Source organism: Microtus oregoni, unplaced genomic scaffold, assembly GCF_018167655.1.
Source record: "Microtus oregoni isolate MIOR12 unplaced genomic scaffold, Mior012 000064F_ref0000363, whole genome shotgun sequence".
Classification (NCBI taxonomy): Eukaryota; Metazoa; Chordata; class Mammalia; order Rodentia; family Cricetidae; genus Microtus; species Microtus oregoni.
The window spans coordinates 3030202-3135562 of NW_024543874.1; the positions used below are offsets into that span (position 1 = coordinate 3030202).

Consider the following 105361-nt stretch of genomic DNA (forward strand, 5'->3'; position numbering starts at 1 on the left):
TAAAGCAAAGGACATGGTCACTAAGACACAAAGGCAACCTACTGACTGGGAGAAGATCTTCACCAACCCCGCAACAGACAAAGGTCTGATCTCCAAAATATATAGAGAACTCAAGAAACTAGACTTTAAAATGCTAATTAACCCAATTAAAAAATGGGGCACTGAACTGAACAGAGAATTCTCAACAGAAGAAGTTCAAATGGCCAAAAGACACTTAAGGTCGTGCTCAACTTCCTTAGCAATCAGGGAAATGCAAATCAAAACAACTTTGAGATATCATCTTACACCTGTCAGAATGGCTAAAGTCAAAAACACCAAGGATAACCTTTGCTGGAGAGGCTGTGGAGGAACGGATACCCTCATCCATTGCTGGTGGGAATGCAATCTTGTGCAACCACTGTGGAAGTCAGTGTTTCGGTTTCTCAGGAAATTCGGGATCAACTTACCCCTGGACCCAGCAATACCACTCTTGGGAATATACCCAAGAGATGCTCTATCAAATGACAAAAGCATTTGTTCAACTATGTTCATAGCAGTATTATTTGTAATAGCCAGAACCTGGAAACAACCTAGATGCCCTTCAATGGAAGAATGGATGAAGAAAGTATGGAATATATACACGCTAGAGTACTACGCTGCGGTAAAAAACAATGACTTCTCGAATTTTGCATGCAAATGGATGGAAATAGAAAGCACTATCCTGAGTGAGGTGTCCCAGACCCAAAAAGATGAATATGGGATGTACTCACTCATAATTGGTTTCTAGCCATAAATAAGGACCACGGAGTCTACAATAGGTGAACCTAAAGAAGCTAAGTAAGAAGGTGAACCCAAGGAAAAACATATAGTTGTCCTCTTGGCTAAGGGAAGTAGACCAAATTTCCGGGGAGAAAATGGGATCTTGGGGGTGGGGTGGGATGGGGGTAAGGGGAGATGGGGAGAGAAAAGGTAGAAGGGAAGGAGGGGGGACCTGAGAAACAGGAGAATTGGGATAAAGGAAAGGTGGATAGGGGAGCACGGAACCACAATTCTTAGTTAAGGGAGCCACTTTAGGGTGGGCAAGAGACTTGACCCTAGAGGGGCTCCCTAGTGCCCAAGATGAGGTTCCCAGTTAGTTCCTTGGGCAGCTGAGGATTGGGAACCTGAAATGACCCTATCCTAGAGCAATACTGACGAATATCTTGCATATCATCATAGAATCTTCATCTGGTGATGGATAGAGATAGAGACAGAGACCCACACAGGAGCACTGGACTGAGCTCCCAAGGTCCCAAGGAGGAGCAGAAGGAGGGAGAACATGAGCAAAGAAGTCGGGACCACGAGGCGTGCATCCACCCACTGAGACAGTGGAGCTGATCTACGGGGAGCTCACCAAGGCCAGCTGGACTGTGACCGAAAAAGCATGGGATAAAACCGGACTTTCTGAACATGGCGAACAATGAGGGCTGATGAGACACCAAGGACAATGGCAGGGGGTTTTGATCCTACTTAATGTGCTGGCTTTGTGGGAGCCTAGCCAGTTTGGATGTTCACCTTCCTAGATATGGACGGAGGGGGGAGGACCTAGGACTTAACACAGGGCAGGGAACCCGGACTGCTCTGTGGACTGGAGAGGGAGGGGGAGAGGAGTGGGGGGAGGGGGAGAAGGGTGGGAGGAGGGGGAGAAGGGTGTGAGGAGGGGGAGAAGGGTGGGAGGAGGGGAAGGGAAATGGGAGGCTGGGAGGAGGTGGAAACTTGTTTTTTGTTTATGTTTTTTTTCTTCTTTTCGCAATAAAAAATAGGTAAAAAAAATGCAATGCATAAAAAAGAAATGAAGTTAGTAGTTGACCTTTAATAATTAAACTTGTAGTCACATTAAATATGTTTTCAAGATTAAATAGGTATATTTCAAATAGATAATTTAAAAACACTTCAAAGATTTATAGAATATGGCGTTTAAATGTTTTATTAACTTAGGGTTTTGCATGACTATGAGACACATCTGCTCTTGGCAGTACCAATTTACGTCAGACATGATGGACATTGCAGTAACTCCTTATGGAGTTTGCAGTCATTGTGGCAAGCTTGGCCACTGGGCAAAGAAACTGCTCCTGCCTTTGGCTGCTGACAATGTGCTGTGCAGACTGAACATGCAGGAAAAAACTGGGCAGGATGGTCGTTCAAAATTCCAGCTTCACAGAAGAGTCTGCCGGACACAGAAGAAAGTGACTGACGAATTTTGCCAATACAAGGCTGACAGTCCTTCAAATTTCCTGCTTCACCGAATGGTCTGCCAGATCCTCTAGGCCTGTAGGCTCAAGATGGATGTCCCAACATTGCAAGGAACTTTGAGTGACTGTGCAGGCAGTCAGGTGTCTCAGTCATTTCTAGAGTTTTGGAAGTTGCTTGCAAAGTACTTCTTGTGTAGTCAGGTAATATTTTATCCTTCTAGGGTCTTTGGAGTTGAAGGCTAGATATACTTGTAGTTTTCTTAGTTATGATAGAAAGTAAATTAGATGTAAAATGTAAAACTTTGAATAAGATAGGATAAATAATACATTATTTTTCTGAATATGCTAAGTACAAATGGACAAAATATTGTAAATTTAATTCTTACTTGATAATTATTTTTGTTATCTATTATTTTACTATGCTAAAGTTAAAACCTTTCTTTTTGTTTAAACAACAAAGGGGGAAATGTTGTGGAATATTATTTTAGGGTATGTTACATTTGTTTATGCTGTGGAACATTTGTTTTAATGATGTAAAAATATACTGCATTCTTTTATGTTGCAGTTGTCTAACTATGGAGCTGTGTTACTTTGCCTGTCTAAAACACATGATAGGTCTAATAAAGAGCTGAACTGTCAATAGCAAGGCAGGAGAAAGAATAGGCAGTGCTTTCAGGCAGAGAGAATAAATAGGATGAGAAATCTGGGAAGAGAGAAGGGGCAAGATAGAGCAAGGAGTAGAGGACGTCAAGGCCCAGCCACCCAGCCACTCAGCCATTCACAGAGTAAGTGTGAAAGTAAGATCTATGAAACCATGAAAAGGAAAAGACCCACAGGGAAAATGTAGTCAGGATAACTTAAATTAAGAAAAGCTGACAAGAAACAAGTTAAGCTAATGCTGGGCATTTATAAGAGAAAATGAGACTCTGTGTGTGTTTTATTTGGTCCCTGGGACGAGTCCCCCAACAGGCTTAAAGAGTAAAAGAGTAAGAATCAACAAAAACAGAGGCCTCCTGAAACTATATTAGTTCTTTATAGAATTGGAAAGAGTGAATTTATTTTTCAAAAACACCATAATACTGGGAACATTTTTTGTAATTCAATAATAAGAGAAAAAATCTTAAAGAGCCATAGAAAACAAATCACATGTTTATAGGATTTATTTATTTATTTATTTATTTATGTATTGTTTTTCGAGACAGGGTTTCTCTGTGGCTTTGGAGCCTGTCCTAGAACTAGCTCTTGTAGACCAGGCTGGACTCAAACTCACAGAGATCCACCTGCCTCTGCCTCCCAAGTGCTAGGATTAAAGGCGTGCAACACCACCGCCCGGCTGTAGGTTTTAAAGGGAGTGAAATGACTCTGTGTTTTTTTCCCTTCTGGGATTCCTTTATTTCTATCTTTTTGGCTTGGCTCACTGGTTTGTGTAGAGAAGATCTAAGATGGTCTTCTATTCTAATCAAAATAAGGTTTTGTAGTGGGACCAGAGATTACTAAACCCATAACCCACTCAGCAACCCAAATCTGCTGCTGGAAATTTCTCTACCTACTCTCAAGTTAGAACCTGTAGTGTCCCCTAAAGATGTTGCCAGCCCAAGACCCTACCAGCATCAGGCATCAGATGTGTTTGGCACTAGGGCCAGAAAGGCTTTACAGCCAGAGACCAGGATGCTACTAAGTTTTTACTATGATAGCAGGAGTGGATGGCTTCTTTCTCCTCCATGAGGAGGACTAATTCTCCCCCATTTACCTTCAGACTAGGGGCTGGGGCTCAGGAGCAGGTATGAGAACCTACCCTTATCCCCAACACCTCTGCCCATCCCCAGCTTCATGATGGTGCCACCTAAAACAGTCTTCCTTGGGTGCCTTGCTAGAGAAGTCACTGATCAGACTTCAAGGAGCACCAACAGGAAGATGGAACTGTGAAATAAACTGCCTTGGTTGTGTCTGTTTGTGGCTTAGCTTTGTGTTTAAATAGCAAACAAAAAAGGAAATTAAGTTGAAACTTACTTGTCATCATAGAAATTAAAATGATCAAAGAAATTAAAATAATTATTGCCAGACTTCCCTCCCCAAGAAGAATGAAATGAAACAAAATGAAATGAAGGCAAGAGAAAGATACTCTCAGGCCAGCAAAAGCTGAAAGAATAGATTTCTACAACATATATTCTACAAGAACTGTGAAAGGGCACCTACCTCACCAGCCACACTGGCCAGAGACGCTGGTAGGCTAACTGCAGATCCTCACCTCTCTCTCCTTTCCTCCAAATCCAAGGACCCAGGCTCACACTCAGCTCTGTAACCTGAAGCCTCTACTTCCTCTCTGCCCTCTTCTCCAGGAGATCATGCAAATCTTCCCCTCCAATCTTACTCTCCAATCATGACATTGACCCAGGCCATAACGCCAGCAGACATTCCCTGGGACCTGCCAGTTCAGCCTGCCAGAGAAGCAAGTAGGCCAGTGAAGCAGGCGGGCAAGCTTGAGACCTTCACTGTCCCTCCTCTCCTCCAAATCCAGGGCTTCAGTCTCATGTCCAGCTCTGTAACAGTTACCTGTTGTGGCCTCTCCTTACCCTCTGTCCTCATTCCCAGAAAACTAAGAATAACCTAGTGAACATCCTTCTTTCCTAACTTCCATAGATATGCTGAAAACCTCTGCCTTCAAGCCCATCCCCAATTCTAAGTGTCAGCTCCCAAGTCCTTGAAGCGCATTGTAGTCAGAAGACCCATGACCACTTCTTGCAGGATCCCAAAACAATAATATACTTGGAAACATATAGACACCACATTCGCCTAAGAACCATAACAAGAAATACAAACCAAGGTACACACAAAACACACACCCTACGAAGGCAAAAGTAATAGCATCTTGAGTTGGATCAACTCAGACCCAGATGCTAGTGAAAAACCACTTTCAAGAACAGCCAAAACACAATGTGTCCACAAGAGGACAGAAACTACTAAAGTAGGCTCTAGGAAATGCAACATAACTGAATCACAAGACAAGGATATTTCAATAGACTATATATGTGCTCTCTCTATATATTTGCTCTAGAGATCCTTAAGAAAAATGAATTAATACTTTAAAGAAATTTGTGAAAACACATGCAGTCAGTGGAAGGAAATGAATCAAACAATTCAAGACCTGAAAGTGGAAATAAAATTAATAAAGAAAACCCATGCTCATGGAAAACTGGAAACTCCAAGACGCATATCTTGATGATGACATGATGATTAACCCAAGTATAAGACCATAAACAAACCTCAAAGGAAACCCAGCAGCTCCTTGAATCCCAAGTAGTCTGGGCCCACATCATCTTCAAGGGTATATCTGTCACACCCTCTTTTTTATCCAACCCAGGACAAAATCCCACCACAAAGGAGCCAGGCCTTAAAGGGATCATCTTAGTGATCAAAGGAAATGGACACCCCAATAACCATGACCTGGTCTCAAGAAAGGCATTATTTTCACATCAATTTACCTTGTTGGACACACCATAGACTTACATGTGATCCAGACCATGACATTGATCACCAAGAAATTTGGTATCATCACCATTGAGTGATGACAATTCAGATTATAGATCATGAATTCCAATCAATAAGAGGTTGATCTGGAAATTCCTTTTAGTTCCACTGTGGTTTGTGGGCTGTACCTATGATGTTCAATGGCTAAACATGGTTGCCTACGCTTCCTTAAACCCTCAAGGAAGCCTACCTAGAAGAATCCAGAATTATAACATGATTTCTCTACAGCTCTTGTTATATAGATCTAAAGTCCTGTAGTCTTCAGTCTTGCATGTCTTGCCCTTACATTGTATATATACTTTTCAATAATACATAAGGTTCTCTGTTACCATGGTTTATCCTAAAATGATTATTTGGCCTTTTCCCTATATCTCTACATTGATGTCTTTCAGAACAGGCCATGATGGTTACTCACAGACAGGACACATAGGTGCTCCATGAATACAGCACATACCTGATGCTCAGACCGCATCCTGAAGATCACTGTACCTCTGTCCACGGTTTGTATCTTTGCCATTTGTTGGAGTCTCAATAAAAAATAAAATAAAATAAAAAGCTAGTTTAAAAGGGGACAAAAAGACAGGATCCCTCACCTATTCATAAAAACACGGGAAGAAAATTATAAATTGGAGGGGCTCTCCCAATGCCATCCAGTGACAAAGTCAGATGTCAGTTTAGCATCAGTTTTTAGAGAGCTGCTGATGAAGGGCTGGGCGTCAGAGGAGTAACTGAAGGTTCAGTGTGGATCACAGGACACCAGCATCTGGAAATTGTCTTCCACTGAGACTCCACATTGGTATGAATGGACTCCCATTAATATCCTCTGCATGGTGCCATGACAGGTACAGTCCATGTCAAAGAAACAGCAAAATGTGCTCTGCTCCTTCAACTAGAGGAACTGGAGGCTGACCTGTGGCAACTCTGGATTTGTCCCTGGTGATCCTGGTAAACAGGTGGCAGATTTGTTGGTGTGTTCTGTATTGACTCTAATAGACCAGGGAGGATGTCTCCCAGAAATAACATAGAATCTGCACCCATGAAACCCCAGTATATGGAAGCCTGATGAAACAGAAACAAGAACAATACCATATTGTAGCGAGCTGCATGAAGCCACACCTGATGGAGATGTATAATCAACTCCTATGGCTAAAGTCTGACTTATGCTATGATCACGCAATGATTATCAGCTGCTTGCATATGCGTGGACCTATGGGCAGTGCCCACCTGGCAATCCGGGATTGGCAGCCCATGCCTACTTAAGGGCTGGGAGAGGTTTGCCTGGGGAGAGAGAGAAAGTGAATAAAGTCCTGGAATAAACTGCAGTGAGAAGAGCTCCGGTGTGTCGCGCGTCATCCTTGCTGGACGAGGGTGGTACGTCACACCATATGATATGTTTTTGTAGGTGGGAAGAAAACTCATGGGGACAAACAGCTATAGGTAACTAAGCATTGCTGATAGAGGGAGAATCAGCTGTCCCTAGAGATGAGTCCCCTACCTGGTTATCCAATACCTAGTATTCAGATCTAACAACATATATATTTAAACAACACTTAACAGCACAGCCTATTATAGGCATATATTTAAGTATTTCCTATAAATATTTAAGTACTTTAAAAAATATGTATCATAATAATAACATGCCATGAATTGTTTTACTATTTTTATTGAGCTATGTATTTTTCTCTGCTTCCCTCTCTTCTTACTACCTCCCCTCCTACCCTCTCTTCTTATCCTCATGCTCTCAACTTACTCAGGAAATCTTGCCTTTTTCTACTTCCCATGTAGATTAGATCCATGTATGTCTCTCTTAGGGTCCTCTCTGTTGTCTAGGTTCTCTGGGATTGTGAATTATAGGATGTTTTTTTTCTTTATGTCTAAAAGCCACATATAAGTGAATACATATTACATTTGTCTTTCTGAGTCAGGGATACCTCACTCCATGTGATGTTTTTTACATCCATCCATTTGCCTGCAAATTTCAAGATGTCATTATTTTTTTTTCACTGTGTAGTACTCCACTATGTAAATGTATCACATTTTCCTTATCCATTCTTCTGTTGAGGGGCACTTAGGTTGTTTTCAGGTTCTGACTATGACAAATAATGCTACTATAAGCATAGTTGAGCATATGTCCTTGTGGTATAATTGAGCAGCCTTTGAGTAAATACCCAAAAGTGGTATTGCTGGATCTGGAGGTAGGTTGTTTCCTAATTTTCTGAGAAATTACCATACTAATATCCAAAAGGGCTGTACCAGTTTACACTCCCACCAGCAATAGAGGAATGTTCCTTTACCCCACATCCCCTCCAGCATAAGTTGTCATCAGTGTTTTTGATCTTGGTCATTCTTACAGGTGTTAAGAAGAAATCTCAGAAAAAAAAAAAAGATTTGCTTCAGGTAAAAAAAAAAAAAGGAATCTCAGAGTTGTTTTGATTTGCATTTCTCTGATGGCTAAGGATGTTGATCATTTCCTTAAGTATCTTTCAGTCATTTTAGATTCATCTGTTGAGAGTTCTCTGTTTAGGTCTATACCCCATTTTTTATTGGATTATTTGTTCTTTTGATGTCAAGTTTCTTGAGCTCTTTGTATATTTTGGAGATCAGACCTCTATCCAATGTGGGATTGGTGAGGATCTTTTTCCACTCTGTAGGCTGTGGTTTTGTCTTATTGACCATGCCCTTTGCTTTACAGAAGCTTCTCTGTTTCAGGAGATTCTATTTATTAATTGTTGCTCTCAGTGTCTGTGCTAGTGGGGTTCTATTTAGGAAGTGGTCTCCTGTACCAATGTGTTTATGTGTACTTCCCACTTTCTCTTCTATGAGGTTCAGTGTGGCTGGCTTTACGTTGAGGTCTTTGATCCACTTAGACTTGAGTTTTGTGCATGGCGATAGATATGGATCTATTTTCATTCTTCTACATGTTGATATCCAGTTATACCAGCACCATTTGTTGAATATGCTTTCTTTTTTCCATTTTATATTTTTTTGTTTCTTTGTCAAAAATCAGGCGTTTGTAGGTGTGTGGATTGATATACAGGTCTTCGATTCAATTCCATTGGTCCTTCTGTCTACATTTATGCCAATTCCAGGCTGTTTTCAGTACTGTAGCTCTGTAGTAGAGTTTGAAGTCAGAGATTGTGATGTCTCCAGAAGTTCTTTTATTTGTACAGGATTGTTTTGGCTATCTTGGGTTTTTTTGTTGTTGTTTTGTTTTTTGTTTTGCTTTTCCATATGAAGTTGAGTATTGTTCTTTCAAGGTCTTTGAATAATTTTTCTGGGATTTTGATGGGTATTACATTAAATCTGTAGATTGTTTTTGGTAATATTGCCATTTTTACTATGTTAATTCTACCTACCCAAAAGCATGGGAGATCTTTCCATTTTCTGGAGTCTTCTTCAATTTCTTTCTTCAAAGATTTAAAGTTGTCCTACAGATCTTCCACTTGTTTGGTTAGAGTTACTTCAAGATATTTTATGGTATTTGTGGCTATTGTGAAGGGTAATGATTCTCTGATTTCTTTCTCAGTCCTTTTATCATCTGTATAAAGGAGAGTTACTGCTTTTTTTTTTAGTTAATCTTGTATCCTGCTACATTCATTACTGAAGGTGTTAATGAGTTGTATGAATTTCTTGGTAGAATTTTTAGGGTCACTTATGTAAACTATCACATCATCAGCAAATAGTGAGTTTTGACTTCTTCTTTTCCAATTTGGATCCCCTTGATCTCCTTTTGTTGTCTTATTGCTCTAGCTAGAACCTCAAGAACTATATTGAATAGATATGGAGAGAGTGGACAACCTTGTCTTGCTCCTGATTTCAGTAGGATCACTTTGAGTTTCTCTCCATTTATTTTGATGTTGGCTGTTGACTTGCTGCATATTGCCTTTATGGTGTTTAGGTATTTTCCTTGTATCCCTGCTCTCTCCAAGACCTTTATCATGAAGGGATGTTGTATTTTGTTGAAGGCTTTTTCAGTATCTAATGAGATTATCATATGGTTATTATTTCTTCAGTTTGCTTATATGGTGGATTACATTGACAGATTTTTGTATGTTAAACCATCCCTGTATCTCTAGGCTGAAGCTTACTTGGCCATGTGAATGATTTTTCTGATTTGTTCTTGGATTCAGTTTGCCAGTATTTTATTGAGTATTTTTGCATCAATGTTCATGAGTGACATTCTCTTTCTTAGTAATGTCTTTGTGATGTTTGGGTATGAGGCTAATTGGAGCCTCATAAAAAAAAGTTTGGGAATGTTCCTTCTGTTTCTATTGTGTGGAACAATTTAAGGAGTATTGGTATTAGTTCTTCTTTGAAATTATTGTAGAACGCTATGCTGAAACCATCTGGTTCTGGGCTTTTTTTGGTTAGGAGACTTTTGACGACTGTTTTTATTTTCTTAGCAGTTATAGGTCTACTTAATTTGCTTATCTGGTCTTGATTTAATTTTGGTAAGTGATATTTATTCAGAAAAATGTCCATTTCCTTTAAGTTTTCCAACTTTATGTAGTACAAGTTTTCAAAGTATGACCTAATGATTCTCTGAATTTCCTCCATGTCTGTTGTTATGTCCCCTTTTCATTTTTGATTTTGTTAATTTAGATATTCTATCTCTGCCTTTTGGTAAATTTGGGTAAAGCTCTATTTTGTTGATTTTCTCAAAGAATCAACTCTTTGTCTCATTGATTCTTTGCATTTTTTTTTGTTCTATCTTGTTGATTTCAGCTCTCAATTTGATTATTTCCTGCCCTCTGATCCTCCTGTGTGAATTTGCTTCTTTTTCTTCTAGAGTGTTTAGGTGTTCTGTTAACTCACTAGTTTGGGATTTTTCCAGCTTCTTTATGTAGGCATTTAGTGCTATGAACTTGCCTTTTTCATTGTGTCCCATAAATTTGGATATGTTGTGTGATTATTTTCATTGAATTTTTGGAAGTCTTTAATTTCTTCCTTTATTTCTTTCTTGACCCATTGGTGATTCAGGTGAGCATTGTCTAAGTTCCATGTGTTTGTGGACTTTCTGAAATTAGTGCTGCTGTTGAATTCTAGTTTTAAGCCATAGTGATCCGAAAAGATACATGGGTTATTTCAATTTTTTTTATCTGTTGAGGTTTGCTTTGTTACCGAGTATGTGGTTAATTTTTGAGACGGTTCAGTGAGGTGCTGAGAAGAAGGTATATTCTTTTATGTTTGGATGAAATGTTCTATAGATGTCTGTTAAGTCCATTTGAGTCATAACATCTGTTAGTTCCCTTATTTCTCTCTTAAGTTTCTGTCTGGCAGTGGTGAGAGTGGGGTGTTGAAGTCTCCCACTAATAGTGTGTAGTGTTTAACGTGTGATTTAAACTTTAGAAGTGTTTCTTTTACATATGAGGGGCCTTTGTATTTGGGGCATAGATGTTCAGTATTGAGATTTCCTCTTGGTGGATTTTTCCTATGACAAATATGAACTGTCCTGCTTTGTCTCTTTTGATTGATTTTAATTTGATGCCATTTTGTTAGATATTAGGATAGCTACACCAGATTGTTTCTTAAGGCCATTCTATTGGAAAATCTTTTCTTACACCTTTACTCTGAAGTGATGTCCGTCTTTGAGATTAAGGTATGTTTCTTATATGCAGCAGAAGGACGGAGTCTGTTTTGTGTCCAATCTATTAGCCTGTGTCTTTTTATAGGTGAGTTGAGTCCATTTATATTAAGGGATATTAATGACCAGTGATTTGCTAGTTCCTATTTTTTAGTTTTTGTTGGTGGTGAGGTTATTGTGTGTGTGTTTCCCCTTCTTTGGGATTTGCTGCTGTGAGATCATCTATTGTCTGTGTTTTTGTGGATGTAACCAACTTCTTTGGGTTGGAGTTTTCCTTCTAGTACTTTGTGTAGGGCTGGTTTTGTGGCTAGGTATTGGTTAAATCTGGTTTTTGTCATGGGATATCTTGTTTTGTTCTTCTATGGTGATTGAAAGTTTTGCTGGGTATAGTAGTCTGGGATGGCATCCATGGTCTCTTAATGTCTGCATAATGCTTGACCATGACCTTCTGGATTTTATTGTTTCCACTGATAAGTCAGGTGTAATTCTAATAGGTTTGCCTTTATACATTATTTGTCCTTTTTTCCTTTGCAGCTCTTAATAGTCTTTCTTTATTCTATATGGAACCTCATGAAACTGAAAGGTTTCTGTAAGGCAAAGAACATCACAAACAGGACAAAACACCAGTCTATAGAATGGAAAAATTCTTTATCAACATCACACCTGGCAGATGGCTGATTTTCAAAATATATAAGGAACTCAAGAAATGATACACCAACAAACCAAATAATCCAACTTAAAAAAAAATGGGGCACAGATCTAAACAGAGAATTCTCAACAGAAGAATCTCAAATAGCCAATAAACATTTGATGTTCAACATCCTTAGCCCTCAGGGAAATACAAATCAAAAAGTCTCTGAGTGTCTATCTTACACCTGTCAGAATGATAATATCAAAAACAAAGCAACAGCTCATGCTGGAGAGGATGAGGAGCAGTGAGAACACTCCTTCATTACTGCTGGGAGTGCACGTTATGGACACTTTGGAAGTTGGTGTGGTGGATTCTCAGAAAACTGGGAATCAACTTACCACAAGCCCTAGCTATACCACTTTTTGAAAATACTCAAAGGATGCTCAATCATACCATGTTTATAGCAGTTTTATTGTAATAACCAGAACCTAGAAGCTACCTAGATGTCCCTCAACCAAGGAATAAATAAACAAAATGTAGTACATTTTTATAATGGTGTATTACTCAACTGTTAAAAACAAGGATACCAGGAAATTTGAAAGCAAGTGGATTGAACTAGAAAAAAAAATCATCCTAAGTGAGGTAACCCAGAAAGAGAAAGACAAACATGGTGTGTACTCACTCATAAGTGAATATTAGCTATAACATAGATAACTATGCTACAATTCACAGACCCAGAGAGCCTAGATTGGTGCCTGGCCCCATTGTCATGAGAGTGGTGTCATTCAGCAACTGATGGAGGCAGATGCAGAGATTCACAGAAAAATATCAGGTGGAGTTTGTGAATCCTGTGGAGGAGGAGAAAGAAGTGTAAGAGCCAGAGGGATCAAGGACACCATGGGAAGGCTCACAAAATCAACTAACTTAGGTTCATAGGCCTCACAGAGACTGAACCAAAAAGCAGAAAGCCTGTATTGGACTGACCTAGGCACTCTGTGTAGGTTAGAATTTATAGCTTGGTCCTCTTGTGGAAATCCTAACAGTGAGAACAGGGGCTGTCTCCAACTCTTTTACTGGCTTTTGGGACCCTACTTCTAACACTGGGTCACCTTGCCCAGCCTTAATATATGGGTACTTACTCTTACTGCAACTTGATATACCATGTTTTATTGATACTCATGGGAGTCTCACCCTTTTCTAGATGGAGATGGAAAAGGAGGGGATTGAAAGGTAGGAATAGAGGTGGGGAGGAGAGGAGAAACTGGGGTGGGAGGCTGAGGAAGGATATAAAATAAATAGATGCATAAAAAATTAAAATCCAAGAAAACACAAACTACAAAGAAATGAGTAAAACTGTTCAAAACTTGAAGATATAAGTATAACTGATAAAGAATACCCAAACTGAGGAAATGAAAAATTTGGAAATTTGAATAGGAACTATACAGACAAGTTTCACCAACAGAATACAACAGAGATGGAAGAAAGAATCTCAGACATTGAAGATGAAAAATAGACACATTGGTCAAAAAAATGTTAAATCTAAAAATTTTCTGATAGAAAACATTTAGAAAATCTAGGACACTATAAAAAGAACATCCTAAGAATCATAGGAATAGAGGAAAGAAAAGAAATCCAGCTCAAAGTCCCAGATATCTTCAACAAAATCATAGAAGAAAAATTTCCTAACCTAAAGAAGGGGATGCCTATCATCTTCATGTTCAGAACACCAAATAGACTGAACCACAAAAGAAAGTTCCCTCCATGCATAATAATCAAAACACTAAACATATAGAACAAAAAATAATAATAAAAACTGCAAGGGAAAAGACCAAGTAACATATAAAAGCAGACCTATTAGAATCAGACCTGATTTCTCCAAGGAGACTCTAAAAACCAGAAGGGCCTGAGCAGATGTGGTGAAGACCCCAAGAGACCAAAGCTGCCTATCCACAGTAGAACATTCAATTACAATATATGGAGAAAATATATATTCTGTGATAAAACCAAATTCAAGAAATATTGATCTACAACTCCAGTCCTATAGAGGAAAACTCCAACCTAGATAAGTTAACTGTATCCATGGATATAAATAATCCCAGACCACCTAAATCAAAGAAAAGGAAAACACACATACACACACCCCATCACCACCACTAGCAACAACAAAATTACAGGAATCAACAATCACTGGTCATTGATAGCTCTCATTATCAATGCTTTCAATTCCTCAATAAAGATATACATATTTACAGAATGGGTGGGAAAACAGGTCCCAGTCTTTTGCTATAACAAAGAAACACACCTTAATATCAAGGATGGCCATTCACTCCAGATAAAGGGTCAGAAAAAGATTCCGAGTAAATTAACCTAAGAAACAAGTTAGTGAAGCCATTTTAATATTTAACAATATAGACTCCAAACCAAAACTAATCAGAAGAGATAAGGAAGGACATTACATAGCCAAAGGAAAAATCTACCAGAGGACATTTCAACTTTTAACATCTCTGCCACAAACCCAAGGGAACCCACATTTGTAAAAGAAATACTACTACAGCTTAAATCACATACTGACCATCACACACTGATAGTGGAAGACTTCAATAGCCCACTCTGAAAATGGACAGATCATTCAGACTAGAAAAAAGAGATAACAGGCATTATAAACCAAATAGACTTAACAGATATTTATGGAACATTTCACCCAAACACAAAAGAATATATCTTCAGGGCTGGAGAGATGTGTGTTCTTCCAGAGAACCCTGGATCAATTACTAGCACCCACATGGCAGCTCACACCTTTCTGTAACTCCAGTTCTGGAGGATCTGACACCTTCACCCAGGTAAATGTGCACATAAGATAAAAATGATGAATAAAATACCTTTTTTATTAAAAAAAAAGGATATATTTTTATTCTCTACTTCATAGAACATTCTCCAAAATTGATCACATACTCAGACACAAAGTAAATCTCAATAGACATAAGAAAACTGAAAAGCTTCCTGCCTCCTATCAGACCACCATGAATTAAAGCTGGATATGAACAACAACATAAAGTTTACAAACTCATGGAAACTGAACAACTCCTCATGGAATGAAAAATGGGTGATCATAAATAAAGAAAATTAACGACTTTCTAGAATTGAATGAAAATGAATACACCATATATATGGAACACAGCATGGTACTAAGAAGAAAATCTATAGCACTAAGTGCATTTAAAAATGGAAATATTCCATATTAGCAACTTAACTGAACATCTTAAAACTCTAAAACAAAAAGTAACCCCATCCAAGAGAAGTAGATGGCAAGAAAAGATCAAACTTTGGGCTAAAATCAATAAGATGGGGGGGGGGGGGACACAAAGAATCAATGAAACAAAGAGTTAGTTGAGAAAAACAATAAAATTGACAAATTTTTTGCTTAATTGACCAAATGACAGAGAGAGAATATCTATATTAACAAAATAAGAAATGAAAAGGGAGATACAACTTTAAAGTTTCTGCACCCCAACAAGTCTCTCTGTCAACGCAATAATCCAAGTCAGACCAAATCAAACCGAATTAGAAAAAGCTCAGGTTTAATGGATACCAATGCTCCCAGATGGCTTTCCAGCCACCCAGAGAGGAGCTGGGAAAGGAAGACCAGAAAACCATATGTTTGTTCTCTGGGGTACAATTTAAATACCCTGTGGGAGTGGTCTTGAGCATCTCTCAGGAGGGGTCATCCTTTGACAGGACTTCTTGGAGGCGGAGTCTGGACTGAAGCAACTTCCAGGGGAGGGGCCTTGAGATGGAACATCCTCCTAAACATTCTAGACTCTTTCAATATATGGATGCCAGGGGCTGGGGTGACGCTTCCACCCAAACATCCCAGACTCTTTGGGTATGTGGATGCAAGGGGCTGGGGTGAAGCTTCCAACCAAACACTCCAGACTCTTTGGGTATAGGGGTGCTGGCTCAAGTCTGGCTACTTCCCGTGGGAATGGGGTGATGTGGGGGAGGGGAGAGTAGGGAGCTGATGGGCTCATGCTCAGCAGGAGGGGTGGCTGGAGAGGAATCCAGTTAACTGCCATCCTGGAGACCTCGGGCATCTGTTCCTTGAAGGAGATGAGAAGGCATTTTACTAAGAGAAAAAATAGATTGTTATTACTGGCCCTATAAATGGGAAGGGTGATTAACTGCCAGAAAGAATGGACTGAGAAGTGCCCTGGTTGCATAGGAGAGACAAGGGTGAAAGAGCAAGACAGGAGAACAGGTATGCCCTTTAAGACCAGATTTCAGTTGCTGGGTAGGTTCCCATTTGAGCCTGGAGAGGTGGTACCAATGGTGAAGTCCTAGGAGCTGGTGCAGGTCTCCCTGTCAAAAGAAGCTCTTTTGTTAAATGCTATACTCTTAGATCTGTAAAGGCACTTGAGTATTAGGGTATCATTACCAGTCAGGTATATCTCAATTAAATATTAAGTTAAATTTAGACATATAGTTTATTCAATCTGTCACAGCTTACCAATGTTAGTAGAGGCAAGAAGATTAGAAGGAATATTTTAGTAAGGCAAAGTATATTGGAGTTGGAATGCCTCCTTGGTATGACCAGCACACATGGGTACTCTTACCAAAGATAGTGCTGAGGTTTCTATTTTGTCCTAACCAAAAATGGCAGTTATCCATGTGTTTGTATTTTTCCAGAGCTGCTGTAGTAATCTGGAGATATAAGTTTTACAGATTTAAAACAAGCATACATACATACAGAGACATAAAACAAGCATATTGTGACCACATTATTTACACATATATTAACAGACAGATGAACAAAATTTTTCCAGGCAATTGTGTCAGTTGACCAATTTAAAAATCCTGAGTAGGCAGCAGAAGCCAGGCAAGTACACAGGTGGTCCCATTGAGGGCCAGATCAGCAAATGCTGTAAGGGAGAACAGAAACATAAGGGTTGGAACACCTATGCATCTCAGAGTGGGAGGAGTGGAGGAAACAGATCTTTGTAGGGAGAATCCCAGTGTAAGCAGATCATATGCCAGGAATGCAGACAAATAGCAAACAATAAGGGAAGCAGGGAGGGGAAGTGGGAGAGGGAGCAGGAGCACAGCATCCAAAAACCATGTGCATCTAGGGGTTTTGTTTACTTGTTTCCATGCCGGCAAAAAATTTTAGGCATAAAGAGATAAATGGTGTCAGCCCCAATTTAAAAAGATTTTGTAAAAGGCAGTCCAAGGGCATTCGGGGATCTGGCCTCAAATTGTAGGTATCCATTTTGCAAGTCTATGCTGGAACCTGAAGCCTAGCACAATGAATCCACCATGGTAGACTTGGGGTCTCAAAAGGGGTGTGAGAAATGCCTTGAACAGGATGTCTCCTGAAAAAGGAATCCCACAGGACAAGGCAGATACTTGTCCAGGTAGCATGTTGGGTGCCTGGCATGGACGTGTCTTCTCCAGGACAGCCCGAAAAATCATATGAGGCCCTAAGCTTTAAAAGCAATGATTTGGTAATCAGCATTTACCCAGACAAAACTAATCTTAGCCTAGCAGAAAGCAGGTGAGAGACTTAAGGCCCGGGGCTGGTGAGAAAAACAGCTTCTTTGGTGGAACCTCCAGATGAAGCTTCTGCACCCTGATAAGATTCTCCACCAATGTAGTAATCCAAATCAGACCTAATCAAACTGAATTAGAAAAAGTTCAAGTTTAATGGATACCAATGCTCCCAGATGGCTTTCCAGCCACCCAGAGAGGAGCTGGGGGGAAAAAGACCAGAAAACTATGTGTTTGTTCTCTGGGGTACAATTTAAATACCCTGTAGGAGTGGCCTTGAGCATCTCTGGGGAGGAGTCATTGTTTGGCAGTTTTCTCAGAGGTGGAGTCTGGACTGAGGCAGCTCCCAGGGGAGGGGTCTTAGGATGGAACATCCTCCTGAACATTCTAGAATCTTTGTATATATGGATGCCAGGGGCTGGGGTGATGCTTCCATCCAAACAAGAACAACAGACACCAAGGAAATCTAGATAATCATAAGGATATGCTTTTGAAACTTGTATCTCAACAAATCGGAAAATCAAAAAGAAATCGGTAATTTTCTCAATAGATACCACTTACCAAAGTAAAATTAAGATCAGATAAACAATTTTAAAAGGCCTATAACCTCTATGGAAATAGAAGAAGTCATTAAAAGTCTCCCAACTAAAAAATGTCCAAAGCCAGATGATTTTAGCAGAGAAGTCTACCACACCTTTAAAAAAGATTTAACAATACTCCTGTTATAACATATTATTTTAACTAGGCAAGGATGTGTTACATTTGTTTATGCTTTAGAATTACTTTAACTGTGCAAAGGTGTATTAGGGTATACAATGACAGCCTATGCTGAAGAGGATGTGGAGTAAGGGGTACACTCATCCATTGCTGGTGGGAATGCAAACTTGTGCAACCACTTTGGAAATCAGTGTGGTGGGTTCTCAGGAAACTGGGACTCAACCTACCTTACGATCCAGCAATACCACTCTTGGGAATATACCCAAGAGATGCCCAATCATACTACAAAAGCATTTGTTCAACTATGTTCATAGCAGCATTATTTGTAATAGCCAGAACCTGGAAACAACCTAGATGTCCCTCAATGGAAGAATGGATAAAGAAAGTGTGGAATTTATACACATTAGAGTACTACTCAGCAGTAAAAAACAATGACATCTTGAATTTTGCATGCAAATGGATGGAAATAGAAAACACTATCCTGAGTGAGATAACCCAGACCCAAAATGATGAATATGGTATATACTCACTCATTAGTGGACTCTAGCCATAAACCAAGGACATTAAGCCTATAGTTCACAAGCCTAGAGAAGTCAAATAACAAGATGAACCCAAAGAAAAACATATATAGATCCTCCTGGAAATTGGGAAAAAAAATTACATTCTATTAAATTGGAAAATTTTAGAGAAATGGATTAATTTCTAGATGAATATGACCTACCAAAGTTAAACCAAGATGAAGTAATTTAACCATACCCATAACAACCAACAAGATTAAAAGCAATTAAAAATCTCCTAACTAAGGCCCAAAAAGGGTCACATTGATATCCCTGGGAAGGGGAGATCAAAGAGATCTCCTGGGTAAACTAGGAGGGGTGAACATGAGGGATTAGATTGGGCATATTGGGAGGTGGGACAAAGAGGGAGAATAATAAGAGACATCTTGATAGGGGGAGGTGGGGCATTTAGGGATCAGGGAGAAACCTGGTGCCAGGGAAACTCCCAGAAACCTACAAGGACGACCCCAGCTAAGACTCCTAGCAATAGTGGAAAGAGTGCCTAAACTTCCCATTTCCTGTAATCAGATTGGTGAGTATCCTAGTTGTCATCAGAGAGCCTCCATCCAGTAACTGATGGAAACAGATACAGAGATCCACAGCCAAGCACTGGTCAATCTCTGGGAATCCTGCTGAAGAATCTGAAGAATAGGGGAAAGAATTTTATGAGCCAGTGGGGGTCAAGGTCATCACAAGGAAACACACGGAAACAACTAATCTAGACTAGTAGGAGTTTACAGACTCTGGACTGAAAACTAGGGAGCTTGCATGGAACTGGCCTAGGCCCTCTACATATGTGTGACAGTCGTGTAGCCTGGTCTATTAATGGGACTCCTAGCAATAGGATCAGTGTTTGTCCCTAACACTTGGGCTGGTTTTTGGGAAACTATTCCTCATACGGGGTTGCTTTCCCAGCCTCAGTACAAAGGGAGGAGCTCAATACTACCTCAACTCAATAGACCACGGTTTGTTGAAACCCATGAGATGCCTGCACCTTTCTGAACAGAAACAAAGGAGGAATGGATGGGGGCAAAGGGAGGGAATGAAAAAGAGAGGAAGGAGGGAAAACTAAGGTCAGGCTGTAAAATAAATGAAAAAATAATAAAAAAAGAACAATCTACCAACTAAAAATACCCAAGACAAGAAAGATTAAGCATAGAATTACACCAGACTTTCAAAGAACTAATAACAATACTTAGTGAGTACTTCTATAAAATATAAAAGGAATAAAAACTTCCAATTTTTTTATAAAATCAGTACTTTGATGCCAAAACCAAATAAAGTCCCAACAACAACAAAAAAGAATTACAAGCCAATTATATGCCATGTTAAATACAGACCTAAAAACACTAAATATTTACAGACCAAATGGGACAAAACTTGAAAAACACCATTCAACATGATCAAGTTGGCTTCTCCCCAGGAATACAAGGTTCATTCCACACACATAAATAAACAAATATAACTCAGATCTGGAGAGATGGTTCAGTGGTTAAGAGAATTTACTGCTCTTCCAAAATGCCTGACTTCTGTTTTCAGTATTTACATTAGGTCTCTCACACTCACTTGTAACTCCAGCTCCAAGGGACGCTCTGGCTTCCTAGGGCGCCTGCACTCACAAGCACATACAGACACATATAAACATATGGTATATAATTAAAAATAATTTAAAAATAAAATAAGCAAATGTAATTTACCACATAAATGAACTCAACAACATTATCCACATGATGATTTTACTTGATGCAGAAAAAGCCTTGGACAAAATCCAACGTTCTTTCATGTTAAAAATCCTGAGGAAAGCCATGGAGAGAGTGAACATACCTCAAAATGATATATACAGCAAAATTGAGTCATCAGCATGATAAAGGGGGAAATTTTGAAGTATAGACATTAAAATCAGGAGCCAGACAAGTGTGCCTACTTTTGCTGCTCCTATTCAATATAGAGCTTGAAGTCCTAGCTAGAGAAATAAAAGAATTAAAAGAGATATAAATAAGAATGAAGAAATAAAAGTCCCTTATTTTCAAATGACAGTATTTTCTTATCCTTTCTTTTCTTGTTTTTTCTGGTTTTTTGAGACAGGGTTCCTCTGTGTAGGCTTAGCTGTCCTGGAACTTGCTTTGTAGACCAGGCTGGCATCAAACTCAGAGGTCCTCCTACCTCTGCCTCCTAAATGCTGGGATTAAAGGTGTGAACCACCACTGCCAGGCAATGATAAGATTCTAAACAAGAGACCCAAAAGATTCCACCAGAAACTCCTAGAGCTGGTTGTCATGGCATTTCAACTGTATTTTAATAAATAAAGACTACCTGAAGATCAGAGAGTAAAACAGTCCCTCTGGTTGGCCTTACAGACAAGGTTATGGTAACACACACCTTTAATCCCAGTAGCCACAATGACATGAACCTTTAATTCCAGTAACCACACTAGTTGTCATAGAAGCCAGGCGGGGCATGCCTTTTTTTTAATTAATTTATTTATTAAAGATTTCTGTCTCTTCCCCACCACCGCCTCCCATTTCTCTCCCTCTCCCCCAATCAAGTCCCCCTCCCTCATCAGCCCAAAGAGCTATCGGGGTTCCCTGCCCTGTGGGAAGTCCAAGGACCACCCACCTCCATCCAGGTCTAGCCCTAGAGAGGAATATAAAACGCGAGAAAATAGCTCTCAACAGTCTCATTCTGAGATTCCGGGAGGCAGGACCCCCATTTCAGATTGAGGTTGAGGTAAGAGCCAGTGACTAGATGTTTTGCTTTTTGAATCTTCAGGTTGAACACCAATATCTCTAACTTTTTATTAATCATGTTTCATTTGGCACCCATGTGGATTCCAACTCCATGCCTGCCAAGACTGGCTCAAAAGGTCCACAGCCAAAGGTCTCCCAACCCCATCCATCTGGCTTGATTTCACCTAGTAAATGTTTTTTGCCAAAAACTCCACCACAGCAGAGCTACCCCTTTGGTGGAACCCCTGTGTGGCAAAGCAGCGATTTCCCAGGTTCACACAGTTTTTTCCACCCTAGCCACTTTCACTGCTGTACAGTGAGTTAAACAGCTTCTAGTTTGTATTCCCAGCTTCTGGTTTGTGGGTTCCTTGACATTCTGGCCACCAAAAAAACTCTCTACTGATGTGGGATTTCCCTCTGTATGCTGTGATTACCATTAATGAATAAAGAAAACTGGCTTGACCTATAGGTAGGTGGGGAAAACTAAGCTGAATACTGGGAGAAAGAAGAGCAGGGTAAGGGTGATGACATGGAGCCGCCACTGGAGATTTACATGCTGAAACTCTGCCGGTAGGCCACGACCTCTTGGTGATATACAGATTAATAGAAATGGGTTAAATTAATATGTAAGAGTTAGCCGATAAGAAACTAGAGCTAATGGACCAACTAGTGATTTAAATAATTTAAATAAATTAAATAATATGGTTTCTGTGTGATTATTTTGGGTCTAAGCTAGCTGGGTGGCCAGGAAGAACAAGCGCCTCCCTCCTACTACACTCTTATGTTTACAGAATCAATTTAATGGCTCTTATTTTGACATACGTATTTGTTGAGTATTTAAGCAGGCACCAAGGCAGAACTCAGCAGGAACGTTCACAATGATGCTAGTCATGTCTCTTTGCCATGCACCTGCAACCGTTGCCACCTACTGGACAAAAAAGATTATTACACCTACAACAATTTATTGACATCTCATAAAAGAGGTAAGTTCATTTGATTAATAAATAAATCAACAAATTTGAAAGTTACATAATTGCAGACATTATCACCATCCAGGAATTTCATAACCTTTTTGCTTATACTATGAATGATGTTCTGCAAGGCTTATATGAATTTTCTGATGAACCCATTTATTTGATATTGGGACATAGCTTTGTTTTTCATGTTGTATCCTTAAAAAATGGTTTGATAACAGAGCCAAGAATGAGGCACTTTAAGAAATGATAGTCTTTAAAGACTAATAATGAATAGCTTGTAAGGTATATTTCTTATGACATGCCTCTCCAACAATGCAAATAATTCCAAATAGACCAAATTAGACCTAATAAAAGATGCCCACATTAATGCAGCACTCTGGGGTGGCACCGAGAAAGCATGGCGAGGGGGAAAGAGCAGGGGAGACCACACAAAACCCAAAGACCACAAGTTCCTTTACTGGGTGGCAGCGTAAATAGCCCGTGGGAGTGGTCCTGTTAAGGAGATGGTGAAAACGTGGGCCTCAGGCAATAAGGCTACCCAACACAACTGGCTTCAATTAGTTTCAGCAGTCCTGGAAGATGGGCCACAAATACTGTGGAAATGCTACTAGCGAGAAGAGGCAAAAATTTTAGAACAACAGGGAAGAGCAAAAGGATTTGAGGTTTCCCAAGATCAAATTCCTGGCAAGGGCACTTATGCGGACCCACAGGATCAAGCTCTTTATGATGAACACACCTTGTCCCTATGCCACACTGCAGCCTTAAATGCTTGGGACAAGATTCAAAAACCAGGAAAAAAATTGAATCATATACTAGGTTAAACAAGGCCAAAAAGAAAACTTTTTACAAAGATTAACTAAGGCTGTACAAATACAAATAACACATCCAGAAGCTAGATGAGTACTTATTAAATCTCTGGGTTTTGAAAATGCCAACTTAGAATGCAAAAATATGCATGGAGATGAGGCGGAGATGTGGCGGAGATGCGGCATAGAGACACGAACTTCTATTTTTTGATGGTTCAAGCTTGAAACAGTGAAGCCCACACTGAGAGCAGATCGTCCCACTACAATTAAACCAAGTAGGTTTATTGGGGGCTGGCCTACAGAGTAGTAGGCCATTTATTGGCGAGGTCCCTGACAAACAGGGTCCTGTCCCTGAAAACCCTCCTGAGTGGTGAGAGAGATCTTGGCCAGAGGTGGGACCCAAGAAATGGAGCGGGGGCATTCCCCAAACCCATTGACTCCCCGGTCAGTCTGCGAGGGCTGCTCCCCTCTGCTGGGGCTACTCCTCCTCTGCTGCAACATCTCTATCCCTGGCCCATCCCAGCTTGCGCCCAGGGGCTTCCTTCCTTCTCCATCCCTACCGCAGGGCCACGGGATCACCCACTTCAGCCTGTTTGGGGTACTGGGTCAGGTGCTCAGGGCAGAGGGCAGGGGGAATTTCTTTGTTTTGGTGGCTGGCCTGCAGAGTGGTAGGCCTTTTGTTGGTAAGATCCCTGGTGAATGGGGAGCCTGGTCCTGTTCCTGAAGACCCTTCTGAGTGGTGAGAGGGATCTTGGCCAGGAAACGGAGCGGGGCATTTTGTAAGCAGGGCCCCTGGCCAGCAGGGAAACCTGATCCTATTTTAGAAGACCCATTAGATAGCATCGGTAGGAGGAGATGGGCAAGCGCCAAGGCAAGAATTCACCCAACGATCTGAAAAACAACATGAAAACACCAGAACATAATGATCTTACAACAGAAGGATTTGGACACCCTAACACAGAAGTGGAAAAAAAATGACTTTATGAAAGCAATAGAGTCCCTTAAACAACATATAAAAAATGCCCTTATAGAAATGGATGAGAAGTATAACAAAAAGTTTGAAGAAATGAGTAAATACGTAAATGATACTCTGGGAAACCAAGAAAAAGCGATCAAACAGGTAATGGAAACAGTTCAAAAATTGAAAACTGAACTGGAAGCAAGGAAGAAAACACAAACTGAGGACTGACTGGATATGGAAAATCTAGGTCAACGAGCAGAGTCTACAGAAACAAGCATAATCAATAGAATACAAGAGATAGAAGAAAGAATCTCAGATTCTGAAGACATCATAGAGAAAAAAATATGCACTGATCAAAGAAAAGAGCAAAGCAAAATTCTCATCACAAAACAATCAGGAAATATGGGACACAATTAAAAGACCAAACCTAAGAATAATAGGGATAGAAGGAGAAGAGTCACAGCTCAATGAATCAGGAAATATTTTTAACAAAATTATGGAAGAAAACTTTCCCAACATAAAGATATTCCTTTGAATATTTAAAAAGCATACAGAGGGGAGGGGGAGGGAAATGGGAGGCAGTGGCTGGGAAGAGACAGAAATCTTTAATAAATAAATAAATTTAAAATAAATAAATAAATAATGTTAAAAAATAAAAAATAAAAAAAAGAATAAGAAAATTTAAAAAAAAAGCATACAGAACACCAAATAGACTGGATCAAAAAAAATCCCCTTGCCATATAATAATCAAACACAAAACATACAGATTAAAGAAAGAATATTAAGAAAATATAAATATAAAGAAAAGGTCAAGAAACTTATAAAGGTAAATGGATCAGACTTACACCTGACTTCTCTATGGAAATCATGAAAGACAGAAGGTCCTGGATAGATGTACTGCAGAAACTAAGAGACCATGGATGCAAGCCCAAACTACTATAACCAGCCAACCTATCATTCACTATCAATAGAGAAAACAAAACATTCCAGGATAAGAACAAACTCAAACAATACGTAGCCACAAATCCAGCCTTACAGAAAGTAATAGAAGGAAAATCCCAACGCAAGGAATCCAACATTGCCAACACTGCCCACAATAACTCAGGCATCTAGCGACCCTTCACCAGCACAACCCAAAGAAGGGAGACACAAAAACTCTACTACCAAAAACAATAAGAATAACCGGAGTAAACAACCACTGGTCATTAATATCACTAAATATTAATGGACTCAATTCACCTATAAAAAGGCACAGGCTAAGAGACTGGATACGAAAACAGGATCCAACATTCTGCTGTTTACAAGAAACACATCTCAACCACAAAGACAGGCATCTACTCAGAGTAAAGGGTTGGGAAAAGGTTTTTCAAGCAAATGGGCCTAAGAAACAAGCAGGCATGGCCATACTAATTTCTAACAAAAGTGACTTCAATCTAAAATCAATCAGAAGAGATGGACATTTGATACTCATAACAGGAACAATTCATCAGGATGAAGTCTCAATCCTGAATATCTACGCCCCTAATATAAAAGCACCCACTTATGTAAAAGAAATATTACTAGAACTCAAGGCAGACATCAAACCACACACACTAGTAGTAGGAGACTTCAACACACCTCTCTCACCAATGGACAGGTCAATCAGACAGAAACCTAATAGAGAATTAAGAGAATTATTGGAGGTAATAAAGCAAATGGACTTAACAGACATCTATAGAACATTCCACCCAAATAGGAAAGAATATACCTTCTCCTCTGCAGCTCATGGAACCTTCTCGAAAATTGAACACAAACTCAGTAACAAAGGAAACCTCCACAGATACAAAAAAATATCAGTGTCCACCTGTGTCTTATCAGATCAGCACGGATTAAAGTTAGAAGGCAACAACAATCCTACCTCCAGAAAGCCTACAAACTCATGGAAACTGAACACTCAACTACTGAACCACACCTGGGTCAAGGAAGAAATCAAGAAAGAAATTAAAGTCTTCCTTGAATTTAATGAAAATAAAGAGACAACATACTCAAACCTATGGGACACGATGAAAGCAGTGCTAAGAGGAAAGTTCATAGCACTAAGTACCCACTTAAAAAAAAAACAGAGAAAGCATACATTGGAGACTTAACAGCACACCTGAAAGCTCTAGAAAAAAAGAAGCAGACATGCCCAGGAGGAGTGGAAGACTAGAAATAATCAAACTGAGGGCTGAAATCAACAAAATAGAAACACAGAAAACAATCCAAAGAATCAATGAAACAAAAAGTTGGTTCTTGGAGAAAATCAACAAGATAGACAAACCCCTATCCAAACTAATCAAACAGCAGAGAGAGAACATGCAAATTATTAAGATCAGAAATGAAAAGGGGGACATAACCACAGACACAGAGGAAATACAGAGAATCATTAGATCTTACTACAAAAGCCTGTATGCCACAAAATTGGAAAATGTAAAGAAATGGACATTTTTTTTAGATAAGTACCATATACCAAAGTTAAACCAAGACCAGGTGAACGATCTAAATAGACCTGTTAGTCGCGAAGAATTAGAAGCTGTTATCAAAAACCTCCCATCGAAAAAAAGCCCAGGACCAGATGGTTTCAATGCAGAATTGTACCAGACCTTCCAAGAAGAACTAATACCTATACTCCTTAAGGTATTTCACAATATAGAAACAGAAGAGTCATTGCCAAATTCCTTTTATGAAGCTACAGTTACCCTGAAACCAAAACCACACAAAGACTTAACCAAGAAAGAGAATTACAGGCCAATCTCACTCATGAACATCGACGCAAAAATTCTCAATAAAATACTGTTTGAATCCAAAAACACATTAGAAAAATTATCCATTATGATCAAGTAGGCTTCATCCCAGAGATGCAGGGCTGGTTCAACATACGAAAATTTATCAATGTAATCCATCATATAAATAAACTGAAAGAACAAAACCATATGATCATTTCATTAGATGCTGAAAAAGCATTTGACAAAATTCAACACCCCTTTATGATAAAGGTCTTGGAGAGATAAGGGATACAAGGGTCATACTAAAATATAATAAAAGCTATTTACAGCAAACCGACAGCTAACATTAAATTAAAAAGAGAGAAACTCAAAGCCATCCCACTAAAATCAGGAACACGACAAGGATGTCCACTCTCTCCATACCTCTTCAATATAGTGCTTGAAGTTTTAGCAATAGCAATAAGACAACATAAGGGGATCAAGGGGATTTGTATTGGAAAGGAAGAAGTTAAGCTTTCGTTATTTGCAGATGATATGATAGTATACATAAGCGACCCCAAAAACTCTACCCAAGAACTCCTACAGCTGATAAACACCTTTGGTAATGTGGCAGGATACAAGATCAACTCCAAAAAATCAGTTGCCTTCCTATACACTAAGGATAAAGTAACAGAGACGGAAATCAGAGAAGCATCACCTTTCACGATAGCCACAAATAGCATAAAATATCTTGGGGTAACTCTGACCAAGGAAGTAAAGGATCTATTTGACAAGAACTTTAAGTCATTGAAGAAAGAAATTGAAGAGGACACCAGAAAATGGAAGGATCTCCCTTGCTCTTGGATTGGGAGGATCAACATAGTAAAAATGGCAATTCTACCAAAAGCAATCTATAGATTCAATGCAATCCCCATCAAAATCCCATCAAAATTCTTCACAGATCTCAAGAAGACAATAATCAACTTTATATGGAAAAACAAAAAACCCAGAATAGCCAAAACAATCTTATACAATAAAGGATCGTCTGGAGGCATTACCATCCCTGACTTCAAACTCTATTACAGAGCTACAGTTTTATTGGCATAAAAACAAAGAAGTCGACCAATGGAATCAAATAGAAGACCCTGACTTTAACCCACAAACCTATGAACACCTGATTTTCGATAAGGAGCTAAAAGTATACAATGGAAAAAATAGAGCATCTTCAACAATGTGTGCTGGCAAAACTGGATGTCAATCTGAAAAGAATAAAAATAGATCCATATCTATCACCATGCACAAAACTCAAGTCCAAATGGATTAAAGACCTCAATATCAGTCCGAACACACTGAACCTGATAGAAGAGAAAGTGGGAAGTACTCTGCAACACATGGGTACAGGAGACCACTTCCTACGTATAACCTCAGCAGCACAGACATTAAGGGCCTCATTGAATAAATGGGACGTACTGAAACTGAGAAGCTTCTGTAAAGCAAAGGACACTGTCACTAAGACAAAAAGGCAACCCACTGACTGGGAGAAGATCTTCACCAACCCGCAACTGACAAAGGTCTGATCTCCAAAATATATAAAGAACTCAAGAAACTAGACCGTAAAAGGCTAATCAACCCAATTATAAAATGGGGCACTGAGCTGAACAGAGAATTCTCAACAGAAGAACTTCAAATGGCCAAAAGACACTTAAGGTCATGCTCAACTTCCTTAGTGATCAGGGAAATTCAAATCAAGACAACTTTGAGATACCATCTTACACCTGTCAGAATGGCTAAAATCAAAAACACCAATGATAGCCTTTGCTGGAGAGGTTGTGGAGAAAGGGGTACACTCATCCATTGCTGGTGGGAATGGAAACTTGTGCAATCACTTTGGAAAGCAGTGTGGCGGTTTCTCAGGAAACTCGGCATCAACTTACCCCTGGACCCAGCAATACCACTCTTGGGAATATACCCAAGAGATGCCCAATCATACAACAAAAGTATATGCTCAACTATGTTCATAGCAGCATTGTTTGTAATAGCCAGAACCTGGAAACAACCTAGATGCCCTTCAATGGAACAATGGATGAAGAAAGTATGGAATATATACATATTAGAGTACTACTCAGCAGTAAAAAACAAGGACTTCTTGAATTTTGCATGCAAATGGATGGAAATAGAAAACATTATCCTGAGTGAGGTAAGCCAGATCCAAAAAGAGGAACATGGGATGTACTCACTCATAATTGGTTTCTAGCCATAAATAAAGGACATTGAGCCTATAATTAGGGATCCTAGAGAAGCTAAATAAGAAGGAGAACCCAAAGAAAAACATATAGGCATCCTCCTGAATATTAACCTTCATCAGGCAATGAAAGGAGACAGAGATAGAGACCCACATTGGAGCACCGGACAGAAACCTCAAGGTCCAAATCAGGAGCAGAAGGAGAGAGAGCATGAGCAAGGAACTTAGGACCGCGAGGGGTGCACCCACACACTGAGACAATGGGGATGTTCTATTGGGAACTCACCAAAGCCAGCTGGCCTGGGTCTGAAAAAGCATGGGATAAAACCAGACTTGCTGAACATCGCGGACAATGAGGACTACTGAGAACTCAAGAACAATGGTAATGGATTTTTGATCCTACTGCACATACTGGCTTTGTGGGAGCCTAGGCAGTTTGGATGTTCACCTTACTAGATCTGGATTGAGGTGGTTGGTCCTTGGACTTCCCACAGGGCAGGGAACCCTGATTGTTCTTTGGGCTGACGAGGGAGGGGGACTTGATTGAAGGAGGGGGAGGGAAATAGGAGGTGGTGGAGGGGAAGAAACAGAAATCTTTAATAAATAAATAAATAAGCCGGGCAGTGGTGGCACACGCCTTTAATCCCAGCACTCGGGAGTCAGAGGTAGGCCGATCTCTGTGAGTTCGAGACCAGCCTGGTCTACAAGAGCTAGTTCCAAGACAGGCTCCAAAACCACAGAGAAACCCTGTCTCAAATAAATAAATAAATAAATAAATAAATAAATAAATAAATAAATAAATAAAATACCAAAGTTTTAATTGTGGTAGACTAGGACATGTAAGAAGGGATTGCAGACAAGGCACTCGTAGGAATAATGTCTCTTCTGGGAAATGAAAAAAGAAAATAAAAGGTCTGGATTATGTAGAAGATGTGGCAAAGGCTGATATTGGACCAATGAATACAGATAAGCAAAACACGAACAAGGCAACCCAGGAACATTGAGAAACTCCTTAGGCGGACCTCTCTCAGGCCCCCAGGTCAAACGTGGTCCAGTCATTCCCAGTCACTGTGGAGGGCAAGTCAAATCTCACCAGGAAAATTAAAAAAGTAATAAGATCAATGAGGACTACTGAGAACTCAAGAACAATGGCAATGGGTTTTTGATCCTACTGCACGTACTGGCTTTTGGGGAGCCTAGGCAGTTTGGATGCCTACCTTACTAAACCTGGATGGAGGTGGGCGGTCCTTGGACTTCCCACAGGTCAGGGAACCCTGTTTGCTCTTCGAGCTGATGAGGGAGAGGGACTTGATCGGGGGAGGGGGAGGGAAATGGGAAGCGGTTGCGGGGAGGAGGCAGAAATCCTTAATAAATAAATAAATTAAAAAAAGAAAAAAAAAGAAAATTAAAAAACATCAGTGCCTGCAGGAAAAAACAACAACAAAAAAAATACTGTTCTGAATGATGGCTTAAATGTGGAGGATGAATCAAAAATCCCAATAGGAAATAGGAAACATATATTTTGGTATATTTCTATAAATGATCAAAGACCAAAGCTAAGAGTACATATAAATAACATTGTAATTGAGGGATTACTGGATACAGGTGCCGATGTGACTATTATTACTCCAGAATCTTGGCATCCAAATTGATCTCTTTAAGAGGCAGATGTTCAATTCCTAGGAATTGGAATCCTATCTCAAGTGAAACAAAGCACAAGATGGGTTGAAGGCATAGGGCCAGAGGACAGAGAGGAAGGCTGAGGCCAATGTGGCTAGTATTGCAGTGAATTTACATGCTTCAAGAATGTAATATCCAGATTAACATTTCTTCAGTACCAAAAACTGATGTTTTTGGGAAGAATATTATAAAGTACAATTAAAAAAAAGGTCACCAGCCATTCAGTCTGTACAAGAATACAAAACAACTAGCAAACCTTCACAGATACCAACAGTCCTACCTTTAAAATGGTTAACTGATAAATTAATATGGGTTAAACAATGATATTTAACAGAAGAGAAACTGCAGGCTTTAGAATAGCTGGTATAGGAGCAACTAGATAGATGCTCACCATATTGAAGCATCAACCAGCCCTTGGAATTCTCCTGTATTTACTATTAAAAAGAAATCTGAAAAATCGAGAATGGAGACAGATTTAAGAGCTGTCAACAAGGTAATTCAACATATGGGCCCTCTATAATCTGAAACTACTTTACCTTCCTTATTACCTAAAAGATGGCCTCTTATAATTATTGATTAAAAGATAGTAAGAAAATTTTGCCTTCCTTGTGCCTACTTATCATAATTCCCAGCCTACTAAGAGATATCAATGGACCGTTTTCCAACAAAGAATGATCAATAGTTCCACCCTGTGCCAATACTTTGTAAGTCAGCCATTGGAAATATGTAATCAATTTCCTAAATCAACAATTTACCATTACATGGATGACATTTTGTTAACTGATTCAAAAGTAGATGTATCCAAAAGAATGTTTGAAGACAAAAGTTTTACCTAAATGGGGATTACAAATTGCTCCTGAAAAAATACAAAGAAGACAGTCTGTCAATTACCTAGATTATAAAATAGGTTTACAGAAAATTAGAATGCAAAAGGCACAAATTAGGAGAGCCTGATTGTGAAATCTTAATGACTTTCAAATATTGCTAGGAGATCAAATATTGCTAGGAGATATTTCCAGTCTATGGCCTACTGTTGGGATAACACCTGATCTAATAATTCATTTAAACAAACCTCAGATGGGGACAAAGACTTAAATAGTCCCAGGGAATTAACAGCTAAAGTAAAGAAAGAATTAATTATTGTTGAAGAGAAATTACAGAAGGCACAGGTGGATCAGGTGGATCCAAATCTTAATTGTATTCTAATCATATTGCCTTCCAGAATTTCTCCTACAGGAATTTTAATGCAGAGGGAAGATATTATCTTAGAATAAATTTTTTAACCACATAAACCAAGTAAAAAGTTAAAAACTTATATGGAAAACCATTACCAACACCATTACCTGCAAGGAGTGAATTAATTATAAAAGGAAAATTAAAACTTCATCAACTAGCAGGACTAGACCCAGCAGAGATTATAGTGCCTTTTATACTGATGAAATTTTAAAATTATGGGAAGACAATGAACCCTGGCAAAGAATGTGTGCTAATTTTTTAGTAGAAATTAATAACAATTATCCCCATAGCAATAGAATTAACCTTATAAAGAGAATTACTTGGATTCTTTCCCGCATTGTATGTGACTCACCAATACCTGGAGCCCATACTATACTGATGTCCATCTATACTGATGCAAATAAATCAGGAAAGGCAGGTTACACATCAGAATATTTAAGTAAAGTGGAACAAAGTCCTTATAATTCTGCCCAAAAGTCAGAATTATATGCTATTTTCATGGTACTAAGGAATTTTAAAGAACTTCTCAATATAGTCACTGATTTATAATATACAGAGAGTTGTCTTACATATTGAAACTGCTAAATTTATACCAGATGATACAGAATTCACTTCATTTTTCATTCAAGTCCAATAGGTTTTGTCCCATATATTTAATACATAGTAGATCCCATACAGTTCTGCCAGGTCCTCTAGCACATGGTAATGCTGAAATTGATCGATTATTTATTGGAAATGTGCTGAAGGCCTCAGAATATCATAAAAAAAAATCTTTTAAATAGCAAAGTTTTTTGAAAAAAAAAAGAGTTTTCTATTATATGGGAACAAGTTAATGAAATTATAAAGAGCTGTCCTATTTGCTCTTTCTATAATCGAACACCATTACCTGCAAGGAGTGACCCAAAGGACACTCAGAGGAATAAATCTGGCAGATGGACTATTCCACTTTATAGAATTTGGAAAATTAAAATATGCACACACCGTACCATTGACACTTATTCAGATTTTCAATGGGCAACTGCTTTCAGCTCAGAAAAGGCTGATTCAGCAATCACACATTTATTGGAAGTTATGGCCATCATGGGTATACCTGCACAAATAAAGACATAATGGTCCAGCATATGTGTCTAAGAAAATAAAACAGTTTTTTGCTTAATATAAAACATATTACAGGTATGCCAAATTACCCTATAGGTCAGGCAGTTATTGAAAGACCAAATCAAACTATAAAGGATACGTTAAACAAGCAGAAAAGGATGGAAAACACCCCCAGAAATAGACTGCATAATGCTTTATTAACCTTGAATTTTCTTAATGCTAATGAGAAAGGAACAACAGCAGCAGAGAGACATTGGATAATAGAAAAAACTTCTGACTTAAATCAGCCAGTGTATTTCAAAGATGTGTTGGCTTCAAAATGAAGCAAGATGTGCTACATTGAGGAAGAGGTTTCACTCATTTCCACAGGAAAAGAAAAGCTATGCATACCATTAAAATTAATGAAGATGCAGTTTGAAAAAGAGAAACCTCTTAGAACAGAGAAATGAGTTCTCTTCCACAGAGGTGACAATCATATAGGTGGTAATGAAACCTCATAAAGGTTGGGGCAGGGTTCTGTTCTTGTCTTTACAGGAAAATACTCATCTTCAAAAAGTCAAGCGTCCTTGGACATTTATATGCCTAAAGAAGAAAATATGGTTATCCAGAAAGAATCACCAAGCAAAGAGAAATCTGACTTATGGCACCATATCCTCTACATGGGAAAACTTCATTGCCTGGACACACACAACACACTTTTCAGAATAATAAAAACACAAATCACTGAAAAATCAAAGCTGGGTTTGGCTATCCTTCTCTAAATCCAAGCATGTTGTTAAAAGAAAAATTCAGAGTTTGTCTCATATCAGGAATCATCTGGTATGGGACAGAAAGAAGAATTTAGAAAAAAATTTATTTTTCTCCTATACCTATTTTTGTCTCCATCATACCCAGAAAATGAGGCCACCAACCAGCAAGTGGAACTTCGTGTAACATGAAGAGCCTGCTTGTTGGGGTTTCTGTCCCACCTGGTACCCCACAGCTGGCAAGTCCCAAAGAAAATCACACAGAGGTCTCCATAAGATTATAAACTGATTGGCCCATTAGCTCAGGCTTCTTGCTAACTCTTATAAGTTGTATTAACCCATTATTCTTATATATGTTAGCCACATGACTTGGTACCTTTCTCAGTGGGACAGATCACATCCTGCTTCTTCAGTCATCTGGGCAGGAGTCGGGGGGAATGGGCTTCCTTCTTCCCAGCATTCTCCTGTTCTATTTCCTCTCTGGTTTACCCACATATACTTCCTGACTGGCCAATCAGCATTTACTTAAAACATGATTGACAGAATACAGACAATTATCCCGCACCAACTTCGTGAAATTAAAAGGCTTCTGTGCTGCAAAGGAAATTCCTAATCAACTGAAGAGGTTGATCACTGAAAAGGAAAAATCACTGCCAGCTACACATCTGACAGAGGGTTAGTGTAGAGAACATAAAAATAACTCAAAAAAATAAACATCCAGAATACAACTTAAAATTGAGCTACAGAACTGAGCAGAAGTTCTCAAAAAAAGATACAAATGGCTAAGTAATAGTGTTTAAATGTCCACCATTCTTAGCAATCAGGGAAATGTAAATTAAACCTACTTTGAGATTCTACCCCAGTCAGAATGGCTAAGATTAACAAATGACAACATGTGCTGACAAGAATGTGGGGATAGGGAAATGTCATGCACCTTTGGTGGTAGTAAATCAGCATGGCAGTTTCTCAAAACACTAGTGATGTATCTACTGTGTGAACCAGCCATCATATGCCCAAAGGATTCTTTATCCTACTACAGAAAACCTTTTTTGTTCATTGCTGCTCAGGTGTCTATCAACTGAAAAATAGATAATGAAAATTTGGTCTCTACACACAATGCAACTTTATTTATGGAAAATAACATGAAATTGTGAAAATTTCAGGTAAATTGATAAAACCGTATCTGAGTTGTGGTTTCTTTTAACTTTTCATTTCATTAATGTTTATTAGTAAACATTAAAATTTACAGGTTTTTCAAGTATCACAAATATATCCTTCTCAGTAATATCACCATTTAATATAAAACAATTTTTAATTAAACTATATAACCAAGGTAACAATGCCTGAAATTTGTAAACATGATGTTTTCTAAGACAGAAAATATTCTTGTTTTTGCCAGGCAATGGTGGCACATGCCTTTAATTCCAGCACTAGGGAGGCAGAGGCAGGTGGATCTCTGTGAGTTTAAGGCCAGCCTGGTCTACAAAAGCTAGTTCCAGGATAGGCTCCAAAGCTACAGAGAAACTCTGTCTCTCAAAAAAAAAAATATTGTTTTCAAAATGGAATCCTCTTTTTCTGTTTTTTTTTTTAACCTTATTTTTTCTTTTTCTTGAGTTAGGGTTTCTATTGCTGTGAAGAGGCACCATGACCATGGCAACTCTTATAAAGGGAAACATTTAATTAAGATGGCATCTTACAATTTCAGAGGTTTAGTCTGTTATCATCTAGGCAGACATGGCAGCATGCAGACAGACATGGTCTGATCTTGGACATGGTCATCTTGATATGAAGGGAATAGGAAGTTATCTGAGACAACTGGGTGTGGTTTGAGTATTTATGAGACCTCAAAGTCTGCCTCCACAGTGGCATACTTCCTCCAACAAAGCCACACCTCCTACCAGTGCCATTTCCTTTGGGGGCCATTTTCTTTCAAACCGCCACCAACTGGCAAACATGATACTAAGTGAAGTAACTGTAGAAGCCAAGAAACTTAGGAAGGGGCCACTGAAGGGTAGGAAGTTCTTAATAGGAGGAAAATAGTAAAATATAAGTGATATGAAGGGGAAAAGTGGAATAATGAGGAAATTTAAAGAGCTATAAGGAAGAGGTAGATGAGGATAAGAAAATGTGGAATAATGTAAAGGTGTTTGAAAAGGCCATGTTTACCTGTTATTTCATAGGCTTCTTAAATTTATATAATACACATAGACACATATTTATACAAATATATTAACTGGTCTACACAGGAGATAATACTCTTCCTTGAAGATATAAGATACTAACAGAATAGCAGTATGAAGTGTAGGATATCTCAAGTTGTAAGTCATGGGAGTGTCATAGAGATGATAAAAATATATAGGTATTGTCTTTGCCCTTGGGTGCCCACCAGAACTTGGTAAGCTGCTATTGTCAAATTTACAACACATCTTAATTGCAAAACATGAAGAAACCAAGTTGGTACTAACCAAGAAGCTTTCTTCTTGCTGGCTAGCTCTCACAGTACTGGAAGGTGCTATGTAGATTGCTATGTAGGGGAAAATATCATCAAAAGTCTTACCCAGCTGTGAGCACTGTAAACTACAATAATGACCAGAATGGAAAGATAAGCCCATAGGTGAAATAGTGATATGAATGTTATGGAGCAATCGTCTGCTTTCTAGTTGGTTTGAAGGTCTGCTGCACAGAATGAAAGGAATAACTAGAGCAGCCGGGCGGTAGTGGTGCACGCCTTTAATCCCAGCACTCGGGAGGCAGAGGCAGGCTGATTACTGTGAGTTCGAGGCCAGCCTGGTCTACAAGAGCTAGTTCCAGGACAGGAACCAAAAGCTATGGAGAAACCCTGTCTCAAAAATCAAAAGAAAAAAAAGAAAAGAAAAAAAAGGAATAACTAATCAAATAAATCTGGCAAAAAAAACCTCAGTCACAGAGCTCATTAAGTTCCAGGGGGTGAACCTATTACTATTTTGATAAATGGACACAGTATCAAACTGCCCTCTAAATTCATATCTCTATACTCAAAGATTAATGCAGTTCTCAGACCTCATCAGAGAAGTTTCCTTGTGCAGTGGACAGAGGTGAACACAAAAACACACAAAGGATGTATGTGGACAACTGTCTGTAGAACATTGAGTCATAAATGGGACATATGTATTATACCTTCTCCATGGCTCAGGGATCATTACAGAAGAGGGGATTAAGAACTGCAAAGGCTGTAAAAGTCACATTTCAAAGAGAACCAGGGCTAAACAGCTATCTTCTGGACAAGATGGGACCACTGCACACATGAATTCACAGACACTCCGATTTCCTGGAGAAGTTAAAATGTAGTCAACATTCCAGCATGCCAAAAACGGAGGAGGTATTTACAGCTCATGTCTTCTGGGAAGGGAGAATCGGTTTTCTTTAAGGATGTGGTTGGTCTCTAGTAGGTTGGCCATGTCTAAGTGGATGACCCCACACTTATGAGTAAATAGACAGTCCTATTTGGACTCAGTGATTTTAAGAAAAAGGGAGTAGGAATATGGGAAGGGGAAGGAGTTAATATGATCAAAATATATTAAATGAATATATAAAAATCTCAATTAAAATATTTTAACATAAAATAAATAAACTTAAGGCTGGGGAGATGGCTCAATTATTTAAGTGCTTGAAAGCATGAGAACCTGAGTTCAGTGCCCAGAACCCACATAAGAAGCCAGACATAGTACACATTTGTAATTCCACTGCTACGAAGGTAGAGACAGGCAGACCCAGCTGACCTAGCCTACATAGGTGATCTCCAAGGCATGAGGGACCCTCTCTCAAAATACAGTTAGCAGCATTCATAAAGAATGAAATCCAAGGTTGTCATCTGGTCTTCACACACATCTGCATAAAAGTGAACACAACCTCCCCAAAACATGCACGCGCACACACACACCCCAAAAACTAAATTTAAAAATTTTAAAGCAGTAAATTAGTGAAATGTAAGGAGGGTATAACCTACTCCAGAAAGAATTCTATGACACTACTCCTCCATAGAGAAAGTGCCCCTTCTTTATAATCCCAGAAAGCCCAGAGCTATCTCTAGATATCTCTATACTGCATTATCAAGATCTCTTTAAACATCAAAATTTTTCAAACTGTGGGCCATATAAGAACCATGGTTTTTTATTGTTTTTGTAGATTTTGGGGAAGGGGGGTATTTTGTTTTGTTGTTGTTGTTATTGTTTGAGACAGTTTCTCTGTAGCTTTGGAGCCTGTCCTGGAACTAGCTCTTATAGACCAGGCTGGCCTCGAACTCACAGAGATCCACCTTCCTCTGCCTCCCGACTGCTGGGATTAAAGGCATGCACCATTATCCCACAGAACCATGCTTTTTTTTTTGGTTTTTTGTTTTTGTTTGTTTGTTTGGATTTTTTGAGACAGGGTTTCTCTGTAGCTTTTGGTTCCTGTCCTGGAACTAGCTCTTGTAGACCAGGCTGGCCTCGAACTCACAGAAACCCGCCTGCCTCTGCCTCCCGAGTGCAGGGATTAAAGGCATGCATCACCACCCCCGCCCCCACAGAACCATATGCGGCCAGAACTGGATACAAAACAGATACTAAGTATCCTTTGTTTCTAAAAGCATCAGTCTTCATTACTACCAACTAGCATACAAGAATCAATAAAGGACTTGCTCTAATGCCATAATGATTTCATTTCAGTAAGTCCAAACAGAAACCCCTTCCTTAACAATGCCATGTTAGGCAAAATTTCAAAGAGTATGAGTGATTTTCAGGCATAACCAAAACTTTATTTTTTACAACCCAAACACACAGACCCAATCCAACTAGTTCCAGAACACTTACACATACATTTTTTTTTTGTCTACTAAGCAAACAGAACAAAGTTTTTAAGGGGACATGTACAGAAACAATAGAAGACTACATGTCAGTCAAGTGTTGGCGTCACCATTTCTTGTCTTTCTTTATATCTATCTAAGCTCTCCACCTTTGACTCATCTTCTTTGTTATGTGGAATATACTCAATCTCTTTTTCTGGGTTTGGAAGTGATTTCCCCTTTGGAAGCAAGAAACATTCAGCATTCAAAACTTGCTCAGCAGTCATTGAACTTCTTAAATATATCAAGCTACAGAGGAGGGATTTGACATTATCATCCTGAAAGGAAAAAGAAACATTTTTTAAAAAAAAATAATCAAAATCAAAAGTAATGGTAAAAAGAGGAACAAATCTGTAATGATAGAGGATCCAATTTTTAAAACCTCTTTTAGTTACTGAGAGAGGCTAACAGTAGTTTTCTATTTAGATTTTTAGAGATTCTTTCTAAGTTCAGCTACATTTCATTGGAAATAGATATCTCCAGTGATAAGGAAAACAGAATTTATCTGCCAGGGAAAATGCAAAAGCAAAGAATCACAGCTAAAATAAAATGAGTAAAATTTGAATGAAATTTTCTTTCTTAGGACCGTGAGGGGTGCACCCACACACTGAGACAATGGAGATGTTCCATCGGGAACTCACCAAGGCCAGCTGGCCTGGATCTGAAAAAGCCTGGGATAAAACCGGACTCTCTGAACATAGCGGACAATGAGGACTACTGAGAACTCAAGAACAATGGCACTGGGTTTTTTTTTTTAATTTATTTATTTATTAAGGATTTCTGCCTCCTCCCCGCAACCGCTTCCCATTTCCCTCCCCCTCCCCCGATCAAGTTCCCCTCCCTCATCTGCTCGTAGAGCAATCAGGGTTCCCTGACCTGTGGGAAGCCCAAGGACCGCCCACCTCTATCCAGGTCTCCTAAGGTGAGCATCCAAACTGCCTAGGCTCCCACAAAGCCAGTACGTGCAGTAGGATCAAAAACCCATTGCCATTGTTCTTGAGTTCTCAGTATTTCTCATTGTCCGCTATGTTCAGCTAGTCCGGATTTATCCCATGCTTTTTCAGACCTAGGCCAGCTGGCCTTGGTGAGTTCCCGATAGAACATCCCCATTGTCTCAGTGTGTGGGTGCACCCCTCTCGGTCCTGAGTTCCTTGCTCGTGCTCTCTCTCCTTCTGCTCCTGATTTGGACCTTGAGATTTCTGTCCAGTGGAGCTAACATGTAGAAATGTCAACTGTGAGCACCAGAATTTGCTCTTGGGAAGAAGAGCAAGGATGGCCTGAATCAAGCGACATCACTGACCAAGGTAGAACCGCTACCATTTTAATCCATTCTCCACACACAGACAATCCCAATTTTATTAACGCCACAATTTAGACAGTTTCCTTCAGCTACTTTCAGTGCATCTGATCAATGAAAAATATGGTGCCAAAGAGTAGAGAAAAACCTACTATGAGGACTTAAAAAATAATTCTAGTAGGCAATGGTGGTGCACACCTTTAATCCCAGCACTTGGAAGGCAGAGACAGGCGGATCTCTGTGAGTTGGAGGACAGCCTAGTCTACAGAGTTAGTTCTAGGATAACCAAGGCTACTCAAAGGAACCCTGTCTCAAAACATGGGCATGGTGGGAGGCAGAAGCAGGCAGATTTCTTTGACTTTGAGGTCAGCCTTGTCTACATAGTGAGTTCCAGGAAAGCCAGGGCTACATAGTGAGATCCTGTGTCAGAAAAAATAAAAAAATAAAAATAATTCTAAACTCTGCATGGCAGGCTTCAGTGCTTAAAAGCAACATTTAACTAATGTCGGCACCAGCTCTTTATAGCTGTCACGCATCGTCACCGCTCAGTGAGAGGAGTTTCAGCAATGTGCTCATCAGAAAGAAATTCTGAAAGCAGTCAATTATTCACACCCACAAAGGGTAGGCTTAGGACAGCATTGATGGCTCAAGATGCTGCCATGCTCAAAACCTGAGTTAATACCCAAAAGTCACATACATGCTGAAAGCCAAGAACCAACTCCACACGCATAGTGACACACACAGACTCACATACCCACACATGTGCATAGATACACCAAATAATAAGTGCAAAATAAAATACAAAAAGCAAGAAAGTGGGCCAATGGGATGGCTTCGCAGGTAAAGGGGCTTTGTCGAGCCTGCTAACCTGAACTCAATTCCCTAGTCCCACAAAAAGGAGAGAAGTGACTCGTTTAGGCTATTCACTGACATACACACACATGCACCTACAATACATAAGGATGCACACAAATAGTTAAATAAATGTAACAAAAATGTGTTTCAATCAAATGGCCTTTTCATAAGCTATCAAGTATTCACACAGACACATAAGATCGCAAAAAAATAAAAGTATCCAGAAGGCTGTGGAGAAGAAGGAGTCCTTGTGCAGCATTGGCAACAATTGAAATTAATATAGCTATTATGGAAAACAGTACAGAGAGTCCTCAGCAAGCCCAAACAGAATAATTATATGACTTGGTGTTTTAGTTAGGGTTTCTATTTCTGTGAAGAGAAAGCATGACCATGGCAGCTCTTATAAAGGAAAGCATTTATTTGGGGCCGGCTCACAGTTCAAAGGTTTAGTCCATTGTCATCATGTGAGAAACACGTTGACTGGGAGTATGGTGGTGTTCAGGTAGACATGGTGCTGGAGAATTCTACATCTTAATCCAAAAGCAACAGGAGGTAAACTGTGTTACTTGGTGTAGCTTGAACATATATGGGTCCTCAAACCCGCCTCCACAGTGACACACTTCCTCCAATAAGGCCATCCTTACTCCAACAAGGCCACACCTCCTAATAGTGCCACCTTCCTGTGGGGGCCATTTTATTTCAGACCACCACACTTAATAATCACAATACTAAATATATAGCGGTAGGATTTAAAATCACTATAACATTAAGGTCATGCTCAACTTCCTTAGTGATCAGGGAAATGCAAATCAAGACAACTTTAAGATACCATCTTACACCTGTCAGAATGGCTAAAATCAAAAACACCAATGATAACCTTTGCTGGAGAGGTTGTGGAGAAAGGGGTACACTCATCCATTGCTGGTGGGAATGGAAACTTGTGCAACCACTTTGGAAAGCAGTGTGGTGGTTTCTCAGGAAATTCGGGATCAACTTACCCCTGGACCCAGCAATGCCACTCTTGGGAATATACCCAAGAGAGGCCTTATCATACAACAAAAGTATATGCTCTACTATGTTCATAGCAGCATTATTTGTAATAGCCAGAACCTGGAAACAACCTAGATGCCCTTCAATGAAACAATGGATGAAGAAAGTATGGAATATATACATATTAGAGTACTACTCAGCAGTAAAAAACAAGGACTTCTTGAATTTTGCATGCAAATGGATGGAAATAGAAAACATTATCCTGAGTGAGGTAAGCCAGATCCAAAAAGAGGAACATGGGATGTACTCACTCATATTTGGTTTCTAGCCATAAACAAAGGACATTGAGCCTATAATTAGTGATCCTAGAGAAGCTAAATAAGGAGAACCCAAAGAAAAACATATAGGTATCCTCCTGAATATTAACCTTCATCAGGCGATGAAAGGAGACAGAGACCCACATTGGAGCACCGGACAGAAATCTCAAGGTCCAAATCAGGAGCAGAAGGAGAGAGAGCATGAGCAGGGAACTCAGGACCGCGAGGGGTGCACCCACACACTGAGACAATGAGGATGTTCTATCAGGAACTCACCAAGGCCAGCTGGCCTGGATCTGAAAAAGCATGGGATAAAACCGGACTTGCTGAACATAGCAGACAATGAGGACTACTGAGAACTCAAGAACAATGGCACTGGGTTTTTGATCCTACTGCACGCACTGGCTTTGTGGGAGCCTAGGCAGTTTGGATGCTCACCTTACTAGACCTGGATGGTGGTGGGGGTTCCTTGGACTTCCCACAGGACAGGGAACCCTGATTGCTCTTTGGGCTGACGAGGGAGGGGGACTTGTTTGGGGGAAGGGGAGGGAAACGGGTGGCGGTGGGGGGGAAGAGACAGAAATCTTTAATAAATAAATAAATTAAAAAAAATAAAATCACTATGACAGGTGAAATATAAAAAAAAATCTTTCTTTAATGGGACAGTGGTTGGAGTTTCATATGAAAATTTCACCTCTCTACTACCCAACATTTTACGGGAGACCCAACCACTTAGGAAGGAAAAATTAAAAAAAAATTTAAAGAACTGAAAGAAGTAAACCCATCTCTATTTTAATGGTACACATGTAAGTTAAAGCATTAAGATATCCATTAAAAATCATCTGAATAGTTAAGAATAGTTAAACAAAATAGTTGCAAAGCGTATACTCTGAAGACAAGATATAGCTGAAGGAAATCAAAGGTTTCAGTAAACAGAAAACATTCAATGTTTAATGGACCAGAAAATAACACCGATAAGGAGGGACAGAGTGAAAACAGTCCTTATTAGATAAACCAACTTCTTTGTAGACATTGACAAACTACCGCTGAACTTTATGGATCAGAATAATAATCCTGACTCTTTAAAAAAAACAAAGTGTAAAAATTCTTATTTCCCAATTTTGAATCACTATAGCAATAATCAAGACAACATGATACTGGCAAATGAACAGACACAGTTACTCTGTCCATGACTGCTGATGGTTAGACTTGTATTTTAGCAATACAAAAGTCTAACACTCTCATTGATATTAGACATCCTCAGTGATCTGTACTCTAAATCAGCATGTAATCACTAAATCAGCTTGATCAAGAAAATCAAACAATATTCTTCAGTGCACAGTATGCAAAGCTGTAAATTCTGCAGGTAATGTGGACCATATGCATTTTAAACTTACAATGGGTTTATAAGGATATAATCATAAATGAGGAGCATCTGTAAGACAGTGGAAAAGAAATCAGAGTCTAGAAAGAAACAGAACTATCATCTACTGGTTCTGACAAGGATGACATGGTCATTTAATTTTTACAAAAGTCTTTTCCACAAATTATATCAGGACAGATAGCCACAAGCAGAAGACTGTAGTTGGACTATTACCTCTTAAAATATACAATTTACTTCAAAATAGATCAAAGATCTAAATATAAAATCTTAAATTATGTAACTGTAAAAAATATCTTTTAGATTTGACAAATTTATATTTGACAAAGAATTCTTGACAATAATCCCCAAGCACAAACAACATCAGAGAAAGTTGTGCTTCATGAAAATTACAAACTCTTGTGCTTTAAACAACAATATCAAGAAAATGAGAATCCCACCCACAGGATGAGGCAAAATATTTGCAAACCACGTGCCCAATATGTCATTTGTTTCTAGAATACATAAGCAACCATTAAAATTCAAAAATCAAAGGACAACCCAAATTTTTGAATGTAAAAAACAACGTAAGAATCTGCACAGGCATTTCTCTGAGAAAGACGTCACAAATCTAAATAAAGACTATGAGATGGTACTCCCATTATGATCTCTAGAATCAAGACTTTTTTTTTTCTTAAATCTCCTGAGTAAATTGTGAACATGCAGGTCACTGGAGAGGGGAGAAGGAAGGGAGGGGGGTGAGCAGAGAAAAATGTATAGCTCAATAAAAACAATTGTAAAAAAAAATCAAATTAAACAGAATTAGAAAACAGATTAACAGTTAAGATTGAAGAAATGCAAATACTGAGAGGTAGCACAGACAATGTAGTGTTTGTGGTTTGGTCTGACACATAATACTATACTTAAAACTACTAAGTTATATACTCTAGGTAGATAAACTGTAAGGTTAGTTATCTCTTTTGAAAGCCATTTTTAAATTATTTAAAGCTTTACTGAAAGGCATACCATATCTGAATAAATTTTAAGATGCACTAAAATTAAAGGAAAAATTTTTAATTTGAGAAAATTAAAATGTCAAACTATGAATGAACCATGATAAAAAGACTTCAACTGAAAAATATATCCTGAACCTTTCCTTCCTTAAATTGTTTCTTTGACATATATTTGATCGCAGCAATAAAAAAATGTAACAAAAGAAAATCTGTACTGAAAGTAGGGGTCAGTGCTGTTATAAACCTGGCCCTGTAGTTCTAGGGTCTATGGAACTGGTTTGCAGGAGGAGTATGAAAGAGTTTAGATCTTGGTGTTAAAATCCCCTAGAGTTCCGCAAGCAGAGCACACTGTGCTTCTAGTGGGGGTTAAGAAGATAAGAATGCCAAAACGAACGTGGACAGTGGCAGTCTGGTCCATGAGGTTTCAGAGGGGAACAGGATTCTTAATGTGAAGTGGGACAGATGCCTTTGATGGTTTGAAAGAAAATGAGCCCTAGTAGGGAGTACCACTAGTAGGTGTGGCTTATGTTAGAGTAGGTTTGTCATTGTTTGAGAAAGTGTGTCACTGTTGTGGGCAGGCTTTGAGATCTCCTTTGCCCACGTTGCCTACGATCACAAATGTCGAACTCTCAGATCCTTCTCCAGCACCATGTCTGACTTCACGTCACCCACCATGACAATAACAAACTAAACCTCTGAAACTGTGAGCCAGCCCCAATTAAATGTTTTCCTTTATAAGAGTTGCCATGGTAATAATGTCTCTTTACAGCAACAGAACCTTAACTAGGTACATTCTGCCCATATTCTGAGAACATGAGTATGAGGAGAACCTAAGGAGTGATGCACTAATGTATTTGGTGGAGGAAATTTCAAGACAGACCATTCAAGATGTGTGGAATTAGCTACTGGTAACTTTTCTCATCCAGATCTACAATGCAGGAGAACAAAAAGTAAAACAGAAAGATATAAAAACAAAAATTGTAGTTAGTCAAAGAAAAGGCTGGGCAAGATTACATTCCTAATTTCACTTCCTGCTCCAATCCTGGTAGCCCTAATACCTACCTAGTTCAAGTCCTGGTACCAGACAAGTGCTCAACATAAGTTGGCTAAAAACATATATGGATGACAAAGTACTATTGACGACATTCATGAATTTCAAAGAAAAGATATAGTTAGGCACTTACAAAAAAAAACAGGAGTAAAACACTCATTTCAAAACAAAATATCCTTGAAACATATAGTAAATGCTATTATTTTCTTATTACATAGATGCTTTGTTAATTATCTGGCAGTGGCTTAAGTGGGATACTTGAATTTTCTTAATACTTATTTCTAACACTAGTTTAAATTTCTGTAAAAATTAGGGAACATTTTCATACACTTATAAATTTATATTATTAGATATTTCAAATGAGTAAATAGTCAAAGGAAACCTACCAAATGAAACTGATCCACTTTTGGGATTCCATCTTCACTTGTCTCAAACTCCTGATTATGAACAGAAAGCTACAAAAGAACACAAAAGTGAATAGGCTCCAAAAGTATCTAAATGAGTTGTTCTCAACCAGGGTCAAATATCAGATAGCCTGCATATCAGATATTCACATTACAATTCATAGCAACAGCACAATTACAGTTATGAAGTAGCAACAAAATGATTTTACAGCTGGGGGTCACCACAGCATGAGGAACTGAATTAAAGGGTCACAGCATTAGGAAGGTTTAATTAGCAATAGATACCAATCTGGACTACTTTCGGATATAATCAACCCCATAGCCCATTGGCTGCATATATCTTAGTATAACCAGGAATGAAACCCAACATTTTGTAGATTATAACATCAATTCCACAATGTCCAAAGAGTGGATGTTACTAGATTCTGGTGAGTAGAGAAGAGCTCATAAGAAATCACATTTATCATGAAAGATAAAAGAACTTAGTAAAAATCACTTACATAAATAGCCAAATAGTTCCTGAGGCATGTACAATGTTGATCAGCTCATAGACATACCACAAATAAACACTGTAATACTTCCTTGCTTTCTAAGTAAATGTTCTAGGATCTAGAGAGCTGGCTCAGCAGTAAGAACACTTACTGCTCTTACAGGGGACCTCGGAGCTATTCCCCGGACCCATATGGTGGTGCATGCCATGAGTAACTACAGTGCCATCTCCTGACTTCTGTAGGACCAGACACACACACAGTGTACATATATGCAGTCAAAAATACTCACTTGAATGAAAATGAATAAATCTATTTTTTAGAAAAAGAAAATGTTCTAGAACCTAGTAATCTATGTCATATTGGCTTTACCATTCTCCAAACTTAAATACCAAGAAAATAAATCATGTGAGTTTCCTTCCATTCTAACACTTACCTTCTGTTCCTGAAATATAAAATAAACTTCATTTGGGCTGGGCGGTGGTGACACACACCTTTAATCACAGCGCTCGGGAGGCAGAGGCAGAGGCAGAGGCAGGTGAATCCCTGTAAATTCGATGCCAGCCTAATCTACAAGAGCTAGTTCCAGGGCAGCTAGGACTGTTACACAGTGAAACCCTGTCTTAAAAAAAAAAAAAAGATAAACTTCATTTGTCATGATTAGTTCTACATCAACTTGGTACAAGATAAAGCTATCTGGAAAGAGAGACTCTCAATTGAGAAAATACCTCTAAAAACTGGACTATGGGCAAGTCGTTGGGCATTTTCTTGATTAATGATTGATGTAGGAGGGTCAAAACCACTGTGGGTGGTACCAACAATATAGGTGGGCGTAAGAAAGCAGGCTAAGTAAGCAAAGAGAAACAAGCCAGTAAGTAACATTCCTCCATAGCTTCTGCTTCAGTTCTTGCTTCCAGGTTCCTGCCCTGACTTCTTATGATGAAGGATTTTTTGGAGGCCCAAAAATGTGAGCCTATTTCCACCTTGACCAAAGGTTAGAGAGTTGGAACTTACCTCTACTCTTTCAAGGTTATTTTGTTTCCACCTCAAAATAAGTTCCCACCTAGATTCAGATCAGAGAGTTATGCTCTCTCAAGGTTATTGTCAACAGGTGTAGCTAACAGCCAGACTTTGTATTTCAGGAATAAAGAAGGAGATATGTTTCTACTCCAAACAAAAGTCTAAGGATCCAACTAAGTTGTCCAGTTCCCTTAAGGAGATAACATTGGATTCCACCCCAAGAATGGTTTGCCTACAGAATGTTTTGGTCTAGGGAGTGAGCATGATTTGTATTGTTCTAGCAACAGAATGTTTAACTATGGATGTAGCCTGTGACCTTCAACTGGTCTTGTATCATGTTAATGCAGGTTTTTTTTTTTTTAACCTTACTCCTACTCTTGGGGTCAGGGGTATTTTAAGCATTTGGAAATTAAACGCGGATGACTTCAGTATTCACTATTCTGTGTTTTCTGTTTTATTATTTTTACATCTTTGTACTCTTTACTTATATTTCTAATCTCCATGCCCCTAACCTGGCAAATGGTAATTCTGTCAAGGCTGGTCCCCAACAATATTTCTATATGGAAATATAACAAACCTTTTTCTCTCCATATTTCTTTTGATCATGGTGTTTTATCACAGCAATAGAAAGCTAACTAAGACACTATTAAATACACTAAATTTTTTACATTCACAAAGGTATTCTAAGTTCTATATATTTCATCACCCAACCCTAACAACCATCAATTAATGATTGTTATTTTCCTATACACAAAGCCATATTCCATATTTGCTACTATTTTAGTGGTGATAAATATAAGTATACAAGTACACGTGTATATGTATATGCAGAGACCAGAGATCTCAATTATCCTTCCTTGGAAGTTATATTCATTACTTTTCAATTGCTGCAATAAAACAGCATGACCAAGGCAACTTGTAAAACAAGTGTTTAATTTAATTTGGGGTTCAAGGTTACAGAGAGTTAGAGTCTGTAACCATCATGGCAGCAAGAGCAGCAAACAGGCAGCACAGCACTAAAGCAGTAGCTGAGTATTCACATCTCCATACATAAGCATAAGGCAGATACACACAATGGGAATGACGGAGTCTTCTGAAACCTCAAAGCCCACCCCCCAATGATATACCTTGTCCAACAAAGACACACCTAATCCTTCCCAAATAGTTCCTCCAACTGGGGAACAAGTATGCAAACATGAGCCTATGAGGGTCATTCTCATTCAAACCACAAGAGCCATTATATGCCTTGTATTCTGAGACAGGTTCTTTCACCATCTTGATACTCCCAAATTAAGCGAGTCTGGCCAGTGAGTCCTAGAAATCCACCTGCCTCCACCTCCTCAGTGTTAGGATACAAGTATACACCAAACATTTCCTGTTTTACATGGGTTCTGGTGACTGAACTCAAAGCCTCATACTTGTATAGCAAGCACTTTACCAACTGATCTATCTTCCCAGTCCACATATTTATTTCTTCTGAGGTAAATACTATACAAGTCATAATTTCATCTATGAACATTTTACTACAAGAAAGAGAGCACTGATGGGACAGGGGCATTGTGGACCCAGACCCTCCATAAACTATACTGTCACGAAACTCAAAGCCAATGTCACAGGACAATATGCTGAAACCTGACCATCAACTACATCTAGTCTACAAGGAAAAAACTGTGAAGCACATATGCACAATAAGCAGCAAGGTAGAAACTTCAATGCTGAAATATACTTTCACATGTGAGTATTGCCAAAAGGCCAGAAGCAATTCTAGCAGATCTTCAAAAAACTAATATCAATGCTTCCCAAACTATTCCACTAAATAAAATTAAAGGGGTACCATATATTCTATTTATGAAGCTAGGATTGCTGGGTACCCAAACCAAACTAGTGACCACAACAACAACAAAAGAAAATTACACCTAAAGAGCATCCATGCAAAAGTGAACAAAATTTACAAACCAAATTCAAGAACACATCAGGATCACTCACCATAGCTCTATTCCAGACATGCTGGGAAGGTTCATCATATTCAAACCAGTAAATGTAATAAAAGGACTCAGACTATCATCTCAATGAATGCAGAAAAGGCTTTTGACAAAAATCCAACATTCTTTTAGGATAAAAAGCCCTAGAGAGACTAAGAAGGAATATATACCAACACATTTAAGGTGATATAAGTCGATATTCACTGTCACACTACGTAGGTGGAAAAACTCAGTACACTCCCACTAAAATCAAAACAACATAAAAATATCCACTTTACCCACTCTTATTCAATACAATGCTAAAGGTCTTAGCAAAAGCACTATAAATAAAAAGGAAACAGATCAGAAAGGAAAAATGCAGTCAAAGTGTGAAGTAGTAAGGGCAGCGGGGCTGCGTCCCCAGCACCCCGGCTGCCTGCTTGGCGGCTAGCTTATGCCCCGAAATAATTACACGGACAATGTATCCTTTTAATCACTGCTTGGCCCATTCTCTTCTAGGCTAATTCTCGCATATTAATTTAGCCCATTTCTAATCATCTGTGTGTAGCACCCCAAGGTGCGCTTACCGGGGAGATTCTAGCCTATGTCCATCCTGGGTCGGAGCTTCATCCCAGGAGCGGGGCATGGCGTCTCTCTCAGGCGTTTGCTCCGGAGAGGAGAGCTGTGGCGTCTCTGAGCTCACTTCCTCTTCCTCCCAGTATCCTGTTCTGTTTTCTCCTCCCACCTATCTTCTAACCAATAAAATGGGCCAGGGCAGTTCCTTTATTAGCCAATGACCTTCCTCCATCAAAAGTGTATTTTCAGGTGATATGATTCTATCCATATACTAAGGAGACTCTGAATAATCCACTAGAAAATTCCTAGATGTGATAAACATTGTCAGTTGATAAACACTGTCATTTAGTTAAATGGCAAGATTTAAAATAAACATATATCCCCCTACATGCCCTTCACATGTATCAGTAACAAGATGAGAAATAAACCAAAAGATACAAATCTCTGTCAGGCAGTGGTGGTGCACACCTTTAATCCCAACACTTGGTAGACAGAGGCAGGCGGATCTCTGTGAATTCAAGGCCAGCCCGCTCTACAAGAGCTAGTTCCAGGATAGGCTCCAAAACTACAGAGAAACCCTGCCTTGAAAAAAGTACAAATCTCATTCATAATTTTGAAAATCCTCCTTGGAATAAACTGAACCAAGGAAGTAAATGACCTCTACAAATAAATTTTTTTAAACTCTACAGAAACTAAACCATCTCCCATGCTTGTGGATTCAAAATTTTAATATGTAAAAATGGCTATATTATCAAAAGCTATCTAATGATTCAATGTATTCCCAGAAAAATAAAATGATGCTAATCTCTCACCCAGAACAAAAATAAACTCCATGTAAGATCTGAAACTCTGAAAATGTTTAAAGTAAAAATGTGGGGGGGGGGGGGGGGCCTAGGGGCTGGAGACATGGCTCAGCTGTTAAGAGCACTGGCTGTTCTTCCAGAGGACCTGTGCCCAATGGCAGCTTACAACTGTAACTCCAGTTCCAGGGTACCTGACATGCTCATACAGATACACATGCAAGTAAAACACATAAATGGAGGAAGGGAGGGAGGAGAGAGGAAGGGGGAGAGGGAGAGAGACAGAAAGAGAATGAAAGAGGGTAGGGAGGGAGGGAGGGATAGAGGGAAGGAGGGACGGAAGGAAAATTTTTTTTAAATGACAGATTAAAAAAAAAAAGCCCAGCAGTAGTGGCACATGTCTTTAATCTGACCATTCAGGAGGCAGAGGCAGGTGATCTCTGTGAGTTTAAGGCCAGTCTGGTCTACAGATCAAGTTCCAGAAGAGCCAAAAAAACCCTGTCTTGAAAAACTAAGAAACAAACAAAAAATAACAACAAAAAGAAAAAGCAAAAGGTAGGCAAAATACTTAAAGATCTAAGTATAGACAAGAATTCTTTAATAGGACTCCTGTCACTCAGGAAACAATGCCAAGAGTTAACAATGGTGACCTCATGAGATGAAAAAGCTTTGACACAAAAAAAGGAACTGGTTATTTGAATAAGAAAGATAGCTTTCATGTTCTAGTTAGCGTTTTTTGTTTTGTTTCCTTGACACAAGTTAGAGTCTTCTGAGAAGAGGGTGCTGTAAACCTCTTGAAGCACAAACTGGCTACCCTACCCCACCACATACACATACACACACACACACACACACACACACACACACACACACACACACACTCATTCACTCCAGGCCATAAAACCATTCCTAGTCTCTGGAGGTGTCAGCAGCTTGACCCTCAACCCCAGACTTCACGAAAGGCCTTTCCCAGCCCCTTAAGAGTGGCTAAATTCTGTCCTACAGGGGCAGGGCATACACGTGTGTGCACACACACACCAAGATCAGTTAACAAAATCCCTCCAATCCCAGGCCACCCTAGAAAGCTCTGCCTGCCCCAGAAGGAAACCCTATATAAAACTGCCTCCTGTTCAGTTCTTTGCTGCTTCCCTCCCAAGAAGAGGCAGCCACCGTTTTATATCTTTTCTAATAAATCTCTTGTGTGAGGTTTGTTGTGTGATGTGACTTTGTGGTATTCCTTGGTTCCCAACTGCCAGGATACCTCTCGCCTCAGAACTGTAACACTTACAAGGTACCTCAATTAAGGAAATGCCTCCATTAGACTGGCTCATAGCCAAATCTATGGAGCATCTTCTAGATTAGTGATGTGGGAGGGTCCAGTCCATTGTGGGCTGTGTCATCCCTGGGCAGGTGGTCCTGAAAGCTATACGAAAGCAAGCAGAGCAACCTAGCAAGCAGTGTTCCTTCATGACCTCAGCTTCAATTCCTGTATTCAAGTTCCTGTCTTGGCTTCCCTCATGAAGGAAGTAAGCTATAAAATGAAATAATAAACCATTCCCTCCCCAAGTTGCTTTTAGTCTGGTGTTTATCACAGCAAAAGAAAGCAAACTAAGATATAATTGAGTGGAAGAAGTCTTTGCCAACTACAAGTCTAAGAGGAGATTAATATCTAGAACACAGAAAGAATTCAACCAAGTAAACGAGAAACCAAACAACCCAGTCCATAAATAGGTTTCATAAAATGAATAGATTGTTATCAAAAGACTGTTATACACAAATAACTAATAAATACATTTTAAAAATCTGTTCAATCCTGTTATGGTCCATGAGAAATCCCATAAAAGACCACCAAACATGTATGCGACCAACAAGAGCACTTAATTCCTACATGCAGGGCTCAGACCATCTAACAAAGTGGTAAAACGGCGACCCCAAGCAAAGCTCACAGGCTCCTTATGCAAGAACAGGGGAATTCCAGGAAGAGGAGGTTAATCTGGGGGCTGATTGGTGGGTCTCAACAAAAAGTTTATGGCTTGCTATAGGATTGGTTGGTGCCTTAGTGGTTAGGGGCTTTCCAGCAACAGAGTGGGAGAAGCTATCTTTAGCTATCTTAAGATTGCATAAGGCTGCAGGGTGCTTACTGATTATTGGTTGTCCCTGAGTTGTGGTCTTTCCAAATCCTGCTTGTTCAGTTCCAATAAACTAAAACAGGGGCCTGGTCCCTGACAGGGCTATTAGGAGCCTGGCATGGCGTTGGTTTGGCTCCTTGGCTCTCTCAAACCCCATCTGCCATCAGAGAAATACAGATTAAAACTACACTAAACTGTTAGCATACACCATTAATCCCAGCACCCTGGAGGCAAAGGCAGATAGATCTCTGTGAGTTCGAGGCCAGCCTGGTCTACAGAGCAAGTTCCAGGACAGGCTCCAAAGCTACAGAAAAACCCTCTCATGAAAAAAGAATAAATTCTCATCTCAACCTAGTCAGATTGGCAATCATTAAGAAAACAGCAAGTGCTGAGGTGACAAAAGGGAACCTTCACACTGCTGGAAGAATATAAACTAATCCAGCTACATGGAATTCAGTATGGATGTCCTCAATAAATAGAGATCTACCATAAAACCCAGCTGCATCACTTCTGAATAGCCCAAGAGCTCAAAATCAGCATATCACTGTCAATTTGATGATTTAGAATTGCCTACGAGACATACCTCTGGGAACATCTTTGAGAGTTTGACCAGAAAGGTTTAAATGAGGACCCAATCAATAAAGGTGGTGCCAATGAAGACTGGGAGATACCTTAGTTTGCAAAGCATTTGCAATATAAACATAAGGACCCTAGCACCAACATCAAAAGATGAGGCAATGTGTGCCTTTAATCCCAGTGCTGGACAAAATTTGGCCATTTCTTGCAATCTATCACTTCTGCTTGTCATCTACACACCAGAATTTAAGACAAATACAACTGGTGTCATCTTGAGTTCTTCATTTATTTTTACCTAATTATTTCAGATTAGAAATACCACTGCACATTTATCCCCCTTTGGTGGGGGCATTTGCCTATGTCACCATAAAGATGAAATAAAGTATCAGGCTTATGGTTATAAGTAGGGATCAACAGCATGGAAAGGAACAGCAGTGCAGTATTAACAGCAGCTAGAGACCAGGGGAAATGCAGAAATGCTAAACTTCTGGTCTGAAAAAGAAAACAGGAACCCTAACAATAGGCACCAGGAAAGACAGTAGGAAAAAAGGGAGAGGAGATTTTCTTCAGTAGGGCTTTAAGCAAAAAGAGAAAAGGAAAATTATGGCAACCTCCATGAGTATTCCATTTGGCAATCTGTGGAAATACAGATTAAAACAGGAGATCGGTGATCGGTACAACAGACAGATACTAAACAAGAGCCTTTGTACTTTTTAAATTACTTATCAGTGGTGTGGCTGGATTTTTATATATTCAAGCCACAAAGGCCTTCCCCCATCTCCACTGCCTGAATAAGCAATAACATTGAGAAGTTGGAGACTCAGTAAACTGGTTAGGACCTGAACAGACCTGGAAAGCCCAGGTCTATGTAGCAGGAAATGTAAGCAAGCTGAAAGAAAAGCAGCCTGATCTGAGGAGGAGCCAAGGAGCAGAGCAGGAAGGCAAAGGCAGAGAGCACACAGGGCCACTACTTGCCTGTGCCTTTTCCCTCAGCACAAACTTTAGGCTGTTTCCTACACTCTCTGAGTCCCAGACACAACTCTAAATGCCTATCCCCAGCATCTCCCACACCTACACATGCAGGAGCAGGTTTGCTTCTGGTGACAGTAAATGCATAATGAGTGAAAACACAGGCTCAGCAGGTATGAGCTAGAGGGTAGTTTCTACATTCAAAGAGCTCCAAATCTACATGGGAAAATGCTAGCAAGAATTCAGCAAGGCAGTGGTCATAGATGCCCTGGTAGTAAGGGCAGAGAAGAGCTCACTTTCCAATGGCCTTCAGAGAAAAAAATGGGATTACTATCTTGAATATATAAGGAACTGAGAAAATCTAAACACAAATGTGGAATATACAACTCTTCAGACCAATATCTGGCTGCAAGCAGTCATGAGTTGATGTGGAGCTCACGTCCCACTCCAACAATTCACCCTGATAACATTATCAAAGAGAAGTAACATGAAAGATATGGGGCAAACCAAAGAGGAAATTAGTTACAGGAGGTTAAATAGTGACATTATGTCACATGCATGAAAACTGATGTGATTTGGAAGGTACTATTTGTTTGATATCTTCACAAACGAATAGACAAAGTTTTACAGGGTGGAGGAAGAATCTGCATTCTGTAGCTGTTTAGATGGAATAGTCTATATTGTTTGAATATTTTATACTTCCCTACTTTATTTTATATAATATTAAAGCATTTTTCTCTAAAATCAAGAAGATAAGGGTGTCTACTCACAACCCTTTTATTCAATACAGTGCTAAATTCTTAGTTAAAGCAATAAAGCAAGAAAAGAAATAAAAGGGATACAAAAGCAGAGAAGTTAAATTATCCATCTACAGATGATATGACCCCATATTTAAAAGCTCCTAAAGAACTCACCTGAAGAAAAAGTTAATAATCAGAACACAACCCATTTAAAACCAGGCAAAAGTTATGAAGAGATTTTAACAAGTATATAGAAAACAAAATATGTTCAAAATAATTACCTATATGGGCATGTATGCATGTGTGAAATGCATGTGCCTGTTGCCTGCTGAAGTCAAATGAGAGTGTCAGATCTCCTAGAATGTTAGTTACTCATGGTTTGTGAGCTATCATATGGTTTCTGAAAACCAAGCCCGGATTCTCTGTAAGAACAGTGTTCTTATAAGCATTGAATCATCTCTCTGAGCCATATTTTTATAATTTTAAATTTCCTATCTTCTACTAGTATATAAAAAAGATAATTACACTGAAATTAAAACTGTTACCTTGATACATACATGTTAGTTCTAGAAGATTTTATGTATATTCCTAAAAATATTGTACATTGTTAATCATTTTATCTGCAAATAAACATGGCTTCATTTCTTTGCTTTTAAATTGAATGATTCTTTCTTTTGCTCATCTGTACCGGCAAACTATAACTTCTGCCCCAAATCTGTTTTTCCGTACAAACTATAAGCTACATAAAATTCAAATTTCAACATCCACTAATAAACTATTATTGGAACAGGTCACATTCTTTTGTTTATGCATTGGTGCTACAGCGGAATAACTCCATACTGACAACACATACCATGCCATAGAGTCTAAAAATGCAATGAGCTGACTCCTCATAGAAAACATTTGTTCATCCCTGGGCCAGAGGCACCAGTATAACATTCACTAGAAGAACAGATAAACTTCCTAATACTCAACCACTGAAATTCTCAATCACTAAACCATCTTTCCAGTCCCCAATCACTCAATTCTCAAGTGATGGGTAACATCTAGTATACACTAAAAGCAAAAATATACCTAGTGCTCATTTAGCATTATTTTCCACACATGCATGAATTTCTTCTACATTACTATAAAATAAAATCTTCACTGTCAATACTGACTATAAAAAACTAAGAATAATGTAATGCCTATAATTTGTATCCATCTAAATTATAGAAAGTGTATAGTAGTAAAAAGGGTATTAACAGTCTATGATTGAAAGAACGTTTTTAAAAGTTCTAATCCTGAAGATGGCTACGTGCTTGCCACCCAAGAATGAGTTCCTGAGTTTAATCCATGGAACCCAAGGGAAAAGAAACCCTGGGTCTGATTGCACATGCCTATCATCCTAGTGTGGGGAAGGCAGACAGGCAGATCCCTGAAACTCACTGGACAGCCAGCCTAGCGGACTTGGCAAGCTCTAAACAATGACAGCAGAAGGAGCTCCCGCAGCATGTGCTTCATGGTCTCTTAAAGGCTATTGGCTGAAGGAGCAGAAGGAGCTCCTGCAGCACAGTGACAGACCATGTCAACAAACCAAATAGATGACTCCTAGTAGCTCATCCAAAGTTGATCCCTGATCCCTACATGCAAACACACAGGTACATGTGTACTCCCACACAAACATAACACACACATATCCATATCCACAAACAAAGTTTACTTTTAAAAGTTACACCATTATTCTTCATCCAGAAAAATGGCTGAAAAATCACTACACTTATCCATTTACATTCTGAAACGTATGTAAATTACTAATGATTTTTTAAAAAAGCAACATACCCATAACAAAAGGCAGCCATAAGCATATAAGTCTGAACTTGCAGAAGGAGGTTTCCCAATTTTCAATTCAGGTGATATCAAACTCAATCCACCAACCATCATGTTCACTGAAGCTCGCTGACTCTACAAAAACAGTATTGTAAGCATTTTAGAGACAAAACAGTTGAGGGCTTTGTGTAAATGCCTCTGTTCTCAATTTAAAGTTCTTTTGAAATATGTCATTATTTACCTCTAAAATATCTGTACAAAGAACTGGTACACTAATGTTTTAGTTAGGGTACAATTCATAATAACGAATTCATAATAACTGAGAAGCATAAGCCTACACAGCTAGGCTTGAGGGTACAGACTTGTAATCTCAGCTAAGGCAGGAAGAGCACTATGAGTTCAAGACCTGTGCTACAAAGATGGTTCAAAGCCAACAGTTACTACCCAGTAAGACCCTGTCTTAAGTAAACCAAAAGAAGTATAAATCCAAATATCTATCCACTAATGAAAACAAACACCAAAGTATTACATACGCATACAATTAAATACATTTGGTCATAAAAAGAATTATATCCTTAAACATGCAGCAACATACATTAACTCTTTGAAAGTTACACAAGTAACAAAAGTGATTTACAAAAGGTCAAGTGCTGCCTCATTTTACTTTTATAAAATTACAGAATAAGTGAATCCAGAAACACAAAGTTTATTACTGGCTTCCAAGGCCTGAACAAAAGCAGAAATGAAAATTAACTGCTAATCAGTGACTACTTTGAGGTGTGATAAAAATGATCTGGAATTAGACAGTGGCAATTCATAAAGTGGCTAAAAAAATAGTACTGAATTCTACATTTTCTACTACATTTCAATAAAGTTGTATTTTAAATGGGAATTGTTGATTTAGCCATTCATATTATACACATACTTCAAAACAACAGGCTATATATAATAAACATATACATCTTTGTCAACTAAAAATAAAAAAAAAGGAAATTTCTCCCTTGTGATTATATTTCTAGACTTCGTATTCCACATATACAAATAAGAGTATCACATTCTCTTAATTGTCTGGACTTTGTTATCTCTACAAACTGCCTATTGGGAGATAATATGGCACCAAATTAAGCTATGTAGCTGAACCTAGACTTAAACAAAAATACCCATGGTTCTCAGTCTTCTTCTTATGTACTATATTAATAATAGAAAAGCATGTATATCTGAATTTAATCTGTGAGAGAAAGGCACACAAACAGAAGGAGGTTCTTATGTGTTTTCTAGCAAGTGTTTTCTGAAAAGAAAAATAATGAGCAATGTCAATGCCATTGAGTAGGTTAGACTGTTTCTGTATTTATGGCAAAAACACACAATGCTCATCACAATCTAGACGATTGTTACCAATACTATTTGTACAACATGGCACACCTTAACTGAAAGTACAGATCTTACAATACATTACCACTTTGTGTGGAAGTTTTAAACCATTTATTAAAAGGTTTCTGTCCAGTACAGCTATGGTATTTTACCTCAGATTTGGTGAAGTCAAAATCTCCAACAATTCCTTGTTCACGATTTAAGGCAAATACATTGTTTTGATGAAGTGATCCATGAATTATGTTAGCATTGTGCAATGTATGAAGGCCTCGGGCAACACCTTTCATGACTTTTAAAGCTTCCTACAAATAAATATATATGAAAGAGATGGAGTTAAGAAAATTGACAACTCATTTTCATGTATAAATTTTGTCTCTGTTAAGATTGTCCCAGAAATAAAGTAAAGCTTCCTTCAAATTAAGGATATATCACAGACAAAGAATTAAAGGCTAGATAAAGCTTAACTATGTGTGGTTGTTTAAATAATAATGGCCTCAAGTTTCAAAAGCCCATGTCAAGCCCAGCATATCTATCTATCTCTCCCACCTTCCCTCCCTTCCCTCCCACACCAGCCTGTGGATGTATGTAGCGCTCATACATGTGTTCCAGTCACATGCATGCCACCATTCTTTCCCCACGATAACAATGGAATAACTTTCTGAAAATGTAAGCAAGTCCTTGATTAAATGCTTTCTTTTACAAGAAAAAGAATGACCTCAATAGGCTAATGTTGGTTTGAACACTCAGTCCCTAGTTGGTAGACCTAGTTGAGAAGGATTAGAAAAAAATGACCTTTAATTAAAGGAGGTACATCACTCAGGGCAGACTAGAGATTTCAAAAAAACTAGAGTCATTCCCCAGTTGTGCTCTCTGCCTCCTTTCTTTCAAGATAGGAGCTCACACCTTTCCCACCACCATGTACTCTCTGGAATTTTAAGTCTAATTAAATGCTTCTTTTAAAGTTGCCTTCCTTATGGTATTCTACCACAGCAATAGAAAAGTTAAGTAATACTCTATGTAACTGGCAACATCATAAGTGGTCTTTGCACACATGCAGGCACATGAAATGCATATGCACATACATACATACACACACAAGCTAAAGCAACTTAAATTATAAATAACCACCTCATAAAGTATCTAGAAGAGAATAAAATAATTTTACTAAATAGGAAGAATCAGAACCTCCTCTAAATTTAAAATAAAATCTAAAGCTGCCACTTTCAAAGTATCAACTACTGTCATAGGCAGTTACACATAGCACAGCTTAATGGTTGCTAAGTCTGGGCTCTGGAACCAGAAAGACCAAACTTTAAGTTTCAGCTCTACTTCTGGATGAAGAGGTTCTATACAAGTCACTTAATCCTTGTACAGAGCTGATAAAACAATGAAATAGAATAATGCAGGCCAAATATTTGTACAGGACAGCATGTAGTATTAGGTGTTGCTGTGGGATAATGCTCTTGTACACTGTAAGATCTGTCACTCATATTGGTTTAATAAAATGCTAGTTGGCCAGTAGCAAGGCAGAAAGTACAGGTGGGGCAACCAGACCAGGAGAATTCTAGGAAAAGGAAAGGCAGAGATACAGTTACTAGCTGGATGCAGAGGAATCAAGATGAGAATGCCTTACTGAGAAAAGATACCAAGCCATGTGGCTAAATAGAGATAAGTATCATGAGTTAATTCAAGTTGTAAGAGCTAGTTAATAATAAGCCTGAAGCCGGGCGGTGGTGGCGCACGCCTTTAATCCCAGCACTCGGGAGGCAGAGGCAGGCGGATCTCTGTGAGTTCGAGGCCAGCCTGGTCCAGAAGAGCTAGTTCCAGGACAGGAACCAAAAGCCACGGAGAAACCCTGTCTCGAAAAATCCAAAAAAAAAAAAATAATAATAAGCCTGAGCAGTATGCCAAACAGTTTATAAATAATATAAGCCTCTGTGTTTCTTTGGGACAGAATGGCTGCAGGACTAGGCAGGACAGAAACTTCTATCTACAGGGTGTTACATATTAGATGTTAGTTTCTCATTTAATGCATCCCTGAAAATGATTTTTACTTACTTCTGAAGTTAAAGGCATACTAGCTTGAATTGCACTCAGGTTTGCCTTAGGATAATATGGGACCATCAGGTAGGCAACAGGTTCAGACTAAGAAGCAAAATAGAAAATGTAACTCAAAGTGAACAATTAACCAATATATTTGCATTATACAGTGATTCTATTAACTTTTGTTTTATATCAAGAAAAAATCACTACTTTAAAACTTACTTTAAATAAAATTATTTCTTCAGTGAATTAACTTAAGAAGTTTACCTTACACAGAAACAGGAATATCAATGGCAGTAATCCAGACTCTTCCTTAGAATCTCCACAAGCTCTATGATAGGAGGCTGCTCTCTGAATCACCCTGCCTTCTGTGTCAACATCCACAAAATAGCCCTGAACAACAACAAAAAAGACATTGGCAATTTCAACATTAAAATCCCATTCTAATTTATTATTCCAACTTAAATATGATAGGTTATTGCATGCAAGGTAAAGTGTATCTATTTTTCTATTTTAAGTACCTTCTCTATATGCATTGAATACTGTAATATGGGAAGAAAAAAAGTAATTCTACCTGTAGCCTACTCTACGTCCCCATATATGTAGCAACTAAGGCCAACTTAAAGACTCTTTGAAATTCATGCACAGTCTCAGCTCACAAGAAGAAATTAAGGGGCTGAGGAGATGATTAATTGTTAAGAGCACTTGGTGTCCTTGTGAAAGAGGAGAGTTTGGATCCCAGCACCCAAGTGGAGTCTCACACTATATGAACAGGTACCAGATATGCATACAGAACAAAGATATACAAGTAGTCAAAACACTATACACATAAATATATAAAATGAGGTAACATTTCCCAGTATAAAGAGTACATAAATACAAATGTGTACTTTGCATATAAACACTTCAATTACTTTTGACATATAGTCAAAAAAGACAATAGCAACATAGAAAAGATTCTACTTGTCGTATCTGTGATTACTCAGAATTGTCTGCCAGAGTTGCTTCATCCTATAGAGAGGAGGAAAATCATCTGCCTTTCTAGAATTAAGCCAAGGCTTGAGACAAAGTGCACGTGTCAATTGGTGATTATATCTTAATCTTATAATACACATTGGTAATTCCCTCTACTAAACTGTTTTTGAAATTTGCCTTATCCCGAACCAGTGTTACTTTCTCTCAAATTTAAATTCTTTCTGTAGTCTCTTCAATGACACCTCCCACAGCCTCTATGGATTGCATTCCTTTTTTTTTTTTCTTTTGGGCTTTTCTTCTCCAGAATCAAATTTAGGTCAAGTACACCAGACTCGGTTATTAAGAAATTCGATTATTCTGTACACTGTTGCAGCTTCTAGAGTGGCCACATCCTGAAACGTTTGTTATAAGGACCCTCAGTGATGCTTACATTCTAGATCAAATCCTTAAGGATGGTGTCTATTTGTGGCCATTTGATTTTGTAGAAAGGGCAGAAAACACTTAAAGAGAATCCTGTGACACTGTTTAAATGTGTGATGATGAGATTGTGTGTGTTATAGACTTCCTTTTGTGCTGCTTATAAAATAGAAACAAATGTTTCCTTTTGGGTATAGCTATGTCCAACTTGAGATGGGTGACATGAACCACAGGATAACTGTGAGTTAGATACTTACTTAAAGCTTCTTAAAACATTAAAGGGAATTTTTGATCCATTTAAAAAAAATATATAAAATGAATAAAAAACTTGAAAAATTTCAAAGAAATTAAGCAACCCAAGATTGTGTTGGCGACATAGCTAAGCTTTCAAGAAACATCTAGGAAAAAACAAGAATTTTTAAAGACTATTGAACAAAATGCAGTAAGTTTACCCAAAAAAGAAAATCAAGTACTCTTAGGGAAATGAGAGGAAGGTCAAAATTAGCTCAAGGACAATCATCATGCAAGTCAACTTACATACTTTAAAATAGTGGGTTTTCTTCTTGAACATCACTACTTCTGAAGCTTCCATAAATCAGAACTTAAAATTACCTTTAAGAGAACTGGCTGCCCATTAACGTCAGAGCACACCAGAGGACGTTTGCTGCTAAGTTCCTTCATGGGCTCAGTGTCAAGAAGGTCTCGCTCTAAGCTCATAGTAAGAAGACCACCAGAATTCTAGGCATAAATTTTTATTACATTTAGACAATCAAAAAATTCCTTAAGGCTTTCAAATCACCAATATAATCAGGGGCATATTATTAAATGCTATGAAAATCATCAATCTAACTGAAAAATAAAAATGTTTAAAGTTTGGATTCTTTTTTGTTTTTTGGGTTTTGTTTTGTTTTGTTTTTTGAGACAAGGTTTCTCTGTAGCTTTGGTGCCTGTCCTGGAACTAGCTCTTGTAGACCAGGCTGGCCTCGAACTCAGAGAGATCCACCTGCCTCTGCCTCCCAAGTGCTGGGATTAAGGGCATGTGCCACCACCACCTGGCTAAAGTTTAGATTCTTTTTGATATGGTTATGCTATGAGTCACAGAATCATTCAGTAATTAATTAGCCTCATTTCACAAGATCAGAGTCAGGGACTCTGTATTAGAAGACTGAGTTGGAATTATTGCCTTGTGAATAAAGTGGCTGTTTTTGCTGTAGATTTCTCACCATAGCTTATCCCCATCTGTGACAAATTTGGGATTTATCTCCCTCAGATATATCCTAAAAATTAAAATGAAGACAACTGAAGGTAGTTATAAAATAATGAGAAATCTAAATATTATGACTGTTATAAAGTAATCCTGACACCTCTACTCCTGCTTAACATCCTTAAATGTGAAAATGATTTTCAAAAAATTTAATTGTAACATTTTTTACATTTTTACATTAATATTAATTTTTTCTTTAGTGGTAGATTTGATTGTTTATTCCTTCTTTGCTTTTTGAGACAGGATTTCTTTGTTTAGCTTTGGCTATCCTGGAACATTATGATGAAACTACTACTGCCACTTTCCAATTCATTATAATTTCTAACTGTATTCTTAATACTTATCCTTATACTCACCAATAAGTACAGCCCTCACCCCACATCAAAGGATCTTATTTTGCAGCAAAGATTATTACTGAAACCATGACTGGTCAAAATGAAAAGAAACACTGACCATGGGGTGCCCAGCTCTAGTAGCTACATCTACACCACAATTCATACACCTAAGGCTCAGGGAACATCACAGAAAGGGAGACAAAAATTTTATAAGAGTCCAGAGGGCCAGGAAGTCTGGTGCAATATTGGTTAGTCTATAAAAGACAGAGAATCTAAACCCATGAACTCTCAAAATACAGATGACCCAAACAATGACAAAGTTTTACTGCAGTGTAGTTTTATAGTAGGCAAGGTTATAGGATTGCTTTCTAGTTCTTGTTTGTGTTGTTATTAAATTTCAATAATATATAATTAGTACAAAGGATTTCTAGGAATATACATCAAAAATCATCTTGAACATATTAAAGTCATTGGGGGCATCCATAAATCATCATTTGCACCTCTTATAATCTTCTACAACAAAATTAGTAAGTTAATTTCAGCTTCCATATAGCTATACACACAATCAGTCACCAGACACAAGAAAGTCTCTACAGCTAGAGTTACTTGCATCAAGGAGAAATACACATTTTTTTATTGTTTTGGTTTTGTATTGTTTGTCTTGGTGTTTGGGGATTTTTAAGTTTGTTTGTCTAAGGTTTTTTTCTTGGGTTTAGTTTTTGGTTTTTAAGTTTGGTTTGGTTTTTTGAGACAGGGTTTCTCTGTGTAGCCCAGGCTGACCCAAAACTCACAAAGATCCCCTGCCTCTGACTCTCAAGTGCTGAAATTAAAGGTGTGTACCATTACCACTACCACCACCACCCAACTCATGTTTGGGCTTTTAAGACAACTCTCACTTAGTATCCCAGGTTATTCTAGGACTCAGTACAAAAGTCAGGCTGGCTTCAAACTAAGGGCAATTCTTGTGCCTCAGTTTCCCAAATTTGGAAACTCTAATAGTAAGTTGTGATACCCACCTTACATAACATTTTTAAATATATTATGGGAAGACATTATAACAACTGTTTAAAGAACGTTCTTTATTTTTATGGATCTGGGGATGAAATCTTGGATCACATACCGTGATCCAAAACACTTTACATATTTATGAAAATAAACTCACACGTTTATTTTATAGATTATGTTTTAGCTATTATCATAACTTAATACACTTCTTTTGCAACAGGGTCTCACGTAGCCCAGACTGTCCTTCAACTCTGATCCTCCTGCCTCTACCTCCAAAGTACTGACACTATACATATTTTATTTAATATCTGTATTTAAATACAGAATGTTGGAAAACTGAACAAAAGGTTTTATGTATGCCAAGCATGTACTCTGCCTAAATTAAATCCCTGGCCATGCATTAATGACAATCTCAATAAACAAACATGATTAGCATCTATATCTGTGGATTCTGCTTCCTTGTATCCAATCAATTGTGAAATGGAAATATTCAAAATAAAATTTTATCTGCAACAAAACTGCAGATTTTTGTTATGCATTCACAAAACATTGTCTACTAATTAATTCTGTAACACATATTTTACTGGGTATTACAAGTATTCTACATATGTTTTAAAAATATAGTGGAAAAGCGGGAATATGGTCACTCAAGCCTGTAATGCTAGACCTTACAGCAGGGTCAGAAGGAGAATGGAAGTTCAAGGTTAGCTCAGAGTGTGTGAGACCCTGTCTCAAGGTCGGGCGGTGGTGGCGCAAGCCTTTAATCCCAGCACTCAGGAAGCAGAGTCAGGTAGATCTCTGTGAGTTCGAGTCCAGCCTGGTCTACAAGAGCTAGTTCCAGGACAGGCTCCAAAGCCACAGAGAAACTCTTTCTCGAAAAACCAAAAAAAAGAAAAAGAAAAAGACCCTGTCTCAAAAGTCAAAAACAAAAAACACATATACAACACATATACAAATATTATGCCGCTTTATGTCAGGAACTTGTACATGTTGAATTCTGGAACCCTACTGGGAAGCAATTCTAAACAATGGTGTTTCATCTAGTTCTCTGTTGCCACCAGGCAATCTAAAACACTAGGGTATATATAGATTCTCCTCAGAGAGTTAGTTTTCCTAGTCTTCAAGTTATTTAATATGCTAATCTCCTGGCTTGCGAGTCCTGCTTGCCAAGAAAACCAAACTTCACATCAACCTCTCTACTTTAAACTACCTGGTTTAAGACAGCCTCAAGAAAAAAGGTTCTAATAATCCTTTAAACTACTTATCAGGAGTACTTTCATAGAAAAGATACTACAGATGTGACACTGACATGATCTGAACATCACTAGGCTTTTTACATTCTCTGCATGGTGGCAATTCTCAGAGGAAACAAAGCTTACCATATACTTAAGTAATCCGATTTCAGGGTATAACAGAGGCAGTTCAGGGAACCATTTCTGCGTCAAGGTGTTCAGCTTCTCCTAAAGTTAGAAAGTATTTCTATTGTAGATGAATATGTAGTCAACTGTGGTATATTGCTCCTCAGGAAAATATATTACCATATGCCTTCCTAAATCTAATAAGATACATAATCCTATTTCAAGAACTATCAAGCAAAACATGAGCTAGTTCATATTCAAAGTAAGATAAAAATATTTTTAGCTGGGCGGTGGTGGCGCACGCCTTTAATCCCAGCACTCGGGAGGCAAAGGCAGGCGGATCTCTGTGAGTTCAAGGCCATACTGGTCTACAAGAACTAGTTCCAGGACTCGCACCAAAGCTACAGAGAAACCCTGTCTCAAAAAACCAAAAAAAAAAAAAAATTAATTCTAAAAATAAACTTTCATTTCTCAAAAATAAGAACATAGTAACATTTTAAAATAATGATGATTTAACTTAGGAAGAAAAATCATAAAAGCCAATCCTAAAAGCCTTGAGATAAAAGTAAGTATATAAGTCTACATACACTTTGAAGCAAATGAGAAAACAGTATTTACAAAGTCATGTATCAACATATTTACTACGGAAAACTTCTAAGTATTTACCAGATTTTATTCAAATATTCAAAGGTATGCATAGTTACATGAATTTGGTAAATAAAGCTGGACACTTGTCTATTATTTGCATAATATTTTTACTTTAAACAACAGTCCCTTACCTAACTCTCCTTCATAGTATCTCTCAGACATAAAATGAAATATTCTTTCAATTGTGAATAAAAGTGGACTGGCTGATTTTTCTAAGGCCACAGAACATAAGAGTAGAGTGGAAACAAAGGTGAGATTTTTTTTTTTTCTGGTTACAATCACTCAGGAAGATCAAGCTGCTCCATTCATGATTTTATTGCTTATTAAGCTAAAGGGTGTTAATGTTAATCTGTGAGACTCTCTATGCTTTACAACAAAAAACTATGCAGAAGCTCATTTCCAAAATCAAGCAGAAAAAAACTAAAGAAGTTCAATTTTTCTTACTACTTTTACCACTGAGAACATTACAAGTGATTTTTTTTCTTTATAATAATCTGAAATTTCCACATTGGTATAACTGTCTCAAATTTTGTCATATTTAATTAATTTGCAAATTCATGTAAACATTGCTATGACAATGATGCCTCTAGTACATGATTATATGAAGTCTATGTTTTTAAATTCAAATTCCTGAGTAAAATCTACTTTAAAATTTCAGAGAATCAAATACTTACATATTCCTCCCTCTCATGATAAATTTTCTGGAAGACACTATTGCGCAACTGAGTTATTTCTTGTTTTATTTTCTCAATTTCAGTTCCATCATGGTCATCAGACTATATCAGAGAGAAAAAGTTGTCAATAGGCTTATTGCACTAGATGAAAAGTAAATCATTCTGTGTGGTTCACATTCATCCTTCAGTACCTAACATACAGCAGGTCGTCTAACATTAAATAAATCAGTTTATTCTAACACTAACTTTCCCCAAAACTATAAAAAAATGTATTATACATAAAAAATTATTGCATATGTTTTAAATTCCTGTACATTTTCTTGAAGATAAAAACAACTAGCTAATGTGAAGATAAAAATTAAAAACAGCAACTGAATTGGATTCTGTGAAATTTTTACTTGAAATCAGGTTTTTAAAAGCATACACAACAAATAGATGTGAAAATCTAAATTATCTACTATGAGAAATTCTGTGATTCAGAAATACTCCAAATGACTTCAATGGGATTTTAGTAAATAAGATACCTTAAAAGGAATGACTGCATTAAAAAGTTAAATTATGTCTACAATGTCTACAGTACTACTACAATGAATGTGCCCAATCTCGTCAGGTATATTTCTCCAAAAGTTGAAAAGACTAGAAAAGACCACCTCCTGCACAGCCTAAACTACAGTAAAACTAGAAACCTCTTAAACTGCAATTAGTTATGAAATAGCTCCCATTTTGCTTCCAATTGCATGCTAAGAAGAGGAAAAGATAAAATCACACTGCATGAAAACATACTTTGGATCTCTTCTGTACATAAATAAATCCTCAAGAAAGTTCAGAGAATTACTAGTTTATTATTCATAAAGTTTCAAGCCTAAAAGGAAGTGTAGTCAAAATTAGAAAATCCTAATCCCTCCAGCTCTATTATTATATGAAACTATTTTTTAAAACTTGCAAGAAATATTATAAGCAGTGTTAAATAAGTTTACAAAAGAGAGCATGATCTTTAAAAATACTTTGTCACAAAACTCTACCTTTGGAGATAGGAAGACAGTAAAGTGCTTGCCTTGTAGGTCAAAGACCTAAATTCAATCTCCAGGAAAAAGGCTCACAGCGTGAGCGTGACCCATCAATTCCTGCCCTAAGGAGGCAGAGACAGGGATTCCTGGAGCTCAACCTAACTGCTCCAAGCCAGTAACATACTATCTCCACAAACACAAAAATAAAGGTAGACAGTGCCTGAGAATGACACCCAAGGTTGTCCTCTGACTTTCATGTACATGTGAGCACACATACATGTGCGCGCACACACACACACAAAAAGAAACCATGGGAGACTATCCTACTAATCTAAATGTAGTAGGTTTGTATTATAACAGACATTCTAACAGTTCAAAGGGGAAAAAAAGTTCAAAAATTAATTCTACAATTTTTGTGTTACTAAAAACCATGGTAGCAATGTAAAATATTTAATTTTTTAAATACTTAATTATATGGGACACATGTTTTCAGTATGAATGTCATTTCAAATTTATTTCCATATACAGAGATAAAAAGATAAAGTACTGGGGCCTGTGAGATGGTTCAGTGCCTCTAAGTCAAATGACCTGAGTTCAGTTCTCAAGACCCACATGATGGAAAGACCTGACACTTAACAAGTTATTCTCTGACATCCACATGTCACAGTGGTATAGACACACTCACATATTCACACATACACACTAAATAATATAATTAAAATAAGTAATTTTTTAAAAGATAAACATACATAATAAAAGAATACATTAGCTCTCTGGTTTTAGAGAGTATTTATTTATACATAGCTTTATGAAATAGTTCAACCAAAATGAAAAACAAAACACATTAGCTAGAAGCAATTTTTTTTCTTACTTCTTCCAAATTACTCTTCTCAACCAATTTCCATCTCAGTTGAGCTTTTAAGCCTTTCAAAGTCTTCTTAATGGACAACAAGTAATCCACACTGGGGCTCTTATTTAAACAGTCAATGATCTGATTTTTAAACTATATAAGAGAAAGAATTACCTTATTTTCAAACACATGAAACAACAGTCACTAAACATCATTATTTTTGCAAGTACCTGGGTTCAGAGTGAATATTAAGAAAATTCTGTAACTGTCTACAAAGCAATGCAACCAACTGAATTTCCTAATTGACCACATTTCTATGGTTCAGTGCTCAAAGTACCAAAGGAAATACTCTCCAATTCAACTGAGGAATGAAATTAGACACACTATACCAACATTATAAAAACTGAAATTTACGGTGAGGATCTAAGTTGAAATGATCCTTCTCAAAAGTAGTTTCACAATATGTATCAAGTTTCAATAATGTTCATTCCTTTTAACTTTAGAATTATAAATTATAGGTATCTGAAAAGTAATGTGTAAAGATATGTTCAGATTTCTAAAGCATTATTTACATGATAAAAAGGAAATACCTTCAACATCCAACATATGATAAGGTTAAATAACTATATGTTTATGTAAGAATGAAAACATCCAAAAGGACAGTAAAGAATTGTTGATCATGGCAAAATGTTCACAATATACTCTAAAATTATGAAAATACCTTCAAAAGTGCTCACAAGACAATGCATTGCAAAGTACATGTGTATATTCATACCTGATAAATGTGCCCATTCACAGAATACTAACTATCTCTTACACTAAAAGTATTAAAAACAGTTTTTTCTTAACTTTCTATATATAGCAAATTTCCTACAACAAATCTGCTACACAGAAAATGATGACAAAGATATTTTTAAATTTAAACTAAGAAGAAACTCAATATTCTAAGACTCACTGAAATAAAAATCACCATTCATATTTTATAGTGAAGTCAATTATATACCAAGCAACAATGGCTATACTATTTTTTAGGAGTACTAATTAACACACTGAATATTAAACTACTTGAGAAAAATTCACCAACTTAGAAAAAAAGTATCAGTTCATAAGACCAATAAGAGAAAGCAAAATCCAACCTCGACACTATCCTTGTACTTGGCTAGCAGGGTGGCAATGAACGTTTCCTCAGAATGGATCTTCTGAAGCACTTGACTGCATGTACTTAAAATAATCTCCTTGTCTACAACACCTTGTTCCTACACAAAAGAATTTGCATGAACAACAAAATGATTAAAACCTTTCATAACAATGAATAAACTTCAAAATGAAAATGTCTTTGAAAACTGCTATATCCAATACAAATTATTTCTCAAATCTTTTTGTAGACAGAATCAAAGATGCTCATAGGCAAAATGCTATCCTAAATATACTATAAATTATTTCTGAAGCTGTCTGAAAGGATGTCAGGACAATCCATATTCTAAATATAAAAGAACAAACAATATATAAACTTCAACACTTTAAAGTTACTTTTAGAAACTGTCTCTCACCAACAACTTCTAAAATCAAGTCTTATAAAACCAACAAAAACTATTTAATAATAAAGAACTACAGTAAATCCTAATTTATAAATAAAATTTCAAAAAAGAAAGAAAATGAAAAACATTACCACTGAGACTTTGGAAAGCAGGCTAAAAAACTGAGTAAGTGTCCCAGGTAAGCAAGGCTTAAAGGTCTAGAGTACAAAATACTCTTCAACACCTATACTTATTTTGCACTGATAGAGCAATAGAGATTATACACAATAAAGGTGTTCTAATGTATGTATGTATAGTTGTCCAGATTTTATTTAATTTTCACAATATTTAATGTGTATATTCTTAAATGCATCGGATATATGTAATATTAAGTTGTGGGCGTCACCCCAGCCACTGGCCTGGAGTTGCATTGGTCCGGACTCCAACTCACAGGCTGCCAAGCGCTGACCCCTCCCACAGGCTACTTAGGCTCACCTGAAAAAAGGAACACGCGGTTTTGGGTTCTCTCCCTCTGTCTTCCCCTCCCCCACTGCCTCCCAGCCACCTGAGAGTGATGCATTTATTAAACAGAGGCATTTTAAATTCAGTCTAATCTGGTTTGACTGGAATTCTTTGTGTCAGCAGAGAAGCCTGTCTTGAGATTTTTCCTAACAATATGTTGTACTCAGAAGTCAAATTGTACAGAAAGTCAACCCATGTAGATTAAGGAGAGGTCTCCTAGAATTAAACATTAGTTTTCCTAACGTGAAACATCCTATTAAAATGAAAGCATTATTCTGTGAAGAATTAGGACACTAATTGAATTGGATTGGACCTCGACAGTGTAACTGTTTCAAGCAGGCCTATAAAGAAGAAAGTGAAAGTGAATGTTAGTCTTAATTCTAATAAGAAGTCATATTATTGGTTAACACAATCCAACTGCTAATGAAACTGCTGTCTCAAAGAAAACAATAATAACATTGTTACTCACAATGAGAGATATCTCCAGCTCTTTGCAGACAGATGACTCCGTCTTCTCTAGAATTTCATCAATATTACCAATCATGTCTTCTGAAGTCAGTGACTCACCCAAAGATAGATCAAAAACCTTATTTGCAAAAAATAAAAGCATGGTACATCTCAATTAATTCACTTAACCTTCATTGTGCCTATATATCTGGAGTATGAGGCTATACCATGGACAAAATAGGAAAAGTAAAATTTCAGGAAAAGAACAAAGGATACACCCTTGTAAAATTACACATGAAAAGAAAAAAACATATGTAAGCATAGTATGCTGAAAGAAAACTAGTGGTTAAGACAAGTGGTCAATTCAAATGAAATGAGAAAAACAGAAACAAAATCAACATGATTTTTAATATAATAAAACAAACAGCCTAAGTCAAAAGTGATGAAAAATCTTGACCGCCAAGTCTTAACTCTGATAGATACAAGTAGATAATGTCAGCTATTGAACAACAGAAGAGACAGAGTTGGAACAAACATACAATCCCCACTTCCTTCCATAAACTTTGCTATTTGGGAGCTCTGCTCACCTTCTGACTGCTCTGGAACCATGCCACAAGATGCTGCAGAGAAGCCTCTGTCTCACTCCTAATACTAGCAAACTCTTCTCTTTTGTTACACTGCCAGTCATAAAACTTTCTAAGTATTTCTTCAGAGTTAGTTCCTTCTTTGGCCTTTCCATACACTGCTTCTAAAGAAGTTGATAAGTCCTAAAGACAGAAATATTCATTTGTTAAAGTAATTAACTGAATGTTAGTATTTAAACACTGTGTTAGGATTCAAGAAACAGAATATCATAATGTTGAACCCCTACTCTTAAAAATGGTATAAATATAAGTAAAACGAAGAGAAAACATATTCAAATTAACAAACTTAGAAACAAAAGGGGGACATAACAACAGACACCAAGAAAAAAAAAAGAGTATAAACCTATACTCTATCAAACTGAAAAAACAAGAAATTTTATCAATATATACCACCTACCAAAGTTAAAATCGAGATCAGATAAGCAAATAAAACAGACCTATATCTGTAAGGAAATAGAAGCAGTCATTAAAAGTCTCCCAAACTAAAAATTCCCAGGGTCAGATAATTTTAGCACAGAAGTCTACCAGACACATTCAAAGAGTTAATGCCAATACTCCTAAATTACTCATTAAAAACCTAGAAATCAGCAAAGAAGAAAAAATGATACAATTATCCGTACTATCTAAAATATCAAGGCTAGTACTGATTTAATCTCTTAAAGAATAAGTTTAATTTTAATGTATATTTAATATATTTTAATCCAAACCTGCAACGTTTTTAAGCGTTTATCAAGTGGTAACTCATCTACTTCCAGAATAAAAACATCTACAGCCATGAACAGGTTTTGCTGCACTTCATTTCTTTTAGCGATCAAAATAGTACCTTCATTCTGAAGGAAGGAAAAGACAGTAGTCACTATCAGACAGAAGGTATTTTCACACATTTACCTATAAGGACAATAGTGATTTCTAAAGCTTAATACCACACTTAAAACATAACATTTAAGCTCAACAATTCTGTTAATTTCATTTTTCCCTATTATTTTTGCCATGATGAACTTGTTCCTTTGGGATAAAAAGTATATAATCTCCTAGAAAGATTTCAGTCTCCATGCTTCTCCTTCCTTCATACAAACTACCTCTCAACACTGAGTGACTTAGTCAGTACATAATAATGTGTCAGAGTCCAACTGTAGTAACATAAAACATACTACTCAGACCCAAACTCAAGGTCCCTGTTGTAGTGTAATTGCAGACTAGAGGAAGACAGCAGCTTTCTTATTGTGTTTCCCAATAAACATTTGTTATCCTTACTGGCTCTCATGGACCTCCTTAATTACGTTAAATGTTAGCAGGTTTAGAAGTTGCCCTAGTTAAAACCACATATGAGACCCTCAAAGTCAGTATTTCTGTTAACTCCTCCACAGGTTTAGCTTCTAGTAGCTGTGAAGGACATACCCAGATGTAAGAACACTCATTAGTTGTTTATGGTTCTTCCTAATGCAGATACAATTTATCATTCAGGAATATTTACCATAAAGAATCTTGACTATTAATATGGTTGAAACATTTTATCAGATTTCCAGGGAAATATAAAGTTAGTTGAATATTAAATATAAACACAGAAAAGGAAAAAAAATTGTTAATCATGTATATAGTTGCCAATTACCTACCCTAACTTCCTCTACAACAAAGTATCACTACAGTGTCAGACCCTCTGCTTTCTTAAAAATTTCAACAGATTTTTAAAAAAATAAATAAACAAACACAGGAGACAAAATTCTTAACCCACCTCATCATGACAAGTTTTGATCTTCTCCTGAGCCACATTATATTCAGCCCAAATTTTTTCCAACTCATTCAAAGATTCTAGAGTAGTAAAGGAGCCTTCATTCAACACTTGCATAGCATCCGAAAGATCATTACCAAAACGAATACTAATGTTAATGTGCCTAGTAAAAAAAGCAAACAGAAAAAGGGGAAACAACAAGAAATTGCAAAGTTCATATGAAAAAATTCATCTAAAACATCTGAAAGTTACTATTTATAACACTGGTCTATGACTACATACTTTTTAAAACTTTACATCACATGTAACTACAATACAAAGTTCTAATTAAAAACTGTGAGTAGAACTAGAGGGATGGGCCAATCAATGGTTAAGAAGCTTGCTCTTGCAAAGGACAAAGGTTCAGTTCCTCACACCCATACGGCAGCTCGTAACTATTTGTAATGCCAGTTCTAGGGGAGTAGATGCCTTCTGGCCTCCACAGGCATCAGACTTGAATGTAGTACACATGCACACATGCAAGCAAAACATTCATGCACATAATAAGTAAACCTTTTAAAATGTGTGCAAAAAATAATTTCATACATATTTTGAGATAAAATATTGCTGTCAGCCAGGTGTGGTGGTACACATCTTTAATCCTAGCACTCAGAAAGCAAAGGTTGGCAGATCTCTGGAAGCTTGAGCCTCTTCTATCTACACAGCAAGTTCCAGGCCACCAGGACTACATGGTGAGACTGTGTTTCAAAACAAAAACAGCAAAAGATACTGCTATATTACTCAGCTTGGCCTCAGAACTTCTGAGGTTTTTTTTCCTGCCTCAGCCTCCAATAGAACTGTAACTATTGACACATGATACACCATATATAACAGAAATAAATTTTAAAAAAAACTTTGTAGAGAAAGATGACTTCCACCGGGCGGTGGTGGTGCATGCCTTTTTAAAAAAAAAAAAATACTATTTTTTAATGACGAATTATTACCTTTCATCAATAGAATAAAGTTCTTTTTAGCCTGAGTAACAATTTCTGTCACTTTACTCTACCCCAGTGTTCAATTTCTATGTTCTTTAAGCTTCAAAGGTAGTGATAATAAGCTCCCTCAAGTCTTTCATGGGAACTTCATTCTGGTGAGCACAGGTAAATGTTATTTTAAAAGATTCCTTAGCATTTTGAAGATTATTGGGACCTACATCTTTAACTGTCTGGGTTCTTAGCTGCAAGCAAGAGAATGGAAGTGTTTGGAAAAGGATTTATTGGAAGGGTACTGAAGGGATTACAGAAACAGTGACAGCTCAACCACCTGAGAACTGCACAAAGGTAATTCTGCAGAGCCAAGAAGTCTCAGCTTCATCTTTTATAAGAGTTATTGGTTCACAATGCTAGTGGATCCTACCTCTTTTCCTGCAAGACACCATTAACACAGACCCTGCTGCTACTTCTACCTCTACAAGCCTAAAAGCGTTTTTACTGCCATGAGCTTTTCTTGTCTTTGGGGCACTATCTTTCCATTAGGAATCTTGGGTTATAATCCCAGCACACAGAAGGCAGAGGCCAGCAGATCTCTGTGAGTTCGAGGCCAACCTGGTCTACAAGAGCTAGTTCCAGGACAGGCTCCAAAGGCTACAGAGAAACCCTGTCTGAAAAAAACAAAAAAAAAAATCCAAAATATACAGATTTTAAAATGTCAAAAGGACCTTTAACTTCTGTTCTATAATGAGATTTATAAATTTATAAAAATTTTAGACATCACCTGTCTTGTTTACCAGGGCCATAGGCAAAGTCCTTTCTACCCAGTATATGCTGAGTTGCTTGGGTTTTTTTTTTTAATCTATAAACAAAGCAATCAGAGAGGTCAGGTAACAAAACCAACAAGTTTCATCTATATTTTTTTTTCTAGCACCCAACTAGATGGCCACCATTCTAATAGCACAGTTTTTCCTCAAGAATGAATTAAAATATGCTGTCATTTGGTTCAGAGCAAATACAGACACCTGAATTTTAGTATTGTATCACAAGTTAATTAGACTCTGGGAGTCCAAATTATCCAACAGACCATATATTATGTGAGGGATTTATACTGGAGAATACAAATTTCCACTGGGGGAAGAAATCATCATGCAATATATGCATTCATGGCAACATCAAAATAAAGGTTGAAAATGAATCATTAGGGGTTTGGGGGGGTTGTTGTTGTTGCTGCTGTTTCTGGTTTAAGACAGGGTTTCTCTGTGTAACAGCCTTGGCTATCCTAGAACTAGCTCTTGTAGACCAGGCTGGCCTCAAACTCATAGAAATCCATGTGCCGCTGCCTCTGACTCTCGAGGGCTGGGATTAAAGGCGTGTACCACCACCACCTGGCCGAATCATTGGTTTTAAATCCAAAATACAGCGTGAAAAAGAGAATTAGATTGTTTTAACAACTATTTAATCCATACATTAGAAAAGAGGGACAAATTGTGTCTAACAATAACATAACCCCCATTAACACAAAAACCTACAAATTCCAATGAAGACTTTGAGAACTACTGAATAAATGCTGTATAAGACTTGTTAATTAGTTCCTTTTCTTCACATTTTCAAATAACACTTTTTAGACAAAATATAATAAATTCATATTAATAAAACCTTCAGTCCCCTTGCCTGGGCTGCACACTAGGGCCCACAGCCCCAGCAACTTTACCAGAGACCAGAGTGGTCCTAAGGACCCTAGGTAAGACACTGCTCACCGCCAGCTAAAACTCCTTAAAACCTGCCCAACAACCCCAGACTGCAGCCCCTCCCCTGAATTCCATATCCCAGTCTTAACTACAGAAGCAGACTTTGACTTTACCTAAGCACAGGCCAGATCTAGAGACCCCAGCCCCTCAACTGGGCTGGAAGCCAGACTGATCTTAGGGACCCCAGGTAATGCACTACTCACTAACCCCTTTAAGCTTGCCGAACAATCCCAGACTGCACACTCTCCTCTGGGCTCCATATCCCAGCCAACTTCTGAAGAAGACTTTGGCTTTGCCAGAGGCCAGGCTGGATCTAGGATCCCAGGTAAGATATTGCCCCAGCATCCACTAATACTCCTTAAAACTACAACCCCAGACTGCACTCCCTCCCCTGGGCTCCACACCAGGCCCCACAGCCCCAGTAGCCTTATGGGAAGCCAGGCTGGGCCTAGAGACCCCAGGCAAGATACTACTCACCATCCACTAAACCCCTTTAAGCCTGCCCCAACAACTATAAACCCAACACACACACACACACACACACACACACACACACACACACACACACACAGGCTCCATATCCTTGTATACAACTTCAGAAGAACACTTTAGCTTTACCAGAGGCCAGGTTGATTCTAGGGACCCCAGGCCTCAAAAATACCAGAGGAAACACCCTACTGGATCTGAAAACTTACCAGTCATTAGAACTGTTGGCCATTTAGACCAGAAGACCAGAGAGGAAAGAAAAGCCAAGAAACAAAACACCCATCCCACAAAGACAAACACAGGAATCACACCTTGCCAAATAATCATGCCAAATCCAAATGACTAAATGTCACTGTAAGAACACAATAACGGAAAGGGCAGTATGGCATCACCAAAGCCCAGGTATCCAATGATAGCAAAACCTAAACAACTTAACACAGATGAAGCACAAGAAAACAACCTTAAAAATAAGTGAAAATGACATAGCTCCTTAAAGAGGAAATTTTAAAAATCCCTTAAAGAAATTGAGAAAAAAGACAAAACAAAAAATTGGAAGAAATCAATAAATCCCTAAAAGAAAGTCAAGGAAAAACAGAAAACTGGAAATTTTTCTACCAAGGAACCCAGCTATGCCACTCTTGGGCATATATCCAAAAGAGGCTCAATCATACCACCAGGACACTTGCTCAACTATGTTCATAGAAGCTTTACTTGTAAAATCCAGAACCTGGAAACAACCTAGATGTCCCTCAACTGAGGAATGGATAAAGAAAATGTGGTACATTTACATAATGGAGTATTACTCAGCTGCTAAAAACAAGGACATCAGGAAATTTGAAGGCAAATGGATGGAACTAGAAAAAAATTATCCTAAGTGAGGTAACCCAGACCAAGAAAGATAAACATGGTGTGTACACACTCATAAGTGGATATTAGCTGTAAAGTAAATATAACCATGCTACAATCTACAGACCCATAGAGACTAGGTAACAAGTAGGGTTCACAGGGTGCAGGGGTACCCAGATCTCCCTGGGAAGGGGAGACAGAAGAGATTTCATGAGCAGGTAAGAATGGGAACATAAGAAATCAGGTTGTAGGAGAATGGAGAAGAGAGTACTAAAAGAGACTACTGGAAAGGGGGGCATTTCAGGGTCAGGTAGAAACCTGGCATGAGGGAATCTCCCAGGTATCTACAATGATGCCCCCCAGCTATGGCTCCTAACAACAGCAAATACTGAGACTGAACTGGACATCTGTGACCAGGTAAGAAGACTTCAAGTGGAGGGAGTGGGAAACCAACCTAGCCACATAACCTTTGACTTACAGTTTGTCCTGCCTATGGGATATGCTGGATTAAGTAAGGATAGGCTAGAGACTGAAATAGTAGTCAAAGAATGACCAGTCTAGCCTAAAAGCCATGACAGTAGAGTAAGCCCACCCCTGACTCTGCCTGAAACACCACCAGACCCACAGTCTGGGTAGCCCAAAGTCTTAGGATAAAACCAAATACGACAAGAGAGGAAAAAATGTAATGTCAATGTAATGATGCCTATCAATATTTTGCTATACACATATATTGGTGCCTAGTCCAAATGTCATCAGAGAATATTCATTCAGCAATTGAAGGAAACAGATTCAGAGACCCACAGTTAAACATTAGGCGGAGCTTGGGAAATTCTGAAGAGGGAGAGAAAGGACTGTAGGAGCCAAAAGGGTCAAGGCCACAAGAAAACTCAGCAAATCAACTAACCTGGGCTCAAGGGGCTGGAAGAGACTGAACGGACCACCAGGGAGCCTGATTGGGATTGACCCAGGCACTCTACATATATGTTACAGTTGTGTATCTTGGTCCTCTTGTGGGACTCCTAACAGTTGGGAACAGGGGTTTCTCCAACTCTTCTACTGGTTTGGGGGACCTTAATCCTTTTACTGGGTCACCTTGCTCAAACTTATACATGGGGAAGTTCTTAGTCTTACTGCAACTTGATATGTCATGTTTTATTGAAACTCATGGGAAACCTGCCCTTTCTTAAACAGAAACGGAGGAAAACTGGATTGGGGAGATGGAAATAAACAGGAGTTGGGAGGAGGAATTGGGAGGAGAAGAGGAAGGGGAAACTTGACTGGGATGTGAAATAAATAAATTTAATTTAAAAAACGTTCAGTTCCAGTAAACTGAAAAAAAGACCTCAAATAGAGTTAACATGCTGACTTCCCTTCAAATCACCGCTTAGAAGCTGAAGTAAGGAGAGAGGGTTGTTTCTAATTTCACTCTCAAAGATGAATTTACGACTATAATTTTAAGTGAGAACAGAAAACTGACCAAAGGATTCTATAAAATTAATATAAGGTTTGAAACTTTCTCTTTAAAGTCATAAAAATCCAAATATTAAACCTCAAAAGCAAAAACAGTATACACACAATTTTTACGTGTGTGTGTAATATAGATGGGGATGGTCTAAAAAAGATCAGTTGGGAAAGTGCTTGCCACAAAAGCATGGAGACCCAACTTCAATCCTCAGTACCCACACTGAAAGGCTAGGCCGAGGGGTGTACAGTGTAATCCCAGTGCTAATGGGATGAAGATCAGTACATCCTGGGTCTCAGTGGCCAAGCACAACAGCCTATCTGGTGAGCTCAGAACAGTGGGAAACCCTTTCTCAAAATCCAAGGTAGAAAACACCTGAGGAATGATACTCAAAGTTGTCTCTGGCCTCTACACATATACCCATGCACATGTATGCACACAAACACATGTATCCACATATAAAATACTTTTTGAAGCTGACATTTTTGCTCAATGGTAAAGAATCTACCTAGTATACACAAAACTCTGGGTTCAATAACCGTAACTGTAAAAAATACACATAATTTTGCTTTAAGATACCTTATTTCTTTCAATAGTTCCACTTTAGCTGCCAGATTCTTCAGCCTGGTTCCTACACATGTCTTCAGAGTACTTTCTAAATTTTCTAAATGCTTAGTCAGATCCATGGTAGTTGTTTTCTCTTGCTGAAACAAAAAATATACTATACTATCTTAGTGAGAACCAATTAGGACACTGTACTTTGAGCATTCAAAGGACTGTTCAGTTAAAGACTCTAGCAAAATGTTAAGGATTTAAAAAAAATGTTAGTGTGAGAACTGAATGGAATTGTTGGACATCCAGCTAATACCAGGTCTGGGACCCAAGTTGAAAGGGATAAATTTTAAAGATGTATGCAACCACTACTTTTTTTTTTTTTTTTTTGGTTTTTCGAGACAGGGTTTCTCTGTGGTTTTGGAGCCTGTCCTGGAACTAGCTCTTGTAGACCAGGCTGGTCTCGAACTCACAGAGATCCGCCTGCCTCTGCCTCCCGAGTGCTGGGATTAAAGGCGTGCGCCACCACCGCCCGGCCCACTACTTATTTTTTATGAACTATGTAATATGGTTATAGTTTGGCTGATTTTCAGTTGAGGAGGGCTGGGAATCTAACCCAGGACACCTGTACCTAGAAGTAGTTGTTTGAAGGAAGTGGAGGAGGTAGAGGTGGTGGTAGTAGTGCAGATGGTGGCATTGGTGATGGTGGTAACAGGGTCTCACTATGTAACCCTGATTGGCCTAGAACTCACAGTGCTGACCAAGCTGACCTCAAACTCATAGAGATCCACCTGTGTCTGCCTCCTGGGTGCTGAGATTAAAATGTGTGCACTACCACATTCAACTCTTAGTTTCTTTAACATTCTCTTCTATTAGCAATAGATATATATTATTTTTTGTAGCAATAACTGGCCTGAAGATTGCTATACAGACTAAGTTGGCTTCATACTCATTAAGATCTACCTGCCTTAGACTCTTCAGTGCTGAAATTAAAGGTGTGCATGTACCACCATGCACAGAAAATAGACACATTCTTAAGAATATGAGATATTATTAGTGGGGCTTGTTTTGAAACATTATATGAAGTACAGATTTAACAAAAGACTAAATAACCAAAGACTGTAAAATAAAATGGTGCTGCACAATAGAGGGATTATGATATCTCTCTTTCTGGAATGTTTTGAGATTTTCCATAATTTAAAAGGGTTTGGGGGCTGTAGAGCTGGCTGCATCAGTAAAGTGCTTGCCAGACTAGCATAAGGACCTGAGTTAGATCCCCAGCTTCACTTTAAAGAGCCAAGCACAGCAGTGGCACACATCTGCAATCCAGCACTGGGGAGGCAGAAAAAAAGGAGGACCTGACTGGGACTTGCTGTTCAGTCACATCAGCATGTTCCAGGTTCAGTGAAAGGCTCATCTGAAAAAAACTTCAGTGGAAATGAGGAAAACATCTTACATCGACCTCTGGCCTCCACCACACACATGTAAATGCACTTGCATACAATGAACACACACATAAAATTGAAGAACATAAGAGAAAATATAAATGAAAAATACTTAAATTTCAAACAGCCAATGAAATCTAAACATGGTTAGCCTAAAATATAAGAAATTCTCCTTACATAAATATCAAAAGAGAATGGAGACAGAGTGACAAAATAACAAATAAAAACAGTAAGTACACAGATTTCATAGGAGAACTTTCTTCACCACAAGCCACTGACATACCTGCAGCTCCTGAGCAGTCTGTTCAACTTTCATTTCTAATGCCTTGTAATTTTCTAGAAGAACCTCTTTCTCTGTTTTAAGCTTTTCATTTTCTTCAATTAGTTTCTGGTCCTGTTTAATTTTTGCCAAGCTGACATTAGAGCCTAAATTAAAGTCACCAGCAGCCAAATTTTCCCTGTTAAAAACAAATTCGCTCATTTTTAAAAATATGCTAAGGTTGTTGGAACTCAAAAACTGAAATTATCGTGGACTTTTATAATACATTTTACAATTAATTGTGGACACTAAAACTACTGCCTAATTCAACATTAAAAACTAATTTAAGCTGTGCATGTTAGCAAAAGCCTGAAATCCCAGAATTTAGGAGGCCAAAGTGGATGCATACAAAACCTGAGACTACCTTCACCTACATGCAGTTTGACAGAAGTCTGGGCTACACAGTGAGACTCTGTACCAAAATACAAATTATTTTAATGAAAACTAGGTTTTATTAACTGGGGTATACTTCAAATACAATGCCTCCACTCTCTTATTTTCCAAATTCCTTTTAACACTATCAGTTCCAAAGAACAACATAAACAATAAACAGTTCTGTGTCAGTTTTTTCTTCTCCCTCCTTCCTTGCACTTTATTTGTTTAGTTCCTAAACCACCAGTAAAATCCATCAAATTGCTATGACATTGTGGCTTGGCTCTAAGAACATACTGGAACAAGAACAGAGGTTCTCAACCTGTGAGTCACGATCCATTGAGGACTCAACAACCCTGTCATAGGGGTCACCTAAGACCGTGGGAAACATCAGGTATTTACATTACAATTCATAGCAAACTTACAGTTATGAAGTAGCAATAAAAATAATTTTATGGCTGGGGGATCTCTACAACAAGAGAACTGTAGAAAAGGGTCACAGCATTAGGAAGGTTGAGAAGCACTGACCTAGAGAGATGCTCAGTGGTTAAGAGCACTGGCAGCTCTTGTAGAGGACCCTGGTTCAATTCCCTACCAGCACCCACATGGCAGCTCACAACCTTCTGTAACGCCAGGCCCTCTCTTCTAGCCTCTGAGGGCACCAGACATGCATGTGGTGCAGAGACATGAGTGTAAGCAAAACACAAACATAAAATAATATTTTTAAAATAATATGTTGGTATATTTGAATATCTAGTCTGGCTTTCTGCCTCAAGTAAATAATTAAAAATTATCTAAAAAGTGGCTCAAATTATGTATACCTGAGATGACAGATATGCTACTTCCTCTGATCTTTTAATTACATGGTACAAATAAATCGAAACAACATACCAACATACCATACATGAGAAGTATAAACAACTATTCGATCAGTTAACTAAAAATATAAGTTGAGGGTGGAGTTCAATTGGTAAAGTAAATGCCCTGCAAGCATCAGACCTTGGGTTTGACCTACAACACTACAAAAAAAGATGCTGAAAGAATATTTTTAAAGAAATAAACTCCTTACAGAGCAATTAAATCTCACCACAAGTTTTCACACCAAAGATCCTTAGGCATGTGAAAAATATCCTTAAAGCCAGAGGAAAAACATTTAACCTTTCTTCCCTTAAGAGAATGGGGATTGTATCCAGAGCCTTATGCATACTAGGTATGTATTCCACTGAGCTACCTACCACTCCAGCCCCAACTTCAAATCTTAAGTTCTGGGCTTTCCTTGAATAATTTTAATACTGGGTAATTTTTATTCTTATAAAGACATTCAAAAGAATTGGAATGTAAAGCTGGCAAGGGAACTTTAAACAATTCAAGAACAATTTTATTTTCAAACTGGTTTTTAAGGAAAATACTAAAGAAGAGTGGGACAAGCATTTGATGAGGGAAAAAAAACAGAAACTATGTAAGATCACAAAATCATAGGCACTATTAAGAATTCCAAAAGTCTACAGAGTTCTATAAAGGCCACTACCATAAATTTGAAATCAATTAAAATAATAAAACAGCACCACAGTTGTCCTGGCTGCTTTTGTGTCAACTTGATACAAGCTAGAGTCATCAGAGAAGAAGGAACCTCAGTTGAGAAAAAGCTGTAAGGCATTTTCTCAATAAGTGATCAATGGGGGAAGGCCCAGCCCATTGTGGGTGGTGCTATCCCTGGGTTAGTGGTACTGGATTCTGTAAGAAAGCAGGCTGAACAAGTCAGGGGAAGCAAATCAGAAAGCAACACATCTCTCTCTCTCTATGGCTTCTGTATCAGCTCCTGCCTCCAGGACCTTGTCCTGTTTTGAGTTCCTGTCCTGACTTCCTTCCATAATAAACAGCGATATGGAAGTGTAAGCCAAATAAGTCCTTTTCTCCCTAACCTCTTTTTTGGTCAAGGTGTTTCACTGCAGCAAAAGAAACCCTAAGAAAAACTAAGACAACCCCGTCTTACTTTGGAAATGTCACGTGATTTCCTGCATTAGTTTCATACTTTGCATCAAGAGTCAACTTCCCATTAAACTGCCCCTTCGGCCTGTTGAAGGATGACTGGTTTGATCTGCGCCCCCACAAGGGGATAGGGTTCTTGAGGCTCCTGAGAGCAAGCTGACTAGGATCTGGTTTCTTTGCCTCACAGACGTCAATGCCAGAGGTTAGTCTGCACTTTTCTGCAAATCCTTTCTTTGCCACTTCTTCCCCTATATCGACAGTGCCATACTCAGCCTGAGCAATAACTGTTCCATCTTGATAGGTTGCTTTAATTCTCATTTTTATTTCTTTTTCAAAAATCAAGCTCCCCAAAAATGTTCTGCCCTAGGAAAGATAAGGGGGGAAAATATAAACCATCCACATTAACATTTTCTCACTTACTGTTTCTATTCATTGCTCCCAAGCATATTTCTATTTTCTAAAATTTGTATACAGGGGGGGTCTTACCTTGTTGTTGACTTATAAAAATATATATCTTCATAGGCATGAATTATTCCAATGTTTGTGAAAATTTTCTTTTCTAGAAGTAAAGCTAGTATTCAACCATATTAATAAATGTTTTTTTAACATTTATTTATTTATTATGTATACAATATTCTGTCTGCAGGCCAGAAGAGGGCACCAGACCTCATTACAGATGGTTGTCAGCCACCATGTGGTTGCTGGGATTTGAACTCAGGACCTTTGGAAAGAACAGGCATTGCTCTTAACCGCTGAGCCATCTCTCCAGCCCCTAATAAATGTTTAATAAATATTAATTAAATATCCTAGAATAATTTTTTAACCTAGCAGATTGAACTATTTTGGCTCTAATTAAATGTAATGTTTTTTTTTTTTTTTTTTTTGGCTTGGTTTGGTTTAGTTTTGGTTTTGTTTTTCAAGACAAGGTTTCTCTGAATAGCTCTGGATATCCTGAAGCTCACCTTAACCAAGCTCTGGAATTAAAGGCATGAATCTCCACCATCAGCTATAATGATGTTCTAAGTAGCTTTCTTTTTATACAGATTTCTGGTACCTATAAAAGGAGTCCAACAAAACTTAAAAATACTTTAAAGGCAAAATGAGATACTTTGATTTTAATCAAAGAAAAAGAAGTAGAATCTCAAAGCACAAAACAGATGCCCACAATAACTCAGTGGGTAAAGAGTCTGCCACCACATCTGACAATCTGAGTTCAATCCTCAGAAGCCACATGGTGGAAGGAGAAAAATTCCTACAAGTTGCCTTCTGACTTCTACGTGTGCCATGCCACATGCATGCCCACACGTGTGTGTACATATACACACAATAAATGTAAAATAATTTCAAAATTTATTAATTAAGGATTTTAAATTACAGAATGTGAGATACTACAAATCGTTTACTCAAAACTCAAGACATTAGGAACGCTTGGCTATCTCTGTCTGAAGTCCCCATAAATATCAGTAACTAGAGTACCATAGAGGAGGACAGATGCTATTGAGGGAACTAGGAGTAACAGAAGCTGTGTTTGAAGCCAGTTCACTGAGTCCGATAGAACCATGTTCACAGAAGAGTTAAAGAAAAGGCTGATCCTGCAGGGACCTCAAGACTCGTATGGAGCTTGAGCGGCTTTGCTGAGTCCATTGGTGGGGCAAGACCTTTATAAAGCAGGAAGGGCTTTAGCAGATCTCAGTGACTTAGACCAGCATGTAAAGAGAGTTCAGAAAGGGGTAGGACAACCGAGAGGAGATAGTTAAAGGGTAAAGGTAAGGAAGAGGTCTGTCTGGGCTTCTCAAAGACAAAGGGCAGGATTTGTGTGGAGCTGGAGTTCCTGAGGAAAAAGGTGATAAAAGCCAAACTGTATGCTAAGGAGCTTCTGCCTGAGGAGTAGTTCACAGAGGTGTCCTTGATTAAATACAGGAGATGATTAAGACTGTCCCAGGTTTGGTAATCTGCCCACCACCACTCCCTCCACTCCTCCAAACACCTCCACCTCCCCAACCCCCTGCAGACTAAGGAGGATACATTTCCCTCCAGCAAAAGGTTATACAAGGGGTGGAGATGGTTTGCCCAGCCAGGAACTCCCCCCAACAGTCAGGTATGTTGACTGGGGAGGCTACAGACACCATGCTAACCCAGGCCACTCTGACCCTGGGAACCAGCAGGTGCAGCAGGGCCCCATTCACCTTTGGCCCTAAGTGGGTCTGAGCAGATAAAGTCAGGCCCACTGAGTTTATGAGATGTGGAGAAATGTAGGGAGGCTCCCAGGAAAAGCTCCAGGATGTGTAAAAGGTGTGAAGATTACAGAGAACTAATTAAGTTAGCACCTCCTATTCAAGCTTTAGACTCAACCCTGAATTGCAGAGGAAGCAAACTGTGGAGGAAGCAAATGATACAAATCGGTGAAATCTTTCCATGCTGTATTATAGCTTGCTTATGTTCTAATTTTGCATCGTCTTAACTGTGAACTTAGGAATCACCTGACACTTTCTGAGAACAAAATGACAACAGACATTCAGGTGTTTCACCAAGGTTATCTCTGTAACCCTACTATCTTATGAGACAGTAGTTCAGGACAATGCCTTGTCCTATTTATCTTCTGGAAAAGGTCTTGCTCTATAGATAACATAATGCTAACCCCTAAGTGTATTGCATATTTGGAAAGCCACTAAAGAAACAACCAGATAAAGTGGTACTTCTACCTACCTTACAACCCTACTGGGGCTGGGTTAATTCTTTAAAAAAAAAAAAGAAAAGAAAAAGTACCCTACATGCATAAAAAAGGACACTCCAGAGACCCTAGTGCTATTAAATAAAAACCCCAGTACCAGGAGTGTGCTACCTTCCTGTGAGTAATCACTGGGGACACTCCTGAGATCCGGTGACTGTCACTGTGATAGGGTAGCCTGTTTCTTAGCCACTGGTGGACATCTATCGTCAACCCCACCAAGGCCCAGTGATCATTGCAAAAGAGGGGGCTGAAAGAATTTAAGAGCTAGAGGAAGTGGTGGGGAGTGTTATGTAACACTTTACTGGTTAACTGAAATATTTCATTCTGCAAGAAGACTCCTTAAACAGAAAAGTAATCAACTCAAAATAGCTTCATGCCGGGCGGTGGTGGTGCATGCCTTTAATCCCAGCACTCAGGAGGAAGAGACAGGAGGATCTCTGTGAGTTCGAGGCCAGCCTGGTCTACAAAAGCTAGTTCCAGGACAGGCTCCAAAGCTACAGAGAAACCCTGTGGGGGGGGGGGGGCGGGGGAATAGCTTCAGGCTGTCACTGAAACTAACCTGATCCACCGGGACCCCTCCTGCCAGAGTAAGCAATAAAAGACAGTCCCTCTCAGAAGAGGAAGCAGGGCTGCAAAGTCTCTGAGATAAAACCAGCTGCCACAAAGACTCAGACCAGCTGGGCTACAAAGAAGACTCTCAGAAGAAAAAAAATGCAAAATAGACTCTGACATACAAACAGTTGCCTAGAAGGAAAACCACCCAAACTGATTCGTGGAGGGTTAGAGCAACTGAGGCACCTGGAAAAGACACTCTAACCTGTTGAGCTGCGTGCAGGCTGAGCACCATGCTCCATTTGCTCTGTCATGGGATCTCTATGTGGCGTGAGTAGACATCTGTGTTGCATCTCCCAGTAAAACAGAATGGAAAGGGTTTATCTGCCTTACAATTTCAAGTTAGATTAAACACTACAGGGAAGTTACAGAGGCTGAAACAGCCAGCAACACCACAATCATGCTTAAAGTAGAAAGAAACGAATGTCCCCATGCTGCATGCTTGCTCTTATGTAGCTATCTCCTGTACTGCATCATTCAAGAGACCTTAGCCAAGGATTGGTACTGCCCACAATTGCCTGAGTAGTCCCACATTACTTAGCAATCAAAACAGGTCCGCATATACACGCTCACAGAGCAATTTGATCTAGATAATTCCTTAATTGAGACTCTTTCCAGGTTATTCTAGTTTGTGCCAGCTACCATCACATTGCCTAAAACATAAATCTGACTATTTGTAATACTATTTGTAAAAAATTCGAACTACTGATATTTATGGACAGGGCTAAAGATCACTGAGCGGTGCTCTAGATTCAACCCCAGTACTGCCAAAACAAATCTAATATTTTCACAAAAACAATGCTAACTGAATTTCTGTCATATAAAAGACAATTCCTTTACATTTTTACAGAAGAAACCATTTACATTTGTTTTGTTCACTTATATATAAAATCACTTATGTGATCATTAAGAATGATTACTTACCAAATAGGAGAACAAATATATAATTGTTTTTTATGTGTTTATGCTCATTTGTCTGTTTGCTGGGTTGGTCTTTTGTTTGTTTGTCTGGTTTTTGTTTTTGTTCTTTTTTTTTCGAGACAGGGTTTCTCTGTGGCTTTGGAGACTGTCCTGGAACTAGCTCTTGTAGACCAGGCTGACCTCGAACTCAGAGATATCTGCCTGCCTCTGCCTCCCGAGTGCTGGGATTAAAGGCATGTGCCACCACCATCCGGCTCATTTGTCTGTTTGGTAAGTACCAGGAGTCAACCCCAGGGTCTGATCATATGAGGTAAGTATTCTACCGTAAACTTTATTGTAATCCTGAATTACTTTATAATTAGTATTTTTTCACCAAAATATACAAGCTTTTACATTAAAAAAACTGACATTTAAAGGTGCATATGCTTTCATGTATATAGTTTCAAGTATAATACATTAACAAAAGTATTTAAATGTGTGACTTGCCTGATCAAACTGGGTAACTTCTTGGCCAGAAGGGATCTGTAGTCCCCAAAGTCTATACTTCTTGGCAATACTAGAAAATTGCAGCTCCAGGGGAATTTCTACTATGTCAGATCGGTTCAAAATTTCAGTATTTCCATAGTCAATGTACCTCACCAGACACTAGAAAAAAAATTCAAAAGGCAAACAGTAGTACTGAACCTAGATTAGAAATCTGTTAACAAGACCTATAAATGTTACTACCTCAAGTGACTAATGCCTCATAAACAGCCTCAAAATAAAGAAAACTGCACTTGGGAGTAATTTCCATAGTCCCATTTGTTTTTTTTAACCCCTGATATTTTTATACAAACATGAGGATATAATGTGATCCTTTCTAATTGCTGATATTAAAATCAATCTAAATTCTTAAATTTAAATTAAAAACAGTAAAGCCTGTTTTTTCCACAGGAAAAAAAATTGACAAAATTAAACCCACTCTGGCTAGATCTTGAAGCTGACCAAATTCACCCTTACTTCCAGCCCTGCATCAATTTTAATTTACTCCTTCTGGGATTGTAGAGATGGCAAAGCAATTAAAAATGCTGGCTGCTCTTCCAGAAGACCCAGGTTCAGTTCCTGGCACCCACATTGTGACTCACAACCATCTGTAACTCCAGTCCCAAGGAATCCAACGCCTTCTGGCCTTTGTGGGCACTGCAAATGTACAACACACATACATACAAGCAAAGAGATAACTCCCATACACATACTTTCTTTAATTTTTAAAAACTTTCTAAAAGTATATTCTGAAGTTAATCATCATTTTGTGCCTTAATTTAAAATCTTAGTCAGTCCAAAAGGCAAGTGCAAAATATTTTTCAACTGTCAAATTATGGGGAAGGTTATATTAGAAAATTCAGTTTTACAAAGACAAAACAACTATGGCAATATTAAATGACATTTTTTAAAACACAAACCAATCAGAGAAATCATTAAATTGTTCTACTTAGCATTTATCAAGAAAAAATATTTTCCAAACACATACATTGTGAAATATATTTTAGGTCTAGAAAACAGATGTAGAAAAATTACTTAAGGAATGCCTGCAGAACTGTTTCCATGATCTCACAATGTACATTTTGCCCCCAAATAACTCTGCTGAAGAATCTTATCTCCCTTAGGAGGGTGTTTGTTGAGAAGAAAAAAAATAGGGTTGGCAAGAGTGGGAGGAGAGTAAGACAGGATAATGGGGAGGATGAATATTATCAAAGTAGATTTTTATATATGCAAGAAATTGTGAAACAAAATATATAAATAAATAAATCTTCCACAAGCTTTCAATGTAAGAAATAAAACAGATTGACACAAAAGAATTTATCACATTTAGCTTAAGGATTACAAATGGAAAACCAATCTTTATTGTTAATAATATTTGACACCAAATTCAAAATACAACTAACTTCAAGATCAAATAAATGTTCTTTTTCTATTCATCAATGTTAATAGGCTGAATTTTAAAAGTTATTTTACAATTAACCATTAAGAGTAGGACTTAAAGAGCCACCTAATCTGCAAAAATAACCCACAAACTTTAACTTCTATTTTTTAATTTTCTTATTTTATTAATTACTATTTATGTATATGGGTATTTTGTTGGCATGTATATATGTGTACCATGTGTGTACATGTTGCCTAAGGAGGCCAGACAAGGGCACTGTCCTAGAACTAAAATTACAGATGGTTGTAAGCCCATCATGTGAGTGCTAGAAACTGAACCCAGATCTTCAGGACAATCAGCCAGTGCTTTTAACCACTGTACCATCTACCTGTTTTTAGACAACCTGATGGTTGTACAGAAACTTAAATTCAGAAGAATATTCCTGAATCTTATCTAGTTTTAAGAAATTAATTTTTCATATTAGCAGGAAAAATTTTTCATAAATTTTAAGTTTATTAAACTAGACATTATCACTATGAATAAGCAATAATAGACTCAATAAGCACCAAGTTTCAGAATCAAGGGCCAGCAAGATGGCTTAGTAGGTGAGGATGCTTGGTGCTAAAGCTGATGACCTGAGCTCAATCTCAGGACCCAGTGGTGGTAGGAAAGAACCAACTCCTCAGGTTGCCCTCAGGCCTCACAAATGCTATTCACTGTGGCGCTCTTGTGCTCACATACATATGTGTGTACATACAAAAATAAATAATTTTAAAACTACATATTTTAAAAAGTTTTGGAACCAAAATAAACTTAAAACCTTAAGCCCAAAAACATGAATACATATTTCCTGCCTTATCATCACTGATGGTTTTTAGCACTTTGCATCTGTACCAACACTTATCTTCAGAAAACAATCCACCATAAATCTGCAGAAGAAAAAGAAACATTTGTCATTTTAATTAAAAGTACACTACGTAGATCAGGATATAAATTAGCACTGTGCACTAGTGTGTGTAATAAACACAGTAACTTATCTAATCCTCCTGTGAAGCAGGTACTTTGTTTATACCACTATGTATCCAAAGTCATAGCCTCGTCTTTAGCAGAACCAAGAGTCAAACTTCTGATTCTCGAGTCCATTATACTAGTCTACCTCTTAGAAAGTAAATTTTAAAAAAGACCAAGACCACCTTCTGGTCTTCTGGGAGAGGACAATACTCAGCTATCACAATCATGTACTTGCACAACCACATATGACTATACTGAGTCTGTGCAAGCACGGGTCCATCAACAGCCAGGCATATATTAAAGAGAGGTCCAGGGAAGCCTATGCCATTACTCTGGCTTTATCGAGGAATAGTGACTGCCTTTCAGTTATGTACCTACTAGTCATCCCACTGGGCTCCAATGCTCACACATACTTCCCTGGTTAAACTAACTGGGCCACAAAACAATACCAAAAATCATAAATGTGGAAAGGGCCAGGTGAGGAAGAGGATGATAGGGCTGGTATGGAGAGAAAGTAACCAGAATGTATTATATATGAACAAATGAAATTATCAAAAAACTAAATTAAATTTTAGGGCAACCTTCAGGACAAGAAAAATGCCATTCGATTTTTCAGAAAATTAGGAAACAACCTTCCTCAAGACCCACTAATACCATTTTTGGGTATATATTCCAAAGGATGCTCCATCATGCCACAAGGACATGTGCTCAACTATGTTCATAGCAGCTTTGTTTGTCATAGCCAGAACCTGGAAACAACCTAAATGCCCCTCGACCGAAGAATGGATAAGGAAAATGTGGTACATTTACACAATGGAGTACCACACAGCAGAAAAAAAAAATGACAGCTTGAATTTTGCAGGAAAATGGATGGAGCTAGAAAACATTATTTTGAGTGAGGTAACCCAGACCCAGAAAGACAATTATCACATGTACTCACTCATAGGTGGTTTTTAAACATAAAGCCAAGAAAACCAGCCTACAAATCACAATCCCAGAGAATTTAGAGAACAATGCGGACACTAAGAGAGACTTACATAGATCTAATCTACATGAGAAGTAGTGAAAGACAAGATCTCCTGAGTAAATTGGGAGCATGGAGACCTTGGGGGAGGATTGAAGGGAGGAGGAGAGAGGCAGGGAGGGGAGCAGAGAAAAATGTAGAGCTCAATAAATATCAATTTAAAAAAAGTAAAAAAAGAAAACTGCCATAAAGGAATGCAGAAATCCAAGGTGACTAACATGAAAGATCTTAAAATCTCTCATGCCCTACATGCCAGAACCCCAAGAACATTGAGGCTGCAGAGACCAATAGTTCCTACTTGCCCCTTACACACCTAGGAGCTAGAGCCAGAAGAATCAGAAGATATTACCTCTCAACTCAGCATAACTGTGCCAGCAATTCTCCGTAAATATTCTTTTTATTTCTTATTCTCTATTATTTAATCTCCACTCTTGAATATATATCTTGTAATGATCTCCTTTTGTTCGTATATTGCTCAAGTAGGTTTCAGTACTGTTGTCCACCAGTCTAATATAAAGCAGTTTCTACTACACTTTTCTCCCATATCTCGTATAATGCCTCCTCTTATTCTTCATCTTTATCACCTCTTCTTTTTACTAAATTACAGCATTCCATAGATATAACCACCTCTATTATTTGTGGACCCTAATAGTACCACAATTTTCACGTCCTAGTTACATTATACACCTTGATTTTTTTTTCATTTCACAATAAATCTAATATTGTGCTGGCTAGATTTATGTCAACTTGACACAAACTGTAGTCATCTGAGAGGAGGGAATCTCAATTGAGAAAATGTCCCTATAAGACAGTAGTTCTCAACCTTCCTAATGCTGTGATCCTTTACTAAAGTTCCTCATGTTGTGGAATACCAAATTTAGACTTTAATGATGTTTAATAAAAGAGCAAAAAAATTATAGTATGAATTTGATCCTGCCTCAGCTCTACTGACATTTGTGACTGGATGGTTATTTATTTGGAGGTGAAGAGCAGTACGGGATGTTTGCCATCATTCCCTTTGGCATCACCCAATAGATATCAGTAGCACCACTTCCAGTTAAGACAACCAAAAGCAATCTTCATTGTCAAATGTCTCCTAAAAGTAGAAGTGGAAGATACAAAACTCATTCCTGGGTTATAACCACTTAAAAATATACATTCTCAGCTGAGATAATATTGTCTCCATGGAAACAAAAAGTAGATTTGGAGAAATACAGTACAAGGGAAATCTTAGCTATTACAGTTGTTCACAAACCTCCTAAATTCCACCCTACATGACAACATATGCAATTTATCAATAGTATGATATTATAATATCTTGTTGGAGAAGTCCAACTAAGAAAAGATTAGCCAAAGATGTTTCTTAGGAGGAAATAATGAAAAGTCAGAAAACTTAGCCAAAACAATTGAGCCCCAGCTTCAGTGACAGACCTTGTCTCAAAAAAAAGTAAAATGGAGAGCAATAGAAAAAGATACCCAATCTCTGGTCTCTAAACAAGTACAGGCGCTTGCTCGCGCTCCCCCCACCCCTGTGTGTGTGTGTGTGTGTGTGTTGCCCTTGCCTTTCCCTCTCACTCTGACACCTTCTCCTCCCTCTCCTCTTCTCTCCTATCCTTCTTCCCCCATCTTTTTTTTTTTTTTTTGGTTTTTCGAGACAGGATTTCTCTGTGGTTTTGGAGCCTGTCCTGGAACTAGCTCTTGTAGGCCAGGCTGGTCTCGAATTCACAGAGATCCGCCTGCCTCTGCATCCCGAGTGCTGGGATTAAAGGCGCGCCACCACCGCCCGGCCCCCCACAGAGTTGAAGTAGGAAAGAGAAATCATATAATAAAAAAGAAAACACTAATCTAGATCAGATTTCAAGTGATATCCAGATGGTAATCAAGTTAGGCACAGACTAGGAGCAAGTATTAGCCGTACACATCTAAGACAAAAGTCTTACATCAACATAGAGGCTGAAGACGCAGCTCTGGTGGTAGAGGGCTCACCTAACATGCACTAGACCCCACACTTGATCAAGAGTCATCCAGATTGTAGCTTATATCACAATTCTTGACCATAGTTATTTTAAATTAAATAAATTTACTATTATTGTAGTTTTGGAAATTCTTAAAAATTCTAAAAAATCTGTCTTTCCAAATTCCAAAATCTGTAATTCTAGAATGTAGAAAAACAGCCATATGAGATGAAATGGTTATATGCAGAAATAAAGCTTACCTTCTTAGGATCAAGATTCCCAAAAACTGAATTAGCATGAGGACAAACTTCAGATAGTGAACAACTGAGCTTCATAATATCCTTATTTTTACTAATATTCTAAGAAGAAAAGAGAAAAAGTATGAGATTCAATAAATTCTGTTGGTATTATATATAATTGAGGATTCTACTAAGCATGACACTTAAAAGGACTTTAGAGCACTGGGAATTAGATCAAATTCTTGTGCTATCATTTTATAATTCAAATGAATTCTTAGAAGAAATTATATTAAGCTACATGAAGTTTAATAGCAAGAAGCTCAGATCACATAGGTAGAATTCAAATAAAGTTTTGTAGAGACACAAGAATAAAATATTCAGTGAAATCGGGCAGTGGTGGTGCACACTTTTAATCCCAGCACTTTGGAGACAGAGACAGGCAGATCTCTGTGAGTTTGAGGCCAGCCTGGTCTTCAGAGCTAGTTCCAAGACAGGCTCCAAAGCTACAGAGAAACCCTATCTCAAAAAAAGAACAACAACAAAAAAAAAAATTTGGTCCCCGCACAAAAAAAAAAAAAAAAACTAATTTTAAACTGAAGCATTAGAATTAGTTCTTGGAATCTGTAAATAAAGTTCAAGTATATCAAAATATTCCTGTCATTCACTATCAATACACAGACTACATAAATGGAAGTTCCTTTCAAAGAAAGAAACAAATAGATGTGGGGAATGAATTGACATACCGTTTAATCCCAGTACTCAGAGGCAGAGAGTCAGGCAGTTTACATAGTGAGTTCCAGGCCAACAAGCGCTATACAGTGAGACTCATCTCAAAAATACACACACGGGGGGGGGGGGGGGGGCACACAAAAAAAACAAAGGAAAGAAGGGAGGGAGGGAGGAAGGTAGAGAAGGTGGGAGGGAGGGAGGGAGGGAGGAGAGGGGAGGGAAGAAAGAGTTGTCATTCATCTGACTAAGAACACCAACAATCCTGAAGTATTCTCTTTCAAGTGACTTATCTGGCAGAAATCAGTCAGGGGAAGCAAACAACAGATCTTCACCCTGGCTTACCTCTGCTTCCAAATCTCTTTGTGTCTCTGATCTCATCTCACTCCCAACATCAAAAAGGTTTTATGATTTGCATTTTGGGAGCCTCAAGTTGATGGTTGGAATAATAAGTAGGTAAATTATACCAACCTGTTTTGATGAACCAAGTTTATTGGGTGACAACTGCATACCTTCTTTCAACATGCTGTCTATGGCAGCTTTTATACTACAGTGATAGGGCTAACAGAGATGAATAGCTACAACAGAGAATGTATGACCCATTCATTAATCATGTAATATTTGCTATCCGGTCATTTACAGAAGTTCTGACTCCCAGTTTAGATCATAGCTCTATTTTTAATTTTTTTAATTTATTTTATTCATATGTGTCTCTGTGTCTGTTAGTGTTAGCAAGAGCGTGATTTGATCTCCTAAAGCTGGAGTTACAAGCAACTGTGAGCTGCCTGACATGGTGCTAGGATTTGAACTAGCATCCTCTAGAAAAACAATGAGAGTAATAATTTGAAACACTAAGCCATCTCTCCAGCCCAAATTTATTTCATTTTATGAGTGTGAGTGTTTTGGATTCATGTATCTATGTGCAAAACATGTGCTTGGTGCCAAGGAGGGCAAAATTTGATAGTCAAAAGAAGGCACCAAATCCCCGGAACCGGAATTACAGAGGGTGTGAGTTGTCCCTTGGGTGCTGGGAATGGACCATGGGTCCTTTGGAAGAGCAACAAATGCTCTTAGCCTCTAAGCCATCTATCTAGTCCCCATAACCTGAAATTTAAACTAATGACAAAGATAAATGAAAATCAAAGTCTGGAAATACACTAACAAATACAAATAAAAAAGATGCAATATAAGAAGAGGAATACAAATATCTTGCTCATGTTTTATTATATTTGTCAATTGTGTAAGTGCACTTTCTTCTAGCATTGGAAATGGAAGCCATAGCCTCCCTCACACATCCTAGGCACATACTGTACAACTAAACCACATCCCCATTCTTATTTTATTTTTTTTATTTATTTTTTTTTTAAATTTATTTATTTATTAAGGATTTCTGCCTCCTCCCCGCCACCGCCTCCCATTTCCTTCCCCCTCCCCCGATCAAGTTCCCCTCCCTCATCAGCTCGTAGAGCAATCAGGGTTCCCTGACCTGTGGGAAGTCCAAGGACCACCCACCTCCATCCAGGTTTAGTAAGGTGAGCATCCAAACTGCCTAGGCTCCCCCAAAGCCAGTACGTGCAGTAGGATTCAATAACCCATTGCCATTGTTCTTGAGTTCTCAGTAGTCCTCATTGTCTGCTATGTTCAGCAAGTCCGGTTTTATCCCAGGCTTTTTCAGACCCAGGCCAGCTGACCTTGGTGAGTTCCCGATAGAACATCCCCATTGTCTCAGTGTGTGGGTACACCCCTCGCGGTTCTGAGTTCCTTGCTCGTGCTCCCTCTCCTTCTGCTCCTGATTTGGACCTTGAGATTTATGTCCGGTGCTCCAATGTGGGTCTCTGTCTCTGTCTCCTTTCATTGCCTGATGAAGGTTAATATTCAGGAGGATGCAAATATGTTTGTCTTTGGATTCACCTTCTTATTTAGCTTCTCTAGGATCGCGAATTATAAGCTCAATGTCCTTTATTTATGGCTAGAAACCAAATATGAGTGAGTACATCCCATGTTCCTCTTTTTGGGTCTGGCTTACCTCACTCAGAATAGTGTTTTCTATTTCCATCCATTTGTATGCAAAATTCAAGAAGTCCCATTCTTATTTTATTGAACAGGGTATGATTAAATATTTCAAGATAGCTGTAAACTCAAGGTCCTCTTGGTTCAGCCCCACAAGTACCTGAGATTACCATGTCCAGTTTGCTGATTAGATTTTGAAACAATATTTTTGATATATTATGTTAAATAAAAATATTAAAATGAATTTACCTATTCATTTTACTTACTCCAATATGGCTGCAAAACCTAGGTTTAATTACTCATAGGACTCACACTGTATTTCTAAAGTGATAGCACTAATCTAGAAGAATTATTTTAGTATATATATAGTTACTATATAATGAACTTAAATGTATAATTTGTCTATCAGTGTAGGGCATCATTAAGGGGCACATGTGTTATTAATACATGACACAGACACAGACCTACAACATGTTAGCACCATTTTAAAAGTATGTGCATAGCTGGAAAGATGGCTCAGCTGTTAAGAGCTCTTGTTGCTCTTCCAAAGGAATCAATTCAATTCCTAGCATCTACAGGGCAACTCACAATTGTCTGTAACTCCAGTTCCAGGGAATCAAATGTTCTCTTCTGACTCCATGAATACCAGACACACAAGTTGTGGACAGACAAAAAGAGTCAAAACATACATACACAACTTAAAAAATAATAAAAATAAGTACCGGGTGGTGGTGGTGTACACCTTTAATCCCAGAACTCAGGAGGCAGAAAGAGGCTGGCTGATCTCTGTGAGCTTGTGGCCATGGCCTCCAAGAGCTAGTTCCAGGACAGCTAGGACTATTATACAAAGAAACCCTGTCTCTAAAAATAAAAAATAAAAAATTATAGTGCTTAAGTATAACTCACCACAAATTCTAAATATTCTTTGGCTTTTAAGAACTTTTTGATGTTGTTAAAGATTTATTTATGCAGTGGTCAACCTGCGTGTGTGCCTGTACACCAGAAGAGGGCACCAGGTCTCATTACAGATGGTTTGTGAGCCACCAAGTGGTTGCTGGGAGTTGAACTCAGGACCTCTGGAAAGACAGTCACTGCTCTTAACCTCTGAATCATCTCCCCAGCCCAGTTTTTAAGAACTTTTAATCATATTCTTCTGTAGCTCCGTATAACTTCTATTTACACACTGTACACTTAGTCCCATCAAAAAGGAGTCCCAAGCCATGGCAAGTGTAGATAAACACAACTTTCTTCCCTCCCTTACCATGTACAGCTTGCAAAACCAAAAATCCATTGGTTGGAGTATATTAGAAAGATTCACCTCTTAAAATCTGAAACCAAAGGACTTTGGTGCTTTTGTTTTGTTGTTGTTTTCTTGTTTTGTTGAGAAAAAGTCTATGTCAGCCTTGCTGTCCATGACTCAAATCTACCTGCCTCTGCCCCTAAATGCTGGGATAAAAGGGATGTACTACCACACACATTTAACTTTGTATTTAAAACTGAATATACTTACCTGATTTTCAATCTGTCATTGACATCAGAAATAATTCATTAATTCTCCAAATTTTATAATTACATAAATATTTGTCTTACATTAAAATTTATGCCATTAGAAAAAATGAACAGGGTTTTCTTTTTCACCTCCCAGTGTCTTGACTATGGAGCTCTTCCTCTCCCTATCTTTATTCCTTTTACAATCTACCACCTTCTGATATGCTAGACACTTTCAAGAAATGTCTCTGAAATGGCACAGGAGTATAAGAATGGTCCCATATTTGACATATCATCTGATCTCCCCCACAATATAACTTCTAACAAAACAATGCTGTCCCAAATCCCAGCATGGAAGAGGGAAAGTGAACATGAAACCCCACACCTAGCAAAGAAGCTACTCAAAATTGATAGCTTCTAGGAAAATCAGTATTTTTAATGGAATGATACTGGATATATTAATCACATTCCTGAGCAGGAGTAGTCAACCAACACAAATTGAATACCATGGGTTTTTGTTCTGTTTTTAAGAGAAAGAGCATGAAGGTGTGTAGGTAGGAAGGTGGGTGAGGATCTACGAGTTAGGAAATAACAATATCAAAATATACTGTATGAAATTCTCAAAATAATAAAAAAATTAAAAATATTAAACAGGAAAAGCACATTAAAATGTTATTTTATAGAGATATAAATGGTACATGTAACCAAATTCAGACGTTAAATATAATTAATGTTGTTTTAAAACTAGGCTGCCCAACCCTCCAGCAATGGAACTGTTCACCTTTATACCAAGAAAATTGGGAAAACACGAAATTTCTGAGTGTGCCTTACACCTAGGCCAACTGAGAAAGTCTGCTGTGCGCCTTCTGAGGCCACCTGCTCATGCATCTACAACCCCTGCAACGTCAGCATGTCTGCTAGTCCCTGTGTAACAAACTGGTCCATGGCAGGATCAAGAACGAAACTTCATTTTGAATAGAGGTGTGGGTATGACGACAACATGTTTAATAAAATTCTCAAAGAATAAAAATGAGAAAAATAGTCAATGTGTTAAAGGAACAAAAAAAGCCCCACACACAGGTCAGAAAGCTAAAATCTTTTTAATCAAGTTTTCTTTAATAATAAAAAAAATGTTTGTTTTCAGGAAACAATCTTACAAAAGACCTCTAGATGGGGATATAACTTCATAAATACGACAGTATGTGGCTTCCTGACCCTACTGAATATAACTTTGAAGTACCAATCTTGATAATTTTCTTATTTAATTCAGCTGTATTACAAGCATATTATTCAACTTAGGAAAACTGCAAGTTGGGGTCATTTTGTCTTCTAAGTATGTCTTGTGCTACATGAGTTCATCAAGAGTGATACTGAGGCCGGGCGGTGGTGGCGCACGCCTTTAACCCCAGCACTCGGGAGGCAGAGGCAGGCGGATCTCTGTGAGTTCGAGACCAGCCTGGTCTACAAGAGCTAGTTCCAGGACAGGCTCCAAAACCACAGAGAAACCCTGTCTCAAAAAACAAAAACAAAAACAAAAAAAAAAGAGTGATACTGATAATGAAAACAAAAAATGCATTTATTCTTAACTTTTTACTTTGTTTTTGTTAGGAAAGGCATGGCTAGAAAGGGGAAGGTAGAAAAGAGAAATCAACTACAATTCTATTTTACCTGGGCCCAAAACGTCACTGCATCTTCTACATGACTTCCAACAACATCTTCAACTAAAATAAAATCACAATGCAAAACAAATCAGAACTTCATCATATCATCTACCTCCTCCCCCCCGCCAATATTATTTAATGCCAGTACCTTTATTGTAATGTGTATCTTCATCCATTTGGACAAGTCCTGAAAAACTAACAATTCAATACTTTGAATTAGATTTTAGTATCTATTAATAATGAAAAACTCTAAACCACCTATATTCAATTTTTTTTTTGTTTTGTTTTGTTTTTCGAGACAGGGTTTCTCTGTGGTTTTGGAGCCTGTCCTGGAACTAGCTCTTGTAGACCAGGCTGGTCTCGAACTTACAGAGATCCGCCTGCCTCTGCCTCCCGAGTGCTGGGATTAAACGCGTGCGCCACCACCGCCCGGCTATATTCAAATTCTTAAAAGTGTTTGTCCCTTATGGGGTTATCAAAACTCAAGCTCTATACTAAAAATTGCCTTACACGTATTTTCTCATGATTCTTATATTTGTTATGAATATATTGTAGTTTTTAATGTCAAAATGTATCATTTCTATCCCTATCAGTATCATTAACCAAACTTTTACAGATTTACATGTAAGATAATTCACTCACAGTTTGATCACTTATTTAAATCAATACTTTGGAACAACATGAATACTCTTGTGTGTATGTGCCTTCAAGTTTGGGGGGGGGGATGTTTTGTCTGCATGTATGTGGGGGGGGGATGTTTTGTCTGCATGTATGTCTGTGGACCCCATGCACGCAGTACATGCTGAGGCCAGAAGTGGGCTTCAGATCCACTGGGACTGGAGTTCAGCCGGTTATAAACCACCATGTTAGTGCTTCTGGAGGACTAAGGGCCAACTTCTAACAAACCTCGCTGGCCCAAGTCTCATCCTGGAGGAGGGGAAGTGAACCCCAGTCCTCTGGAAAAGCAACCAGTGCTCTTAACTGCAGAGTCCTGCAGCCTCCATACAAAAAAACAAAAACAAAAACAAAACAAAACAAAGAGAAATGCTACAACTGTCTGTGAGACAGGCTATTTGGTTTTTTTAAAATACCCTGGAAATTTCATTACAATATTTTAACTGAAAAACATTTCAAAAGAAGTGTTTAGTACTTTTCAATTTTATTCTAAACACACCAGAAATCACATTTTCCACTCATGAATCTTAAAATGATACAAATACGTAATGTATTTCACTATTCAATTCCAACTGATTTTATTTCGTTCTCAAAAAAGGCACGGAAGGTATATGTAACCAGCCTCCACCCTTCAAAGCTGTGGGGTTTGGGGGACCAGGGAGGTAAGAGGATTAGTTTGTCATCCAACTTTAAGGTAACTATTCTACACATTACAATACACGGGAAAAAATAATTTTTCGCAAAATTGCCTTTAAAACATAGAGTACATGTCATGTTTTAAAACACATTTTTGTGAACTTTTAAATTATTCAAGAACATCTACATCAAAGTTTCAAATGCTCTCAACTATGAAAAGAAAAATTAACTCATAACAGAAAATAACGGCTTATCTATAAAAATTTAAAACTTTTGATTTTTGTTTAGCTTAAGTATTTTTGGGTTGTTTTGTTTTGTTTTCCAAATAGTATCACAGAAACATCTTCAAATCAGGGATCCTGTACTACAGATCAAAAGGCAGTTTTAAAATTCAACTAAGAAGCTGTAAAACAAAGTTAGAATCTGTTTAGAGGAATAATTTCTCTGGAAAATACTTCTGTGTTTCGTTTTGCTTGTTTTTTGAGACAGGGGCTCTCCGTGTAGCCCTCACTGTCCTGGAACTCCCTCTGTAGACCAGGCTGGCTGCGAACTCATAGAGATCCACCTGCCTCTGCCTCCCAAGCGCTGGGATCAAAGACACGCACCACCCCTAGCTGGCCACTGCCAGGTTCTTAGTTTTAAAAAAAAAAAAAAAAAAAAAAAAAAAAAAAAAAAAACCTGCCGCTTGTTAACTGTTTTCTAGAATTACTTGAAGTCATTTTTAAAAGACTTGCCACGTAGTTTTTAGAAGCCGGAATGGCTGTGAGCACACGTGGACGACCGAACGGTGGGTCTAAATCTCACCCTGAAACAGACTAGGGAAGAAGCGGAAGGAAGCCCCTCCACACTTGCTTTCTGGGGGGCTCCTCCGCCCCTCCGGCCCTGGAAGGTGAAACCACCGCCGAATTTGCCAGAAGGGGAAGAAATTGTCCACACACTGGGTCTACCGGCACCTCACAAGGAAGCTGGGGTGCCGTCGAGTTCCTGCGGCAGGCGGCCCGAGGGCAGCGGGAGGCCCGCGGTGGGGTGGGGGCAGGGATAGGCCTCATCCTCGACGCGAACCCTAAAACTGCGACAGCGTGGACAACACCGCCCTGGAAATGGCCCCCCGTCACCCTCACCACCAGGACTACGACTAACCTCACACTTTCCGCCTCAGCCGGCCCAGCAAAAAGCCGCTGGCCCCACATGCTAGGCGCTCCACCCGCCCGCCCGCCTCGCAGGCCAGCCCTCGGCGCGCTTGCAGACGCTTACCGCTCGAGCTTCCGCGCCTCGGGGACCGCACTGCGCCTGCGCACCTGGTGCTGCGCCATGGCCGCTAGAGCGCGGCGGTAGTCCTCGAGCTCGGCGAAGCTGGCTAGGCCGCACACGGCCGTGCACGCGGGTCCGAAAGCCGCCCGCCCCTATGCGCTGGGAATTTATAGGATGGCTCCCCCGCACCTACCGGCCAATGGCCGCTCGCTCTCGCCAGGCGTCAGTGACGTAAGACCATGGCGTGAGGTTGCGTGGGTTTTCCTTTTTCGCAGGGATTTAAACTACAAAAGAAAAGAAAAGAAAAGAAAAGAACCACAAAAAAAGAAAGAAAGAAAAATGGAGGAGGAAAGGGAGGGAGGAAAAGAGGGAGGAAGGATATCCCAAGGTGGAAAAGAAAATAACTTGCTAATAGACAGTTTCTTTTCGTCGAAATAGCTTTACACACATTTGTCCCTGAACCTTTGCAGCCACGGCTAAGGTTGCAGGGGTGGGGGAGGGTCTTTTTTTCTCAGGCCATTAAGAAGGGAAGGGAACTGATGTGGTTGAGCTATCAGGTACACGTGGCAAAAATATTGCACAGCTGAAAACTGTCTCTAGTTGATTTATTTTGCAAAGCTGGGAACGGAACCCAAATCCTCCTGCAAGGTTAAACTACTGAGCTACACCCAGCCCTCCAGTTAATTTCTACAGCTTGAAGTATAATTTGCATACATTGCAGACGTCAATATTTCATATGTTAATTTTTGCGTGCCATGGAAGTCATCCTCCCAATAAAAATTTCCATCAACTTCAAAAGTTTCCTCGTATCCATTTACAACAACATGGCTTTCCTTCCTTTTTCTTAATACTGAACATTTATTTTCATTTTCTGAAAGTGTTAACTGGATCATATATAATGATCATTTTATCTGTCTTCTTTCAAATGGCATGGCTATTTTAAGATAATTTGATCTGTCTTTTATATATCACTAGCTTCTAATGTTTTATCCCCGTGTACTAGTCCACTGTGGATGCATAACAGGTTTTCTACATTGCTGTGGACATAGGGAGTGTTTCCCATTTAGAATTGTTTCGATTAAAGCCGCTATGATCTGCAGGTTTTGTGTGAACATTTTTTTTTTCATTTCTTTTGGGTTAATGTCACCCAGAGGATGGCTAAATGGTAGAAGTGTGTATAAGATATTGCCAGGCTGTTTAACAAAGAAGCCACGCTAATTTATACTACCATCAAAGTGTGATGGCCCCTATCACAAGTTGCCCTCCTCTGACAGTGACCTCATGACATTCCAAAGCACCAATGAGATACCCTCATGGCTGTTGGGTGTGTGCTTTGGTTTTACTCCTAATAAGAGCCCTTGCAGATGGATGCTTTTGTTCGACTACCTACCTGCTTGACTGAGCCTGTTCTCTTGGTGACTGGCCTTCCTACAGAGCTCCTTACGAGGCATACCATGCTCCCTTTTCCGGGACCCATGGGTAGAAGGAATCCTTAAACTCATATCTCTCTGTAATTTACCCAACATTATTGGAATTCTTCTTAAAGATTCCACATAAAGGACTCACTTCCCTGTTCCATGATTAATAAAAACCCAGAGACAGAAACTGGGGTTCAACCTGAAGGTCAGAAAAGCAAAACAAACAACCACCTCTACCTCAGTCCGAAATGGCAATCCTGCCCCCAGGAATCTCAGAATGAGACTGTGTGAGAGCTGTCTCCTCCCATTTTATAATCCTCTCTAGTGCTGGGATTAAAGGTGTGCACCACTACTGCCCAGTTTCTATGGCAAACTAGTGTGGCTACTGGGATTCAAGGTGTGTGTCACCACTGCCTGGTCTGTAAGGCTGGTCATTGTGACTGTTTTACTCTGAACTTCAGGCAAGCTTTAATTATTAAAATACAAATGAAATATCACTACACTCCCCTCCCCCTCGGTGTTTTCCAAAGGATTTGTCTGTTTGCATTAGCAAAAATAAAGGAAGGTGAGGCATGGAATTATTTACATTTTTAGTAAGTATAGACTCTATGGGAATGGCAAAAGTTACAATCCTAAAATTCATAATTTGGGTCATCATCCCCTAACCCAATCACATCCACTGATCAGTCACGGCACAAGTTTACTGGCCTCAAAGGAAAAAATTCATCTGTATTGACTTCCTCTCATGTCTTCCTGCTTGTTTCAATTTATGATCTAATCTTTATTATTTCCTCTTTACTATTTAGTTCTCATGGCTATTTAACTCCACAGAATCACGGTCTCATTGCAACATTTCCATGCATGCACATAATTGCCTTGATCCGGTTCACTCCCCATTGCCCTCCCTGATCCTACTTTCACGTCT

At 38.4% G+C, this 105361-nt stretch overlaps 1 protein-coding gene and 1 pseudogene across 1 annotated transcript; one reads left to right on the forward strand and one right to left on the reverse strand.

Annotated features, from left to right (window-relative positions):
• Nucleotides 1-2285, forward strand: part of LOC121439929 — a 20630-nt pseudogene extending 18345 nt beyond the window's left edge.
• Nucleotides 2286-38878: 36593 nt separating this feature from the next.
• Stk31 (serine/threonine kinase 31) lies at nucleotides 38879-102957 on the reverse strand. The gene is given in 25 exon segments (XM_041640561.1): nucleotides 38879-38904; nucleotides 38907-39102; nucleotides 46094-46162; nucleotides 57192-57314; nucleotides 58703-58852; nucleotides 60609-60695; nucleotides 60861-60986; nucleotides 62598-62723; nucleotides 65969-66049; nucleotides 67270-67371; nucleotides 69148-69279; nucleotides 70263-70382; nucleotides 71635-71751; nucleotides 72200-72379; nucleotides 72964-73086; nucleotides 73989-74148; nucleotides 80078-80202; nucleotides 81779-81953; nucleotides 84180-84538; nucleotides 88926-89084; nucleotides 91197-91271; nucleotides 94593-94691; nucleotides 100464-100516; nucleotides 100605-100651; nucleotides 102908-102957. Coding segments are annotated over 25 exon segments (3060 nt in total).
• Between the last annotated feature and the right edge of the window lie 2404 nt (nucleotides 102958-105361).